Source organism: Pyrus communis, chromosome 11 (assembly GCF_041283825.1).
Source record: "Pyrus communis isolate YQ-2024b chromosome 11, ASM4128382v1, whole genome shotgun sequence".
NCBI lineage: Eukaryota > Viridiplantae > Streptophyta > Magnoliopsida > Rosales > Rosaceae > Pyrus > Pyrus communis.
Genome location: NC_142575.1, coordinates 19010587 through 19154765, shown reverse-complemented (window position 1 = coordinate 19154765; position 144179 = coordinate 19010587). Strand labels below are relative to the sequence as shown.

Sequence of the window (144179 nt, the reverse complement as noted above, 5' to 3'; positions counted from 1 at the left end):
AGCAACATTAAAGACTTATATACATTCTAGGACATAAACCAAACTCTCCTTGCAACATAACAAGCCTTGTCGTGCACCCCATTGACTTTCCCTTCCTTGCCGTGCAAGGGAGGTCCTTGTTTCCTACTCTAAGTCATTAAAACACATTCCCTTTTCACCTCAATCTCAGCCACACCTCACATACCTTTTATATTCCAAAATCCTTGCCTAATTTCAGAATTAAATCATATTCCTTTTTCCTATCTTTGTCGCAAGTTCCATCCTTTCCTTTAATTTCTCCGACTTTACATTCTTTCTTGATGGATTTGGGGTCTAAATCCTTTCCTAAACTATGTAATACCAAATAAATCCTTTTCCTGACTAGGGATTCTTGCTCCCAAATAAATACCAAGGCCACACCTTTCATTCTACCTTAATCACACTCATACACAATCTGCCATCATTCACAGAAACAAACCTCCTTTGCCGCAGCCTTCCAACCATTCTTCCACCATTCATACAATTCCATACCTTCACTCAACCATCCACACACCATCCCCAACCTTATCGCAATTAATTCACCATCCTCTAAATCCATTCACAACCCAGAAAATCATCCACAAATCACCCTAGACTCTTGCCGTGACTTTGCAAGGAAGAAGAGAAGAAAGAAGAAGCCTTGGACGTTTGTGCATTCAAGTTGGAGTGTTGGAACGTTTTAGGTGTAATCTATCTTTTGTTTTCAATGTTTAATTCTATTTTCCTTTGTTTTGTTGTGAACATGAAAGGCTAAACTCTCGTTTTAGCAAGGGGATGCTTTGAAACCATGATTATGTTTATGATATGAATTGATTAAGTCCAGTTGTGATTTCATAAATTGTGAATGCAATTTACTTAACCGTTTGATGGATAACTTATTCTTGTATGTTGATTAGGGAGGCCTACTTAATTTGCATGCTTGAATTTGATGCTAGAATAAAAGGGAGTTTCACATAATCGTCACAAACTTATATTCACAAGTAGTTAAGGTTGTTTTCACAATCATGTTAACTAAATTCCTAGCATGAGTATCATGATGTCATAGTTACAAGTGCTTTGTCAATAATTATGATTTTCATTGAACGTAATGATCTTTGATTGTATCTCTATTATGATGTCATGTAGGGAACTTTTGAAGAATGTTTTGGGTTGTTGTATGATGTCATCCAATCCAATAACTTAAGGGAAATCTGAGGGTTAATTAGTGATGTCACGGTTAATCTTGGGTGTTGAGGTTCATAGTTTATCGGAAAAGCAACTGGAAATCAATTTATGTTTGAATGTATCATGTGTGGAGAAGTATCCCTTGGCTATCTAATCATCCATTGGTTTTTCCAAATTCGTCCAAATCTCTTTTAAGTCTTTAATTGCTTGTTTTTCTCTTAAATTCGTCCAAAAACCAAATCCCCTTTATTTACTTGTTTCAAATCTATCCAGTGAGTTTTTGAGTCTTTTGAGGCAAAACCAATTGTATTTTCGTCCAAATTGAGTCCTAGAGTCTAGTCTAAGTCTTTTTATTGTTTTGTGTTGTTTTGAGTCTTTTAAGTTTGTTTTGAGTCATATAAGTTTAGTTAAGAGTATTTGAGTTTGTTTAGTGTTTTTAAGCATATTTTTGTATCTTTGAGTTAGTTTTTAGTAGATTAGCAATCCCTCCTAATCCCCCGTCTAGAACGATCCCTACTTATATCTATACTACAATTGTCAAATAGAGGGTTTAATTTGAGTGCTATTATTTATCACATCACTTTGTCAATGCTTATGATTTTCACAGAACTTAATGACTATTGATATGTGTCTCTATCATGCTTTTCATAGTTAGGGAACTTGAGAAGGATAATTTGCTGTGTCGCTGAGTCCAATTCAATAAACTTAGGAAAGTCTGAGAATTAATTAGTGCATTAACAATTACTTAGGGGCATTATCATTCATGGTTTATAGAAAGAATAACTGGAAATCAATTTATGTGCATATGTTTCATGTGTGGAGAAGAATCCTCTAGCTAGGATTTTCACCCATATTCCCTTTACAACTCAATTTAATTGCTGCTATTTACTTTTGTTTCTTCAAATTAGTCAAAAATCCCCCCGCTCTTATTTCTGTTGTCTAGCTTAGTTTTCAGTTTTTAAGTTTAATTTGTGTTAATTAGCATCCCTCCTAATCCTCGGCCTAGAATGATCCTTACTTGCTCATACTACAATTGTCGAAATTATAGGGTTTAATTTGTGTGCTAGTTTCTACCACATGAAATTTTGCTTGTTGTCGTAGATTAGCAAAATTGCTAATCTTCCCTTTGTTTCGTTCGTGTCTTTTCTTGTGTTTCGATTTAGTTTTGTCTTGTTTTCTTTGTTTTAGGTAATACTAGTTTATGACTCAAAGTTCTCAACCTATCCATGGGCATATATTGGAATTTGACGACGATTTTGAAGGAACTTTGAGAAGGAAGAGGAAGCAAAAGTGTAATTCAATCCACCTAGTTTTAGTTCCGAATCCGAATTTGAAGCTGAAATCGAAATAATTGGAAGAGGAACAAGACATGGTTGTTGACAATCGAAACAATCAAGGAAATTTCAGCCTCGGGATTGGACAATGTCGTTCCTCTTTGCATCCAATACCTAGGCAGTTCAAGGCAAAACCGATGAGTTTGAATTGAAGTCTAGTTTGTCGCATCACATTCCTAAGTACCATGGACTATCCATGGAAGATCCGAACAAGCATCTTAAGGAATTTGAAGTAGTATGTTCGAGCATGACACCAATCAATGTGGATGGGAATATTTTGAAGATGAAAGCCTTTCCATTCTCTTTTGGAAAAGGCTAAAGACGGCTCTTTGAATTAGCACCTGAACTATAACTTCTTGGGAAAGCATGAAGAGCATTCTTAGAGAAATTCTTCCTACTTCAAGAGTCATTCTTTTGAGGAAGAGAATTAGTGGAATTCAACAAGGCCCAAGAGAATCATTTCCAGCATATTATGAGCATCTCAAGACTTTAGTTGCATTTTGTCAACAACATCAAATGAAGGAAGAGCTTTTAATTCAATATTTCTATGAAGCGACTACTTCTACTTGATATACAAATGTTTGATGTTTACAGGAGGTGCTTTGCTGACAAAACACCAGTTGTTACGAAGATTTGCTGACAAACACCAATTGTTGCGAAGATATTAATTGCGAATCGAGCCTTAAATGCACAACAATATGAAGGAGTTGGGAGTAAGAGATCATACACGGCAAAGTCAAGTTATTGAGGTAAGTGCAATTTCAGAACTTCAATCTCAATTGTCTAATCTCCTTACTCTTATTTCACAGGTTGTTGAAAGATCCAAGGTGTAAGGTGCAGCTACTTGTGGCGTGTGCTTCTATGCAAGGACATCTCACCGATCAATGTCCTCAATTGCATAGAGAATGGAGGATGGGAAAGTGCCAATGTTGTAGGTCATCAAGGCCAAAATCAACCAAGGTATGACCCGTTTTCCAACACTGATGCGAGATTTATACGCACACAAACTAAACCTCTTTCGTCAAGTTGTAGTAAATGTATAAGTAGGACTGCTCTAGACCGGGGATTAGGAGGGATTGCAAATCTCTTGGAAATCGACTCAAAACGTAAAATAAAGTTTAAAACACTAAACTAGACTCAAAGAATGCAAAATTAAAGTTTAAAACACTTCAAGACAAACCAAAAAACAAAAAATACTTTAAAACATAACCAAACAGATTCTAAGCACTCAAAGAAATCAGAAAGTAAAGAGGAGGTTTGATATGACGAAATTAGCTAAAATTGCACAAATTGTAATTAAAGGCAAACGTAAATATAAATGTGATGAAAATATGGATGATGGAATAGCCAAGGGGTTCTAAATGTGATGAAAATATGATGATGGAATAGCTAAGGGTTCTTCTCCACACATGTTACACTTGCATACAAGATTGATTCCGCTGGTCTTTCGATAAATTATGAAACCCAACACTCCGGGTTAATTAGGTCCGCTTTAAATTAACCGTCAAGTTTTCCTTAAGTTAATGAATTTGACAAGAAGGCAACGCAATTCACAAACATTCCAAAAGTCCTTTACGTGAACAAGACAATAAAGATACAATCAAAGATCATTAAGCAACATGAAAACTACAAGTGTTGACGAGGCATTCGTTACTATGGAATACGCATGAAACTTATGCCAAGAATCTGCTTCTTAACGCGATTGCTTATAAGCAACCTCCATTTTTCACGGTGAATATAAGTTCATAACGATTAGGTGAAATTCACTTATATTCTAGCCATATTCATGCATGAAAATTAAGCGCGCATTCTTAATAAACATACATAAATAAGTTATCAATCAAACGGTTAAACAAATTGAATCAACAACTTATGAAATTCCAACGAAAGTTAATCAATTCATATTGCAAATATAAACATAGTTTTCGAATCACCCCCTAGCTAAAGGGGGTTTATTTCAACTTCAGCCATGAAACACCTAAACATTCCAATAACTCAAACTTGAATTGTATGAACGTTTAGGCACTCTTTCTCTTTCCATTCTCATACGTACAAAACAAAGAGAATTGAATTTAAACTTTGAAATCAAAGAAACACCTAAAAACATTCCAACAACTCAAAACTTGAATTGTATGAACGTTTAGGCCCTCTTATCTTCCTCGTTATTGTAGCACAAGGTCTAAGGTGAGGTTTGGGGATTATGGAGAAGTGGAAGGGGGACTCACGGTTTTGGATTCTAAGGGGAAGTGTTTGTAGGTGAGAAATGGAGATGGAGTGGGGAGGAATGAATGAAGAGAAAATATGCAGAAAATGAAGTGGGACTCACGGCAATGGAATGGGTTTTGTTGCTTGGTGTTTGTAACTGAAATGTGTATGGAAGAGTGAATGATGGCTGAAATAATGATGGAAAACAGTTAGGAAAAAGTATGGAATGCATGTGTGAAATGTAAAGGGAAAACCGGAAATGGGAATGAAGGCCACGGTATTGAGTTTGGGAAATGAATGATTAAATGCATGTGGGTGAATGTGAAGGGAATGCATGTGTTGATTGATTTGTGGTGCAATGATGAAAGGCAAAGTGGAAGAATGTGGTTGAAATGGTTGAGGAATTATGCACGGCAATGGGTTGATTTTTTTGATGATTTAAATGTTGATGCATGATGAAGAGTTAATAAATAATGTAGGGTTAGCTAGGTTGTGTGATGATGAGTGTATGTGACATTGTTTTGTGACAAAGAATGGATAGGGTGAATGATTATGTGGCTACATGTTTGAATGATTAAAGTGCATGTGGGTTGATTGAATGAATGCAAAGTGAATGATTAATGAAATGGGAAAGCATGACCAAGGTGGAAATGCATGTGAAATGTTGAAAGGGATTGGGAATGCACGGCTTGGGGAAATAATGAATGGATGTGCAAATGTGTTTTAATTAATGAAAGTGTTTGGAGAATGAATGCAATGATGAAGAGTGAATAAAGAATGCATGTAGGGTTAGCTAGGTTGGCTTTGTTTGGGTGCATGTGTGTTAATGGTGGTTTTGCATGTGAATTGGATGGATTGTTTTTGATGGAATGGATGGTTCTTTGCATGGCTATAAGGGAGAGAATAAGAGAGAATGGGCGAGCCCTTTGTTTTATGTCCAAAGTGAATACAAGGCCTTCAAATTCGTCCATCCTTTTGGCTCCATGGATAAGCTATCCAATCCATGCCCAAAAATGCTCCAAATGGCCTCAAAATGCACTTCTTTGCCCCTAGGCCCTTAGAACCTGAAAACACAAAAGAAGCATAAAGGACTAAAATAACTAGAGAGAAACATAACGTAAATGCACGAGAACAAGCCATTTAAGTCGCATGAATATGCTCCTATCAAACACCTATATTCAAAGCCGGAGAGGTCATCCAAATATGAAGTGGAGGGAACCTCAACAAACTCAACAACAAGGCGGATATTGACAGCCACCTCCGGGGCTCTATCAAAGGCCATATGCACCACCACAGCCTTCACCACAATCTTCCCATGCAAACTCAGGTTCGTCAATGGATAATGATAAAATTCTTCAAGTACGAACTTCTTTGACTCAGGGTTTACAAAATCAAGCCAAAAAGATGAGCGAAATGAAGAAGCAATTTGGGCAGATGGCAGTATTCATGGGACAATTTAGAGAACAAGGCAAACTACCTAGTTCAACCATTGTCAATCCAAATGGAGGTTTTGAAACTGCCAAGGCCATCACTTTGAGAAGTGGTAAAGAGATTGGAAACAATCCAAAAATGTCCAAACATAGCCAAACAGAGGACGAACAGTTGTTGCTCGAATAATAAAAGGTGGACTAGGGCATGACAAGGGAATAGCAACCCTTGCCGTAGCCTCCCAAAGCTCCTAAACCACCCAATTTAGGTAAGGTTGGTTTGAATTCAACTTATTCTAACACTATTCGACCAATTATACCTTTTCCTCGCAGAAAGAAAAGAATGAAAAAGACATCTTAGAAACCTTCTGGAAGGTACAAGTCAATATCCCACTTCTTGATGCAATAAAGCAAGTTCTAAAGTATGCTAAATTTTTTAAAGAGCTTTGTACAACAAGGAGACGGATTTCGAACAAGGAAGTGGTACAGGTAAGTGAGAATGTCTCTGCAGTTTTGCAAAGAAAACTGCCACCTAAATGCAAAGATCCAGGTAGTTTCACAATCCCTTGTGTTATTGGTAATACCAAGTTTGAACATGCTATGTTAGATTTAGGTGCTTCCATTAATGTCATGTCATACTCTAACTATACATCTATGAATCCAGGAGAGCTTAAAAATGATGGTGTTATTATCCAATTAGTTGATCATTCTAATGCATATCTGAAAAGAGTTTTGGAAGATGTTTTGGTGCAGGTTAACCACTTGATATTTCCAGCAGATTTTGGAAGATGTGCTTGACATGGAAGATTCGGCCCATTCCACACCATTGCCAATCTTACTTGGAAGACCTTTCATGAAAATAGCCCGAACCAAGATAGATGTTTTCAAGGGGACGTTAACAATGGAATTTGATGGCGATATCATTGATGTTAACATATCTGAAGCTATAAGGTATCATATTGATGATCATTCTTGTTTCTTTATTGATGTATTTGATTCTTTGGTGCAGGAATATCTTGACTCCTTGGAAAGGGATGCCCTTGAAATAACCATTGCTGAAGAAATTGGACTCAAAACCAATGCCGAACCTCATCATGTAGAAATTGTCGAGATGGTGGCTTCCCTTGAGTATTTGCCACAACACATTGGTGAGCCTCCAATCCCAATTCCAATTCTCGTTTCTACTAATAAGTTGTTACCTTCAGTGATTCAAGCACCCATTCTTGGGCTTAAACCATTGCCGAATCATTTGAAGTATGTCTTTTTAGGAGATAAAGAGACGTTGCCCATCATAGTCTCTTCATCACTCACGGTAGTAGAGGAGGAGAAACTGGTTCGGGTGTTGAAAGAGCACAAAACAGTCATTAGATGGACTTTGGCCAACATTAAGGGAATTAGCCCTAAAACATGCATGCATTGCATACTGCTAGAGGAAGGGGCTAAACCAACTCGAGAGGCTCAACGCCGACTTAACCCTCCAATGATGTAAGTTGTGAAAAATGAGATTATTAAGCTTCTTGATTGTGGAGTGATTTATCCAATTTCAGATAGTCGTTAGGTTTCAACGGTTAAAGTAGTACTGAAGAAATCTAGAGTCACTGTGGTAAAAAATGAAGAGAGTGAACTTGTGCCCACTCGAATCCAAACAGGTTGAAGAGTTTGTATTGACTATAGGAAGCTCAGCGCCATCACAAGGAAATACCACTTTCCTGTACCGTTCATTGATCAAATGCTTGAAAGGTTAGTTGGTCACTCTTTTTATTGCTTTCTTGATGGTTATTCAGGATATAATCAGATTGTTATAACTCCAGATGATCAAGAAAAGACTACCTTTACTTGTCCATTTGGTACTTTTGCTTATCGTCAAATGCCATTTGGTAAGTATCTTTTCAGATTTTGTTGAGAAGATTATTAAAGTTTTCATGGATGACCTTGAAGAAATTCGGAATGAGGCTTATGAGAACGCTCATATTTACAAGGAGAAAACAAAGGCTGCTTATGACAAAATGATTCGTACTAAAACATTTTTTATAGGACAGAAAGTGTTACATTTCAACTCCTGCCTTCGATTGTTTCCAAGTAAGTTGCATTCTAAATGGATTGGTCCTTTTGTTGTTACTAATGTCTTTCCCTATGGTGCAGTCCAAAATCAAAGCTTAAAGATAGGACATGAATTCAAAGTGAATGGACACCGTTTGAAGCCTTACTATGAGTTTTTTGAAGAGCATGTCGTGGAGGATGTACCCCTCCATGCTATTGGTCATAGTGAAGCTTAATTGGCGATATCGTCTGGTTGAAAGACATTAAAGCAAGGGCTTCGTGGGAGGCAACCCATGTATTCGAATAGAGAGACAATGGAATTTCCGGCTCCTGCAACCAGATTTGCTCTCTTTTACCCTTCTCTTTATTGTTTTTATTTGCCATGATAATCTTGTTTGCTAGTTATCTTTTATTGCTTTCTTGTTTAAGTTTATTTTTGAAACATTGAGGACAATTTTTGGTTTAAGTGTAGGGGGTAAACAGATTGCTTTTCATGAAATATTTTCGAATTTCACCACCTATAACTACTAATGTTGTTATTGACTGTTTTAAATTGTTTTATTATGTGTCATATAACAAAAATTTGAAGAAAAAAAATCGAAAAAAGCTTGAGAAAATACCAAAAAGAGTCGTTTTTGTTGCTTGTTTGTGTCTTAGGTTACCTTCCAACACAATGATGAGGATTTGGTTTTTAATTGCATGACTGTTAAAGAAAGCTACAAACATGTGTGGAAGTTTGACATGCTCTTTGGTTAATACTTAGTTGTAGTTGTCATTTACGAATTCACATGTAATCACAAGGATAAACAATCAGTTTTTGTAACATGCTTGAAGGAAGAAACTCAAACTAACGCTACAACCCTATGAGACTTGAGCCTATTCTTTGTTTGGAGAGTTATTAATCTGTGATATTCTTGTTTTCTAAAGTCGTTGCATGATCTCATTATTTCTTAGCTTGGTTGCTACTTAGAATGCTTTTTCATCATTTTAGTTCCAAATACTACAACTCACGCCCGTTTCATTCAAAGCATAAAATTGATTGCATAACAAATAACAAGATGAAGTTGTTTAGTTACCACCAGAGCCAAAAAGCCTTATCCCTTGCATATGTATTGTAGGTTTAAACCCCTTGACCCTTATTTAGCCTATTTTCTTTGTTAGCCTGCATTATCCCTACCTAGCCCAGTATAGGAATATCCATACCCTTGTTCTTAAAGAATAATGAAGCATGACTTGTTGGGAATTCCTTTTGATTTACGATTTGCAGAAAAACAAGTGTGGGGGAAGGATTTGTTCTTTTGAATCTTGGGAAATAGGGTGTATGATGTTTCAAAGAAGAGAAAAATAATAAAAAAATTGTTCAAGAAGAAAAAAGAAAGAAAAAAAGAGGTTGAAAAGAAGTGAGAATGAGTTCATAAGTGTTGGTTGTTGAAGAAGGGTCCAAAAATGTGAATTTGACCCTAAAGTTGTACAAATCTCCCCTTTGTATTTAAAGTTGGGTGCTGCAATCAAAAGTTGTATTCTACGTGTTGATTTCATTACTTTGCTTACTATCACTTTTAGAACCTTTGTTTATCCTTAAGCTTTCTTTGTTAGCTAATATCTTAGCCACATTACAACCCTTAGACTTTTATCTTGATTGTTATGTTATTCAATATGTGGAGTTTGAAATTGGTACGAGCATATGGAATCTCTGGTTCTCGCTTCTAAGTAGTAGTATTCTGTTCATGAGATCATATACATGTTTGTATTAATAATTCATGAAAGTGCCTTCTTTGTTATAACATATGTGAGTGCTAGTCTACATATTTACATCAATCTTCTCACATATACTTAGTATAGGGAGTGTAGTTCGAAAATCTGTGTGAAAATAGAGAGTATATCTGGTGAGGAATTGAGTGAAATCTCTAAGGCATGTGATAGGAGCATATTTATGCGACTTAAATGGCTTGTTCTCGTACATTTACGTTATGTTTCTTTAGTTATTTTAGTACTTTAAGCTATTTTCGTGTGTTTGTAGGTCCAAAGGGCTAAAGGAGCAAAAAGATGCATTTTGGAGACTTTTGGAGCACTTTTGGGCTAAGGACGGATAGCTTATGCTTGAAGCCAAAGTGTTGGACGAAATTGAAGACCTAATTGGAGCCAAAGTGTTGGAACCTTGTTCTCTTTAGTTTTAGGACATTTAAACCTTTCCTAATCCCAATCATGCCATGCATAACACACATCCATTCTAACACATTGTCATTGCACATGCATTTCCTTCATTAGTTAACCCACATGCACTTATCACTTATCATCACCACATATCATATCACTTAATCACTTATCACTTATCATCACCACTTAACCACTTATCATATCATAACCACATATCATATCACTTATCACTTATCACTTAACATATCATCCACCTACTTCACCTACAACATCCACCTACTTCACCTACAACATCCACCTACTTCACCTACAACATCCACTTCACCTACAACATCCACCTACTTCACCTACAACATCCACCTAATTCACCTACAACATCCACCTACTTCACCTACAACATCCACCTACTTCACCTACAAATGACATAGCCATATGTTCCCTCCACTACTCCTATAAATACCCTTGCATTCATTCATTCATGGACATCTCATTTCATACACAACACACCACAAACACTTCCCCTTAGAATCCAAAACCGTGAGTCCCCATTCCACCATTCCTCATCCATTTCCATAATTCCCCAAACCTCACCTTAGACCTTGTGCTACAACAACGAGGAAGATAAGAGGGCCTAAACGTTCATACAATTCAAGTTTGAGTTGTTGGAATGTTTAGGTGTTTCTTTGATTTCAAAGTTTAAATTCAATTCTCTTTGTTTTGTACGTATGAGGAATGGAAGAGAAGAATGCCTAAACGTTCATACAATTCAAGTTTGAGTTGTTGGAATGTTTAGGTGTTTCTTTGATTTCAAAGTAATGAGGAACTAATCCCCCTTTAGCTAGGGGGTGATTCGAAACTATGTTTATACTTGCAATATGAATTGATTAACTTTCGTTGGAATTTCATAAGTTGTGGATTCAATTTGTTTAACCGTTTGATTGATAACTTATTTATGTATGTTTATTGAGAATGCGCGCTTAATTTTCATGCATGAATATGACGCTAGAATATAAGTGAGTTTCACCTAATCGTTATGAACTTATATTCACAAGTAGTGGAGGTTGCTTATAAACAATCGCGTTAAATGAATTCTTGGCACGAGTTTCATGCTCATCATAGTAACGAATGCCTCGTCAACACTTATAGTTTTCATAATACTTAATGATCTTTGATGGTGTCTTTATTGTGCTGTTCACGTAAAGGACTTTTGGAGAATGTGGTGAATTGCGTTGCGCTAACCCATCCAATTCATTAACTTAAGGAAAACTTGACGGTTAATTTAAGCGGACCTAATTAACCCGGGGCGTTGAGTTTCATAATTTATCGAAAGACCAACTGAGAATCAATCTTGTATGCAAGTGTAACATGTGTGGAGAAGAACCCCTTGGCTATTCCATCATCCATATTTTCATCACATTTATATTTACGTTTTGCCTTTAATTACAATTTGTGCAATTTAGCTAATTTCGTCAAATCAAACCCCCCCTTTACTTTCCTGTTCTTTAGTGCTTAGAATCTGTTTAGTTTATGTTTTAAAGTATTTTTTTGTTTTTGGTTTGTCTTAGTGTTTTAAACTTTAATTTTGCATTCTTTGAGTCTAGTTTAGTGTTTTAAACTTTATTTTACGTTTTTGAGTCAGTTTCCAAGAGATTTGCAATCCCTCCTAATCCCCGGTCCAGAACGATCCCTACTTATACTTATACTATAATTTGACAAAAAGAGGGTTTAATTTGTGCGCGTATAAATCTCGCATCAAATTTTGGCGCCGTTGCCGGGGATTAGAAAATTTGCTAATCCCTTGGATTGTTTGTTTCTGTATTGTCTTTTAGATTTAGTTTTTATTTGTGTTTTGTTTGTTAAGAACAACATGGCACTTGATAACGCTTCTCTTTTGTCACAGCTCATGGAAAGGTCCCAAATGCAAAGAGTGCACATATCTAATCTTCAATCAAGGAATAACGTGTTTTCCAATACTTACAATTCGGATTGGAGTGATCATTCAAACTCTATGTGGTGGGAACCTCAAAATGCTCAACAAGGAGGATATTGGCAGCCACCACAACCTCATATTCAATATGCCCAACCAAATTTAAGTTCATCAATAGATTATAATCAAAAGCTTAACGAATTAATTTGTTTGGTGCAGGGCTCACAAAATCAAGACAATGAGGCTCGACAAGAAGACAAAAGGTTGGATCACTTGGAAAAGCAAATTGGGCAGATAGCGGAGTTCGTAGGACAATTTTGCGACCAAGGCAAACTCCCTAGTTGAACCATTGTAAATCCGAAGGGAGGATTTGAAGCACCTTTGCCGGAAGCACTTATTGCTCCTACGCCATCTAATTCAAGTAAGGTTGTTCCAATTAGTTCTAACCCCATTCCACCTAATATCCCTATTCCTTGCAGGTTCATGAATTCCAAGGAAGAAGAAAGTGAAAAAGACATCTTGGAAGACCTTCCAAAGGTGCAAAGTAGGGAATTTCATGAATTCATCAAAGGGGATATACTTGAGACAACAATGCCCAAAGAAGTTGAATTTGATGACATTGGACAAGTCATAACCATCACATGCAATCTGGCCAAGTCCAATATCCCTGAAACTTTCAAAGGAGTGGTGTTTGTCATTGAGTTCTTGTCAGACAAAACAAGTAAGTCATTTTTTTCAAATTCCATTACATTTTATACTAACTTGTTGTTTTTTATGAATCAGGCACCTACATTAGAATTCAAACCAATGCCGGTTCACTTCAAGTATCACCTTCCATTCAAGGACCAATTCTATGCCGTTTGATTTTATTTATGTTAAAAATAAAAAAATAAAAAAAAAAAAAGAAAAAAAAAGAAAAAAAAAAGATACTAAACATGGAGAAAGGTGGAGCTTCACAAAGGTTGTTTGCGTGAAGCCCCACTACGAGGCGCAGAAGCGGAAGGCATAGAAGCGGGAGGCATAGAAGCGGGAGGCATCGGAGCGGAAGCCATCGGAGCGGAAGGCATTGGAGCTAGAGCATTCCAGGCCTCAATACTTGGCCAAGCGCTGGATGACCCAGGAAAAAGGTGCTTCTGGAGATAAGACGCAAGCCTTTGACGGTCACTGTGAATTCGACCCTCAGATTCTTGCAGCTCATCAAGCTTCCTCTTCATCCCCGACGAATAGTTATTTGCAAGCACATGCAAACTTCTATTCTCGTACTTAAGCTGCTGGATCTCTTGCTTAAGTCTTTCCACCTTTGCCATCAACGATTCCACTTGGCGGGACCGAGCAAGCAGGCGTTGGCCCATGTTGGACACAGAACTCGCACACTGAACACTAAGTGCGAGGGACTCTTGAACGGCCAACTCATCGGACCGTCCTGACAGCAGCCTACTATCTTTTGGAGTGAGGAGGTTTTTAGCTACTATTGTAGCTGTTGTGGCGTCCTGCATCACAGAGTCTTCACCTGAAAGAGGACCGTTAGAAGATAAAAAAGAAGGGCGCCATACATTACCTTGACGGGGCGCAACCGGATCGCTGCTGAGACTCAAATCTAAGCTAAGGTTCGATGAGTTTGCCATTTTTTTTTCAAAAGTGTTCAAAGAGAAGGGGTGGATGGAGTTAAAATTTCACAAAGGGCCGGAGTCGAGTTTCAGGAATGGGAAATCTTCAGAGTGTGTGTGTTGGGGTGATTGATAGCTCTATAAAAAGCCAAGACGACGCGTCCACCGATTCAAAGAGCCGGATTTTCCGGCGTAATTTAGGCGACGCTCCCTCGGCTTTTCAGAAAACGCGTTCAACTTTGTCAAAAGATTTCTGACAAAGCTGAAAACACGTGGAGGCCATCATCGCATCTACACATCTTTAGCCGACAAGCGCAAAGTTCGGCGACGCTTTCTCTGCTTTTCAGAAGACGCGTGCAGCTTTGTCAAAAGGAGCCGCATCTGCATTACCACGTGTCGTTCAGAAAGCGAAGGGGCGTCGTTCAGAAATCGAAGGGGCGCCTGCTCAGAAATCGAAGAGGCGTATTCAAAGATCGAAGAGGCGCCACTATTTCAAAGAGCCGGATTTGCGGGATCAAAACGTTTGTCGACAAGGGTAAAAAGTACCACCACTTGATATTATCTCTATATATGTCGACCTTCGTCTTTTATGGCAGGGCAAACCTGAAGAAAATGCCCAACTCTCCCTCACCTCTGAGGGCGCACTCCCAGCAAAGCCTTTCAAAATACTCAATTCTTTCTTCTTCCCCAAAGATGATACTAGATGCCTGGATTACATATGACCCAGGAGGAAACGGCGGATTGAAGCATGTGCTGATTCATTCACCGCTTCTTCAAAGCAAAGGTATCTCATATCATCAAGGTCAAAAGCAAAAGTATCTCATATCATGCTCTTTCCCTGTCTTTTTCTTTGTCCTTGTTCTTACTTGCATGGCAAAGTAAAAGAAGCAATCAGCCGGCACTTGGAGTCAGTCTTCCGATCTGGAGCCAACTGCCTGGAATCTATTCCTGATTGCTTACCTAGCGCTGCTCTCGAGTAGTCATCTTCAACGGTTGTTACACTTCCAGAGAAGGGACCACTCCTGCAAAGATTGAACAAAGAAACAGATAACAGGAGGAAGCTCAGACCTTCGGGGGAAACCAAAAGAACCATCCTGCTGCCCAGTTCAAGAAGTAGCACAAAGGAAAATCAACGATGGGCAGAAACCAGTTCAAGAGTAAGCCTGTGGAATCACAAAGATCAAAGCCTCAATGCAATCACCAAGGAGAAGAGGGAATTTACACTCCATAACCAGATTTGCGTCCCTAAACTCTTCTCTTTGTTAATTACATTATGCCATGTTCAATATGTTTTAGTTGCTTTTTATGTGTTTACTTATGTTTTGTGTGAATCTATGCTTAAAACATTGAGGACAATGTTTGATTTAAGTGTGGGGGGGTAACTAAAGTGTTTTGATGCAAATTCGTAGGGTTTTTATCCACCATAACTTCTAATGTTGTTCCTTGCTGTTTTAAGGTGTTTTTAAGTTGTTTTAGAGTGTTTTAGTGTGTTTTGTTTTATAATTCGAAAATCCCATAAAAATTTGAAAAATTGTTTTGAAAACCCCAAAAAGAGTTGTTTTAAAAGTCGTTTTTGTGTGTTTGTGTCTTAGGGTACCTTCCAACACAATGATAAGGATTTGGTTTATAATTGCATGACGGTTAGAAAGAGTTATAAACATAGAGAAAAGTTTGATTTACTCTTGGTATATGCTTGGTTATGGTTATAATGTATGACTTCACATGCAATCATAAAAGAAAAATTCGTTTTTGTAACATGCTTGAAGGAAGAAACTCAAACAAACGCTACATCCCTGTGAGACTCAAGCCATTACTTTCTTTGGAGAGTTATTTTCTGTGATTCTTTATTTTCTAAAGTTGTTGCATGATCTCATTATTCCTTGCTTGGTTGCTACTTAGAATGCAATTGTATCATGATAGAACTAAATGCTAGAACTCATGCCCATTTCATTCAAAGCATGTTATTGATTTGCATAACACATATTCAAGAAGAAGTTGTGTAGTGACCACCACCATAGCCAAATAGCCTTACTTCCCATACTTCGTATATGTTGTAAGTTTTAACCCCGTTGAGCCTTGTTTAGCCTTTATTCTTTGTTTACCCACATTTTCCTCACCTAGCCTAGTTTAGGACAATCCCCACCCTTGTTCTTAAAGTTTAGTGAGCATGACTTAAATGAATTCCTTTTGAGTTACATTATGCAAGAAAATGAGTGTGGGGGAGTAAAAGTTTGTTCTTACGTTTATATGTATGTTTTGAGATTTAAAAGAAAAAAAAAAAAAAAAAAAAAAAAAAAGGGGTGAAAATAAGTAAGAATGAACTCACGAGCGTTGATGGTTGAAGAAAGGGTCCAAAAAGTTGAATATGGCCCTAAGTTTTGTGTGATTTTCCCTTGGGTGTTCAAAGTTGACTTCTGCATTCTTAAGGGAATTCTAAGTGCCTAATTCAATACTTTGCTCACTATTGCTTTAAGAATGTTTGTTTATCCTTCACCTTTCATTGTTAGCCAATACCCTAGCCCCGTTACTACCCTTTGACTTCTATATTGAGTGTTATGTATTTCAATTGTGGAGTTTGAACTTGGTATGAGCTTATGGTGTCACTGGTTCTCGCGTCTAAGTAGTAGCATTCCATTCATGAGATCATATCTAAACATGCTTATTAACTCCAGAAAATGCTTTCCTTATTATAACATATGTGAGTGTTCGTCTACATGTTTACATCAATCTTCTCACATATACCTAGTGTAGGGTGTGTAGTCAGAAAATCTGTGTGAAAAACGAGAGTACATCTAGTAAGAAATTGAGGGAATTCTCTAAAGGCATGTTACTACATTTGAAATGTGTTTTAATTGCTTAATTGTGAACTAGTATGTGGTGACTATGATTAAGAATGTACTTAAGTGTAAAGATGGCTCAAATCTGTGAGAATAATGATTTTTAACTTGTCATGTGCATTGGAAGTCCCTGATACGATTGTTGGAAGGTGTAGGTTGTGTTTTGTTCTTTTTGTTTTGTTTTTCTGTTTTGCTCGAGGACTAGCAAAAGCTAAGTGTGGGGGTATTTGATAGGAGCATATTTATGCGACTTAAATGGCTTGTTCTCGTACATTTACGTTATGTTTCTTTAGTTATTTTAGTACTTTAAGCTATTTTCGTGTGTTTGTAGGTCCAAAGGGCTAAAGGAGCAAAAAGATGCATTTTGGAGACTTTTGGAGCACTTTTGGGCTAAGGACGGATAGCTTATGCTTGAAGCCAAAGTGTTGGACGAAATTGAAGACCTAATTGGAGCCAAAGTGTTGGAACCTTGTTCTCTTTAGTTTTAGGACATTTAAACCTTTCCTAATCCCAATCATGCCATGCATAACACACATCCATTCTAACACATTGTCATTGCACATGCATTTCCTTCATTAGTTAACCCACATGCACTTATCACTTATCATCACCACATATCATATCACTTAATCACTTATCACTTATCATCACCACTTAACCACTTATCATATCATAACCACATATCATATCACTTATCACTTATCACTTAACATATCATCCACCTACTTCACCTACAACATCCACCTACTTCACCTACAACATCCACCTACTTCACCTACAACATCCACTTCACCTACAACATCCACCTACTTCACCTACAACATCCACCTACTTCACCTACAACATCCACCTAATTCACCTACAACATCCACCTACTTCACCTACAACATCCACCTACTTCACCTACAAATGACATAGCCATATGTTCCCTCCACTACTCCTATAAATACCCTTGCATTCATTCATTCATGGACATCTCATTTCATACACAACACACCACAAACACTTCCCCTTAGAATCCAAAACCGTGAGTCCCCATTCCACCATTCCTCATCCATTTCCATAATTCCCCAAACCTCACCTTAGACCTTGTGCTACAACAACGAGGAAGATAAGAGGGCCTAAACGTTCATACAATTCAAGTTTGAGTTGTTGGAATGTTTAGGTGTTTCTTTGATTTCAAAGTTTAAATTCAATTCTCTTTGTTTTGTACGTATGAGGAATGGAAGAGAAGAATGCCTAAACGTTCATACAATTCAAGTTTGAGTTGTTGGAATGTTTAGGTGTTTCTTTGATTTCAAAGTAATGAGGAACTAATCCCCCTTTAGCTAGGGGGTGATTCGAAACTATGTTTATACTTGCAATATGAATTGATTAACTTTCGTTGGAATTTCATAAGTTGTGGATTCAATTTGTTTAACCGTTTGATTGATAACTTATTTATGTATGTTTATTGAGAATGCGCGCTTAATTTTCATGCATGAATATGACGCTAGAATATAAGTGAGTTTCACCTAATCGTTATGAACTTATATTCACAAGTAGTGGAGGTTGCTTATAAACAATCGCGTTAAATGAATTCTTGGCACGAGTTTCATGCTCATCATAGTAACGAATGCCTCGTCAACACTTATAGTTTTCATAATACTTAATGATCTTTGATGGTGTCTTTATTGTGCTGTTCACGTAAAGGACTTTTGGAGAATGTGGTGAATTGCGTTGCGCTAACCCATCCAATTCATTAACTTAAGGAAAACTTGACGGTTAATTTAAGCGGACCTAATTAACCCGGGGCGTTGAGTTTCATAATTTATCGAAAGACCAACTGAGAATCAATCTTGTATGCAAGTGTAACATGTGTGGAGAAGAACCCCTTGGCTATTCCATCATCCATATTTTCATCACATTTATATTTACGTTTTGCCTTTAATTACAATTTGTGCAATTTAGCTAATTTCGTCAAATCAAACCCCCCCTTTACTTTCCTGTTCTTTAGTGCTTAGAATCTGTTTAGTTTATGTTTTAAAGTATTTTTTTGTTTTTGGTTTGTCTTAGTGTTTTAAACTTTAATTTTGCATTCTTTGAGTCTAGTTTAGTGTTTATTATTACGTTTTTATGTTTTTGAGTCAAATCCAAGTGATTAACAATCCCTCCTAATCCCCGGTCCAGAACGATCCCTACTTATATACTTACTACAATTTGACGAAAAGAGGGTTTAATTTGTGTGCGTATAAGCATGTTACTACTTTCAAATGTCTTTTCAATTGATTAAATGCAAGCTAGTGAGTGGTTACTGGGGTTAAGTATAAGCTTAAGAGTAAGGATTGCTAAAATCTATGTTAGTGATTTTTAACATGTCATGTTTCATTGGAAATCCCTGAGGCAATTGTTGGAAGGTTTAGGTTTTGTTTTATTTTCTTTGTTTTGCTCGGGGACTAGCAAAAGCTAAGTGTGGGGGAATTTGATAGGAGCATATTTATGCGACTTTGTTATCTTATTTCTTTGCATTTACTTAGTTAATTTCCATTTATTGTAGTAATTTAAGTTATTTTCGTATTATTGTAGGTCCAATTGGTAAAGATGACAATAAATGGCTAAGTGGAGGAATTTGGAGCAGTTTTGGACTTGGATTGGATAACATGTGTGTGAAGCAGTGGGGCTAGACATTTTTTATGTTTAACATGTGCTAAATATGTGCTAAAATCTGGAGGAATCAAATTTGGAAGCTTGGAAGAAAAGGAAATACATAATCTTATCCAACATTATCCAGACTTATCTTATCTTATATTATCCAAACATCATTCCACTTTATCCAACATTATCTTATATTATCTCCAGCTACAAAAAGGAGTCCTTATCCTATTCTAAATACTTCTCATCTGATTCTAAGAGTCATAATCCATTCAAACACTCTAATCAGTTTTCTCCTTGGTTTCTGCTGAACCCTGCCCTATATATATGTATTTCTGCCGCAGTAATTGGGGGGGGGGGGGGGGAGAACTTGGTGCTGCATGTTCTACTCCAAATTGGTGCTGCAACCTGCAAGAGCCAAAGGAGAAGGATTGTGCCGCATCTTGTCATTCATTCATTGGAGATTTTCACATAACTTAATGACCTTTGGTATGTGTTAGTTCCCACGCCGCCCAGGGGAGTGATCCTTATATGTATATTCTCATCCCTACCTAGCACGAGGCCTTTTAGGAGCTCACTGGCTTTGGAGTTCATAGGAACTTCGAAGTTAAGCTAGTTTGATGTGAAAATTACTTGACACTCAAATTAAACCCTCGTTTGACAATTGTAGTAGAATGGATAAGTGAGGGATCGTTCTAGAACGGGGATTAGGAGGGCTTGCTAAAACCTTCTAAATTGACTTAAAAACATAAAAACACAATATAAAACACTATTTAATGCTCTAAGAAAGCATAACTAAAAATAAGAAAGATTAAGACTAAGACTTCAACGAAATAGGGGGGGAATTGGATTTGGACGAATTTAAACTAAAATGAATACTTGGAAACAAAACAAATTGTAAATATGGATTTGACGGAAATGAATGGATGGGAAGCTAGCTAAGGGTTCTTTCTCTACACATGATATTTATGCATATGAATCAATTTCCAGTTATTCCTTCATTGAATTATGAACGACAATGCCCCAAATTAACCGTGACATCACTAGTTAACCCTCAGATTTTCCTTATATTATTGGATTGGATGGCATCATTCGACAACCCAAAACATTCTCAAAAGTTCCCTACATGTCATCATAATAGAGATACAATCGAAGATCATTAAGAATAATGAAAACCATAAGCATTGACAAAGCATTTGCAACTATGACATCATGTTACTCATGCTAAGAATTAAACTTAACGCGATCGTGACAAGCGACCTTCACTACTTTCAAGTATAAGTTAGTAACGATTATGTGAAACCTTCTTAAACTTTAGCCACATATTCATGCATGCTAATTAAGTGTCGACCCTCAATCAACAAACACAAATAAGTTAATCATCAAATAGTTAAGCCAATTGCATTCACGAATCAAGAGTTCATAACCGGAATTCATCAATTTATATCACATAAATAATCATGGTATTGAAATCACCCCTAGCCAAAAAGGGTTTAGTTCCTCATAACTTTGAAATCAAAGAAACACCTAAACATTCCAACAACTCAAACTTGAATTGTATGAACGTTTAGGCACTCTTCTCTTCCATTCCTCATTCGTACAAAACAAAGAGCATTGAAATTAAACATTGAAATCAAAGAAACGCGTAAACATTCCAACAACTCAAACGTGAATTGTATGAACGTTTAGGCCCTCTTCTCTTCGTCTTCGTTGTAGCACAAGGACTAAGGGATGTTGTTGGTGTGTTGAATGGATTGGGGGATTATGGAAATGGAAGAAATGGAGGAGCAAGGGAAGGGAATGGTGCAGAAAATGGAGAGACTCACGGCTAGGGAGAAGATGGAAGTGTTTGTGGTGTGTTGTGTATGAAAATGAGATCCTCCCTAAATGAATGAATGCAAGGGTATTTATAGGAGGAGTGGAGGTGTAAATGGCTGTTTGTTTAATGTGTTTGTGTGGAGGAATGATGAGAAAACAGCTAGGACACATGTGAAAATCTGGAAAGCAAATGGAGTGCACGGCATTGATGTTGGAATTGCATGTGTGTGCTGAAAATAGTTTGTGTATGCATGTGTTTGGGAAGCTTTCTTGCTCATTTTCTGGATGCAATGATGAAGATATTAATAATTAATGCATGTAGGTGGCTGAAATGATGAAGAATGAGTGGTGGAAATGAAAGGGAAAGCTAGAAAAGCATGTGAAGATGCTGGAATTTCAAAGGGAACTCACGGCATTGAAGGTTTTGGTGCATGTGTTGGCTGTTTTTTGTTGTGAATTATGATGAATGCATGTGAGTTAAAGAGGGAGAATGTGGTGAAATGATGAAGTAGGAAGGTGGAAATGCATGTGAGATGTTTGGAAAGGAAATGGGAACCCACGGCATTGAAGTTGTTTTGTTGATGTGTGAATGCATGTGAAGATGCTAATAAATAATGCATGTAGGGTTAGGAAATAAAAACATAACTTAAAGGGGAATGATTAAAAGGTGTTGAAAGGTTTTGCATGGCTTTGAAGTGATTGTGGATTGGGCTAGAGTTTAAGTACATGAAATGGACCCAAATTGCTCCTCCTTGCATGGCAAGGAATGGTGTTTGTGTTAAGCCCATGGCAAGGTGTTATGTGATTGGGTTAGGGCCATTGTTTTGTGTCTTCAAGTGCATACAAGGCCTTCAAATTCGTCCATCCTCTTGGCTCCATGGATAAGCTATCCAATCCATGCCCAAAAATGCTCCAAATGGCCTCAAAATGCACTTTCTTGCTCCCTAGGCCCTTAGAACCTGAAAACACACAAAAGAAGCATAAAGGACTAAAATAACGAGAGAAACATAACGTAAATGCATGAGAACAAGCCATTTAAGTCGCATGAATATGCTCCTATCATAGTTCACGCGAGAGTAATCCCATGATGGGTGACCCATTGGGAAGTTCTCATGTGAGTTCCCAGAAACAAAACCGTGTGGGTGTGGTCGGGGTCCAAAACTGATAATATCGTGCTACGGTGGTGAAGCGAGCCTGGGATGTGGTGGACCCCGGGCGGGGATGTGACAATATGTGTCTCTATCATGCTTTTCATAGTTAGGGAACTTGAGAAGGATAATTTGGTTGCGTCACTGAGTCCAATTCAATGAATTTAGGAAAGTCAGAGAATTAATTAGTGCATTCACAATTAATTTGGGGCATTGTCATTCATAGTTTATAGAAAGAATAACTAGAAATCGATTTATGTGCATATGTTTCATGTGTGGAGAAGAATCCTCTAGCTAGCTTTTCACCCATATTCCCTTTACAACTCAATTTAGTTGCTGCTATTTACTTTTGTTTCTTAAAATTCGTCAAAAATCACCCTCAGTTCTTATTTTGTGTTAGTCTAGCTTAGTTTTCAGTTTTTAAGTTTAATTTGTGTTGATTAGCATCCCTCCTAATCCCCAGCCTATACTACAATTGTCTAAATTATAGGGTTTAATTTGTGTACTAGTTTCTACCACATCACTGGGGAGAAAATGAAACCGATTACAAATGTAAAAATGAAGTCAGCCTTCTTATAATTGAGATTTATAATATGAACATTCACAATCCAAAATACACAAAATTATAATAATCATGTAAGAACATATGTTGAATAGAGGACAAAAATAATTATCTAAGCCATAAGTGCTTTGGGGAAAATGGGGATTGTGATATTAATTGAAGATTAAAAATGTTTTTTGGTTGTGATGTTTGCATGTTTACTTAACAAACAGAGGAATACATAGAGTACGGAGAAAAATCATGTCTTTGTACGGCATGGGAGGAAATCATGTCTTCTTCCTCCTCTTGATTTCTAGAGTCGCACAAACGGTTTTACATTCTGAAAATGATGAGGAGAGAGTGACATGGGAGGAAAGAGTGAAGCGTCATGGGAGAAAAGTGAACCGACTCTTCTTATCCTTTTCCTTCTCCACATTCCAATCTTTATCTGTGCCTTTGCTTCCATTCAAATCTTTATCCTTCTACAAAGAAATTGAAAAGACTGACTTATTTACCAGATTGCACCATTTATATATGGTCATGTTATGACTTGTGAGGTTCCCATGTTTTCATATGATCAAATGAATAAGTATGAAGTTAATCCACTAAGAAGAGCTTATGCTCCTCCTCCTTCCACGCAACACCTTCCCATATTAAAAGCCAACCAATGCAACAATTGGTCAAGTAAAAATAATTAATCCAAAATAAATGAACAAATTGAGATAATTTAATTCCATATCAGATATGTGAAAGGTAGGTGAAATATGAAAAGTAAAATTAATGGCCTGAGAGTGAAGACGATTAATAAAACCAATTGGCAACTGCTAATTCCAGAGACTGATTTGTAGAACTTCAATTTAATAATTCTGTGAAAATGCATGAGAAGATTAATATTAAGGAATAAGGAGCACTGTGATAGAGAACAAAGTACAAAAGTTTAATAATTGAGAACTATGGAGGAGTAATTAAACTCAATTAACCGAAAGAAAAAAAAAATAGTATCACCTACTTTATCGAATGACCAGTTCTTATTGGTTTTTCGCCAATTTCATCTTCTCCTCCGGGCTCCAGCAAAACAATTTCAATTTGTTTTTTTTAGGTTCTTTTATTTTGTGCTTTATTTACATCTCCTTCCGCAAAACTGCTTCATCTCCCACGTTTGAATTTATTTTCATGCACATTCGTGTTTATTTCTACAAAACTACTCCCTTCACACGCTTAGCAGTTCTAATTCTAAACATATTATGGTTTTTTTTTTTTCTATTTTTTTTTATTTCGTTAGTTTTACGATAACACGAGTCTGTAAACTGAAAGCAGTTTGAAAACTACAGTCTCTCCCACGTTTCTTTCCTCAATTTTTTTCAAAATTTTCTAACTCTAAATGTATTAGGTTTTTTTTTTTCATTCTATCAAATTTTACAATAACGTGAGAGTCTGTAAATTGAAAACTGCAGTCTTTCTCCCACGTTTCTTTCCTCAATTTCCCAACATTTTTTTTTTTTTTCGTTTTTTTCTTGTTTTTTTTAAAGGCATCTATGTCTTCATGTTTTTTTTACCAGTTTGTGTCACATCCCAACTTGCAGCGTACAGTGATATTGTCCGCTTTGGCATTCCCTGCCCGAAGACAGAGCTACCGCACGGCTTTGTTCCTGTGGACCGGTACTCGGCCGAAGCCAGCGCCTGCCAGACCCCTAACCGGGCCGCCCACAAAACGCGTCACTGTAAACTAACAAGTTGCGAATGGATATATAAGGCCCAAGGCACTCGCCCTCACGGGCGATGTGGGATAGGTTTACCAAGCCTATCCACCCCCCCTAGGGAGCCCGACGTCCCCGTCGGCACACCACGACCGTGAGTAAGGCTCTGATACCAAATTGTCACATCCCAACTTGCAGCGTACAGTGATATTGTCCGCTTTGGCATTCCCTGCCCGAAGACAGAGCTACCGCACGGCTTTGTTCCTGTGGACCGGTACTCGGCCGAAGCCAGCGCCTGCCAGACCCCTAACCGGGCCGCCCACAAAACGCGTCACTGTAAACTAACAAGTTGCGAATGGATATATAAGGCCCAAGGCACTCGCCCTCACGGGCGATGTGGGATAGGTTTACCAAGCCTATCCACCCCCCCTAGGGAGCCCGACGTCCCCGTCGGCACACCACGACCGTGAGTAAGGCTCTGATACCAAATTGTCACATCCCAACTTGCAGCGTACAGTGATATTGTCCGCTTTGGCATTCCCTGCCCGAAGACAGAGCTACCGCACGGCTTTGTTCCTGTGGACCGGTACTCGGCCGAAGCCAGCGCCTGCCAGACCCCTAACCGGGCCGCCCACAAAACGCGTCACTGTAAACTAACAAGTTGCGAATGGATATATAAGGCCCAAGGCACTCGCCCTCACGGGCGATGTGGGATAGGTTTACCAAGCCTATCCACCCCCCCTAGGGAGCCCGACGTCCCCGTCGGCACACCACGACCGTGAGTAAGGCTCTGATACCAAATTGTCACATCCCAACTTGCAGCGTACAGTGATATTGTCCGCTTTGGCATTCCCTGCCCGAAGACAGAGCTACCGCACGGCTTTGTTCCTGTGGACCGGTACTCGGCCGAAGCCAGCGCCTGCCAGACCCCTAACCGGGCCGCCCACAAAACGCGTCACTGTAAACTAACAAGTTGCGAATGGATATATAAGGCCCAAGGCACTCGCCCTCACGGGCGATGTGGGATAGGTTTACCAAGCCTATCCACCCCCCCTAGGGAGCCCGACGTCCCCGTCGGCACACCACGACCGTGAGTAAGGCTCTGATACCAAATTGTCACATCCCAACTTGCAGCGTACAGTGATATTGTCCGCTTTGGCATTCCCTGCCCGAAGACAGAGCTACCGCACGGCTTTGTTCCTGTGGACCGGTACTCGGCCGAAGCCAGCGCCTGCCAGACCCCTAACCGGGCCGCCCACAAAACGCGTCACTGTAAACTAACAAGTTGCGAATGGATATATAAGGCCCAAGGCACTCGCCCTCACGGGCGATGTGGGATAGGTTTACCAAGCCTATCGATTGGTAAACCTATCCCACATCGCCCGTGAGGGCGAGTGCCTTGGGCCTTATATATCCATTCGCAACTTGTTAGTTTACAGTGACGCGTTTTGTGGGCGGCCCGGTTAGGGGTCTGGCAGGCGCTGGCTTCGGCCGAGTACCGGTCCACAGGAACAAAGCCGTGCGGTAGCTCTGTCTTCGGGCAGGGAATGCCAAAGCGGACAATATCACTGTACGCTGCAAGTTGGGATGTGACAATTTGGTATCAGAGCCTTACTCACGGTCGTGGTGTGCCGACGGGGACGTCGGGCTCCCTAGGGGGGGTGGATAGGCTTGGTAAACCTATCCCACATCGCCCGTGAGGGCGAGTGCCTTGGGCCTTATATATCCATTCGCAACTTGTTAGTTTACAGTGACGCGTTTTGTGGGCGGCCCGGTTAGGGGTCTGGCAGGCGCTGGCTTCGGCCGAGTACCGGTCCACAGGAACAAAGCCGTGCGGTAGCTCTGTCTTCGGGCAGGGAATGCCAAAGCGGACAATATCACTGTACGCTGCAAGTTGGGATGTGACAATTTGGTATCAGAGCCTTACTCACGGTCGTGGTGTGCCGACGGGGACGTCGGGCTCCCTAGGGGGGGTGGATAGGCTTGGTAAACCTATCCCACATCGCCCGTGAGGGCGAGTGCCTTGGGCCTTATATATCCATTCGCAACTTGTTAGTTTACAGTGACGCGTTTTGTGGGCGGCCCGGTTAGGGGTCTGGCAGGCGCTGGCTTCGGCCGAGTACCGGTCCACAGGAACAAAGCCGTGCGGTAGCTCTGTCTTCGGGCAGGGAATGCCAAAGCGGACAATATCACTGTACGCTGCAAGTTGGGATGTGACAATTTGGTATCAGAGCCTTACTCACGGTCGTGGTGTGCCGACGGGGACGTCGGGCTCCCTAGGGGGGGTGGATAGGCTTGGTAAACCTATCCCACATCGCCCGTGAGGGCGAGTGCCTTGGGCCTTATATATCCATTCGCAACTTGTTAGTTTACAGTGACGCGTTTTGTGGGCGGCCCGGTTAGGGGTCTGGCAGGCGCTGGCTTCGGCCGAGTACCGGTCCACAGGAACAAAGCCGTGCGGTAGCTCTGTCTTCGGGCAGGGAATGCCAAAGCGGACAATATCACTGTACGCTGCAAGTTGGGATGTGACAATTTGGTATCAGAGCCTTACTCACGGTCGTGGTGTGCCGACGGGGACGTCGGGCTCCCTAGGGGGGGTGGATAGGCTTGGTAAACCTATCCCACATCGCCCGTGAGGGCGAGTGCCTTGGGCCTTATATATCCATTCGCAACTTGTTAGTTTACAGTGACGCGTTTTGTGGGCGGCCCGGTTAGGGGTCTGGCAGGCGCTGGCTTCGGCCGAGTACCGGTCCACAGGAACAAAGCCGTGCGGTAGCTCTGTCTTCGGGCAGGGAATGCCAAAGCGGACAATATCACTGTACGCTGCAAGTTGGGATGTGACAATTTGGTATCAGAGCCTTACTCACGGTCGTGGTGTGCCGACGGGGACGTCGGGCTCCCTAGGGGGGGTGGATAGGCTTGGTAAACCTATCCCACATCGCCCGTGAGGGCGAGTGCCTTGGGCCTTATATATCCATTCGCAACTTGTTAGTTTACAGTGACGCGTTTTGTGGGCGGCCCGGTTAGGGGTCTGGCAGGCGCTGGCTTCGGCCGAGTACCGGTCCACAGGAACAAAGCCGTGCGGTAGCTCTGTCTTCGGGCAGGGAATGCCAAAGCGGACAATATCATTGTACGCTGCAAGTTGGGATGTGACAGTTTGTCCCATTTGAGGACACCTTAAAATGCAATGCATATGTTAAAGAGCCTTTCTTAATCACGCGTACAATTAGTATTCAGAGATTGTCTATACTTAGTGTCTTCATATATGTACGTACAAATGTTTTTAAACCTTCTTACAATGCAACACGATAGTACTTTCTTTGCACGGTCAAATATAAAAATAAAAAGTCACTAACAAACGTGTTAGAAAATGTCAAGGGCATAGAGACAATAACAGATGTCATCTCATGTACTAAATTGTCAAGCTTTTCTTACTGCTTGTGCTCAATGGAAATAAAAAGGATTCAATTATTCAATCGTCCAAATAATCTATTAACAAAAGGCACTTCAAAGCTTGTCTAGCATACATGCAATAATAGAACAATGACATACCATATTCTGCAACCAAAGGAATGGAGTCCAAAATTTTATACGTTGGGTCACAAATGAGTGTCATAAAGAATTCCAGTAAAAGACCACGAAAATCAAAGGGCATCATTCTTTTTTCTTCACTAAAGCACAAAACTACCATACACTTTAATACATCAGATAAACCGAAATCTGCCAAAACTTTGCTATGTACATATAGAGTGAGATTAAGAAGGAAAATGTAGCAACAATTAGAGCAGTAAACAATCTCCAATTTTCTTAGCACCAAAATGTAATTGACTTACACATTCAACCTATCGAAACTAATTTCTGAAATCAAAACCAAGTACAATATCGCTTTCCGGCATTTTTATTACAAAATTACCAAAACATAACAAATTTGAGCTTCATATAATCACTGTAAACGCGTACAAATACAAAATTTGATTACCTGAGGGAGTGCTATCAGTTTGCAACCTGTGCCGAAAGCCTCAGTATTTGATAATTCAATGAGCATTGAGATTTTAGATGATGAACGATAGTACCACACCAAGTATGGACATGTAGAAACACCAAAAAAGAAAATCATTGTTAATGCAATACAAACAATGTTGAAATTGTTTTTAACTATTTAACACAACAAAAACATATCAACTTCCAAAAATTTCTTAGCCATCCAGTAGACACAATGTAATTATATTTACTTCCTGCATCTACTCCAAAACCATAGATGAAAGGCGCATTTCTCTCAATGTGGGTGGGACCCAAAAAGTCCAAAACAATCAAATTTATTTGCCACCCAATAACCCAATTTTCCCAGCAACCAAACAGTAATTATAAGATAGGGTAAAGTACAAAAAACTACCTCAATTATTGGGATCACGACATTTTCATACCTCATCTTTTAAAATTGACAATGTCATACCGCATCTTACGAATTTGTGACAATGTCATACCTCTGTCAATTTTTCTGTTAAATGCTGACGTGGCAAGAGACGGGGACCACTTTCTATTAAAAAATTATTAAAAACTAAAAAAAAATATTTAATATTTTTTAAATATTAAAATAATAAATAAAAGTAAAATTAAAAATAAGAAAAAGATAAAGTACAAAAAACTACCTCAACTATTAGGGTCACGACAGTTTCATACCTCATCTTTTAAAATTGACAATGTCATACCGCATCTTACGAATTTGTGACAATGTCATACCTCCGTCAATTTTTCTGTTAAGTGCTGACGTGACTTGATTCGGGACATATTTTCTATTAAAAAATTATTAAAAACTAAAATACAATTATTTAATATTTTTAAAATATTAAAATAATAATAAAAAGCAGAGAAAAAAAAAATACATCAGTTCGTCCCTCCCCTCCCCCTCCCCCGTCCTCTCTCTTCTCCCCATCTTCATTTTCTTTCCCCCACCTGCAAACCCAAAAAAATAAAAAAAATAAAAAAATTTTGAAAACCCAACAACCCCCCTACGGAAGAACAAGAAGGAGAAGGAGGAGGAGGAGGAGGAGGAGGAAGAAGAAGAAGAGGAAAAAAAGGAGGAAGGCAAAAAAAAAAAAAAAAAATCCCTCCTGTCGGCGCGGAAGAAGAAGAAGGGAGAAGGAGAAGGAGGAAGAAGAAGAAGAGGAAGAAAAGGAGGAGGAAGAAGAAGAAGAGGAAGAAAAAATAAAAAAAAATTTGAAAATCCATCAACACCCCCCTGCGGAAGAAGAAGAAGGAAAAGGAGAAGGTGAAGGAGGAAGAAGAAGAAGAAGAGGAAAAAAAGGAGGAAGGAAATTTGACACACCCCGACTGAGATCGGAGCGTGCTGGCCGTCACACGAAGGTGACGTAGCCAAGTGCACGTGCGGAAGCCAATAAAGTAATAATATAAAAGTACGAATAATAAAAAACTAGCATACAAAGTACTAAAACAAGTGCTAGTATAAGTGAGATACAAATTCAGAGCAAGACTATAGCAGTCCAAAAAGAAAGTCGCGACATAAGTACACCCGAAGGTGACCTTACGCTGGTGAGTATCTGTCAGAAAAGCCGGGAGAATCCTCTGGGAATATGATGCGAGATTTATACGCACACAAATTAAACCCTCTTTTTGTCAATTTGTAGTATAAGTGTAAGTAGGGATCGTTCTGGACCGGGGATTAGGAGGGATTGTTAATCACTTGGATTTGACTCAAAAATGTAAAAACACAATATAAAACACTAAATTAGACTCAAAGAATGTAAAACTAAACTTTAAAACTCTAAAACAAACCAAAAACTCAAAATGCTTTTAAAAACACAAACTAAAATGATTTCTAACTAAATTGACATTAAAGTAAAGGGGGATTTAAGTTTATACGAAATTAAATTAAATGAACAAATTAAAACAGAATGTAAATATGAAATTGATGAAATGGAATGAATGGATGATAGAATAGCTAAGGGGTTCTTCTTCACACATGTTACACTTGCATAATAAAAAGATTTCCAGTTGCATTTCAATAAATTATTAAACTCATCACCCCGGGTCAATTAGGTACGCTTAAATTAACCGTCAAGTTTTCCTTAAGTTAATGAATTGGATGGGTTAGCGCAACGCAATTCACAACATTCTCCAAAAGTCCTTTACGTGAACAGCACAATAAAGATACAATCAAAGATCATTAAGCATTATGAAAACTATAAGTGTTGACGAGGCATTCGTTACTATGATGAGCATGAAACTCGTGCCAAGAATTCATTTAACGCGATTGTTTATAAGCAACCTCCACTACTTGTGAATATAAGTTCATAACGATTAGGTGAAACTCACTTATATTCTAGCGTCATATTCATGCATGAAAATTAAGCGTGCACTCTCAATAAACATACATAAATAAGTTATCAATCAAACGGTTAAACAAATTGAATCCACAACTTATGAAATGCAATTAGAAGTAATCAAATCAAAATGCAAGCATAAACATATATTTCGAATCACCCCCTAGCTAAGGGGGGGTTTAGTTCCTCATACAAAACAAAGAGAATTAAAATTAAACATTGAAATCAAAGAAACACCTAAACATTCCAACAACTCAAACTTGAATTGTATGAACGTTTAGGCCCTCTTCTCTTCCTCTTTATTGTAGCATAAGGTCTAAGGATAGTTGGTTTGGGGGAATGGAAGTGTGGTTTTTGGATTCTAAGGGAGACTCATGGCTAAGAGAGAAAGGGATGTGTTTGTGGTGTGTTGTGTATGAAAATGAGATGTCCATGAATGAATGAATGCAAGGGTATTTATAGGAGTAGTGGAGGGAACATATGGCTATGTCATTTGTAGGTGAAGTAAGTGTGTGAGGTTGGTGAAGTAAGTGGAGGTTGTAGGTGAAGTAGGTGGATGTTGTAGGTGAAGTAGGTGGATGTTGTAGGTGAAGTAGTGGATGTTGTAGGTGAAGTAGTGGATGTTGTAGGTGAAGTAGGTGGATGTTGTAGGTGATTATGAGTGATAAGTGATAAGTTTATGATATGTTAAGTGATAAGTGAATGATTATGATAAGTGATAAATGAATGTATGATATGATAAGTGGTGAATGATATGTGGTGAATGATAAGTGGTAAGTGATATGTGATAAGTGATATGTGGTGTGTGATAAGTGATATGTGATAAGTGGTGAATGATATGTGATAAGTGATATGTGATGTATGATATGTGATAGTGTGGAATGTTGGAATGTTATGCACGGCTAAGGATAAAGGAAAGGTTTAAATGTCCTAAAACTAAAGGGAACAAGGTTCCAACACTTTGGTCTTTAATTAGGTCTTCAATTTCGTCCAACACTTTGGCTTCAAGCATAAGCTATCCGTCCTTAGCCCAAAAGTGCTCCAAAAGTCTCCAAAATGCATCTTTTTGCTCCTTTAGCCCTTTGGACCTACAAACACACGAAAATAGCTTAAAGTACTAAAATAACTAAAGAAACATAACGTAAATGCACGAGAACAAGCTATTTAAGTCGCATGAATAGGCTCCTATCAAATACCCCCACACTTATCTTTTGCTAGTCCTCGAGCAAAACAAAACAAAAGAACACGAAACTAGACAAAACGAACAAAACACAACCTACACCTTCCAACAATCGTCTCACGGATTTCCAATGCACAAGACAAGTTAAAAATCATTATTCCCATAGATTTTAGTCATCTTCACACTTGAATACATTCTTAATCATAGTCACCACATACTATTTCACAATTAAGCATTTAAAACCATGTTTTGAATGTAGTAACATGCCTTAGAGAATTTGCTCAAATCCTTACAAGATATGCTCTCGTTTTTCACACAGATTTTCTGACTACACACCTAAACTAGTTATATGTGAGAAGATTGATGTAATCATAAAAACAAACACTCACATATATGTATTTCAAAGGAAGCAATTTCTGGAGTTAATAAGCATGTTTAGATATGATCTCATGAATGGAATGCTACTATTTAGACGCAAGAACCAGTGATACCATAAGCTCATACCAAGTTCAAACTCCACAAATTGAAATACACAACACTCAAGATAGAAGTCAAGGGTTGTAACGGGGCTTGGGGTATGTGGATAACAAAGAAGGGATATGGAAAACAAAGGTTTTTAAAGAAATAGTGAGCAAAGCATTTGAATCAACTTAGAATTCACTTTTGAATGAAAACTCAACTTTTGAACAAAAAGGGAGAATTTAGACAATTTACACCCAGAATTGGTGTTTTGGAACCTTTCTTCAATCACTTATTCTTTCATTTTTTTTTTTTTTTTTTTTTCTTTTGAATCTCAAAACATCAACACTTAAACATTCTCTCCCCCACACTTATTTTCTTTCATAATGTAACTCAAAAGGAATTCAATTAAGTCATGCTCACTATCTTTTAAGAACAAGGGTGGGGATTGTCCTAAACTAGGCTAGGTGAGGAAAATGTGGGTAAACAAAGAATAAAGGCTAAACAAGGCTCAACGGGGTTAAAACTTACAACATATACGAAGTATGGGAAGTAAGGCTATTTGGCTATGGTGGTGATCACTACACAACTTCTTCTTGAATATGTGTTATGCAAATCAATAACATGCTTTGAATGAAATGGGCATGAGTTCTAGCATTTGGAACTATATGATAAAACGCCTTCTAAGTGGTAACCAAGCAAAGAATAATGAGATCATGCAACGACTTTAGAAAACAAGAAATCACAGATTATACTCTCCAACGAACGTTATAGGCTCAAGTCTCTCAGGGTTGTAGCGTTTGTTTGAGTTCCTTCCTTCAAGCATGTTACAAAAACGAATTTTTCTTTTATGATTGCATGTGAAGTCATACATTATAACCATAACCAAGCATATACCAAGAGTAAATCAAACTTTTCTCTATGTTTATAACTCTTTCTAACCGTCATGCAATTATAAACCAAATCCTTATCATTGTGTTGGAAGGTACCCTAAGACACAAACACACAAAAACGACTCAAAACACTCTTTTTAGGGTTTTTAAAACAAGTTTTTCAAATTTTTATGTGATTTTCGGAGTTATAAAAGAAAACACACTAAAACAACTTAAAAACACCTTAAAACAGCAAGGAACAACATTTGAAGTTATGGGTGATAAAATCCCACGAATTTGCATTAAATAAACTTAGTTACCCCCCCCACACTTAAATCAAACATTGTCCTCAATGTTTTAAGCATATGGTTCACACAATACATAAGTAAACACACAAAAAACATTTAAACATACTAAACATGGCAGAATGTAATTAACAAAGAGAAGAGTTTAGGGACGCAAATCTGGTTATGGAGTGTAAATTCCCTCTTCTCCTTGGTGATTGCATTGAGGCTTTGATCTTTGTGATTCCACAGGTTTACTCTTGAACTGGTTTCCGCCCATCGTTGATTTTCCTTTGTGCTACTCTTAAACTGGGCAGCAGGATTCCTTTTAGGGTCTCCCCCGAAGGTCTGAGCTTCCTCCTGTTATCTGTTTCTTTGTTCAATCTTTGCAAGAGTGGTCCCTTCTCTGGAAGTGTATCAACCGTTGAAGATGACTACTCGAGAGCAACGCTAGGTAAGCAATCAGGAATAGATTCCAGGCAGTTGGCTCCAGATCGGTAGACTGACTCCAAGTGCCGGCTGATTGCTTCTTTTACTTTGCCATGCAAGTAAGAACAAGGACAAAGAAAAAGACAGGGAAAAAGCATGATATGAGATATTTTTGCTTTTGACCTTGATGATATGAGATACCTTTGCTTTGAAGAAGCGGTGAATGAATCAGCACATGCTTCAATCCGCCGTTTCCTCCTGGGTCATATGTACTCCAGGCATCTGGTATCATCTTTGGGGAAGAAGAAAGAATTGAGTATTTCGAAAGGCTTTGCTGGGAGTGCGCCCTCAGAGGTGAGAGAGAGTTGGGCATTTTCTTCAGGTTTGCCCTGCCATAAAAGACGAAGGTCGACATATATAGAGATAATATCAAGTGGTGGTACCTTTTACCCTTGTCGACAAACGTTTTGATCCTGCAAATCCGGCTTTTTGAAATAGTGGCGCCTCTTCGATCTTTGAATACGCCTCTTCGATTTCTGAGCAGGCGCCCCTTCGATTTCTGAACGACGCCCCTTCGCTTTCTGAACGACACGTGGTAGTGCAGATGCGGCTCCTTTTGACAAAGCTGCACACGTCTTCTGAAAAGCAGAGAAAGCGTCGCCGAACTTTGCGCTTTGTCGGCTAAAGATGTGTAGTTGCGATGATGGCCTCCACGTGTTTTCAGCTTTGTCAGAAATCTTTTGACAAAGTTGAACGCGTCTTCTGAAAAGCAGAGAACGCGTCGCCTAAATTACGCCGGAAAATCCGGCTCTTTGAATCGGTGGACGCGTCGCCTTGGCTTTTTATAGAGCTATCGATCACCACAACAAACACACTCTGAAGATCTCCCATTCTTGAAAATCGTCTCCGGCCCTTCAAAATTTAACTCCATCCACCCATTCTCTTTGAACACTTTTGAAAAAAATGGCAAACTCATCGAACCTTAGCTTAGATTTGAGTCTCAGCAGCGATCTGGTTGCGCCCCGTCAAGGTAATGTATGGCGCCCTTCTTTTTTATCTTCTAACGGTCCTCTTTCAGGTGAAGACTCTGTGATGCAGGACGCCACAACAGCTACAATAGTAGCTAAAAACCTCCTCACTCCAAAAGATAGTAGGCTGCTGTCAGGACGGTCCGATGAGTTGGCCGTTCAAGAGTCCCTCGCACTTAGTGTTCAGTGTGCGAGTTCTGTGTCCAACATGGGCCAACGCCTGCTTGCTCGGTCCCGCCAAGTGGAATCATTGATGGCAGAGGTGGAAAGACTTAAGCAAGAGATCCAGCAGCTTAAGTACGAGAATAGAAGTTTGCATGTGCTTGCAAATAACTATTCGTCGGGGATGAAGAGGAAGCTTGATGAGCTGCAAGAATCTGAGGGTCGAATTCACAGTGACCGTCAAAGGCTTGCGTCTTATCTCCAGAGGCACCTTTTTCCTGGGTCATCCAGCGCTTGGCCAAGTATTGAGGCCTGGAATGCTCTAGCTCCGATGCCTCCCGCTCCGATGGCTTCCGCTCCGATGCCTCCCGCTTCTATGCCTCCCGCTTCTATGCCTTCCGCTTCTGCGCCTCGTAGTGGGGCTTCACGCAAACAACCTTTGTGAAGCTCCACCTTTCTCCATGTTTAGTATCTTTCTTTTTTTTTTTTTTTTTTTTTTTTTTAACATAAATAAAATCAAACGGCATGGAATTGGTCCTTGAATGGAAGGTGATACTTGAAGTGAACCGGCATTGGTTTGAATTCTAATGTAGGTGCCTGATTCATAAAAAACAACAAGTTAGTATAAAATGTAATGGAATTTGAAAAAAATGACTTACTTGTTTTGTCTGACAAGAACTCAATGACAAACACCACTCCTTTGAAAGTTTCAGGGATATTGGACTTGGCCAGATTGCATGTGATGGTTATGACTTGTCCAATGTCATCAAATTCAACTTCTTTGGGCATTGTTGTCTCAAGTATATCCCCTTTGATGAATTCATGAAATTCCCTACTTTGCACCTTTGGAAGGTCTTCCAAGATGTCTTTTTCACTTTCTTCTTCCTTGGAATTCATGAACCTGCAAGGAATAGGGATATTAGGTGGAATGGGGTTAGAACTAATTGGAACAACCTTACTTGAATTAGATGGCGTAGGAGCAATAAGTGCTTCCGGCAAAGGTGCTTCAAATCCTCCCTTCGGATTTACAATGGTTGAACTAGGGAGTTTGCCTTGGTCGCAAAATTGTCCTACGAACTCCGCTATCTGCCCAATTTGCTTTTCCAAGTGATCCAACCTTTTGTCTTCTTGTCGAGCCTCATTGTCTTGATTTTGTGAGCCCTGCACCAAACAAATTAATTCGTTAAGCTTTTGATTATAATCTATTGACGAACTTAAATTTGGTTGGGCATATTGAATATGAGGTTGTGGTGGCTGCCAATATCCTCCTTGTTGAGCATTTTGAGGTTCCCACCACATAGAGTTTGAATGATCACTCCAATCCGAATTGTAAGTATTGGAAAACACGTTATTCCTTGATTGAAGATTAGATATATCAACTCTTTGCATTTGGGACCTTTCCATGAGCTGTGACAAAAGAGAAGCGTTATCAAGTGCCATGTTGTTCTTAACAAACAAAACACAAATAAAAACTAAATCTAAAAGACAATACAGAAACAAACAATCCAAGGGATTAGCAAATTTTCTAATCCCCGGCAACGGCGCCAAAATTTGATGCGAGATTTATACGCACACAAATTAAACCCTCTTTTTGTCAATTTGTAGTATAAGTGTAAGTAGGGATCGTTCTGGACCGGGGATTAGGAGGGATTGTTAATCACTTGGATTTGACTCAAAAATGTAAAAACACAATATAAAACACTAAATTAGACTCAAAGAATGTAAAACTAAACTTTAAAACTCTAAAACAAACCAAAAACTCAAAATGCTTTTAAAAACACAAACTAAAATGATTTCTAACTAAATTGACATTAAAGTAAAGGGGGATTTAAGTTTATACGAAATTAAATTAAATGAACAAATTAAAACAGAATGTAAATATGAAATTGATGAAATGGAATGAATGGATGATAGAATAGCTAAGGGGTTCTTCTTCACACATGTTACACTTGCATAATAAAAAGATTTCCAGTTGCATTTCAATAAATTATTAAACTCATCACCCCGGGTCAATTAGGTACGCTTAAATTAACCGTCAAGTTTTCCTTAAGTTAATGAATTGGATGGGTTAGCGCAACGCAATTCACAACATTCTCCAAAAGTCCTTTACGTGAACAGCACAATAAAGATACAATCAAAGATCATTAAGCATTATGAAAACTATAAGTGTTGACGAGGCATTCGTTACTATGATGAGCATGAAACTCGTGCCAAGAATTCATTTAACGCGATTGTTTATAAGCAACCTCCACTACTTGTGAATATAAGTTCATAACGATTAGGTGAAACTCACTTATATTCTAGCGTCATATTCATGCATGAAAATTAAGCGTGCACTCTCAATAAACATACATAAATAAGTTATCAATCAAACGGTTAAACAAATTGAATCCACAACTTATGAAATGCAATTAGAAGTAATCAAATCAAAATGCAAGCATAAACATATATTTCGAATCACCCCCTAGCTAAGGGGGGGTTTAGTTCCTCATACAAAACAAAGAGAATTAAAATTAAACATTGAAATCAAAGAAACACCTAAACATTCCAACAACTCAAACTTGAATTGTATGAACGTTTAGGCCCTCTTCTCTTCCTCTTTATTGTAGCATAAGGTCTAAGGATAGTTGGTTTGGGGGAATGGAAGTGTGGTTTTTGGATTCTAAGGGAGACTCATGGCTAAGAGAGAAAGGGATGTGTTTGTGGTGTGTTGTGTATGAAAATGAGATGTCCATGAATGAATGAATGCAAGGGTATTTATAGGAGTAGTGGAGGGAACATATGGCTATGTCATTTGTAGGTGAAGTAAGTGTGTGAGGTTGGTGAAGTAAGTGGAGGTTGTAGGTGAAGTAGGTGGATGTTGTAGGTGAAGTAGGTGGATGTTGTAGGTGAAGTAGTGGATGTTGTAGGTGAAGTAGTGGATGTTGTAGGTGAAGTAGGTGGATGTTGTAGGTGATTATGAGTGATAAGTGATAAGTTTATGATATGTTAAGTGATAAGTGAATGATTATGATAAGTGATAAATGAATGTATGATATGATAAGTGGTGAATGATATGTGGTGAATGATAAGTGGTAAGTGATATGTGATAAGTGATATGTGGTGTGTGATAAGTGATATGTGATAAGTGGTGAATGATATGTGATAAGTGATATGTGATGTATGATATGTGATAGTGTGGAATGTTGGAATGTTATGCACGGCTAAGGATAAAGGAAAGGTTTAAATGTCCTAAAACTAAAGGGAACAAGGTTCCAACACTTTGGTCTTTAATTAGGTCTTCAATTTCGTCCAACACTTTGGCTTCAAGCATAAGCTATCCGTCCTTAGCCCAAAAGTGCTCCAAAAGTCTCCAAAATGCATCTTTTTGCTCCTTTAGCCCTTTGGACCTACAAACACACGAAAATAGCTTAAAGTACTAAAATAACTAAAGAAACATAACGTAAATGCACGAGAACAAGCTATTTAAGTCGCATGAATAGGCTCCTATCAGAATACCACCGAAACTGCTAATCAACTAGAACCTGGAGGGGCGCAAAACAAAAGCGTGAGTGGGCAAAAACAAAGCTCTTTGAAAACCATTTAGCAAAATACATTCTAACCCCTCGCCATAAAACCTGTATACTTCCCAGAAATAAACATATGTACGTATGTATAGATGTGCCAAACATGCTCAAGGGTATGCCAATCATGCTCCAGAATATGCCATGTCAGAACCTCATAATGAATGCAAGTGCTCAGGTATGAATCACATTAATAGCACAACATCTGGCAGCCGGAGTCACCTAACGTGACCTGTACGGCTGCATATAGAGCTCAAATCTCAAACTCAATAACTGAACCTGCCCACGAGTCGGAACCACCTAAAGTGGTCTGTACGACAGGCCTGGGTGTAATATATATGTACGCTCTAGTGCTACGATCACGTGAAGGCTGTGCGAATAATCGCGGGTCACCTACGAGTCGGAACCACCTAATGTGGTCTGTACGACAAGACTGTGCACCTAACTTGGATCCAAGCTGAGCGTGTAGTGCGAGAGGTGAACATCACGTGAAGGACTGTGCCCTACTCTGGGCGGGAGCACTAACACCGGGGGTGCAGGTTATGAGCTCTCTAAGCATCTCAAACTACTGCTGACAGTAAATATGAATACCACTTACCTGGCACTTACCTGTGCGTCCACAGCACCCAATATGCATATATAAATGTATGCCACTACTAATGCATGTGATGATGCATAAACAATAATAATATGGTGCATGGCATAACATAAATAACCCTTTTTAATCAATTTCTGGGAATATAAATGTATATAGGTATATACGGAAAACAAAAGCCCACTCACTCGGGGTACGTGTCACCTATATGCGAAATAACTATAAAAATGTTAACTTTAAAGCACATAACCAACTTCTCGTAATAACTTCTCATACATTGCTCAAAATGGACAAATGAATATACCAACGTGCTCTACACAACCTCAGGATCACAACCATATTTTTAGAAAAATTTTCCTCCGCCGCACGTGCCGGCCAAGGCACGGCCACACGCGCCGGCCACGCACAGACACGTGCGGCGCACACTGACGGTGTCAACTAACGCCGTGAGGAATATTCCTTTATTTCTAACGGATTCCGTCAACGGCGTCAGGAATATTCCGTCAGATTTGACGGAATATTCCGTCACCTTCTCCCGCGAGCCTCCGGCGACGTCACCGGCGCCGGAAAACTGGAAAAACTTCAAACTTTGTTTTCTCACTCGTTTCTCAACCATTTTTCATGATTCTTGAACCAAATTAAAGCCCTAGACTAGTAGAATCACGTTATACAACTTTTAAAAGCTAAAAACCACGCGATCATACCTGTCTCCAAACTCTAAACTCGGCCAACTTCGACCACGGTGATCCCGACGTCCAAAATCGTCTAACGAAGCACTCCGAGGCTCCTTGGGACACCACCAAGCTATCTACGACCTTAAAAATCCCAAAAACAAGCTAGATTAAAGCTTGCATGAATAGTACTCAAATCGGCCATTGTCGAATCGACGTGAAAACGAAGGATTTCTCACCTGAAAATGGTATGGCTGTGCTGCCCTCGACCTCACGAGTTCAATGGTGTAGTTGGTTCCCTCGATCTGCTAAGGTTTGGGTGATTTTGTGTGTCCTCCGTACGTTTTCAGAAGGAAGAGGAAGGAATAGAGCTCTGCGGGAGAGAGAGACAGGGAAAGGGCAGAGAGACAGTGTCTGTGAGTGTGTGTATGTGGTCCAACACCTGCCACACCATACAAAACAACCAATAACGTGACGAAAACGCACTAGGGGCAAACTTGTAATTTCACACGTACGTTTCGATATTTCCGAGACAGGATGTCACAAATTTTTTTTTTTTTTTTTTTAAACCATCAACTCCCATGCGGAAGAAGAAGAAGAAGAAGAAGAAGGAAGAAGAAGAAGAGGAAAACTGATGCGAGATTTATACGCGCACAAATTAAACCCTCTTTTGACAATTGTAGTATAAGTATAAGTAGGGATCGTTCTGGACCGGGGATTAGGAGGGATTGCAAATCTCTTGGAAACTGACTCAAAAACGTAAAATAAAGTTTAAAACACTAAATTAGACTCAAAGAATGCAAAATTAAAGTTTAAAACACTAAGACAAACCAAAAACTCAAAATGCTTTAAAACACAAACTAAATTGAATTCTAACTAAAATGAACATTAAAGCAAAAGGGGGATTGAGGTTTTACGAAAATTGAAATAACGAAACAAGTTAAAAAACTAGACAGAATGTAAATATGAAATTTATGGATGAATGCTAGCTAAGGGGTTCATCTCCATACATGTTACACTTGCATACAAGATTGATTCTCAGTTGGTCTTTCGATAAATTATGAAACTCAACGCCCCGGGTTAATTAGGTCCGCTTAAATTAACCGTCGAGTTTTCCTTAAGTTAATGAATTGGATGGGTTAGCGCAACGCAATTCACAACATTCTCCAAAAGTCCTTTACGTGAACAGCACAATAAAGAAACAGTCAAAGATCATTAAGCATCATGAAAACTATAAGTGTTGACGAGGCATTCGTTACTATGATGAGCATGAAACTCGTGCCAAGAATTCATTTAACGCGATTGTTTATAAGCTACCTCCACTACTTGTGAATATAAGTTCATAACGATTAGGTGAAACTCACTTATATTCTAGCGTCATATTCATGCATGAAAATTAAGCGCGCATTCTTAATAAACATTCATAAATAAGTTATCAATCAAACGGTTAAACAAATTGAATCAACAACTTATGAAATTCCAACGAAAGTTAATCAATTCATATTGCAAATATAAACATAGTTTCGAATCACCCCCTAGCTAAAGGGGGATTAGTTTCTCATAACTTTGAAATCAAAGAAATACCTAAACATTCCAACAACTCAAACTTGAATTGTATGAACGTTTAGGCACTCTTCTCTTCCATTCCTCATACGTACAAAACAAAGAGAATTGAATTTAAACTTTGAAATCAAAGAAACACCTAAACATTCCAACAACTCACACTTGAATTGTATGAACGTTTAGGCCTTCTTATCTTCCTCGTTGTTGTAGCACAAGGTCTAAGGTGAGGTTTGGGGGATTATGGAAATGGATGAGGAGTGGTGGAAATGGAAGCAATGGAGGAGAAGTGGAAGGGGGACTCACGGTTTTGGATTCTAAGGGGAAGTGTTTGTGTTAGTTGTGGTGTGAGAAATGGAGATGGAGTGAGGAGTGAATGAATGACAAATGAATGAAGTGTGTGTGGTTTATATAGGGAGAGAATGGGTGAGAATGTGGCTGCAATGCATGTGAAAAACAGCTAGGAAAGTGGGTGGAAAGCTGGAATTGCACAAGGGGAATGCTGGAAAGCCAAGGGAACCCACGACATTGAAGGTTTTGGTGCATGTGTTGGCTGATTTGTTTGTTGGGAAAAGCTTGTGAAAGCATGTGAATGTTGTTTGTGTGAAGTGTGTGTGAATGCATGTGGATTAAAGAGTGAATGATGGCTGAAATAATGATGGAAAACAGCTAGGAAAAGTATGGAATGCATGTGAAATGTAAAGGGAAAAACTGGAAATGGGAATGAAGGCCACGACATGGGATGTTTTTCTGGAATGATGGCAGGTTGTGTATGTGTTTGGGAAGAGAATAAATGTATGATGGTGGCTGAATGATTAAAGGGAATGAATGGGAGTGACACTAGGTTGGTTATGCATGTGGAATGTAGGTGTGTAGGTGCTGAAAATGCATGTGAATGCATGCTGGAAATGGGAGTGAAATGCACGGTATTGAGTTGGGAAATGAATGATTAAATGTGCATGTGGGTGAATGTGAAGGGAATGCATGTGTTGATTGATTTGTGGTGCAATGATGAAAGGCAAAGTGGAAGAATGTGGCTGAAATGGTTGAGGAAGGCACGGCAATGGATTAGGGGGAGCATGTGCTTGTAGGGTTGATATGTTTGAAGATGCATGTGTTGAATTGGTGGTTGAATGATGAAAGAATAAGTGAATGATTATGATAAGTGATAAGTGAATGATTATGATAAGTGTATGATATGTTAAGTGATAAGTGAATGATATGTTAAGTGATAAGTGAATGATATGATAAGTGATAAATGAATGATATGTTAAGTGATAAATGAATGATATGTGGTGAGTGATAAGTGAATGGAAGTGATAAGTGATAAGTGAATGGAAGTGATAAGTGAATGGTTTGATAAGTGAATGATATGATAAGTGAATGCTTTAAGTGTTTAAAATAGGGAACAAAGCCCTTCCTTGCATGGCAAGGAAGGGAGACACAAGGAAACACACGACAATGTCCTAAGGTTGCAAGGAATGTTGTTTTTGTGTTCTAAAATGCGTAGGAGTCTTCAATGATGCTTAAACATGAGGTCTTTTAGGATTTAACTTTCCTACTTCAAGTCTTTAATTTCGTCCATCCTCTTGGCTCCAAGCATATGATATCCATTCCAATCTCTAATTTGCTCCACAAGGCTCCAAAAGGCATCCTTTTGCATACCTTGCCCTTAGAACCTGAAAACACACAAAAGAAGCATAAAGGACTAAAATAACTAGAGAAACATAACGTAAATGCACGAGAACAAGCCATTTAAGTCGCATGAATATGCTCCTATCAAAAACAAACAAGGAAATTTTTTTTTTTTGAAAACCCATCAAACCCCAAATCCACCACTTTCATCCATTCTCCACATCCTCTTCCGCACCCATCCTCCACCTTCTCTGCTCACCCATCTTCCCACCGACGAGATTTGGTTTTTTTTTTTCTTTTTTTTTTTCTGGGTTGCAGGAGGGAGAAGAGTGTGGGTGTGGGTGTGGGGAAATTGAGTGTGGGTGTGGGAGGAAGACAAATTGGATTTTTTTTTTTTTTTTTTTTGTTTTGTTGGGATTTGCAGGTGGGGGAAGAAGATGAAGATGGGGAGGGGAGGGAGGAGGGGGGAGGGGAGGGATGAAATGAGGGTTTTTTTTTTATTTTTTATTTTTTTTTCTGCTTTTTATTATTATTTTAATATTTAAAAAATATTAAATAATTGTTTTTTGTTTTTAATAATTTTTTAATAGAAAATAGGTCCCGAATCAAGCCACGTTAGCATTTAACAGAAAAACTAACATAAAAATTGACGGAGGTATGACATTGTCACAAATTCGTAAGATGCGGTATGACATTGTCAATTTTAAAAGATGAGGTATGAAATTGTCGTGAGTCCAATAGTTGAGGTAGTTTTTTGTACTTTACCATTTTTTTTTTAATTTTACTTTTATTTATTATTTTAATATTTAAAAAATATTAAATATTTTTGTTAGTTTTTAATAATATGTTATTAATTTTTTAATAGAAAGTGGTCCCCGTCTCTTGCCAAGTCAACATTTAACAGAAAAATTAACAGAAAATTTGACGGAGGTATGACATTGTCACAAATTCGTAAGATGCGGTATGACATTGTCAATTTTAAAAGATGAGGTATGAAACTGTCGTGACCCCAATAATTGAGGTAGTTTTTTGTGTTTTACCCTATAAAATATAAAAAAATTGCTTTTTGGAAAAAGAGAATAATAAAAAATAATTTACGTTTTTTACCTTTTACCTTTGCTTGCCTTTTCTACACTGATCTCCTCCTCTACAAGAATGAGGAGGAGGAGGAGGAGGAGGAGGAAGAAGAAGAAGAAGAAGAGGAAAAAAAGGAGGAAGGCAAAAAAAAAAAAAAATTCCCCCTGTCGGCGCAGAAGAAGAAGAAGGGAGAAGGAGAAGGAGGAAGAAGAAGAAGAGGAAGAAAAGGAGGAGGAAGAAGAAGAAGAGGAAGAAAAAAAAAAAAAATTGAAAGCCCATCAACACCCCCCTGCGGAAGAAGAAAAAGGAGAAGGAGAAGGAGAAGGTGAAGGAGGAAGAAGAAGAAGAAGAGGAAAAAAAGGAGGAAGAAATTTTTATTTTTATTTTTTTAAACCATCAACTCCCATTCAGAAGAAGAAGAAGAAGCAAGAAGAAGAAGAGGAAAAAAACAAGGAAAAATTTTTTTTTTTGAAAACCCATCAAACCCCAAATCCACCACTTTCATCCATTCTCCACATCCCCTTCCGCACCCATCCTCCACCTTCTCTGCTCACCCATCTTCCCACCGACGGGATTTGGGTTTTTTTATTTTTTTTATTTTTTATTTTTTATTTTTTTTATGGGTTGTAGGAGGGAGAAGAGTGTGTGTGTGGGTGTGGAGAAATTGAGTGTGGGTGTGGGAGGAAAACAAATTGGATTTTTTTTTTTGTTTTGTTGGGATTTGCAGGTGGGGGAAGAAGATGAAGATGGGGAGAGGAGGGAGGAGGGGGGAGGGGAGGGATGAAATGAGGGTTTTTTTTTCCTGCTTTTTATTATTATTTTAATATTCAAAAAATATTAAATAATTGTTTTTTGTTTTTAATAATTTTTTAATAGAAAATAGGTCGCGAATCAAGCCACATCAGCACTTAACAGAAAAACTAACATAAAAATTGACGGAGGTATAACATTGTCACAAATTCGTAAGATGCGGTATGACATTGTCAATTTTAAAAGATGAGGTATGAAACTGTCGTGACTCCAATAGTTGAGGTAGTTTTTTGTACTTTACCTTTTTTTTTTAATTTTACTTTTATTTATTATTTTAATATTTAAAAAATATTAAATATTTTTGTTAGTTTTTAATAATATTTTATTAATTTTTTAATAGAAAGTGGTCTCTGTCTCTTGCCATGTCAGCATTTAACAGAAAAATTAACAGAAAATTTGACGGAGGTATGACATTGTCACAAATTCGTAAGATGCGGTATGACATTGTCAATTTTAAAAGATGAGGTATGAAACTGTCGTGATCCCAATAATTGAGGTAGTTTTTTGTACTTTACCCTATAAAATATCAAAAAATTGCTTTTTGGAAAAAGAGAATAATAAAAAATAATTTCCGTTTTTTACCTTTTACCTTTGCTTGCCTTTTCTACACTGATCTCCTCCTCTACTTCTTAGTCTTCGATTTTCCGACTCCACAAAACCCTATATTGACTACAATAAACTCAAAACCCATAAAAAACTTGAACAAACCCAAAAAATCAAGGAAAGCACAGAAAATATGAGAGTGAGTATTAGAGAAAATGCTTACCAAATCGTCCTTGAAAGTTAGAATTTCTGGGTTTTTAGTCTAAAAGGAGTGTGTATTCTTCATCAGTGCAATGTTTGAGAGAGAGAGTGGTGGAAGGTACCTAAGGCCACAGAGTGAAAAGATAGAAAAAAAACAGTGTGCAAATGATGGGACAACAACAAAACAGAAATTGAATAAGGAGGGGGAAATGCTCACCGATTTGTGTGAATCCTAGCGTTTATTTTCCGGATTGCCAGTTTCAGATGAAGAAATCATACAGAAAAGGCGTGGAGGAGGGGGTTTTGTATGGAAGGCAAAAGTGAGTTTGAGAAAATCATCCAATTTTCCCTTTTGTATGCCCTGTGGGGATCAAGAACATGGGATAAATGGCGCTTCCATGTTCGGTTTGTCAACCGTTGTAACTGCTGCTCTGAACTTGCGACACATGGTTTCCCTCTTTCTATCTGGAGCGTTTCTTCAGATAGGATGTGATGTAGCAGTTGTGGAATAATTGATCTAAAGGGTGAAAATTTAAAATGTGAGTATCTTATCTAACGGTTGTGAATTAATGTCGTTGAGAATTCGGAATTATTACGTTTGTAACCCTATTTTTTAGACAGTTAGTTGTTGGTTTTTTGTGTACGAAGTGAGGGCATTTTAGGCATTTCTGAATACTTTACCAAACTGGCCTTCTCCCTTTATCATAGAAGATATAAGATATATAAATATAAATAACTTTTACGCTTTTACTAATATTAAATTGAAATCTCTAGGTTCAAATCAAAGAGAAGGTATACGTGCGGCTGAGAGGGAATCAGATGCCGATGGACCACCACTCTTTCTTTTGATATATAAAGCCTACCCGTCTCTCACATTTTTCCACATTCGAGACACGCACAGACGTATTTTCCTTTTCCTTTAGAACACTTTCTCTGTGATTTTCTCGGAAGCCAAACGCTCTCAACGATGGCCGATCAGCTCACCGACGACCAGATCTCCGAGTTCAAGGAGGCGTTCAGCCTATTCGACAAGGACGGCGATGGTCTCGTTCTCAGATCCCTCTCTCTCTCTCTCTCTCTCTTTCCCTTTTGTTCTTATTATGCCTAATTAATCTATGATATTTGGATCTAAAGCTGTTATTGCATCGAACCTTAATCTTTTTCTGGTGAAAATTTGTGATTGATTGAGTATTTTTCAGCGATTGAATTGATTTATAATCCTCCGAGTGCGTTTTGATCGTTGAGGATAAGATCTGTAAGATTTGAGGTTAAATGTGTGGAATTTAAATATATGGATAGATTATGATTCTCATATTCGTTTCCTCCATTGTTTGGATTATCCAATTTTTGGTAAAAGTGGGTTTTTGATTCAATTTCTCTGTTATGGTTTTGGAGCTGCAAAATTAATTCTTCTTGTATTGAGATCACAAGGCAATTTTATATGGATATATGTGTGTGTGTGTACAAAAATGATTTATTCTATGTTTCTGTCGCCCATGGATAGCATGAAATGCAAACTTTCATGAGGGTTTAGGTCTATAAATATATATGAACAATTTTTTGTATGTTCTCAATCTTTTACTCATGGTTGGATGGTTTTGGGTTGGACAACGGTGAATTGATTTTGTCTTTTCCTGACTGATATTTTGATATTGAATATGGAAATCTGGATGAATGTTTTTCTTTTTATTGTTTGCCTTATACATGTTGTGTGCAATATTGAAAGCGTTGTTTGATTGAAATGCGATAGTTTTTTAGTTCATGCGTGTATTTTTCTTTTGTCAGTTTAGGCAGAATTCCCTCAACAATCATAACATTTAAAATGTATTAGAATTAAAGTTAGGGGGAGGACAGTGATTTTTTTGTGTTAGTATGCCCGGCTACAGTTTCCCACTCATACAAAAGAAGCATAGTTATCTGCCTAAAGCCTTGTTACCAATATCTTTGCTGTATTCCACACTAATACTTTTTTGTATTTTTATTTTATTTTATTTTATTTTTTTTAATTTTGATTCAGGTTGCATCACTACAAAGGAGTTGGGGACTGTCATGCGTTCACTTGGGCAGAACCCAACTGAAGCCGAGCTTCAGGATATGATCAATGAGGTTGATGCTGATGGGAATGGGACCATTGATTTTCCAGAGTTCCTTAACTTGATGGCCCGGAAGATGAAGGACACCGATTCTGAGGAGGAGCTCAAGGAAGCCTTCCGAGTGTTCGATAAGGACCAGAATGGCTTCATTTCTGCTGCTGAGCTTCGTCATGTTATGACAAATCTAGGCGAGAAGCTGACAGATGAGGAAGTTGATGAGATGATTCGTGAGGCTGATGTGGATGGCGATGGGCAGATCAACTATGAGGAGTTCGTCAAAGTCATGATGGCCAAGTGAGGACCAAAACTAAAGTTTATAAAGAGATTTTCATATCCCATTAGGACATGTTCATTTGGTCTTGCTAGGTTTTGGTTGGTTCACACGTCTATTTTCTTGTATGCATTATCTGTGGTACTGTCCCTTTAGTATCTACTTGTTTGCTGTCTCTCCATAGTTCCTGTTTGGTAGTGTCTGTTACGGTACATTGGTATTTTCATTCTTCTTTTTGAATCACGAACCTAAAACAATTGGTTGAATCTGATATTTCTGCTTGTTGGTGATTATCATTGTTAATATTGCAAGTTATAGTATCTCTTGTTATTGTGATCTTGTCATGCATTAGATATTTTAGTTCTGTTGTTTATTATCTTAAACCATGTGATCTTTTCATGCATTAGATATTTTAGTTCTGTTGTTTATTATCTTAAACCATGAAAATGAAATTGGCAGTTTTCGTTTTAAAATCATGTTTCCCTTGGTGTGCCCAAGCCTAACCTCCTAAAAGGTAATTTTCAGTTCACTTTAAGAAGGAAGGTAAGTTGTTGCTTTATGCCACTGCTAATTGACCGCCGTCTTTTTTGTGCAAAAGGCCGGTCTTGTTATACCTTTCCCCCTCACCTAGAGTTACACAAATTTCCGGAGGATCCTCCAATTGATGCTGCTGCTACTTGGTCCAAAGCCCTTAGAAGGCGTTGGGTTTGCCACTCCTAGCATCTGCAGTGTGGTTTATGGGTTTTTCATTCATCGATGGGGCGGACTGGTTTTGTGTGTGTTACTGCTGCTGGTTTTGTGTGTTACTGCTGTTTTTTTTTCTTCTTTGTTCTGAAAAATAGGTTTTCGGGATAACTAATTCTTCATACTGCATTGGTGGGAGTCTGAAATGGTAAAGGTGTATGATTGATTGATCACGGATGCTTGTTCTGGTCTGATGAAACTGATGGAGGATGGGTGAGCAGAGAAGGTGGAGGATGGGTGCGGAAGAGGATGTGAAGAATGGATGAAAGTGATGGATTTGGGGTTTGATGAGTTTTCAAAATTTTCTTTTTTTCCTTCTTTTTTTCCTCTTCTCTTTCTTCTTCTTCTTCCACAGGGGAGTTGATGGTTTAAAAAAAAAAAAAAAAAAAATTTCCTTCTTTTTTTTCCTCTTCTTCTCCTTCTCCTTCTTCTTCCGCAGGAGGGTGTTGATGGGTTTTCAAATTTTTTTTTTTTATTTTTTTCTTCCTCTTCTTCTTCCTCCTTTTCTTCTTCCTTCTTCCGTGCCAACAGGGGGGGAAATTCTGTTTTTTTTCCTCTCCTTCCTCCTCCTTCTCCTTCTTATTCTTCCGCATGGGGTTGTTGGGTTTTCAAATTTTTTTTTTTAAAGTTTTTTGGATTTACAAGTCGGGGGAAGAAAATGAAGATGGGGAGAAGAGAGGAGGGGGTGAGGGACAACTGATGGTTTTTTTTTTTTCTCTGCTTTTTATTATTATTTTAATATTTAAAAAAATATTAAATAATTGATTTTTAGTTTTTAATAATTTTTTAATAGAAAGTATGTTCTGAATCAAGTCACGTGAGCACTTAACAGAAAAATTAACAGAAAAATTGACGGAGGTATGATATTGTCACAAATTCGTAAGATGCGGTATGATATTGTCAATTTTAAAAGATGAAGTATGAAACTGTCGTGACCTTAATAGTTGAGGTTGTTTTTTATACTTTATGTTTTTTTTTTTTTTTAATTTTACTTTTATTTATTATTTTAATATTTAAAAAATATTAAATATTTTTTTAGTTTTTAATAATATTTTATTAATTTTTTAATAAAAAGTGGTTTCCGTCTCTTGCCACGTTAGTATTTATCAGAAAAATTAACAGAAAAATTAATGGAGATATGATATTGTCACAAATTCGTAAGATGCGGTATGATATTGTCAATTTTAAAAGATAAGGTATGAAACTGTCGTGAGCTCAATAGTTGAAGTAGTTTTTTGTATTTTATCCAAACTTATACATAGCTTTCTTTCATTAGACGATAACTTGTTTTGTTTTGTATTTTTGTGGGTTGTGATGTGACGGGTTGCCACAAATGTAGTCACTCATCGTGAACGTGGGAAAGCTAAGAATCCGATACCCATTTCTTTTTTGCTTATTTAAAGTGATTCGCTAGGAGTGGAGTTATTGTCTTCCGGGCCAAGATAGAATCCTTGGTGGGAGGGAATTTACACTGGCAATGCAATGCAAGACTTTTTCCTCCACCTGCCAACGAATTCTCGGTATAAACCAGCCATGCGCCTAAATAGAATTTCAAACATAAGTTTGTCTTTTAGATGCTTAAGATATGGCAGAATGGGGAATACCTACAACTTTGCATGAGCGGGTAAATGCTCTTAATCAGTTACGAAAAGATCTCTAGTTTGTTTTTTGGATGCTTAAATACTTGAGGGATTACCTAAAAGATATGGAAAGATCCTTTGTTTTTTGTATACCTAAATATTTGAGGGGGATTACCTAAAACTTTGCGTGAATGGGTAAATGCTCTTAATCTGTTACGAAAAGATCTTGTAAACGAAAATAGGGTAAATTTCCTTTAATTTTATTTGTTCATTCCGGAAATCATATTTGTTATAATTAATTAATTATGACTCCTCGTAGTTTCAAAAATCACTTTCAAACTGAAAATTAGCTTATTTTCTAACAAGGGAAGGGCACCAAAAGTTGAATTGGAGTGTAAACCAACATCAGTGTACCAACCAATCGAGTGTGTGAAATAGAAATTAAATGGGGGAAGGAGAACATGCATGCATGCATGCATACACACATACATACAAAATGCAAATAGCATAAAGCATTAAGCATATACTTGTAGTGGTGTAACATGTTGAAGCAGCCGAATAATATAATAATAGTAATAATTATGTGTCTCTACTATATTCCAGAAGAAGCAAAAGTCGAACAAGTGAAAGGACGGACAGCAGCGGACGAGGTCGCACGAATTCAAAGGAATACAACAACAGCAGCGGACGAGGTCGCACGAATTCAAAGGAATACAACAACAAGACCAACGGAGGGAATGGGAAGATGAGGCGGCGTCGTTTTAAGCAGCGCTTCCATGATTGTTCCATCTTGTAATTAAAACACAACAATTTCATGTTATCTTTCATAAACATTCCTCTAGTTCTAATTAATCGAAAGGGAAAGTTTCTCGTCTCATTACTCATTTATATGCTTCAAGAAACTCTGATTGTCCACAGTTGTAGGGTTGGCAATTTAGCATTACCTCTCTTTCTTGAATTTACTATTCAGATGGATGTTTTGGCTTATGAAAAAAATTGAGTGCTTTTTTATATTATTATTTGATATGTGCAATTTCTTTGACAAATAGCTAATTGATCATTTGATGAATTGCGTTGAGATCATGACTGGTTGGCTTGTCCAATCCCACTTCTTTTGTTCTTGGATGTTTCTCTCTCGTAGGGTGAGAGACCAAATTCGAGGATTTCGGCAAATTGGGGATCCAAATGTTAAAGCCTCTATGCAGGAAGTTAAAGAGATGAGGAGGGTGAGCTCAAGCATTGGCAGAGATTGCAGCCTTGAAGGATTTGAACAAGAACAAAGTTAAAAAAAATTCACTTTTTATGAGGTGCTCAAGGTAAGTATGTTGCACAAATTGAACAAATATGATCCTTCAACTAGCTTGGAGAAATTTAAAAGTCAATAATGTTGGAATTGTGTCCTAAACCCAATCATATGATGATATTTTATGGACATTTCATATGTTAAACTAAACTTGTTTAATATGTGATCTAAAGAAGTTAGATTCATGAGACTATTCTCTTTTGTACACATATCCTAAATGTTCCTGATCATAGTTGCCAATTGGCATTGACGTAAGATCAGTACGTGCTATGTCTTCTCTTAGGAGGAGTGACCTCACTACAAGAAAACTTAAGGAAATATTTGTGAAAACTAGTTCATTTGAGCAACATCTATGCATGCAATTAACAATTAAAAGGCGGAATCATGCTTGTATGCACTTAAAAACAAAACTTTACCCATGAAATTCAAGGCCTAGTGAGTGTGGTGAACCAAGACTCAACTCAAGAACAAAGTGAGTTGAGAAATATTATACCTTTTGTTTATTCCTCTTTGCATAAGCAAAGGCTAATAACCCAAGAGATAGGGCCTTCATTCCTTACTTCTTAGCTCCATGGATTTCTTGGATGAGGATGGTAGAATGGATTCTCCAAGTTCCCAAAATAGAGAACCTCTAAGTCTCCACACCAAGGAGAGCATTGATGTAGAGATGAGTGACCTAGATGAAGTAAGCATATAACATTTATATGAGATGGCTTAAAACAATAATCTTTGCCCTTTATATTAAACTAGATTAGCTTAACATGTGAAAGGTCCATAAAATATCATCATATGATTGGTTTTAGGGCACATTTCGAACAAAAACATGGCTTATGTGACGGCAAATACTCATTACAAGAGAAAATGCATCACATTTGATAATATGTGACACATTTTCAGCATCACGGCGAGCGCCACCTATAAGGCGTCACCCAAAGTATACGTGATGAATGTCACACTTGTCACCCATTATTTGATTTGAATACCGGATTCAGGAGTACATGACAAAGTAATCGTCACAAAAAACATAATTCGGTGACGTATAAATCCGTCACATATCATATGTGTAAGTGAGGCTAAAATCGTCACCTATTTATTTGATATGTGAGGCATGGTGCGTCACTTTTGTCAAAGTCAGATACCCATTTGTTTCTAATATGTGATGAACTAATTACCACATATTCCTTGTTTCATAATTTGAAATTAGAATTCATAACAAATGTAAGGTAATACTTCAGTAAATCACATTTTTATTAATCAAGAATTCAATCGCATAAGTGGAAAACATACACCAAGTGACGTCTCAGAACCTAACATGAACATCCACAAAACTAAAAAGTATCAGTCGGATACACTCGGTCTCTCATCTCAACGTAATAGCAATTCAACACCTCTAGAAATTGAGGTGCTAACAAAAAAAGTGTACCCTGTGCTATTTGTCTAGCCCTAACTTGCAGCCAAAAGACCCTCAATTGTGCAATAACATCTTCATTCTCCTTTTGCAAATCCGTTGCGCTCTCAGCTCTTTGTTTTTCATTTATGGAGCTCTTATAAACATACTAGACACTTCGTCAATATTATTCCACTAGCACTGCAAGAAAAGTCAATTACAAAGATAAATGAGAAAGAAAGGGAACACGTATACTAGATGACAGAGATAGGAGGACTTAACATGTAGGTTCAGGTTTAACCAAAGAATAGCTAGTCTTAAGGAATTGCAAGACTAATCCAATAGCTAGTCTTAAGGTATTTTATAAACTGAAAATATGACTTTAACCCTTCAAACTCAATTTTCTTCATATAAAACCCTACATAACTTTTTTACTCAAAGAAAACCCAATGACTAGGATCCACATAAGCAAATTCATTAACTTCATATTAATTCACCCATTTTACATTTTTCACATGCCTAAAATACCCCTATTACATACTTGATGTAGACAATTAATTGTAAGGAAATAGTAAATGATTTTGCAACAAGAAAAAAAAAAAAGACATTAATGTTAAAAATTTATTGCATATTAATTTTTTAGAAAGGTTTTGAATTTTCATAAAACTATTCGATTTAGTTTTTTCACCCTACTCTTGAATACTTTTGAATTTATCCGTTTTTATTAATATATTAGAACATTGTATTTCATTATCTACATGCACATTAATTTACCTACAACAATTATACCATGGGTGTAATATAATATCTCTTTTTTACAATGATGCAAAATAATATACCAACAACAAAACGTGCCTAACATGTGTACTAATTACATGGAAAATAATTTACCTATATTAAGAAGGAATGTAGTTCGATGCATAAAATTAAAAATACTATGTTACACCCATGTTATAAAACAATAAAACGTGCCTAACATATCTAACAATACATGGAAAATAATTTACCTACAAGTTAGAGAAATGTTATTTGGTTGGGTGTAGCATAAATTTTTTTAATAATTGGAAAAATTAAATATAACTAGGTGTCGTGTAATTTTTTTTATATAATTAGAACAAATTAATTTACCTACCTACTCTTTGAAATGTTCATTTCCAATGATGCAAAATGTTCATTACCTAACTACAAATTAATTTCCAATAATTTACCTACACCAATTATGACACACCCCGACCGAGATCAGGGCGTGCTGGCCGTCACACGAAGGTGACGTAACCATGTGCGCGTGCGGAAGCTAATTAAGAAGGTAATATAAAAGTACGAATAATTAAAAACCTAATAGCATACAAAGTACTAGTGTATGTGAGACACAATTCAGAGCAAGTCTACAACAGTCCAAAAGGAAAAGATACGATATATTTACACCCGAAGGTGACCCTACAATGGTGAGTGTCTGTCAGAAATGCCGGGACGCCCTCTGGGATAAACCACCGAACTTGCTAGACCACTAGAACCTGGAGGGGCGCAAAAACAAAAGCGTGAGTGGGCAAAAACAAAGTTCTTTGAAAACTCTTTAGCAAAACACATTCTAACCCCTCGCCGTAAAACCTGTATACTTCCCAGAAAATGAACATATATACGTATGTATAGATATGTCAATCATGCTTCACCATATGCCATTCATGCTTGAGAATGTACCACAACAGAATATCATAATCAAATGTAAATGCTCAAGCGTAATTCACATCAATAATATATAATCTGACAGCCGGGAGTCACCTAACGTGACCTGTACGGCTGAATCTAGAGCTCCACTCTCAACTCAATAACTGAATCTGCACACGAGTCGGAACCACCTAACGTGGTCTGTACGACAAGCTGGGTGTATTATATATATGTATGCTCTAGTGCTACGATCACGTGAAGCTGTGCGATAATCGCGGGTCACCTACAAGTCGGAACCACCTAATGTGGTCTGTACGACAGGCTTGCACCTATCTTGGATCCAAGGCGAGCATGCGGTGCTGGTGAACATACACGTGAAGGCTGTGCCCTGGCCCTGGGCGGGAGCACTAACACCGGGGGTGCAGATTATGAGCTCTCTAAACCTCTCAAACTACCATTGCATAATAAACAGGAATGCATAACCACATGAATACCGCTTACCTGGCACTTACCTGTGCGTCCACAGCACCAAATACGCATTTATATATATGTATGCCATTACTAATACATGCGATGATGCGTAAACAATATTCAAATAATGCATGGCATAAAACATATAACCTTTTCTATTTAATTTCTGGGAATTAATATGTATATAGGTATATACGGAAAACAAAAGCCCACTCACTGATAATTAGAAGGGTCGTAGCCCCCCTGCCTTGAGTGTGTACGCTCGTCCTCGGAGAACGAATCACCTATACGCGACAAAGTTACGAAAACATTAATTTAAAAGCACCTAAGCAACTTCTCGAAATAACTTCTCATACATTGCTCAAATTGGACAAATGAATATACCAACGTAATCTACACAACCTCAGGATCACACCCATATTTTTAGAATAATTTTTGGACCACGCACGCGCCCCCACGCGCCTGAACAGCCACGGACCTACGCGCCCCCCACGCGCGGTCACGTGCACTGCACACTGACGGTGTCAACAGACGCCGTCAGGAATATTCCGTTAACTGACGGAATATTCCGTCACATCTAACCGGATTCCGTCACTGCCGTTAGGAATATTCCGTTAAACTTAACGGAATATTCCTCTATCTTCTCCGGCGAGACTCCGGCGCCGGTGACGGCGCCGGAAAACTGGGTAATTTTCAAACTAAGTTTTCTCCTTCGTTTTTCAACCATTTTTCACGTTCTTTATACCAAAATGAAGCTTAGGACTAGTAGAACAACGTTAGACTAGTTTTAAGGCCTAAAAATTGCTAGATCATACCTGTCCACAACTTCAAAGTTCGGCCAACTTCGAACCTAGCCTTTCCAACGTCCAAATTCACCCAACGAACTACTCCGAGGCTCCTTGGGACCTCACAAGCACAACTACAAGCTTAGAAATTCCAAAAACACACTAGTTTAGGTCTGCATGAACAGTACAATAATCGGACCTCGTGATATCGACGTGAAAATGGTGTTTTCCTTACCTGAAAATGGCACCACTGGACTCCTCTCAGCTCCACGAACACGATGGTGATCTTGGTTTCTCGATTGGTGAAGTATTGAGTAAGTTTGTGTGTATGTCCGTGTGTTTGCAGAAGGAAGAAGAAGAAAATGGCTCGGGGAGGAAGAGAGAGAGAGAGAGAGAGAAAACTGAGACAAAGTGAGGGAATGAGGGAGGGAATCCCGGAAAGAAAAGAAAAAATGTATGATTGTGTGTGGTCCCACCACCCACACAACACAAATATACACGTAAACGAATAGATTAGGGGTAAAATTGTAATTTCAATGTACGTTTCGTTAGTTTCGGGACGGGATGTTACAACCTACCCTCCTTAATAGAATTTCGTCCCGAAATTCAAAATAACCACATATAACCCCTAGTGATCGAAAAACAATCTAGGATACAAATCCCTCATCCTAATTTCTGTCTCCCATGTCGCTTCTTCAACCGAGTGATTCCTCCACAGGACTTTCACCAAATTCACCGTTTTGTTCCTCAGAACCTTTTCTTTCCAATCCAAGATCGTTAACGGTTCCTCATCGTACGTCAAATCTGGATTTATCTCTAACGGTTGAGGAGGTATCACATGCAATGGATCAGCAACATAATGTCGGAGCATAGACACGTGAAAAACGTTATGCACTTTAGCCAACTCCAGAGGCAACTCCAACCTGTAAGCTACCTCACCAACTCTTTCTGTGACTATGTACGGTCCGATGTACCTGGGACTCAACTTCCCCTTCTTTCCAAACCGCACAACACCTCTCCACGGTGAAAGCTTCAGAAATACCCAATCTCCGACCTCATACGTTCTGTCCGTAGCACGTCGATCTGCTAAACTTTTCTGTCTGTCCTGAGCTGCTTTCAGGTTAGACCTAATTACCTGAACATTTTGAGTAGTCTCCTCGACAATCTCCGGACCTACCAAGACTCTTTCGCCAACTTCTGACCAACATAACGGAGTGCGACAAGATCTACCATACAAAGCTTCAAATGGCGCCATGCCAATGCTCGAATGGAAACTGTTGTTGTAAGCAAATTCCATTAAATCTAATCGCTGGTGCCAAGCATCACTGAACTGTAACGCTGATGCTCGCAGCATATCTTCCAAGGTCTGAATAGTTCTCTCGGACTGTCCGTCCGTCTGTGGATGATATGCCGTACTGTAAAGTAGTCTTGTACCCAAAGCTTCTTGAAAAGCTACCCAAAACTTCGATGTGAATCGTGGATCACGATCTGAGACGATACTTACAGGGACACCATGGTACTTCACAACCTTTGAGATAAACAATTCCGCTAACCGGTTCAAAGAATATTTCTCTCTCACTGGAATGAAATGTGCCGACTTAGTGAGCCGATCAACGATCACCCAAATGCCATCAAAGCCATTATGTGTACGCGGCAACTTGTACACAAAATCCATAGTGATATTTTCTCATTTCCACTCTGGAACGGGAAGCGGCTGTAACAATCCAAACGGTTTCTTTCTTTCTGCTTTAACCTGCTGACAAACAGCACAACTGCTCACATACTCAGCTATCTCCCTTTTTATACCCGGCCAATAGTAAAATGGTCGAATGGTATGATACATTTTGGTTGCTCCTGGGTGCATGGCATAGGCCGAGATATGTGCTTCATCGAGAATTTCCTTCTTCAAATCCGCATTACTAGGCACGAACATTCTACCCTCTAACATCAACATGCCATCAGAATCACGAACTCTGAGATCTCGCCTCCTTCCTTGATCTCGAGCTCGAATTAGTTCTTGAATCTGTTCATCGGCTACCTGAGCTTCAAGCACCCGATCAACCAAGATTGGCCTAACTTGAAAATTAGCAAGCAATGCCACTTCTCGATCTTCTGCTTCTAACCTTACTCCTGTAGCACGCAAGTCAACCAAAAGAGGAATACGACTAGCGTACAACGCATTGATACGGCCATGTGACTTTCTGCTAAGTGCATCGGCTACTACGTTCGCACGACCAGGGTGATAGTCAATCGTGCAATCGTAATCGCTGAGCAACTCCAACCACCTCCGTTGACGAAGATTAAGTTCCTTCTGGGTGAAGAGATACTGAAGACTCTTGTGATCTGTGAAGATCCTACACTTCTCTCCGTAAAGATAATGTCTCCACAACTTCAACGCAAAGATGATAGCAGCCAATTCCAAATCATGTGTAGGGTAATTCATTTCATGGGTTTTCAACTGCCGCGAAGCATAAGCAATCACCCTACCATGCTGCATCAATACACATCCCAGACCATTCAAGGAAGCATCGCTATAAACCTCGAAATCACCACTATCGTCCGGGAGTGTCAAAACAGGTGCATTAGTAAGACAATGCTTCAGCTGCTGGAAACTCTACTCACACTTATCATTCCACTCAAACTTAACGTCTTTCCTTGTTAACCTTGTCAGTGGCAAGGCAATCACCGAAAAATCCTTAACGAATCTCCGATAATATCCTGCCAAACCAATGAAACTTCTCACCTCAGTGACGGTTCGTGGTTGCTCCCAACTCTCCACAGCTGCAACCTTCTGAGGATCAACAAGAATACCTTGAGCAGAAATGATGTGCCCCAAAAATGCGACTTGATCTAACCAGAACTGGCACTTGCTAAACTTAGCATACAATTGGTGTTCTCTCAACCTTTTCAACACCAAAGTAAGATGTCGGACATGTTCCGCTTTGGACTTAGAATACACCAGAATATCGTCAATGAAGACAATGACAAATCTATCCAGGTAAGGCTGGAATACCCGGTTCATTAAATCCATAAAAGCTGCTGGTGCATTCGTCAACCCAAACGGCATAACCAGAAACTCGTAATGACCGTAACGAGTCCTGAACGCCGTCTTAGGAACATCATCCCTACTAATCTTCAGCTGATAGTACCCAGACCTCAAGTCTATCTTAGAAAATACACAAGCACCTCTCAGCTGATCAAACAAATCGTCGATACGAGGCAATGGATAACGGTTTTTAATCGTCACCCGATTCAATTGCCTGTAGTCGATACATAGCCTCAAAGTCCCATCTTTCTTTTTCACAAACAACACTGGAGCGCCCCAAGGTGAAGTACTAGGCTGAATAAATCCCTTATCCACTAATTCCTGTAACTGCACTTTCAATTCCCTTAACTCAGCAGGAGCCATACGATAAGGAGTTAATGAAATAGGATTAGTACCTGGAAGCAACTCAATAGTGAAATCCACATCTCGATCTGGGGGTAAACCAGGTAAATCTTCAGGAAAAACATCAGGGAAATGTCTAACCACTCTCACATCCTCAATTCTGCTAGGAACAGTCTCTTCTAGCACCACATGAGCTAGATAGCCCTGACAACCTTTAGACAACAACTTCTTCGCTCGCAAAGCCGAAATAACACCATGTCTTACTCCACTCTGCTCACCCACAAAAGTAACCTCAGGTAATCCAGGACGGTGAAAAGTAACTACTTTCCCGTAACAATCAATGTTGGCACAATAGAAGTGTAACCAATCGTTGCCCAAAATCACATCAAAATCGACAATATCTAACGGGATAAGATCTGCGGGCATAACAACACCCTCTACTATCACTGGACATCCTGGGTACATACAATCTACAACACATCTCTCTCCTCTAGGCATAGCGAATTCTAAATCGTACCCTAGAGGTGTGGGGCGAGGTTGCGTTACTTGAGCAAATGTATGAGAAATGACGGAATGTGTAGCTCCACAATCAATTAAGACTCTAGCAAAATAACCAAGAATGTTTAACGTACCCATTATCAAGTCCGGGTTGTTCTGAGCATCCTGCAGGGAAATATTGTGAATACGCCCCTGGCCCTGCTGTCGTCCACCGCGACCTCTGCTCGCTTGAACACCGCGACCTTGAGCTCCACGCCCCTGACTGGGCTGACCCATCTGTCTCGAAGACCCTGCACTACTAGTAGCATTCTCACTCTGCTGATACTGTCCTCCTTGGTACCACTGAGAACCACCAACTGGAGCTGGAGGATACGGCATGTAGTTGCTGGGATACGGGGGATAACCACCTTGTGAATACGGGTCCTGGGGGTACTGATACGGTCCCGGGGCATAGGGAACAACATCACCCTGATAGTGGTAAGCACCACCTCTACCTGCTTGCCCATAATTACTCGGACCCTGGATTTGCCGAATCGGTGCAGGTGGCGGCATAAAGGTCTGCTGCGGCTTCTGCTGCTGACTCTGGGGACAATTCACCGCTCTATGTCCCACCTGTCCACACGTGAAACAATTACCGCTAATCTGCCTGCACTCGCCGAAGTGTCGGTTATTACACCTACGGCAAAATGGGGGTCGGTTTCGGCCACCATCACCTTGTCTCTGGCCTCGAGCACCTCCATAAAACCTACCTCCATGTCCTTGTCCAGAGGCACTGAAACCACCACTAGACGAACTCGAACTGGCACCACCCCTTTTGAAGTTCTGAGTTTGGCGAGGCCCAAGCGACACTTGACTTTTCCCTTTGTCATCTTTCTTTTCATCACTGTCGCTCGACATATTCTCTGAGTCCTCTACCCTCAGCAATATCTCATAGAACTCCTGGTAGGAATCGCAGTGAGTAGTAGTGGCCATAGAACGCCATCTCTTTCTAGTGCCCAAGCGAAAACGACGAAGCATCTCCGCCGGATTACCAGCGACATCAGGATAGTAACGAGACAAATCAGTGAACTTACGATAGTACTCGTTAGCCGTCATCTTTCGCTGTTTCAATTCAGTGAATTCCTGTTTCTTACGGTCGATATACTCAGGGGGTACAAATCTCCTTTGAAACACGTCCTTGAAAACATTCCAATCGGTCCTCTGAGCTGGAGTCAACCTCCGAAGTTCTTGTTCCCACCAAGCTGCAGACTCCATCTCCAGAAACCAAGAGGTTGTCTCAACCCACCTTTCCATAGGAAGGTTCCCCTGGTTATGCAACACCCGGAAAGTCTTCTCTAGGTGTTCCAACCAACGTTCTGCGCCTTCGTGACCCTCGTTACCTTTAAACTTATCCAACTTCAAGTTATACATAGTCTCCAGAGGAGTCCTCTGGGGAGGGCGCATCACTGTTTGAAGGGCTGTAGCAATCACTTCCCCCAACTGAGTAAGATCAGGGAAACTAGACTCATCTGAGCGACGTGGTTCCCGACGAGGCGGCATGATTCTGACAGAAGACACCAACTATTAGAATGCTCACAAAGACACAGGACTGCCAAACCTAGGCTCTGATACCAAGCTGACACACCCCGACCGAGATCAGGGCGTGCTGGCCGTCACACGAAGGTGACGTAACCATGTGCGCGTGCGGAAGCTAATTAAGAAGGTAATATAAAAGTACGAATAATTAAAAACCTAATAGTATACAAAGTACTAGTGTATGTGAGACACAATTCAGAGCAAGTCTACAACAGTCCAAAAGGAAAAGATACGATATATTTACACCCGAAGGTGACCCTACAATGGTGAGTGTCTGTCAGAAATGCCGGGACGCCCTCTGGGATAAACCACCGAACTTGCTAGACCACTAGAACCTGGAGGGGCGCAAAAACAAAAGCGTGAGTGGGCAAAAACAAAGTTCTTTGAAAACTCTTTAGCAAAACACATTCTAACCCCTCGCCGTAAAACCTGTATACTTCCCAGAAAATGAACATATATACGTATGTATAGATATGTCAATCATGCTTCACCATATGCCATTCATGCTTGAGAATGTACCACAACAGAATATCATAATCAAATGTAAATGCTCAAGTGATAGGAGCATATTTATGCGACTTAAATGGCTTGTTCTCGTACATTTACGTTATGTTTCTTTAGTTATTTTAGTACTTTAAGCTATTTTCGTGTGTTTGTAGGTCCAAAGGGCTAAAGGAGCAAAAAGATGCATTTTGGAGACTTTTGGAGCACTTTTGGGCTAAGGACGGATAGCTTATGCTTGAAGCCAAAGTGTTGGACGAAATTGAAGACCTAATTGGAGCCAAAGTGTTGGAACCTTGTTCTCTTTAGTTTTAGGACATTTAAACCTTTCCTAATCCCAATCATGCCATGCATAACACACATCCATTCTAACACATTGTCATTGCACATGCATTTCCTTCATTAGTTAACCCACATGCACTTATCACTTATCATCACCACATATCATATCACTTAATCACTTATCACTTATCATCACCACTTAACCACTTATCATATCATAACCACATATCATATCACTTATCACTTATCACTTAACATATCATCCAACTACTTCACCTACAACATCCACCTACTTCACCTACAACATCCACCCACTTCACCTACAACATCCACCCACTTCACCTACAACATCCACCTACTTCACCTACAACATCCACTTCACCTACAACATCCACCTACTTCACCTACAACATCCACCTACTTCACCTACAAATGACATAGCCATATGTTCCCTCCACTACTCCTATAAATACCTTTGCATTCATTCATTCATGGACATCTCATTTCATACACAACGCACCACAAACACATCCCTTTCTCTCTTAGCCGTGAGTCTCCCCTTATAATCCAAACACCATTTTTCCATTCCCCTTCCACTTCTCCACCACTCCTCTTCCATTCCACACTTCCATCCCCCAAACCAACTATCCTTAGACCTTATGCTACAATAAAGAGGAAGAGAAGAGGGCCTAAACGTTCATACAATTCAAGTTTGAGTTGTTGGAATGTTTAGGTGTTTCTTTGATTTCAATGTTTAATTTTAATTCTCTTTGTTTTGTATGAGGAACTAAACCCCCCCTTAGCTAGGGGGTGATTCGAAATATATGTTTATGCTTGCATTTTGATTTGATTACTTCTAATTGCATTTCATAAGTTGTTGATTCAATTTGTTTAACCGTTTGATTGATAACTTATTTATGTATGTTTATTAAGAATGCGCGCTTAATTTTCATGCATGAATATGACGCTAGAATATAAGTGATTTTCACCTAATCGTTATGAACTTATATTCACAAGTAGTGGAGGTTGCTTATAAACAATCGCGTTAAATGAATTCTTGGCACGAGTTTCATGCTCATCATAGTAACGAATGCCTCGTCAACACTTATAGTTTTCATAATGCTTAATGATCTTTGATTGTATCTTTATTGTGCTGTTCACGTAAAGGACTTTTGGAGAATGTTGTGAATTGCGTTGCGCTAACCCATCCAATTCATTAACTTAAGGAAAACTTGACGGTTAATTTAAGCGGACCTAATTAACTTGGAGTGTTGAGAATTAATGATTTATTGAAATGCAATTGGAAATCGTTTTATTATGCAAGTATAACATGTATGGAGATGAACCCCTTAGCTATTCTACCATCCATTCATTCCATTTCATCAATTTCATATTTACATTCTGTCTAGTTTATTTAACTTGTTTCGTTATTTCAATTTTCGTATAAACTTAAATCCCCCTTTACTTTAATGTCAATTTAGTTAGAAATCATTTTAGTTTGTGTTTTTAAAAGCATTTTGAGTCTTTGGTTTGTCTTAGTGTTTTAAAGTTTAGTTTTGCATTCTTTGAGTCTAGTTTAGTGTTTTATATTGTGTTTTTACGTTTTTGAGTCAGTTTCCAAGAGATTAACAATCCCTCCTAATCTCCGGTCCAGAACGATCCCTACTTGCACCTATACTACAATTTGACAAAAAGAGGGTTTAATTTGTGTGCGTATAAATCTCGCATCAAATTTTGGCGCCGTTGCCGGGGATTAGAAAATTTGCTAATCCCTTGGATTGTTTGTTTCTGTATTGTCTTTTAGATTTAGTTTTTATTTGTGTTTTGTTTGTTAAGAACAACATGGCACTTGATAACGCTTCTCTTTTGTCACAGCTCATGGAAAGGTCCCAAATGCAAGGAGTTGATATATCTAATCTTCAATCAAGGAATAACGTGTTTTCCAATACTTACAATTCGGATTGGAGTGATCATTCAAACTCTATGTGGTGGGAACCTCAAAATGCTCAACAAGGAGGATATTGGCAGCCACCACAACCTCATATTCAATATGCCCAACCAAACTCAAGTTCGTCAATAGATTATAATCAAAAGCTTAATGAATTAATTTGTTTGGTGCAGGGCTCACAAAATCAAGACAATGAGGCTCAACAAGAAGGATATTGGCAGCCATATGAGGAGTTCTATTCAACGCCTATGCAGCCACCACAAAGGTTGGACCACTTGGATAAGCAAATTGGGCAGATCGCGGAGTTCGTAGGACAGTTTCGAGACCAAGGCGAACTCCCTAGTTCAACCATTGCAAATCAGAAGGGAGAATTTGAAAACACCAATGCTATCATGTTGAGAAGTGACAAGGAGGTTGGAACGGACCCTCAACCATCAAAATCAAATCACAAGGAAGAGAAATACACCCAACCCACGGAAAGGGTGGAAACACCTTTACCGGAGGCACCTATTGCTCCTATGCCATCTAATACAGGTATGGTTGTTCCAAATTTCATTATTTTTAACCCCGTTCCAACAAGTATCCCTATTCCTTGCAGATTCATGACTTCCAAGGAAGAAGAAGGTGAAAAAGACATCTTGGAAGCGCTTTCAAAGGTGACAAGTAGGGAATGTCATGAATTCATCAAAGAGGACGTTCTTGAAACCACAAAATCCAAAGAAGTTAAATTTGATGACATTGGACAAGTCATAACCATCACTTGCAATCTGGCCAAGTCCAATATCCCTGAAACTTTCAAAGGAGTGGTGTTTGTCATTGAGTTCTTGTCGGACAAAACAAGTAAGTTTTTTTCAAATTCCTTTACATTTTATACTAACTTGTTGTTTTTTATGAATCAGGCACCTACACTAGAATTCAAACCATTGCCGGTTCACTTCAAGTATCACCTTCCATTCAAGGACCAATTCCATGCCGTTTGATTTTATTTATGTTAATAAAAAAAAATAAAAAAAAATAAAAAAAAAATAAAAAAAAAAGAAAAAAAAAAAGAGAGAAAGAAAGATACTAAACATGGAGAAAGGTGGAGCTTCACAAAGGTTGTTTGCGTGAAGCCCCACTACGAGGCGCAGAAGCGGAAGGTATAGAAGCGGGAGGCATAGAAGCGGGAGGCATCGGAGCGGAAGCCATCGGAGCGGGAGGCATCGGAGCTAGAGCATTCCAGGCCTCAATACTTGGCCAAGCGCTGGATGACCCAGGAAAAAGGTGCCTCTGGAGATAAGACGCAAGCCTTTGACGGTCACTGTGAATTCGACCCTCAGATTCTTGCAGCTCATCAAGCTTCCTCTTCATCCCCGATGAATAGTTATTTGCAAGCACATGCAAACTTCTATTCTCGTACTTAAGCTGCTGGATCTCTTGCTTAAGTCTTTCCACCTCTGCCATCAACGATTCCACTTGGCGGGACCGAGCAAGCAGGCGTTGGCCCATGTTGGACACAGAACTCGCACACTGAACACTAAGTGCGAGGGACTCTTGAACGGCCAACTCATCGGACCGTCCTGACAGCAGCCTACTATCTTTTGGAGTGAGGAGGTTTTTAGCTACTATTGTAGCTGTTGTGGCGTCCTGCATCACAGAGTCTTCACCTGAAAGAGGACCGTTAGAAGATAAAAAAGAAGGGCGCCATACATTACCTTGACGGGGCGCAACCGGATCGCTGCTGAGACTCAAATCTAAGCTAAGGTTCGATGAGTTCGCCATTTTTTTTCAACGATGTTCAAAGAGAAGGGGTGGATGGAGTTAAAATTTCACAAAGGGCCGGAGTCGAGTTTCAGGAATGGGAAATCTTCAGAGTGTGTGTGTTGGGGTGATTGATAGCTCTATAAAAAGCCAAGACGACGCGTCCACCGATTCAAAGAGCCGGATTTTCCGGCGTAATTTAGGCGACGCCCCCTCGGCTTTTCAAGAAAACGCGTTCAACTTTGTCAAAAGTTTTCTGACAAAGTTGAAAACACGTGGAGGCCATCATCGCATCTACACATCTTTAGCCGACAAGCGCAAAGTTCGGCAACGCTTTCTCTGCTTTTCAGAAGACGCGTACAGCTTTGTCAAAAGGAGCCGCATCTGCACTACCACGTGTCGTTCAGAAAGCGAAGGGGCGTCGTTCAGAAATCGAAGGGGCGCCTGCTCAGAAATCGAAGAGGCGTATTCAAAGATCGAAGAGGCGCCACTATTTCAAAGAGCCGGATTTGCGGGATCAAAACGTTTGTCGACAAGGGTAAAAAGTACCACCACTTGATATTATCTCTATATATGTCGACCTTCGTCTTTTATGGCAGGGCAAACCTGAAGAAAATGCCCAACTCTCCCTCACCTCTGAGGGCGCACTCCCAGCAAAGCCTTTCAAAATACTCAATTCTTTCTTCTTCCCCAAAGATGATACCAGATGCCTGGAGTACATATGACCCAGGAGGAAACGGCGGATTGAAGCATGTGCTGATTCATTCACCGCTTCTTCAAAGCAAAGGTATCTCATATCATCAAGGTCAAAAGCAAAAGTATCTCATATCATGCTCTTTCCCTGTCTTTTTCTCTGTCCTTGTTCTTACTTGCATGGCAAAGTAAAAGAAGCAATCAGCCGGCACTTGGAGTCAGTCTTCCGATCTGGAGCCAACTGTCTGGAATCTATTCCTGATTGCTTACCTAGCGTTGCTCTCGAGTAGTCATCTTCAACGGTTGTTACACTTCCAGAGAAGGGACCACTCCTGCAAAGATTGAACAAAGAAACAGATAACAGGAGGAAGCTCAGACCTTCGGGGGAAACCAAAAGAACCATCCTGCTGCCCAGTTCAAGAAGTAGCACAAAGGAAAATCAACGATGGGCAGAAACCAGTTCAAGAGTAAGCCTGTGGAATCACAAAGATCAAAGTGAAGCGAGAATTATACGCACACAAATTAAACCCTCTTTTTATCAATTGTAGTGAAGAATGTAAGTAGGGATCGTTCTGGACCGGGGATTAGGAGGGATTGTTAATCACTTGGAAACTGACTCAAATATGTAAAAACAAGTTTAAAACACTATACTAGACTCAAAGAATGCAAAACTAAACTTTAAAACACCAAAACAAACCAAAAGACTCAAAACAGCACCAAAACACTCAAAACTGCCTTAAAAACACAATCTGGGCAGTTTTGAACACTAGACACAACTTTGGACGAAAATTGGTTTTACTTTGACCTAAGACACTTAAAAACACAAACTAAAGTGGTTTCTAACTACTATGACTCAACAAAGTAAAGGGGGATTGGTTTTGGACGAAATTAAAAACAAAACAAACTTTTTAAATTAGAACAGATTGTAAAACGAATTTGATGGAATCGAATGGAATGGAAGCTAGCTAGGGGTTCATCTCCACACATGTTATACTTGCATATAAAACGATTTCCAATTGCTTTTCAATAACCCATGAATTCTCAACGCCCCAAGTTAATTAGGTTCGCTTAAATTAACCTTCAGATTTTCCTAACGTTATTGAATTGGATGATTGCATACGACAACCCAAAACATTCCCCACAAGTCCCCTACATGATTGCATAATAGAGATACAAGCAAGAATCATTAAGTTCTATGAAAACCATAAGCATTGACGAAGCACTTGTTACTATGATTGCATGAAACTTATGCCAAGAATTTACTTAACACGATTGAGATCATCAACCTTTACTACTTGTGAATATAATTCCATAACGATTAGGTGAAATTTCCTTATATCCTAGCATCCAATTTATGCATGATAATTAAGCGTGCACTCTCAACCAACACACACAAATCAATGTAATTCACATAGATAAGTAAATTGAATTCACAACTTATGAAACGCAATTAGAAGTAATCAAATCATATAGCAAGTATGTTCATGGTTTCGAATCCCCCCCTAGCCAAGGGGGGGTTTAGTTCCTCATACGCACAAAACAAAGAGAATTGAAATTAAACATTGAATTCAAAGGAAAAGAAACACCTAGAAATTCCAGCGACGCGAACTCGAATTGCATGAACTCCCGAGCTTCCTTCTCCTCCTCCTTGGTGCGGCAAGGGTCTAGGGACAGGTTTAGGGCCTTAGGTGTATGGATGCATGGTTATGGAGGGATGTAGTAGTGTTTAGGGGAAGGGGATGGTGTGGCAAAGCTTAAAACTAAGGAGAAAGGTGTTTGGTGGCTGCGGCAAGGGTGTGGAGAGGGTTGGACGAATTTCTGGAATTAATGAATGTGTATGAGGGGTGGTGATCTGATCTAGGGGTTAATATGAGTATATATAGGCACTTAAAACCCTAGGGTAATCAGATATGGACTTGAATAACCCAAATCCACAAGGAAATAGGCTTAGAAATCAGAAATAGAAAGGGATAATGCTTCCTAGGTGCGGCAGGTAAGGAGATAAGGTGATAAGGCTTCTAGAATGCCTTGCAAGGCAAGGGAAATCAGCTTTCTAGAAGGAATTGGGGCGCCACTTTTGTAGGAGATAAGATAAGGTTCCTAGAATCATGTTTTAAGGGCCAAATTTGTAGGGAAAAAGAGATAAGGGTGCGGCACCTTTGTAGGGATAATGTTAGGGCTTCTAGAAAGCCTAAAACTAAGGGGATTTGGATAAAACCCACGGCAAAGATAGGATAGGGCATCTAAGGCTTCTAGAAACCCTCCAAGATAAGGTAAAGTGCATGGCATCCCTATAGGATTAGGATAAGGTGTCCTAAAGTGTTTAGGACTCCTCTTTGTGGCTGAAAACCTTGTGCATTAGGATTAGGAAAGCTAATCCTTCTTCATCTTGGAATTCTTCTCCTTCTTGGACTTGGAAAACTTCTTTGTTGCTTCACTTGAGACCATTTGGATTTTGACTTTCCTTCATCAAGTAGGAAACCTTATTTGAGTAGGAAACTTTGTTCTTCTAGGAATCCTAATTCAACTAGGAAACCCATTTTAACTAGGGATCCTAATTCAACTAGGAAACCATCTTCCATCAGGGACTTTCCTACTTCAACTAGGAAACCTTCTTCCATCAGGGACTTTCCTACTTCAACTAGGAAACCTTGCTCAAGTAGGAATCATCATCTTCAAGTCTTCAATTTCGTCCATCCTCTTGGCTCCAAGCATATGATATCCATTCCAAGCTCTAATTTGCTCCAAAAGGCTCCAAAATGCATCTTTTTGCATACTTTGCCCTTAAAACCTGAAAATACATAAAACTAGCTTAAAAGACTACTTTAGTAAGGAAAAACACTATAAATGCACAAAAACAAGCTAAACTAAGGTGCATAAATATGCTCCTATCAAATTCCCCCACACTTAGCTTTTGCTAGTCCTCGAGCAAAACAAAATGAAACAAAGTAAATAAACGAAGTAAACCGAGTAAAACACAACCTACACCTTCCAACAATCACCTCAGGGATTTCCAATGCACATGACATGTTAAAAATCATCATTCCCACAGATTTTAGCCATCTTTACGCTTAAGCATGTACTTAATCATGGTCACTACTCATTAGTTCACAAATAACCAATTACAACATGATTTTGAATGTAGTAACATGCCTTAGAGAATTTCCTCAATTCCTTACAAGATATGTACTCTATTTTCACACAGATTTTCTGACTACACACCCTATACTAGTTATATGTGAGAAGATAGATGTAAATATGAAAACAAATGCTCACATATATGTATGACAAAGAAAGCACTTTTTGGAGTTAATAACATGTTTAGATATGATCTCATGAATGGAACGCTACTACTTAGATGCGAGAACCAGTGACACCATATGCTCGTACCAATTTTAAACTCCACAAATTGAAACACATAACACTCAAGATTAAAGTCAAGGGTTGTAACGGGGCTAGGGGTATTGGCTAACAAAGAAAGGTAAAGGATGAAACAAACGTTCTTTAAACAATATTAAGCAAAGCAATGAACTTGATACTTAGAATTCACTTTAGAGTGCAGAAAATAACTTTGAACATAAAGGGGAATATATGTGCATACTTAGGGTCAAATGCAACGTTTTGGACCCTTACTTCAATAACCAACAACTTAGAGCTCATTTTATGCTCTTCCAACTTCTTTTCATACTTTTCACAACTTTTTCTTTTTTTTTCTTTTCATTTTCCACGAAATTTTTTTTTTTTTTTTTTTTTTTTTTTTTCTTTTCCTTGCCGTGCCTCATTCAAGACTTTGGCACACCCATATATCAAGAATCCTTCCCCCACACTTGTTTTCTGCAATGCAATGATCAAAAGGAATTCATCTTTGAGTTATGCTTTTACTATGCTTCAAGAACAAAGGTATGGATAATCCTAATCTAGGCTAGGTGAGGATAATTGTGGGTTAACAAAGAAAGTAGGCTACACAAGGCTCAACGGGGTTAAATCCTACAAAACAAATGAAATAGGGAAATATGGCAATTTGGCTATGGTGGTCACTACTAACTTCATCTTGAATATGTGTTATGCAATTCAATAACATGTTTTGAATGAAATTGGCATGAGTTATAGTATTTGGAACTAAATGATGAAACACCTTCTAAGTAGTAACCAAGCAAAGAAAAATGAGATCATGCAACGACTTTAGAAAACAAGAATGCACAGATTTTAACTCTCCAAATAAACGTTTAGGCTCAAGTCTCACAAGGTTGTAGCATTAGTTTGAGTTCCTTCCTTCAAGCATGTTACAAAAACTAATTTTTTTTCTTTTTGATTACATGTGAAGTCATAAGTTATAACCACAACCAAGCATAAACAAAGAGTAAATCAAACTTTCGTCCATGTTAATCATTCTCTTTAACAGTCATGCAATTACAAACCGAATCCTCATCATTGTGTTGGAAGGTACCCTAAGACACAAACAAACACACAAAAACAACTTAAAACAACTCTTTTTGGGTTTTCAAAACAATTTTTTCAATTTTTTCTGGGATTTTCGGATTTTTAGAACAACAAATACTAAAACACACCAAAACAGCCTAAAAACACTTAAAAACAGCAAGAAACAACATTTGAAATTATGGGTGACAAAACCCTACGAATTTGCATCAAAACACTTTGGTTACCCCCCCACACTTAAATCAAACATTGTCCTCAATGTTTCAAGCATAGACTCACACAATTAACAAACAAACAAACAAAACAACATCTAACAACCTAACATGGCAGAAACAAAATCAACAACAAAGAGAAGAGTTTAGGAACGCAAATCTGGAATTGGAGTGCTTTCTCAGTCTTTCTTTGTTGAATGCATGGGTTGCCTCCCAAGTAGCGCTTGCTTTAACGTCGTACAGCCGGACGAAGACCTCATTCACTTTTTACTAGGGCCCACGGCTTCCAAGGGTATGTCATCCACGGCATGCTCCACAAAGGTGTCATAATAGGGCTTCAAACGATGCCCGTTCACCTTGAATTCTTGTCCCGTTTTCAAGCTTTGGATTTGGACTGCACCATGAACAAAAACATTAGTAATAACAAATGGTCCAATCCACTTAGAACGTAACTTACCGGGAAATAAACGTAAACGGGAATTGAACAATAGCACTTTCTGCCCAATTGAGAATGATTTCCCACGGATCATGTTGTCATGGAAAGCTTTGGTCTTTTGCTTGTAAATGCTTGCATTATCGTACGCCTCGTGCCGTATTTCATCAAGCTCATTTAATTGGAATTTCCTAAGACTTCCCGCTTCATCTAAGTGCATGTTGAACTTCTTGACGGCCCAAAGAGCTTTATGCTCCAACTCCACGGGAAGATGGCACGCCTTGCCATAGACAAGTCTAAAAGGGGACATCCCAATGGGGGTTTTGTACGCCGTACGATACGCCCAAAGTGCATCATCTAACCGTAAGCTCCAATCCTTCCTTGTTGGCCCAACGGTCTTCTCAAGTATTTGCTTGATCTCTCGGTTGGAAACCTCGGCTTGGCCATTCGTTTGAGGATGGTAAGGTGTAGAAACCTTATGGGTGACATGGTATTTCCTCAATAACGCTTCAATGGTCCGATTGCAAAAGTGTGACCCTCCATCACTAATGATCACTCGTGGCATTCCAAACCTTGCAAAAATGTTAGTTCTAATAAAATCTGCAACCACTTTAGAATCATTAGTCCGGGTGGCCTTGGCTTCCACCCATTTTGACACATAATCAACCGCAAGCAAAATATACATGAAACCATACGATGAAGGGAAGGGACCCATAAAATCAATACCCCAAACATCAAAAATTTTAACATTTAGAATAGAAACCTGCGGCATTTGGTCCCTTGCACTAATACCACCCATTCTTTGGCATTTATCACATGTTAAGCAAAACGTTCTAGCATCCTTAAAAATACTAGGCCAATAAAATCCACATTGTAACACTTTGAGGGCCGTGCGTTGTGTGCCAAAGTGCCCTCCACATGCATATGTATGGCAAAAACTCAAAATTGAATGACATTCAGAATTATGCACACAACGACGTATAATCTGATCGGGGCAAAATTTCCATAAGTACGGATCATCCCACACATAAAACCGTGCATCATGCCTAAGTTTATCACGTTGGTGCCTAGTGAACTCATTTGGAATACGTTTTGACACCAAAAAATTAACTATATCGGCATACCAAGGTGTACTAACCTTTATGGACAGCAATTGTTCATCGGGGAATGTCTCGGCAATTGGTAGGGCTTCTTCATTGTGCACCATTCGGCTTAAGTGGTCAGCCACCACGTTTTTACTTCCCTTCTTGTCCCGAATCTCTATGTCGAACTCTTGAAGTAGCAACATCCATCGAATTAGGCGTGGCTTGGCCTCCTTTTTAGTGAGCAAGTACTTCAGAGCTGCATGATCAGTGAAAACAATTACTTTAGTACCAATTAGATATGATCGAAATTTATCTAAAGCAAAGACAACGGCAAGAAGTTCTTTTTCCGTAGTGGAGTAGTTCAATTGTGCATCGTTCAATGTCCGTGAGGCGTAGTAGATGACATGCGGCCTCTTGTCCTTTCTTTGTCCTAAAACAGCTCCTAAAGCATAGTCGGACGCATCACACATGAGCTCGAAAGGTAGACTCCAATCCGGTGGAACAATGATGGGTGCCGTGGTCAACAACTCCTTAAGTTGGTTGAATGATGCCGTGCACTCCTTGGTGAATTCAAACGTCACGTCCTTTTGTAGGAGACGGCAAAGAGGTTGTGCAACCTTCGAGAAATCCTTGATAAACCTACGATAGAATCCTGCATGGCCAAGAAAAGAACGAACCTCTCTAACCGAAGTTGGAGAGGGTAAGTGACGTACAAGATCTATTTTCGACTTATCAACCTCAATACCGTTTTCAGAGACTATATGACCTAAAACTATGCCTTGTTTAACCATGAAATGGCATTTCTCCCAATTAAGAACAAGGTTAGTTTCAACGCAACGTTTTAAGATTAAACTAAGATTATGCAAGCAACCATCAAAAGAATCACCAAACACGCTAAAATCATCCATAAATACTTCAATGATTTTCTCAACATAATCAGAAAATATGCTCATCATGCATCGTTGAAATGTAGCAGGTGCATTACATAAACCAAAAGGCATGCGACGATATGCAAAAGTACCGAAGGGGCATGTAAAAGTGGTTTTTTCTTGATCTTCGGGTGTTATGACAATTTGATTATAACCAGAATAACCATCAAGAAAACAATAGAAAGCATAACCGGCTAACCTCTCAAGCATTTGGTCGATGAACGGCAGTGGGAAGTGATCCTTCCTTGTTGCGGCGTTTAGCTTCCTATAATCGATGCACACCCTCCAACCGGTTTGAATGCGTTGAGGAACAAGTTCATTCTCGGCATTTGCAACCACAGTCACTCCAGATTTCTTCGGAACACATTGCACGGGTGAGACCCATTTACTATCCGAGATTGGATAGATTACTCCACAATCCAAAAGCTTGATTACCTCCTTTTTCACAACTTCCATCATCGGAGGGTTGAGACGGCGTTGAGCCTCTCTGGATGTTTTGGACCCCTCCTCTAGAAGTATGCGATGCATGCATGTAGTAGGGCTAATTCCCTTGATGTCGGCCAAGGTCCATCCAATTGCTGTTTTGTACTCCTTAAGCACTCGTACCAATTTGCTCTCTTCTTGTGCCGTGAGTGAGGATGAAATAATGACGGGCAACGTGTCATCCTCGCCCAAGAAAACGTACTTCAAATGACTAGGCAACGGCTTAAGTTCAAGTGTAGGTGGCTGCACAACTGAGGGAAGCATTTTATTAGCCGAAACTGAACTTAAAATAGGGTCCGAATACTTACCCGATTGTAATGGCAATGACTCAAGGGCAGCCACCATCTCAACAATATCCTCATTAGGGGGCACGGCCAAGGATTCCTCATGCATGCCGTGGGGTTCCTTGGTGGTTGTTTCCATGTTTTGCATGTTCCTTCCTTGTGCAATGACCAATTCAAGTGCATCATCCTTCAAATTGTCTAAATAGTCCTGCGCCAAAGAGTTAATTATATCAATAGCAAAACACGAATGATTCTCACTAGGGTACTTCATAGAATCAGAAAGATTGAAATTAATAACTTCCCCATCAAATTCCATGGTCAAAGTGCCATTATATACGTCAATCTTCGTACGAGCAGTTTTCATGAATGGCCTTCCGAGGAGGATGGGCAATGAAGGGGCATGGTCCGATTCATCCATCTCAAGTACGTAGAAGTCCGCTGGGAAGATCAAATGATTAACCTGCACTAACACATCTTCCAAAACTCCCTTTGGATAGGCATTAGATCTATCGGCTAATTGTATGATCACACCATCGTTTTTCAACGCTCCTAGGTTCATAGATGCATAAATTGAATATGGCATGACATTTATAGATGCACCTAGGTCTAACATGGCAGATTCAAACCTAGAATTACCAATAACACACGGAATTGTAAAACTACCCGGATCTTTGCATTTTGGGGGCAGCTTGCGTTGTAAGATGGCTGAGATGTTTTCACCTACTTTGACCACCTCCTTGGTCGAAATCCTCCTCCTATTGGTGCAAAGTTCCTTCAAGAACTTGGCGTACCTCGGTACTTGCTTGATTGCATCCAAAAGGGGGATATTAACTTGAACTTTCCGAAACGTCTCCAAGATGTCATTTTCCGCTTCTTCTTTCTTTGTTTGCTTAAACCTACTAGGAAAGGGAACATTCGCAGGAAAATCGTTAGTAGGAACCGAACTTGACACGTTCTTACCTTTATTGGATGAATTGGTCGACTTGGGATCACTTGGAACTTGCGGCACATTTGGTTCCACCTTGGCCGTGAGTGGCCTTTGATCCTCCTCTTCAATTCTCAACTCGTCCTCCTCGTTGGAACGTGATTTGGATGGGTTGAGGTCAGATCCGACTTGCTTTCCACTTCGCAAATGCATAGCTTTTGCAGATTCGAATCCACCTTTCGGATTGACCACCGTTGAGCTAGGCAACCTTCCTTGCTCACGAAATTGCCCCATGAACTCGGCAATCTGTCCCACTTGCTTCTCCAAGTTGTCCACCCTCTTGTCTTGGATTTGCCTCTCTTTGTTTTGAGTTTGGACTTCCTGCGTCAAAGTAGTAAGTAATTGAAAAATCTTATCATTATCACTTGAATTACCTACATTGCTTTGGGCAGGTTGTGCTTGGGCTTGTGGTGGTGCCAACGGCTTTTGATAGAAACCCGGGGGTTGTTGCCTAAATCCGCTTTGTTGTTGACCTTGTTGGGGGTCTCGCCATTTGAAATTCGGATGATCACGCCAACCGGGATTGTAAGTATTAGAAAACGGATCACCACGTGTTTGGTATTGGTTGCCATATCCCACGACATTGAGTGTCTCCCACCCTCCATTCTCGATCAATTGTGGGCATTTGTCCGTAGGGTGTCCTTGCATGGAGCATACGCCACAAGAAGCTACGGTTTTGACTTTTGGACCTTCCACCACCTGAGAAAGCAACGTAGTAAGGTTAGCCATTTGATTTTGAAGTTCGGTTATGGTACTTACCTCATTGACTTGGTGTTGCCGTGGGGTACTCCTCTGTCCAACGCCTTCGTATTGTTGAGCATTCAATGCTCGATTAGCAATCAAGGTCTTTGCAGCCGTGGGGGTCTTGTCCACCAAGGCTCCACCCGCTGAGGCATCTAGCATTTGACGTTCAATAGGTAGAAGTCCCTCGTAAAAGTATTGTAGAAGTAGTTCCTCCTTCATTTGATGCTGTGGACATGAAGCAACCAGAGATTTAAAACGTTCATAATAAGTAGGAAAGGATTCACCTTCATCTTGTTGAATTCCACTTATCCTTTTTCGTAGGAGGATGACTCGAGAAGTTGGGAAAAACTTCTCCAAGAAAGCCCGTTTCATGCTCTCCCATGATGTGACAGTTCCGGGAGCCAATTCGTACAACCAATCTTTCGCTTTCTCTTGGAGAGAAAAGGGAAAGGCCTTCATCTTCAAGATGCTCTCATCTACGTTCACCGGAGTCATGCTTAAGCAAACGACTTCAAACTCCTTCAAGTGTTTGTTCGGATCTTCCATGGATAGCCCATGGTACTTCGGAATGTGATGTAACAGGCTTGACTTCAATTCGAACTCAGCAGTCTTGTCTTGAGCCGCCCTTGGGTATTGGATGCACAAGGGTGCGGCATTGGCCAATCCCGAAGCGGAAAGCTCCTTGATTGTTCGGTTGTCCGCTGCCATGTCTTCCACTTCTTCTTCAAATTCAGAAACGGACTCGGAACTTGCACTTGATTCACTAGGTTCCGGGTTCTTCCTCTTACGTCTCAACTCACGCTCAAAATCGTCGTCAAAGTCTAAAATATGTTCGTGAACCGGATTAGAACTCCGAGTCATAAACAAGTATCTAAAACAAGAAACAAAATAACATAAGAATCTGATCTAATAAGAAAAACGAAAATAACAATCCAAGGGATTAGCAAAGTTGCTAATCCCCGGCAACGGCGCCAAAATTTGAAGCGAGAATTATACGCACACAAATTAAACCCTCTTTTTATCAATTGTAGTGAAGAATGTAAGTAGGGATCGTTCTGGACCGGGGATTAGGAGGGATTGTTAATCACTTGGAAACTGACTCAAATATGTAAAAACAAGTTTAAAACACTATACTAGACTCAAAGAATGCAAAACTAAACTTTAAAACACCAAAACAAACCAAAAGACTCAAAACAGCACCAAAACACTCAAAACTGCCTTAAAAACACAATCTGGGCAGTTTTGAACACTAGACACAACTTTGGACGAAAATTGGTTTTACTTTGACCTAAGACACTTAAAAACACAAACTAAAGTGGTTTCTAACTACTATGACTCAACAAAGTAAAGGGGGATTGGTTTTGGACGAAATTAAAAACAAAACAAACTTTTTAAATTAGAACAGATTGTAAAACGAATTTGATGGAATCGAATGGAATGGAAGCTAGCTAGGGGTTCATCTCCACACATGTTATACTTGCATATAAAACGATTTCCAATTGCTTTTCAATAACCCATGAATTCTCAACGCCCCAAGTTAATTAGGTTCGCTTAAATTAACCTTCAGATTTTCCTAACGTTATTGAATTGGATGATTGCATACGACAACCCAAAACATTCCCCACAAGTCCCCTACATGATTGCATAATAGAGATACAAGCAAGAATCATTAAGTTCTATGAAAACCATAAGCATTGACGAAGCACTTGTTACTATGATTGCATGAAACTTATGCCAAGAATTTACTTAACACGATTGAGATCATCAACCTTTACTACTTGTGAATATAATTCCATAACGATTAGGTGAAATTTCCTTATATCCTAGCATCCAATTTATGCATGATAATTAAGCGTGCACTCTCAACCAACACACACAAATCAATGTAATTCACATAGATAAGTAAATTGAATTCACAACTTATGAAACGCAATTAGAAGTAATCAAATCATATAGCAAGTATGTTCATGGTTTCGAATCCCCCCCTAGCCAAGGGGGGGTTTAGTTCCTCATACGCACAAAACAAAGAGAATTGAAATTAAACATTGAATTCAAAGGAAAAGAAACACCTAGAAATTCCAGCGACGCGAACTCGAATTGCATGAACTCCCGAGCTTCCTTCTCCTCCTCCTTGGTGCGGCAAGGGTCTAGGGACAGGTTTAGGGCCTTAGGTGTATGGATGCATGGTTATGGAGGGATGTAGTAGTGTTTAGGGGAAGGGGATGGTGTGGCAAAGCTTAAAACTAAGGAGAAAGGTGTTTGGTGGCTGCGGCAAGGATGTGGAGAGGGTTGGACGAATTTCTGGAATTAATGAATGTGTATGAGGGGTGGTGATCTGATCTAGGGGTTAATATGAGTATATATAGGCACTTAAAACCCTAGGGTAATCAGATATGGACTTGAATAACCCAAATCCACAAGGAAATAGGCTTAGAAATCAGAAATAGAAAGGGATAATGCTTCCTAGGTGCGGCAGGTAAGGAGATAAGGTGATAAGGCTTCTAGAATGCCTTGTGCGGCAAGGGAAATCAGCTTTCTAGAAGGAATTGGGGCGCCACTTTTGTAGGAGATAAGATAAGGTTCCTAGAATCATGTTTTAAGGGCCAAATTTGTAGGGAAAAAGAGATAAGGGTGCGGCACCTTTGTAGGGATAATGTTAGGGCTTCTAGAAAGCCTAAAACTAAGGGGATTTGGATAAAACCCACGGCAAAGATAGGATAGGGCATCTAAGGCTTCTAGAAACCCTCCAAGATAAGGTAAAGTGCATGGCATCCCTATAGGATTAGGATAAGGTGTCCTAAAGTGTTTAGGACTCCTCTTTGTGGCTGAAAACCTTGTGCATTAGGATTAGGAAAGCTAATCCTTCTTCATCTTGGAATTCTTCTCCTTCTTGGACTTGGAAAACTTCTTTGTTGCTTCACTTGAGACCATTTGGATTTTGACTTTCCTTCATCAAGTAGGAAACCTTATTTGAGTAGGAAACTTTGTTCTTCTAGGAATCCTAATTCAACTAGGAAACCCATTTTAACTAGGGATCCTAATTCAACTAGGAAACCATCTTCCATCAGGGACTTTCCTACTTCAACTAGGAAACCTTCTTCCATCAGGGACTTTCCTACTTCAACTAGGAAACCTTGCTCAAGTAGGAATCATCATCTTCAAGTCTTCAATTTCGTCCATCCTCTTGGCTCCAAGCATATGATATCCATTCCAAGCTCTAATTTGCTCCAAAAGGCTCCAAAATGCATCCTTTTGCATACTTTGCCCTTAAAACCTGAAAATACATAAAACTAGCTTAAAAGACTACTTTAGTAAGGAAAAACACTATAAATGCACAAAAACAAGCTAAACTAAGGTGCATAAATATGCTCCTATCACAAAGCCTCAATGCAATCACCAAGGAGAAGAGGGAATTTACACTCCATAACCAGATTTGCGTCCCTAAACTCTTCTCTTTGTTAATTACATTATGCCATGTTTAATATGTTTAGTTGCTTTTTGTGTGTTTACTTATGTTTTGTGTGAATCTATGCTTAAAACATTGAGGACAATGTTTGATTTAAGTGTGGGGGGGTAACTAAAGTGTTTTGATGAAAATTCGTAGGATTTTATCACCCATAACTTCAAATGTTGTTTCTTGCTGTTTTAAGGTGTTTTTAAGTTGTTTTAGAGTGTTTTAGTGTGTTTTGTTTTATAATTTGAAAATCCCATAAAAATTTGAAAAATTGTTTTGAAAAACCCAAAAAGAGTTGTTTTAAGAGTCGTTTTTGTGTGTTTGTGTCTTAGGGTACCTTCCAACACAATGATAAGGATTTGGTTTATAATTGCATGACGGTTAGAAAGAGTTATAAACATAGAGAAAAGTTTGATTTACTCTTGGTATATGCTTGGTTATGGTTATAATTTATGACTTCACATGCAATCATAAAAGAAAAAAATTCGTTTTTGTAACATGCTTGAAGGAAGGAACTCAAACAAACGCTACAACCCTGAGAGACTTGAGCCTATAACGTTCTTTGGAGAGTATAATCTGTGATTTCTTGTTTTCTAAAGTCGTTGCATGATCTCATTATTCTTTGCTTGGTTACTACTTAGAAGGCGTTTCATCATATAGTTCCAAATGCTAGAACTCATGCCCATTTCATTCAAAGCATGTTATTGATTTGCATAACACATATTCAAGAAGAAGTTGTGTAGTGACCACCACCATAGCCAAATAGCCTTACTTCCCATACTTCGTATATGTTGTAAGTTTTAACCCCGTTGAGCCTCCTTTTGCCTTTATTCCTTGTTTACCCACATCACCCCTTACCTAGCTTAGAGTAGGACTTTCCTATACCCTTGTTCTTAAAGTTTAGTGAGCATGACTTAAATGAATTCCTTTTGAGTTACATTATGCAAGAAAATGAGTGTGGGGGAGTAAAAGTTTGTTCTTACGTTTATATGTATGTTTTGAGATTCAAAAGAAAAAGAAGAAAAAAAAAAAAAAAAAAAAAAAAAAAAAAAAAAAAGGAGTGAAAATAAGAAAGAATGAACTCACGAGCGTTGATGGTTGAAGAAAGGGTCCAAAAAGTTGAATATGGCCCTAAGTTTTGTGTGATTTTCCCTTGGGTGTTCAAAGTTGACTTCTGCGTTCTTAAGGGAATTCTAAGTGCCTAATTCAATACTTTGCTCACTATTGCTTTAAGAATGTTTGTTTATCCTTCACCTTTCATTGTTAGCCAATACCCTAGCCCCGTTACTACCCTTTGACTTCTATATTGAGTGTTATGTATTTCAATTGTGGAGTTTGAACTTGGTATGAGCTTATGGTGTCACTGGTTCTCGCGTCTAAGTAGTAGCATTCCATTCATGAGATCATATCTAAACATGCTTATTAACTCCAGAAAATGCTTTCCTTATTATAACATATGTGAGTGTTCGTCTACATGTTTACATCAATCTTCTCACATATACCTAGTGTAGGGTGTGTAGTCAGAAAATCTGTGTGAAAAACGAGAGTACATCTAGTAAGAAATTGAGGGAATTCTCTAAAGGCATGTTACTACATTTGAAATGTGTTTTAATTGCTTAATTGTGAACTAGTATGTGGTGACTATGATTAAGAATGTACTTAAGTGTAAAGATGGCTCAAATCTGTGAGAATAATGATTTTTAACTTGTCATGTGCATTGGAAGTCCCTGATACGATTGTTGGAAGGTGTAGGTTGTGTTTTGTTCTTTTTGTTTTGTTTTTCTGTTTTGCTCGAGGACTAGCAAAAGCTAAGTGTGGGGGTATTTGATAGGAGCATATTTATGCGACTTAAATGGCTTGTTCTCGTACATTTACGTTATGTTTCTTTAGTTATTTTAGTACTTTAAGCTATTTTCGTGTGTTTGTAGGTCCAAAGGGCTAAAGGAGCAAAAAGATGCATTTTGGAGACTTTTGGAGCACTTTTGGGCTAAGGACGGATAGCTTATGCTTGAAGCCAAAGTGTTGGACGAAATTGAAGACCTAATTGGAGCCAAAGTGTTGGAACCTTGTTCTCTTTAGTTTTAGGACATTTAAACCTTTCCTAATCCCAATCATGCCATGCATAACACACATCCATTCTAACACATTGTCATTGCACATGCATTTCCTTCATTAGTTAACCCACATGCACTTATCACTTATCATCACCACATATCATATCACTTAATCACTTATCACTTATCATCACCACTTAACCACTTATCATATCATAACCACATATCATATCACTTATCACTTATCACTTAACATATCATCCACCTACTTCACCTACAACATCCACCTACTTCACCTACAACATCCACCCACTTCACCTACAACATCCACCCACTTCACCTACAACATCCACCTACTTCACCTACAACATCCACTTCACCTACAACATCCACCTACTTCACCTACAACATCCACCTACTTCACCTACAAATGACATAGCCATATGTTCCCTCCACTACTCCTATAAATACCCTTGCATTCATTCATTCATGGACATCTCATTTCATACACAACGCACCACAAACACATCCCTTTCTCTCTTAGCCGTGAGTCTCCCCTTATAATCCAAACACCATTTTTCCATTCCCCTTCCACTTCTCCACCACTCCTCTTCCATTCCACACTTCCATCCCCCAAACCAACTATCCTTAGACCTTATGCTACAATAAAGAGGAAGAGAAGAGGGCCTAAACGTTCATACAATTCAAGTTTGAGTTGTTGGAATGTTTAGGTGTTTCTTTGATTTCAATGTTTAATTTTAATTCTCTTTGTTTTGTATGAGGAACTAAACCCCCCCTTAGCTAGGGGGTGATTCGAAATATATGTTTATGCTTGCATTTTGATTTGATTACATCTAATTGCATTTCATAAGTTGTTGATTCAATTTGTTTAACCGTTTGATTGATAACTTATTTATGTATGTTTATTAAGAATGCGCGCTTAATTTTCATGCATGAATATGATGCTAGAATATAAGTGATTTTCACCTAATCGTTATGAACTTATATTCACAAGTAGTGGAGGTTGCTTATAAACAATCGCGTTAAATGAATTCTTGGCACGAGTTTCATGCTCATCGTAGTAACGAATGCCTCGTCAACACTATAGTTTTCATAATGCTTAATGATCTTTGATTGTATCTTTATTGTGCTGTTCACGTAAAGGACTTTTGGAGAATGTTGTGAATTGCGTTGCGCTAACCCATCCAATTCATTAACTTAAGGAAAACTTGACGGTTAATTTAAGCGGACCTAATTAACTTGGAGTGTTGAGAATTAATGATTTATTGAAATGCAATTGGAAATCGTTTTATTATGCAAGTATAACATGTATGGAGATGAACCCCTTAGCTATTCTACCATCCATTCATTCCATTTCATCAATTTCATATTTACATTCTGTCTAGTTTATTTAACTTGTTTCGTTATTTCAATTTTCGTATAAACTTAAATCCCCCTTTACTTTAATGTCAATTTAGTTAGAAATCATTTTAGTTTGTGTTTTTAAAAGCATTTTGAGTCTTTGGTTTGTCTTAGTGTTTTAAAGTTTAGTTTTGCATTCTTTGAGTCTAGTTTAGTGTTTTATATTGTGTTTTTACGTTTTTGAGTCAGTTTCCAAGAGATTAACAATCCCTCCTAATCCCCGGTCCAGAACGATCCCTACTTGCACCTATACTACAATTTGACAAAAAGAGGGTTTAATTTGTGTGCGTATAAATCTCGCATCAAATTTTGGCGCCGTTGCCGGGGATTAGAAAATTTGCTAATCCCTTGGATTGTTTGTTTCTGTATTGTCTTTTAGATTTAGTTTTTATTTGTGTTTTGTTTGTTAAGAACAACATGGCACTTGATAACGCTTCTCTTTTGTCACAGCTCATGGAAAGGTCCCAAATGCAAGGAGTTGATATATCTAATCTTCAATCAAGGAATAACGTGTTTTCCAATACTTACAATTCGGATTGGAGTGATCATTCAAACTCTATGTGGTGGGAACCTCAAAATGCTCAACAAGGAGGATATTGGCAGCCACCACAACCTCATATTCAATATGCCCAACCAAACTCAAGTTCGTCAATAGATTATAATCAAAAGCTTAATGAATTAATTTGTTTAGTGCAGGGCTCACAAAATCAAGACAATGAGGCTCAACAAGAAGGATATTGGCAGCCATATGAGGAGTTCTATTCAACGCCTATGCAGCCACCACAAAGGTTGGACCACTTGGATAAGCAAATTGGGCAGATCGCGGAGTTCGTAGGACAGTTTCGAGACCAAGGCGAACTCCTGATGCGGGATTTATACGCGCACAAATTAAACCCTCTTTTTGACAATTGTAGTATAAGTATAAGTAGGGATCGTTCTGGACCGGGGATTAGGAGGGATTGCAAATCTCTTGGAAACTGACTCAAAAACGTAAAAACACAATATAAAACACTAAACTAGACTCAAAGAATGTAAAACTAAACTTTAAAACACTAAGACAAACCAAAGACTCAAAATGCTTTTAAAAACACAAACTAAAATGATTTCTAACTAAATTGACATTAAAGTAAAGGGGGATTTAAGTTTATACGAAAATTGAAATAACGAAACAAGTTAAATAAACTAGACAGAATGTAAATATGAAATTGATGAAATGGAATGAATGGATGATAGAATAGCTAAGGGGGTCATCTCCACATATGTTACACTTGCATAATAAAAAGATTTCCAGTTGATCTTTCGATAAATTATGAAACTCATCACCCCGGGTTAATTAGGTCCGCTTAAATTAACCGTCAAGTTTTCCTTAAGTTAATGAATTGGATGGGTTAGCGCAACGCAATTCACAACATTCTCCAAAAGTCCTTTACGTGAACAACACAATAAAGATACAATCAAAGATCATTAAGCATTATGAAAACTATAAGTGTTGACGAGGCATTCGTTACTATGATGAGCATGAAACTCGTGCCAAGAATTCATTTAACGCGATTGTTTATTAGCAACCTCCACTACTTGTGAATATAAGTTCATAACGATTAAGTGAAAATCACTTATATTCTAGCGTCATATTCATGCATGAAAATTAAGCGCGCATTCTTAATAAACATACATAAATAAGTTATCAATCAAACGGTTAAACAAATTGAATCAACAACTTATGAAATGCAATTAGAAGTAATCAAATCAAAATGCAAGCATAAACATATATTTCGAATCACCCCCTAGCTAAAGGGGGTTTAGTTTATTATAACTTTGAAATCAAAGAAATACCTAAACATTCCAACAACTCAAACTTGAATTGTATGAACGTTTAGGCACTCTTCTCTTCCATTCCTCATACGTACAAACAAAGAGAATTGAATTTAAACATTGAAATCAAAGAAACACCTAAACATTCCAACAACTCAAACTTGAATTGTATGAACGTTTAGGCACTCTTCTCTTCCTCGTTGTTGTAGCACAAGGTCTAAGGATAGTTTGATGGTGTGAATGGTTTGGGGAGTGGTGTTTGGATTAATAGGGAAATGGAAAAATGGTGTTTGGATTACAAGGGAAATGGAAAAATGGTGTGTTGTGTATGAAATGAGATGTTCATGAATGAATGAATGCAAGGGTATTTATAGGAGTAGTGGAGGGAACATATGGCTATGTCATTTGTAGGTGAAGTAGGTGGATGTTGTAGGTGAAGTAGGTGGATGTTGTAGGTGAAGTGGATGTTGTAGGTGAAGTAGGTGGATGTTGTAGGTGAAGTGGGTGGATGTTGTAGGTGAAGTAGGTGGATGTTGTAGGTGAAGTGGGTGGATGTTGTAGGTGAAGTGGGTGGATGTTATGTTAAGTGATAAGTGATAAGTGATATGATATGTGGTTATGATATGATAAGTGGTTAAGTGGTGATGATAAGTGATAAGTGATTAAGTGATATGATATGTGGTGATGATAAGTGATAAGTGCATGTGGGTTAACTAATGAAGGAAATGCATGTTCAATGACAATGTGTTAGAATGGATGTGTGTTATGCATGGCATGATTGGGATTAGGAAAGGTTTAAATGTCCTAAAACTAAAGAGAACAAGGTTCCAACACTTTGGCTCCAATTAGGTCTTCAATTTCGTCCAACACTTTGGCTTCAAGCATAAGCTATCCGTCCTTAGCCCAAAAGTGCTCCAAAAGTCTCCAAAATGCATCTTTTTGCTCCTTTAGCCCTTTGGACCTACAAACACACGAAAATAGCTTAAAGTACTAAAATAACTAAAGAAACATAACGTAAATGTACGAGAACAAGCTATTTAAGTCGCATGAATATGCTCCTATCAAATACCCCCACACTTATCTTTTGCTAGTCCTCGAGCAAAACAAAACAAAAGAACACGAAACTAGACAAAACGAACAAAACACAACCTACACCTTCCAACAATCGTCTCACGGATTTCCAATGCACAAGACAAGTTAAAAATCATTATTCCCACAGATTTTAGCCATCTTGACACTTAAGTACATTCTTAATCATAGTCACCACATACTAATTCACAATTAAGCATTTAAAACTATATTTTGAATGTAGTAACATGCCTTAGAGAATTTGCTCAATTCCTTACAAGATATGCTCTCTTTTTCACACAGATTTTCTGACTACACACCCTAAACTAGTTATATGTGAGAAGATTGATGTAATCATAAAAACGAACACTCACATATATGTATTTCAAATGAAGCAATTTCTGGAGTTAATAAGCATGTTTAGATATGATCTCATGAATGGAATGCTACTACTTAGACGCGAGAACCAGTGATACCATATGCTCATACCAAGTTCAAACTCCACAAATTGAAATACACAACACTGAAGATAGAAGTCAAGGGTTGTAACGGGGCTTGGGGTATGTGGATAACAAAGAAGAGATATGGAAAACAAAGGTTTTTAAAGAAATAGTGAGCAAAGCATTTGAATCAACTTAGAATTCACTTTTGAATGAAAACTCAACTTTTGAACAAAAATGGAGAATTTAGACAATTTACGCCCAGAATTGGTGTTTTGGAACCTTTCTTCAATCACTTATTCTTTCATTTTTTTTATTTTTTTTTATTTTTTTTTATTTTTTTTTCAAGCTCTTTTTTTTTTTTCTTTCTTTCTTTCTTTTCTCTTTTTTTTTTCTTTTCTTTTGAATCTCAAAACATCAACACTTAAACATTCTCTCCCCCACACTTATTTTCTTTCATAATGTAACTCAAAAGGAATTCAATTAAGTCATGCTCACTATCTTTTAAGAACAAGGGTGGGGATTGTCCTAAACTAGGCTAGGTGAGGAAAATGTGGGTAAACAAAGAATAAAGGCTAAACAAGGCTCAACGGGGTTAAAACTTACAACATATATGAAGTATGGGAAGTAAGGCTATTTGGCTATGGTGGTGGTCACTACACAACTTCTTCTTGAATATGTGTTATGCAAATCAATAACATGCTTTGAATGAAATGGGCATGAGTTCTAGCATTTAGTTCTATCATGATACAATTGCATTCTAAGTAGCAACCAAGCAAGGAATAATGAGATCATGCAACAACTTTAGAAAATAAAGAATCACAGAAAATAACTCTCCAAAGAAAGTAATGGCTCGAGTCTCACAGGGATGTAGCGTTTGTTTGAGTTTCTTCCTTCAAGCATGTTACAAAAACGAATTTTTTTTTTTCTTTTATGATTGCATGTGAAGTCATACATTATAACCATAACCAAGCATATACCAAGAGTAAATCAAACTTTTCTCTATGTTTATAACTCTTTCTAACCGTCATGCAATTATAAACCAAATCCTTATCGTTGTGTTGGAAGGTACCCTAAGACACAAACACACACACAAAAACAACTTTAAAACAACTCTTTTTGGGTTTTTCAAAACAATTTTTCAAATTTTTATGGGATTTTCGAATTATAAAACAAAACACACTAAAACACTCTAAAACAACTTAAAAACACCTTAAAATAGCAAGGAACAACATTAGAAGTTATGGTGGATAAAACCCTACGAATTTGCATCAAAACACTTTAGTTACCCCCCCACACTTAAATCAAACATTGTCCTCAATGTTTTAACCATAGATTCACACAAAACATAAGTAAACACACAAAAAAAAACTAAACATATTAAACATGGCATAATGTAATTAACAAAGAGAAGAGTTTAGGGACGCAAATCTGGTTATGGAGTGTAAATTCCCTCTTCTCCTTGGTGATTGCATTGAGGCTTTGATCTTTGTGATTCCACAGGCTTACTCTTGAACTGGTTTCTGCCCATCGTTGATTTTCCTTTGTGCTACTTCTTGAACTGGGCAGCAGGATGGTTCTTTTGGTTTCCCCCGAAGGTTTGAGCTTCCTCCTGTTATCTGTTTCTTTGTTCAATCTTTGCAGGAGTGGTCCCTTCTCTGGAAGTGTAACAACCGTTGAAGATGACTACTCGAGAGCAACGCTAGGTAAGCAATCAGGAATAGATTCCAGGCAGTTGGCTCCAGATCGGTAGACTGACTCCAAGTGCCGGGTGATTGCTTCTTTTACTTTGCCATGCAAGTAAGAACAAGGACAAAGAAAAAGACAGGGAAAGAGCATGATATGAGATATTTTTGCTTTTGACCTTGATGATATGAGATACCTTTGCTTTGAAGAAGCGGTGAATGAATCAGCACATGCTTCAATCCGCCGTTTCCTCCTGGGTCATATGTACTCCAGGCATCTGGTATCATCTTTGGGGAAGAAGAAAGAATTGAGTATTTCGAAAGGCTTTGCTGGGAGTGCGCCCTCAGAGGTGAGAGAGAGTTGGGCATTTTCTTCAGGTTTGCCCTGCCATAAAAGACGAAGGTCGACATATATAGAGATAATATCAAGTGGTGGTACCTTTTACCCTTGTCGACAAACGTTTTGATCCCGCAAATCCGGCTTTTTGAAATAGTGGCGCCTCTTCGATCTTTGAATACACCTCTTCGATTTCTGAGCAGGCGCCCCTTCGATTTCTGAACGACGCCCCTTCGCTTTCTGAACGACACGTGGTAGTGCAGATGCGGCTCCTTTTGACAAAGCTGCACACGTCTTCTGAAAAGCAGAGAAAGCGTCGCCGAACTTTGCGCTTTGTCGGCTAAAGATGTGTAGTTGCGATGATGGCCTCCACGTGTTTTCAGCTTTGTCAGAAATCTTTTGACAAAGTTGAACGCGTCTTCTGAAAAGCAGAGAACGCGTCGCCTAAATTACGCCGGAAATTCCGGCTTTTCGAATTGGTGGACGCGTCGCCTTGGCTTCTTATAGAGCTATCGATCACCACAACAAACACACTCTGAAGAATTCCCATTCTTGAAAATCGACTCCGGCCCTTTGAGAATTAACTCCATCCACCCCATCTCTTTGAACACTTTTGAAAAATGGCAAACCCATCGAACCTTAGCTTAGAATTGAGTCTCAGCAGTGATACGGCCGCGCCGCGTCAAGGTAACGTATGGCGCCCTTCTTTCTTATCTTCTAACGGTCCTCTCACAGGTGAAGACTCCGTGATGCAGGACGCCACAACAGCTACAATAGTAGCTAGGAACCTCCTCACTCCAAAAGATAGTAGGCTGCTGTTCAGGACGGTCCGATGAGTTGGCCGTTCAAGAGTCCCTCGCACTTAGTGTTCAGTGTGCGAGTTCTGTGTCCAACATGGGCCAACGCCTGCTTGCCCGCTCCCGTCAGGTGGAATCATTGATGGCAGAGGTGGAAAGTCTTAAACAGGAGATCAAACTGCTTAAGCATGGGAATAGAAGTTTGCACGTGCTTGCCAACAACTATTCGACGGGCATGAAGAGGAAGCTTGATGAACTGCAAGAGTCTGAAGGTCGGATTCAAAGTGACCGTCAAAGGTTTTCGTCTTTCCTCCAGAGGCACCTTTTTCCTGGATCATCCAGCGTTTGGCCAAGTATTGAGGCCTCGAATGCTCTATCTTCGATGCCTCTATCTCCGATGCCTTCCGCTCCTATGTCTTCTGCCCCGATGCCTTCCGTCTCGATGCCTTCCGCTTCAAGAGTTTTGCCACGTAGTGGGTCTTTAAGTAAACAACCTTTGTGAAGCCTCGCCACTTTTATTATTATTATTATTATTTATTTATTTTTTTTTAACATAAATAAAATCAAACGGCATGGAATTGGTCCTTGAATGGAAGGTGATACTTGAAGTGAACCGGCATTGGTTTGAATTCTAATGTAGGTGCCTGATTCATAAAAAACAACAAGTTAGTATAAAATGTAATGGAATTTGAAAAAAATGACTTACTTGTTTTGTCTGACAAGAACTCAATGACAAACACCACTCCTTTGAAAGTTTCAGGGATATTGGACTTGGCCAGATTGCATGTGATGGTTATGACTTGTCCAATGTCATCAAATTCAACTTCTTTGGGCATTGTTGTCTCAAGTATATCCCCTTTGATGAATTCATGAAATTCCCTACTTTGCACCTTTGGAAGGTCTTCCAAGATGTCTTTTTCACTTTCTTCTTCCTTGGAATTCATGAACCTGCAAGGAATAGGGATATTAGGTGGAATGGGGTTAGAACTAATTGGAACAACCTTACTTGAATTAGATGGCGTAGGAGCAATAAGTGCTTCCGGCAAAGGTGCTTCAAATCCTCCCTTCGGATTTACAATGGTTCAACTAGGGAGTTTGCCTTGGTCGCAAAATTGTCCTACGAACTCCGCTATCTGCCCAATTTGCTTTTCCAAGTGATCCAACCTTTTGTCTTCTTGTCGAGCCTCATTGTCTTGATTTTGTGAGCCCTGCACCATACAAATTAATTCGTTAAGCTTTTGATTATAATCTATTGACAAACTTAAATTTGGTTGGGCATATTGAATATGAGGTTGTGGTGGCTGCCAATATCCTCCTTGTTGAGCATTTTGAGGTTCCCACCACATAGAGTTTGAATGATCACTCCAATCCGAATTGTAAGTATTGGAAAACACGTTATTCCTTGATTGAAGATTAGATATATCAACTCTTTGCATTTGGGACCTTTCCATGAGCTGTGACAAAAGAGAAGCGTTATCAAGTGCCATGTTGTTCTTAACAAACAAAACACAAATAAAAACTAAATCTAAAAGACAATACAGAAACAAACAATCCAAGGGATTAGCAAATTTTCTAATCCCCGGCAACGGCGCCAAAATTTGATGCGGGATTTATACGCGCACAAATTAAACCCTCTTTTTGACAATTGTAGTATAAGTATAAGTAGGGATCGTTCTGGACCGGGGATTAGGAGGGATTGCAAATCTCTTGGAAACTGACTCAAAAACGTAAAAACACAATATAAAACACTAAACTAGACTCAAAGAATGTAAAACTAAACTTTAAAACACTAAGACAAACCAAAGACTCAAAATGCTTTTAAAAACACAAACTAAAATGATTTCTAACTAAATTGACATTAAAGTAAAGGGGGATTTAAGTTTATACGAAAATTGAAATAACGAAACAAGTTAAATAAACTAGACAGAATGTAAATATGAAATTGATGAAATGGAATGAATGGATGATAGAATAGCTAAGGGGGTCATCTCCACATATGTTACACTTGCATAATAAAAAGATTTCCAGTTGATCTTTCGATAAATTATGAAACTCATCACCCCGGGTTAATTAGGTCCGCTTAAATTAACCGTCAAGTTTTCCTTAAGTTAATGAATTGGATGGGTTAGCGCAACGCAATTCACAACATTCTCCAAAAGTCCTTTACGTGAACAACACAATAAAGATACAATCAAAGATCATTAAGCATTATGAAAACTATAAGTGTTGACGAGGCATTCGTTACTATGATGAGCATGAAACTCGTGCCAAGAATTCATTTAACGCGATTGTTTATTAGCAACCTCCACTACTTGTGAATATAAGTTCATAACGATTAAGTGAAAATCACTTATATTCTAGCGTCATATTCATGCATGAAAATTAAGCGCGCATTCTTAATAAACATACATAAATAAGTTATCAATCAAACGGTTAAACAAATTGAATCAACAACTTATGAAATGCAATTAGAAGTAATCAAATCAAAATGCAAGCATAAACATATATTTCGAATCACCCCCTAGCTAAAGGGGGTTTAGTTTATTATAACTTTGAAATCAAAGAAATACCTAAACATTCCAACAACTCAAACTTGAATTGTATGAACGTTTAGGCACTCTTCTCTTCCATTCCTCATACGTACAAACAAAGAGAATTGAATTTAAACATTGAAATCAAAGAAACACCTAAACATTCCAACAACTCAAACTTGAATTGTATGAACGTTTAGGCACTCTTCTCTTCCTCGTTGTTGTAGCACAAGGTCTAAGGATAGTTTGATGGTGTGAATGGTTTGGGGAGTGGTGTTTGGATTAATAGGGAAATGGAAAAATGGTGTTTGGATTACAAGGGAAATGGAAAAATGGTGTGTTGTGTATGAAATGAGATGTTCATGAATGAATGAATGCAAGGGTATTTATAGGAGTAGTGGAGGGAACATATGGCTATGTCATTTGTAGGTGAAGTAGGTGGATGTTGTAGGTGAAGTAGGTGGATGTTGTAGGTGAAGTGGATGTTGTAGGTGAAGTAGGTGGATGTTGTAGGTGAAGTGGGTGGATGTTGTAGGTGAAGTAGGTGGATGTTGTAGGTGAAGTGGGTGGATGTTGTAGGTGAAGTGGGTGGATGTTATGTTAAGTGATAAGTGATAAGTGATATGATATGTGGTTATGATATGATAAGTGGTTAAGTGGTGATGATAAGTGATAAGTGATTAAGTGATATGATATGTGGTGATGATAAGTGATAAGTGCATGTGGGTTAACTAATGAAGGAAATGCATGTTCAATGACAATGTGTTAGAATGGATGTGTGTTATGCATGGCATGATTGGGATTAGGAAAGGTTTAAATGTCCTAAAACTAAAGAGAACAAGGTTCCAACACTTTGGCTCCAATTAGGTCTTCAATTTCGTCCAACACTTTGGCTTCAAGCATAAGCTATCCGTCCTTAGCCCAAAAGTGCTCCAAAAGTCTCCAAAATGCATCTTTTTGCTCCTTTAGCCCTTTGGACCTACAAACACACGAAAATAGCTTAAAGTACTAAAATAACTAAAGAAACATAACGTAAATGTACGAGAACAAGCTATTTAAGTCGCATGAATATGCTCCTATCAACTCCCTAGTTCAACCATTGCAAATCAGAAGGGAGAATTTGAAAACACCAATGCTATCATGTTGAGAAGTGACAAGGAGGTTGGAACGGACCCTCAACCATCAAAATCAAATCACAAGGAAGAGAAATACACCCAACCCACGGAAAGGGTGGAAACACCTTTACCGGAGGCACCTATTGCTCCTATGCCATCTAATACAGGTATGGTTGTTCCAAATTTCATTATTTTTAACCCCGTTCCAACAAGTATCCCTATTCCTTGCAGATTCATGACTTCCAAGGAAGAAGAAGGTGAAAAAGACATCTTGGAAGCCCTTTCAAAGGTGACAAGTAGGGAATGTCATGAATTCATCAAAGAGGACGTTCTTGAAACCACAAAATCCAAAGAAGTTAAATTTGATGACATTGGACAAGTCATAACCATCACTTGCAATCTGGCCAAGTCCAATATCCCTGAAACTTTCAAAGGAGTGGTGTTTGTCATTGAGTTCTTGTCGGACAAAACAAGTAAGTTTTTTTCAAATTCCTTTACATTTTATACTAACTTGTTGTTTTTTATGAATCAGGCACCTACACTAGAATTCAAACCATTGCCGGTTCACTTCAAGTATCACCTTCCATTCAAGGACCAATTCCATGCCGTTTGATTTTATTTATGTTAATAAAAAAAAATAAAAAAAAATAAAAAAAAAATAAAAAAAAAAGAAAAAAAAAAAGAGAGAAAGAAAGATACTAAACATGGAGAAAGGTGGAGCTTCACAAAGGTTGTTTGCGTGAAGCCCCACTACGAGGCGCAGAAGCGGAAGGTATAGAAGCGGGAGGCATAGAAGCGGGAGGCATCAGAGCGGAAGCCATCGGAGCGGGAGGCATCGGAGCTAGAGCATTCCAGGCCTCAATACTTGGCCAAGCGCTGGATGACCCAGGAAAAAGGTGCCTCTGGAGATAAGACGCAAGCCTTTGACGGTCACTGTGAATTCGACCCTCAGATTCTTGCAGCTCATCAAGCTTCCTCTTCATCTCCGATGAATAGTTATTTGCAAGCACATGCAAACTTCTATTCTCGTACTTAAGCTGCTGGATCTCTTGCTTAAGTCTTTCCACCTCTGCCATCAACGATTCCACTTGGCGGGACCGAGCAAGCAGGCGTTGGCCCATGTTGGACACAGAACTCGCACACTGAACACTAAGTGCGAGGGACTCTTGAACGGCCAACTCATCGGACCGTCCTGACAGCAGCCTACTATCTTTTGGAGTGAGGAGGTTTTTAGCTACTATTGTAGCTGTTGTGGCGTCCTGCATCACAGAGTCTTCACCTGAAAGAGGACCGTTAGAAGATAAAAAAGAAGGGCGCCATACATTACCTTGACGGGGCGCAACCGGATCGCTGCTGAGACTCAAATCTAAGCTAAGGTTCGATGAGTTCGCCATTTTTTTTCAACGATGTTCAAAGAGAAGGGGTGGATGGAGTTAAAATTTCACAAAGGGCCGGAGTCGAGTTTCAGGAATGGGAAATCTTCAGAGTGTGTGTGTTGGGGTGATTGATAGCTCTATAAAAAGCCAAGACGACGCGTCCACCGATTCAAAGAGCCGGATTTTCCGGCGTAATTTAGGCGACGCCCCCTCGGCTTTTCAAGAAAACGCGTTCAACTTTGTCAAAAGTTTTCTGACAAAGCTGAAAACACGTGGAGGCCATCATCGCATCTACACATCTTTAGCCGACAAGCGCAAAGTTCGGCAACGCTTTCTCTGCTTTTCAGAAGACGCGTGCAGCTTTGTCAAAAGGAGCCGCATCTGCACTACCACGTGTCGTTCAGAAAGCGAAGGGGCGTCGTTCAGAAATCGAAGGGGCGCCTGCTCAGAAATCGAAGGGGCGCCTGCCAAACCAATGAAACTTCTCACCTCAGTGACGGTTCGTGGTTGCTCCCAACTCTCCACAGCTGCAACCTTCTGAGGATCAACAAGAATACCTTGAGCAGAAATGATGTGCCCCAAAAATGCGACTTGATCTAACCAGAACTGGCACTTGCTAAACTTAGCATACAATTGGTGTTCTCTCAACCTTTTCAACACCAAAGTAAGATGTCGGACATGTTCCGCTTTGGACTTAGAATACACCAGAATATCGTCAATGAAGACAATGACAAATCTATCCAGGTAAGGCTGGAATACCCGGTTCATTAAATCCATAAAAGCTGCTGGTGCATTCGTCAACCCAAACGGCATAACCAGAAACTCGTAATGACCGTAACGAGTCCTGAACGCCGTCTTAGGAACATCATCCCTACTAATCTTCAGCTGATAGTACCCAGACCTCAAGTCTATCTTAGAAAATACACAAGCACCTCTCAGCTGATCAAACAAATCGTCGATACGAGGCAATGGATAACGGTTTTTAATCGTCACCCGATTCAATTGCCTGTAGTCGATACATAGCCTCAAAGTCCCATCTTTCTTTTTCACAAACAACACTGGAGCGCCCCAAGGTGAAGTACTAGGCTGAATAAATCCCTTATCCACTAATTCCTGTAACTGCACTTTCAATTCCCTTAACTCAGCAGGAGCCATACGATAAGGAGTTAATGAAATAGGATTAGTACCTGGAAGCAACTCAATAGTGAAATCCACATCTCGATCTGGGGGTAAACCAGGTAAATCTTCAGGAAAAACATCAGGGAAATGTCTAACCACTCTCACATCCTCAATTCTGCTAGGAACAGTTTCTTCTAGCACCACATGAGCTAGATACCCCTGACAACCTTTAGACAACAACTTCTTCGCTCGCAAAGCCGAAATAACACCATGTCTTACTCCACTCTGCTCACCCACAAAAGTAACCTCAGGTAATCCAGGACGGTGAAAAGTAACTACTTTCCCGTAACAATCAATGTTGGCACAATAGAAGTGTAACCAATCGTTGCCCAAAATCACATCAAAATCGACAATATCTAACGGGATAAGATCTGCGGGCATAACAACACCCTCTACTATCACTGGACATCCTGGGTACATACAATCTACAACACATCTCTCTCCTCTAGGCATAGCGAATTCTAAATCGTACCCTAGAGGTGTGGGGCGAGGTTGCGTTACTTGAGCAAATGTATGAGAAATGACGGAATGTGTAGCTCCACAATCAATTAAGACTCTAGCAAAATAACCAAGAATGTTTAACGTACCCATTATCAAGTCCGGGTTGTTCTGAGCATCCTGCAGGGAAATATTGTGAATACGCCCCTGGCCCTGCTGTCGTCCACCGCGACCTCTGCTCGCTTGAACACCGCGACCTTGAGCTCCACGCCCCTGACTGGGCTGACCCATCTGTCTCGAAGACCCTGCACTACTAGTAGCATTCTCACTCTGCTGATACTGTCCTCCTTGGTACCACTGAGAACCACCAACTGGAGCTGGAGGATACGGCATGTAGTTGCTGGGATACGGGGGATAACCACCTTGTGAATACGGGTCCTGGGGGTACTGATACGGTCCCGGGGCATAGGGAACAACATCACCCTGATAGTGGTAAGCACCACCTCTACCTGCTTGCCCATAATTACTCGGACCCTGGATTTGCCGAATCGGTGCAGGTGGCGGCATAAAGGTCTGCTGCGGCTTCTGCTGCTGACTCTGGGGACAATTCACCGCTCTATGTCCCACCTGTCCACACGTGAAACAATTACCGCTAATCTGCCTGCACTCGCCGAAGTGTCGGTTATTACACCTACGGCAAAATGGGGGTCGGTTTCGGCCACCATCACCTTGTCTCTGGCCTCGAGCACCTCCATAAAACCTACCTCCACGTCCTTGTCCAGAGGCACTGAAACCACCACTAGACGAACTCGAACTGGCACCACCCCTTTTGAAGTTCTGAGTTTGGCGAGGCCCAAGCGACACTTGACTTTTCCCTTTGTCATCTTTCTTTTCATCACTGTCGCTCGACATATTCTCTGAGTCCTCTACCCTCAGCAATATCTCATAGAACTCCTGGTAGGAATCGCAGTGAGTAGTAGTGGCCATAGAACGCCATCTTTTTCTAGTGCCCAAGCGAAAACGACGAAGCATCTCCGCCGGATTACCAGCGACATCAGGATAGTAACGAGACAAATCAGTGAACTTACGATAGTACTCGTTAGCCGTCATCTTTCGCTGTTTCAATTCAGTGAATTCCTGTTTCTTACGGTCGATATACTCAGGGGGTACAAATCTCCTTTGAAACACGTCCTTGAAAACATTCCAATCGGTCCTCTGAGCTGGAGTCAACCTCCGAAGTTCTTGTTCCCACCAAGCTGCAGACTCCATCTCCAGAAACCAAGAGGTTGTCTCAACCCACCTTTCCATAGGAAGGTTCCCCTGGTTATGCAACACCCGGAAAGTCTTCTCTAGGTGTTCCAACCAACGTTCTGCGCCTTCGTGACCCTCGTTACCTTTAAACTTATCCAACTTCAAGTTATACATAGTCTCCAGAGGAGTCCTCTGGGGAGGGCGCATCACTGTTTGAAGGGCTCTAGCAATCACTTCCCCCAACTGAGTAAGATCAGGGAAACTAGACTCATCTGAGCGACGTGGTTCCCGACGAGGCGGCATGATTCTGACAGAAGACACCAACTATTAGAATGCTCACAAAGACACAGGACTGCCAAACCTAGGCTCTGATACCAAGCTGACACACCCCGACCGAGATCAGGGCGTGCTGGCCGTCACACGAAGGTGACGTAACCATGTGCGCGTGCGGAAGCTAATTAAGAAGGTAATATAAAAGTACGAATAATTAAAAACCTAATAGCATACAAAGTACTAGTGTATGTGAGACACAATTCAGAGCAAGTCTACAACAGTCCAAAAGGAAAAGATACGATATATTTACACCCGAAGGTGACCCTACAATGGTGAGTGTCTGTCAGAAATGCCGGGACGCCCTCTGGGATAAACCACCGAACTTGCTAGACCACTAGAACCTGGAGGGGCGCAAAAACAAAAGCGTGAGTGGGCAAAAACAAAGTTCTTTGAAAACTCTTTAGCAAAACACATTCTAACCCCTCGCCGTAAAACCTGTATACTTCCCAGAAAATGAACATATATACGTATGTATAGATATGTCAATCATGCTTCACCATATGCCATTCATGCTTGAGAATGTACCACAACAGAATATCATAATCAAATGTAAATGCTCAAGCGTAATTCACATCAATAATATATAATCTGACAGCCGGGAGTCACCTAACGTGACCTGTACGGTTGAATCTAGAGCTCCACTCTCAACTCAATAACTGAATCTGCACACGAGTCGGAACCACCTAACGTGGTCTGTACGACAAGCTGGGTGTATTATATATATGTATGCTCTAGTGCTACGATCACGTGAAGCTGTGCGATAATCGCGGGTCACCTACAAGTCGGAACCACCTAATGTGGTCTGTACGACAGGCTTGCACCTATCTTGGATCCAAGGCGAGCATGCGGTGCTGGTGAACATACACGTGAAGGCTGTGCCCTGGCCCTGGGCGGGAGCACTAACACCGGGGGTGCAGATTATGAGCTCTCTAAACCTCTCAAACTACCATTGCATAATAAACAGGAATGCATAACCACATGAATACCGCTTACCTGGCACTTACCTGTGCGTCCACAGCACCAAATACGCATTTATATATATGTATGCCATTACTAATACATGCGATGATGCGTAAACAATATTCAAATAATGCATGGCATAAAACATATAACCTTTTCTATTTAATTTCTGGGAATTAATATGTATATAGGTATATACGGAAAACAAAAGCCCACTCACTGATAATTAGAAGGGTCGTAGCCCCCCTGCCTTGAGTGTGTACGCTCGTCCTCGGAGAACGAATCACCTATACGCGACAAAGTTACGAAAACATTAATTTAAAAGCACCTAAGCAACTTCTCGAAATAACTTCTCATACATTGCTCAAATTGGACAAATGAATATACCAACGTGATCTACACAACCTCAGGATCACACCCATATTTTTAGAATAATTTTTGGACCACGCACGCGCCCCCACGCGCCTGAACAGCCACGGACCTACGCGCCCCCCACGCGCGGTCACGTGCACTGCACACTGACGGTGTCAACAGACGCCGTCAGGAATATTCCGTTAACTGACGGAATATTCCGTCACATCTAACCGGATTCCGTCACTGCCGTTAGGAATATTCCGTTAAACTTAACGGAATATTCCTCTGTCTTCTCCGGCGAGACTCCGGCGCCGGCGACGGCGCCGGAAAACTGGGTAATTTTCAAACTAAGTTTTCTCCTTCGTTTTTCAACCATTTTTCACGTTCTTTATACCAAAATGAAGCTTAGGACTAGTAGAACAACGTTAGACTAGTTTTAAGGCCTAAAAATTGCTAGATCATACCTGTCCACAACTTCAAAGTTCGGCCAACTTCGAACCTAGCCTTTCCAACGTCCAAATTCACCCAACGAACTACTCCGAGGCTCCTTGGGACCTCACAAGCACAACTACAAGCTTAGAAATTCCAAAAACACACTAGTTTAGGTTTGCATGAACAGTACAATAATCGGACCTCGTGATATCGACGTGAAAATGGTGTTTTCCTTACCTGAAAATGGCACCACTGGACTCCTCTCAGCTCCACGAACACGATGGTGATCTTGGTTTCTCGATTGGTGAAGTATTGAGTAAGTTTGTGTGTATGTCCGTGTGTTTGCAGAAGGAAGAAGAAGAAAATGGCTCGGGGAGGAAGAGAGAGAGAGAGAGAGAGAAAACTGAGACAAAGTGAGGGAATGAGGGAGGGAATCCCGGAAAGAAAAGAAAAAATGTATGATTGTGTGTGGTCCCACCACCCACACAACACAAATATACACGTAAACGAATAGATTAGGGGTAAAATTGTAATTTCAATGTACGTTTCGTTAGTTTCGGGACGTGATGTTACAAATTATACCATGGGTGTAGGTACCAACAACTAAACTTGCCTAACATAAGTACTTGTACATGAAAAATAATTTACCTATAACAAAAGAAATGCAGTTTGATGTATAAAATCAACAATATTATGTTCCACTCATGTTTATACAACAACAAAACGTGTCTAACATATATAACAATACATAGAAAATAATTTACCTACAAGTTAGAGGAATGTTATTTGATTCAAAATATATAATATAGGTGTAGTATTTTTTTTTAAAATAATTGGAACAAACTAATTTACCTACCAATTAATATGGATAAAATTGCTACAAAATATATCACGAAAAAAAAAAAAAAAAAAAACTACTTTTCTAGTTTAACATAGATACGGTTAATGCAAACACTTTTTTCATTTTATTTCACTTTTTCTACTACTTTTAATTTGGCATAAATTTAGGAATTTGAAAAAGGGACCATAAAGTATGAGTGGCATGAGTGTAAATAAATTGCATTAATAGGTCAATAGTGTTCCTATATGTTTGCAAATTTTAAATTAGGGCTTAAACTGGATCTTTAAAGATATATGGGTTTTTATCTAGAAATAATGAATTGTAAGGGTCAAAATCTAAAGCACCCTTTTATAAATAATCGCCACATGCATAATTTCATAGCAGAAAATCTCAATTCTTCAACAGCTCTACACAACATAAATAATTGTAGTAGAAAATCTCAATTCATCAACAACTCTACACAACATAAATAAGCATTTAGTAGAACACACAAAGGAATAAAATTTAGCTTTCTCAATGGGAAAACAAACCCATCCATTTGTTCTCTTGGTCCCAGAAAAATGTAGACGATAAAAAAAAAACAATTAAGATTACTCAAATTGTTATTCCATGTGAAGTTCGGATGAAAATAAAACAAAAGGTTGGAACCTGGGCTAGCTCTAAAATTTCATTAAGGTCCTTTTTCATGTAAGTACAATGAGTAACTTAGTAAAAAATCATGCTAGCATGTGATACGTAGATTATACGCACACAAACTAAACCCTATTTGTGACAATTGTAGTGATGATGTAAGTAGGGATCGTTCTAACCGGGGATTAACTAGGGATGCTAAACACTTGACTCAAATAAATAAAACTAACTTTTAAAACACTAAGACAAACTAAAAGACTCAAAACAAGTTCAAAAGACTCCAAATACTTAAAAACATAAAATAAGACAAATCAAATGATTAAGACTTAACAAAATAGGGGGGGGGGATTGTGGTTGGACGATATTAAATTAAATGGACAGAATATAATTAAAGGCAAAATGTAAATATGAATGTGATGAAAAATATGGATGATGGAATAGCTAAGGGGTTTTTCTCCACACATGTTACACTTGCATACAAGATTGATTTTCGGTTGGTCTTTCGATAAATTATGAAACTCAATGCTCCAAGTTAATTAGGTCCGCTTAAATTAACTTTCAGATTTCCCTAGATTCGTTGGATTGAATGGAATACGCATTACAACCAAATTATTCTTAATCAAAGTCCCTAACTATGGAATACGCATGATAGAGACATTCAACAAAGATCATTAAGTTCAACGGAAATCATAAACATTGACGAGGCATTCGTTACTATGGAATACGCATGAAACTTATGCCAAGAATTCGTTTAACGCGATTGTTTATAAGCAACCTCCACTACTTGTGAATATAAGTTCGTAACTATTAGGTGAAACTCACTTATATTCTAGCGTCATATTCATTCAAACGGTTAAACAAATTGAATCCACAACTTATGAAATTCCAACCAAAAGTAATCAATTCATATTGCAAGCATAAACATGTATTTTGAATCACCCCCTAGCTAAAGGGGGGTTTAGTTCCTCATAACTTTGAAATCAAAGAAACGCCTAAACATTCCAACAACTCAAACGTGAATTGTATGAACGTTTAGGCACTCTTCTCTTCCATTCTCATACGTACAAAACAAAGAGAATTAAATTTAAACTTTGAAATCAAAGAAACACCTAAACATTCCAACAACTCAAACTTGAATTGTATGAACGTTTAGGCACTCTTTTCTTCCTCGTTGTTGTAGCACAAGGTCTAAGGTGAGCTTTGGGGATTATGTGAAGTGTTTTGGAGGGATGGGAAGTGGTTGGATAGTGGCTGCAATGAAGGAGAAAAACTGCACAGAAATGGAAGGGGATTTGCGGCACAAGGGTTGTGTTTGTGTTATGTGAAGTGTTGTGAATGGAATAATGAGATGTTCTTGAATGAATGAATGCAAGGGTATTTATAGGAGTAGTGGAGGGAACATATGGCTGTTTGTTTAAGATGCAAGTGGCTAATTAATGATGGAAAATCAGTTAGGAAAACATGTGAAAGCTGGAATTGCATGTGAAGGTGTTGGAATGTGCTGAAATGGTGTGTGAAGGCACGACATTGAGTGTTTTCTTGCTTATTTTCTGGCTATATGATGAAAGGTTAATGAATAATGCATGTAGGTGGCTGCAATGATGAAGAATGAGTGGTGGAAATGAAAGGGAAAACTAGAAAGACATGTGAAGATGCTGGAATTGTGAGTAGGCCACGACATGGATGTGTTTTGGGTGTGTGTGTGTGTGAATGTGTGGCTTAATGATTAAGTGAATGAATATGTGGCTGCATGTGGATTAAAGGGGTGTGAATGGTGGTGTAATGATGAAATGAAATGGCTAGAAAGGGTATGAAATGCACGGCAAGAATTTCAGGATGCATGTGTGTGTGAATGGTGGTGAAAATGCATGTGAGTGCATGTTTTGGTGCTGGAATTAGGGGGAATGCACGGGTTAGGCTTGGTTGAATGATGATGATGCATGTGATTGGTGGGAACAAAGGGGGAAACAAGGCACAAGGGTGCTTGAGTGAATGATTGAATGTGCATGTGGATTAATGAATGAATGGTGGTGTAATGATGAAGTGAAATGGCTAGAAATGTTAGGGAATGTGCACGGCAATGATGTTGGGAAATGAATGATTAAATTTGCATGTGGGTGAAAGTGAAGGGAATGCATGTGTTTGATGAAATTGCATTTGGAAAGGTTGGAAAGTGGAAGGGAAAGGCACGGCTTTGGGGAAAGAATGAGTGGATGTGCAAATGTGTTTTAATTAATGAAAGTGTTTGGAGAATGAATGCAATGATGAAGAGTGAATAAAGAATGCATGTAGGGTTAGCTAGGTTGGCTTTGTTTGGGTGCATGTGTGTTAATGGTGGTTTTGCATGTGAATTGATGGATTGTTTTTGATGGAATGGATGGTTCTTTGCATGGCTATAAGGGAGAGAATAAGAGAGAATGGGCTAGGCCCTTTGTTTTATGTTCAAAGTGAATACAAGGCCTTCAAATTCGTCCATCCTCTTGGCTCCATGGATAAGCTATCCAATCCATGCCCAAAAATGCTCCAAATGGCCTCAAAATGCACTTTCTTGCTCCCTAGGCCCTTAGAACCTGAAAACACACAAAAGAAGCATAAAGGACTAAAATAACGAGAGAAACATAACGTAAATGCACGAGAACAAGCCATTTAAGTCGCATGAATATGCTCCTATCAAATACCCCCACACTTAGCTTTTGCTAGTCCTCGAGCAAAACAGAATAAAAACAAATAAACAAAACGACACTAAACACGTAAAACACAACCTAAACCTTCCAACAACCGTCTTAGGGATTTCCAATGCACATGACATGTTAAAAATCATCATTCTCACAGATTTTAGTCATCTTCACACTTAAGTACATTCTTAATCATAGTCACCATATACTAGTTCACAATTAAGCATTTAAAACCATGTTTTGAATGTAGTAACATGCCTTAGAGAATTTGCTCAATTCCTTACAAGATATGCACTCGATTTTCACTCAGAATTTCTAACTACACACCCTAATCTAGTCATATGTGAGAAGATTGATGTAACATGAAAACGAACACTCACATATAAGTATCACAAAGAACGCAATTTCTGGAGTTAATAAGCATGTTTAGATATGATCTCATGAATGGAATGCTACTACTTAGACGCGAGAACCAGTGACACCATAAGCTCATACCAAGTTCAAACTCCACAAATTGAAATACACAACACTCAAGATAGAAGTCAAGGGTTGTAACGGGGCTTGGGGTATGTGGATAACAAAGAAGGGATATGGAAAACAAAGGTTCTTAAAGAAATAGTGAGCAAAGCATTTGAATCAACTTAGAATTCACTTTTGAATGAAAACTCAACTTTTGAACAAAAAGGGAGAATTTAGACAATTTACGCCCAGAATTGGTGTTTTGGAACCTTTCTTCAATCACTTATTCTTTTCTCTTTTTTTTTTTTTTTTTTTTTTTTTTTCTTTTCTTTTTCTTTTGAATCTCAAGACATAAACACTTAAACATTCTCTCCCCCACACTTATTTTCTTTCATAATGTAACTCAAAAGGAATTCAATTAAGTCATGCTCACTATCTTTTAAGAACAAGGGTGGGGATTGTCCTAAACTAGGCTAGGTGAGGAAAAAGTGGGTTAACAGAGAACATGGGCTAACACGGCTCAACGGGGGTACAACTTACAACATATACGAAATATGGGAAGTGAGGCTATTTGGCTATGGTGGCAACTACACAACTTCATCTTGAATATGTGTTATGCAAATCAATAACATGCTTTGAATGAAATGGGCATGAGTTCTAGCATTTGGAACTATATGATGAAACGCCTTCTAAGTAGTAACCAAGCAAAGAATAATGAGATCATGCAACAACTTTAGAAAACCAGAAATCACAGATTATACTCTCCAAAGAACGTTATAGGCTCAAGTCTCTCAGGGTTGTAGCGTTTGTTTGAGTTCCTTCCTTCAAGCATGTTACAAAAACGAATTTTTTTCTTTTATGATTGCATGTGAAGTCATACATTATAACCATAACCAAGCATATACCAAGAGTAAATCAAACTTTTCTCTATGTTTATAACTCTTTCTAACCGTCATGCAATTATAAACCAAATCCTTATCATTGTGTTGGAAGGTACCCTAAGACACAAACTCACAAAAACGACTCAAAACACTCTTTTTAGGCTTTTCAAAACAATTTTTCAAATTTTTATGTGCTTTTCGGAGTTATAAAAACAAAACATACTAAAACACTCTAAAACAACTTAAAAACACCTTAAAACAGCAAGGAACAACATTTGAAGTTATGGGTGATAAAATCCCAGGAATTTGCATTAACAACATTAGTTACCCCCCCACACTTAAATCAAACATTGTCCTCAATGTTTTAAGCATAGATTCACACAAAACATAAGTAAACACACAAACAACAACTAAACATACTAAACATGGCAGAATGTAATTAACAAAGAGAAGAGTTTAGGGACGCAAATCTGGTTATGGAGTGTAAATTCCCTCTTCTCTTTGTTGATTGCATTGAGGCTTGATCTTGATGATTCCACAGGCTTACTCTCGAACTGGTTTCCACCCATCATTGATTTTCCTTTGTGCTACTGGGCTGGAGGATTCTTTTGGTTTTCCCCGAAGGTCTGAGCTTACCCCTTTGGTCTGTTTCTTTGTTCAATCTTTCCAATTCGTAATGAAAAGGGTTGGAGGATAACTCAGCCTATGTTTGTCTCCACATGCTTCAATGTATCATTTTCACTTGCCTTACTCGCTCCCCTTTGCAGAAGTGGTCCCTTCTCCGGAAGTGTATCAACCGTTGAAGATGACTACTCGAGAGCAATGCTAGGTAAGCAATCAGGAATAGATTCCAGGCAGTTGGCTCCAGAACGGAAGACTGGCTCCAAGTGCCGGCTGATTGCTTCTTTTACTTTGCCATGCGAGTAAGAACAAGGACAAAGAAAAAGACAGGGAAAGAGCATGATATGAGATACTTTTGCTTTTGACCTTGATGAATCAGCACATGTATTTGTTGTGCTGTTTCCTCCTGGGTCATCTGTACTCCAGACATCTGGTATCATCTTTGGGGAAGAAGAAATAATTTAGTATTTCGAAAAGCTTTGCTGGGAGTGCACCCTCAGAGGTGAGGGAGAGTTGGGCATTTTCTTCAGGTTTGCCCTGCCATAAAAGACGAAGGTCGATATATATAGAGATAATAGTAAGTGGTGGTACTTTTTACCTTTGTCGACAAACGTTTTGATCCCGCAACTCCGGCTTTTTGAAATAGTGGCGCCTCTTCGATTTCTAAGTACGCCTCTTCGATTTCTGAGCAGGCGCCCCTTCGATTTCTGAGCGACACGTGGTAGTGCAGATGCGGCTCCTTTTGACAAAGCTGCATGCGTCTTCTGAAAAGCAGAGAAAGCGTCGCCGAACTTTGCGCTTGTCGGCTAAAGATGTGTAGTTGTGATGATGGCCTCCACGTGTTGTCTGAAAAGAAGAAATCTTTTGACAAAGTTGAACGCGCCTTCTGAAAAGCAGAGAAAGCGTCGCCTAAATTACGCCGGAAATTCCGGCTTTTTGAATTGGTGGACACGTCGCCTTGGCTTTTTTATTGAGCTATCGATCACCACAACAAACACACTCTGAAGATTTCCCATTCTTGAAAATCGACTCCGGCCCTTTGAAATTTAACTACATCCCTTCTCTTTGAACACTTTTGAAAAATGGCCAACTCATCGAACCTTAGCTTGGAATTGAGCCTTAGCAGCGATACGGGCGCGCCGCGTCAAGGTAACGTATGGCGCCCTTCTTTCTTTTCTTCTAACGGTCCTCTCACAGGTGAAGACTCCGTGATGCAGGACGCCACAACAGCTACAATAGTAGCTAGGAACCTCCTCACTCCAAAAGATAGTAGGCTGCTGTCAGGACGGTCCGATGAGTTGGCCGTTCAAGAGTCCCTCGCACTTAGTGTTCAGTGTGCGAGTTCTGTGTCCAACATGGGCCAACGCCTGCTTGCCCGCTCCCGTCAGGTGGAATCATTGATGGCAGAGGTGGAAAGTCTTAAGCAGGAGATCAAACTGCTTAAGCATGAGAATAGAAGTTTGCACGTGCTTGCCAACAACTATTCGACGGGCATGAAGAGGAAGCTTGATGAACTGCAAGAGTCTGAAGGTCGGATTCAAAGTGACCGTCAAAGGTTTTCGTCTTTCCTCCAGAGGCACCTTTTTCCTGGATCATCCAGCGTTTGGCCAAGTATTGAGGCCTCGAATGCTCTATCTTCGATGCCTCCAGCTCCGATGCCTTCCGCTCCTATGTCTTCAGCCCCGATGCCTTCCTTCCCGATGCCTCCTGCTTCTAAGCTTGACTAGGTTCCACGGCATGGAGGGGTACCTCCTCCACGACATGCTCCTCAAACATCTCGTAATAGGGCTTTAATCGATGCCCATTCACTTTGAATTCTTGCTGCGTCCTTGAACTTTTGATTTGCACTGCACCATGAGGGAAAACATTAGTGACAATAAAAGGACCAACCCATTTGGAACGCAACTTACCCGGAAACAACCGAAGGCGAGAATTGAACAACAACACTTTCTGCCCAATAGAGAACGTCTTGGCACGAATCATCTTGTCATCAAATGCCTTTGTTTTCTCCTTGTAAATCCGGGCATTCTCATATGCTTCATTTCGGATTTCATCAAGCTCACATAATTGAAGCTTCCTATGTAAACCTGCGGCATCAAGGTCCATATTGAACGTTTTGACGGCCCAATGTGTACGATGCTCTAGTTCGACGGGAAGATGGCATGGCTTCCCATAGATGAGCCGAAAAGGTGACATCCCAATGGGGGTTTTGTAGGCAGTGCGATACGCCCACAATGCATCGTTTAAGCGCAAACTCCAATCCTTCCTTGTAGGCCCCACGGTCTTCTCAAGAATCTGCTTGATTTCCCTATTCGAAACCTCGGCTTGCCCGCTCGTTTGAGGATGATAAGGTGTGGCCACCTTATGTGTGACATTGTATTTCTTGAGCAACGCCTCGATGGTTCGATTACAAAAATGGGAACTTCCATCACTGATTAGCACTCGTGGCATTCCAAACCTTGCAAAAATGTTAGTTTTCACAAAATCTGCAACCACTCGAGAATCATTAGTTCGGGTGGCTTTTGCTTCCACCCATTTCGACACATAATCCACAGCAAGCAATATATAAATAAACCCATGTGACGAAGGAAAGGGACCCATAAAATCAATACCCCAAACATCAAAGATTTCAACACTAAAAATGGGGGTTTGCGGCATTTGCTGTTTAGGACCAATATTGCCCGTTCTTTGGCATCTATCACAAGACATGCAAAATGTTCTAGCATCCCTAATGATGGTAGGCCAATAGAAACCACATTCTAACACCTTAAGTGCTGTTCTTTGAGTGCCAAAGTGTCCCCCACAAGCATAAGTGTGACAAAAGGTTAGCATAGCATTAAACTCAGAATCGTGCACACACCTACGTATAACTTGGTCAGGGCAATATTTCCACAAATACGGGTCATCCCACACATAAAACCGTGCCTCTTTCTTCAATTTATCACATTGGTGTTTAAGTAATTCACTAGGAACATGTTTAGACACTAAATAATTCACCAAATCAGCATACCAGGGTTCACTTACCTTGACGGACATCAGTTGCTCATCTGGGAATGTCTCTATGATAGGCACGGCATCCTCTTCATGCACCATACGGCTCAAGTGGTCAGCCACCACGTTTTCACTTCCTTTCTTGTCCCGGATTTCGATATCGAATTCTTGGAGAAGAAGCATCCATCGGATAAGCCTCGGCTTTGCTTCCTTTTTCGTGAGCAAGTACCTCAAAGCTGCATGATCAGAATAAACGATTACTTTAGTTCCAATTAAATATGAACGGAATTTATCTAAAGCAAAAACCACAGCTAGAAGTTCTTTTTCCGTCGTGGAGTAGTTCAATTGGGCATCATTGAGAGTCCGAGAGGCATAGTATATGACATGCGGCCGCTTGTCTCTTCTTTGTCCTAGAATAGCTCCTAATGCATAGTCGGATGCATCGCACATGAGCTCGAACGGAAGGCTCCAATCTGGAGGTACAATAATGGGGGCCGAGACTAGCTTCTCCTTGAGTTGGTTAAATGCCGAATTACACTCTTCATCAAACTTGAATGACACATCTTTTTGAAGCAATCGGCAAAGAGGGTTGGACATCTTGGAGAAGTCCTTGATAAAACGCCTATAGAACCCTGTATGGCCAAGAAACGAACGTACCTCTCTAACCGAAGTAGGAGAGGGTAAGTGACGTACAAGGTCTATTTTCGATTTATCTACTTCAATTCCTTTTTCTGAAACAATATGTCCTAAAACTATACCTTGTTTCACCATAAAGTGACATTTCTCCCAATTCAAGACAAGGTTAGTTTCAACACATCGTTTCAAAATTAAGGTCAGATTATCCAAGCAATTATCAAATGAACTCCCAAATACACTGAAATCATCCATGAAAACCTCAATAATCTTTTCAACAAAATCGGAAAATATACTTACCATACACCTTTGGAAAGTGGCCGGTGCGTTGCATAAGCCAAATGGCATGCGACGATAAGCAAATGTTCCAAAGGGACATGTGAATGTGGTCTTCTCTTGATCATCCGGGGCTATCACAATTTGGTTATATCCAGAGTATCCATCAAGAAAACAGTAAAAAGCATGACCGGCTAACCTTTCGAGCATCTGGTCGATGAATGGCAAAGGAAAGTGATCTTTCCTAGTCATGGCATTTAGCTTCCGGTAATCGATACATACTCGCCAACCTGTTTGAATGCGGGTTGGCACAAGCTCATTCTCAGCATTCTTCACCACTGTTACTCCGGACTTCTTTGGAACACATTGCACCGGTGACACCCAACGACTATCAGAGATCGGATAAATCACTCCACAATCAAGAAGTTTGATAATCTCCTTTTTCACAACTTCCATCATTGGAGGGTTGAGACGGCGCTGAGCCTCTCGAGTTGGTTTAGCCCCCTCCTCAAGAAGTATACGGTGCATGCATGTGGTAGGGCTTATTCCTTTAATGTCGGCCAAAGTCCACCCTATGGCTGTTTTGTGCTCTCGCAGCACCCTCACAAGCTTCTCCTCCTCCATTGCCGTGAGACTTGATGAAATGATGACGGGCAATGTTTCGCCTTTTCCCAAAAACACATACTTCAAATGGTCCGGCAACGGCTTAAGTTCAAGCGATGGTGCCTGAACAACAGAAGGTAGCATCTTAGTGGAAACTGAATTTGAAAGTGAGAGTGGAACCTTACCATATTGTTGTGGCAATGACTCAAGGGCTGCCACAACCTCAATTATTTCTTCACTAGAACCCATTGCAAAGAATTCCTCCTCCTTGCCGTGGCCTTGCATTGGCCCAAATCCTTCATTTTTGCGCTCTATGGCCTTAGTGATGGTTGTTTCCAGGGCGTCCTCGTTCAATTCTTCAAGGTATACCTGCGCCAAAGAATCGATAACATCAATGGAAAAACAAGAATGGTCATCAACGGGATATCTCATAGTTTCAGAAATATTAAAATCAATCACTTCCCTATCGAATTCCATTGTCAAGGTGCCTTTGTATACATCAATCTTCGTTCGGGCTGTCTTCATGAATGGCCTACCAAGGAGAATCGGCAAAGATGTAGAATGGGCTGAATCCTCCATGTCTAGGACGTAGAAATCAGCCGGAAAAATTAAATGGTTCACCTGCACAAGCACATCTTCCAAAACTCCTTTTGGATACGCGTTAGAACGATCGGCCAATTGTATAATTACACCATCTTGTTTTAATTCACCCAAATTCATAGATGCATAAATAGAATAAGGCATGACATTGATGGATGCACCTAAATCAAGCATGGCATGTTCAAAACGATTATGTCCAATCACACAAGGAATCGTGAAACTACCGGGGTCTTTGCACTTGGTAGGCAGTTTACGTTGCAAAACAGCGGACACATTCTCGCTTACCTTCACTACCTCTTTGTTTGCCCTTCTTCTCTTTGTATTGCATAGGTCCTTGAGGAATTTAGCATACTTTGGAACCTGTTTGATTGCATCGAGAAGCGGTATGTTCACTTGCACCTTCCGGAACGTTTCAAGAATGTCCTTCTCGCTTTCTTCCTTTTTTTCTTGTATGAACCTGCTAGGAAAAGGTACATTGGCAGATTAGGACGTGAAGTACATGAATTTGAACTTAAATTACCTGATTTGGCCGAGTTAGGGTGATCTGCCTCAGGTTGTGTCGTCTCTTCATCTACTTTCTGGGCAGATTTGGGATTGTTTGGCTCGGTCCCAACTTCTTTTCCACCCCTTAGGGTGATGGCCTTGGCGGATTCGAATCCTCCCTTTGGATTGACTGTGGTTGAGCTAGGAAGCTTTCCTTGCTCTCTAATCTGTCCAAGAAACTCAGAAATCTGCCCTATTTGTTTCTTCATATCCATCATCTCCTTCTCGTTATTTGCTATCCGGTTGTTTTGATTTTGCAATCCCTGCGAAATAGAGGTTAGTAATTGCATAGCTTGATCACTTTCCAAGGACGTACCTGAATGAGATGATGTCGAAGGTTGTTGGGGTTGTTGGGGTTGTTGGGGTGCATACGGCTTGGAATAAAAACCAGGGGGGTTTGGCCTAAATCCTCCTTGTTGGGCCGCTTGTTGTGGCTCCCTCCATTTGAAGTTTGGATGGTCCCTCCATCCGACATTGTAAGTGTTCGAGTATGGGTTGTTTTGATTTTGTCCTTGGAAACCAATTGCATTGGCAGATTCCCACCCACCATTCTCGATTAGTTGAGGGCACTTGTCGGATGGATGCCCTTGAATTGAGCACACGCCACAAACTTGGTGTTCTTGTGCTTTTGGACCAATCACAACCTGAGAAACAAGAGAATTAAGATTAGCAAGTTGTGATTGAATTTCAGAAATAGCACTCACCTCATTTACACTTTGTTGCCGTGGGGCTTCCCTTTGGCCCACTCCTTCATATTGTTGAGCGTTGAGCGCTCGGTTGGCTATGAGAATCTTGGCATCCCTTGGTGTTTTGTCCACCAATGCTCCTCCCGCTGATGCATCAAGCATTTGACGTTCGATAGGAAGGAGGCCCTCATAGAAATATTGAAGGAGAAGTTCCTCCTTCATTTGATGTTGAGGACATGAAGCTACAAGGCCCTTGAAGCGCTCATAATAAGCCGGGAATGTCTCACCATGATTCTGTTGAATACCACTAATTTTCTTTCGTAGGAGAATCACTCTCGAAGTAGGGAATAATTTCTCCCAGAAAGCACGCTTTGGCCTTGTCCATAAGTGAAAATGGAAAGGCCTTCATCTTCAATATACTCCCATCCACATTGACGGGGGTCATGCTCGAACAAACCACCTCGAACTCCTTCAAGTGTTTGTTGGGCTCTTCCATAGACAAGCCATGGAACTTCGGAATATGGTGTAATAAACTGGATTTGAGTTCAAATTCATCGGTCTTGCCTTGGGCAGCCGCGGGGTATTGAATGCAAAGAGAGGCTGCATTGGCCAAACCTGAGGCAGAAAGCTCTTTAATGGTTCGATTGTCCACGGCCATGGTTGGTACTTCCTCTTTAACCCAATCCGTGGCTTCCTCTTCTACTTCAGGTTCGGGACTAGGAGGATTAGACTCTTGCAATTTCTTGTTCCTTCTCAAAGTCCTCTCGAAATCACCGTCAAAGTCGGAGATATGCTCACGAACAGGTTGTGAGCTACGGGTCATAAACTAGTACCTACACACAAAAGTAAACAAGATAAGTAACCAACTTAATAGACTTGGCACAAGTAAGAAAACAAGTTGCCACACACGGCACAAAAACACATACACACGGTGCAAAAAAAAATTAAAACAAAACAGAAACTAAACAATTTAAACAAGACTCAAGACAAGGGATTAGCAATTTTGCCAATCCCCGGCAACGGCGCCAAAATTTGATACGTAGATTATACGCACACAAACTAAACCCTATTTGTGACAATTGTAGTGATGATGTAAGTAGGGATCGTTCTAACCGGGGATTAACTAGGGATGCTAAACACTTGACTCAAATAAATAAAACTAACTTTTAAAACACTAAGACAAACTAAAAGACTCAAAACAAGTTCAAAAGACTCCAAATACTTAAAAACATAAAATAAGACAAATCAAATGATTAAGACTTAACAAAATAGGGGGGGGGGATTGTGGTTGGACGATATTAAATTAAATGGACAGAATATAATTAAAGGCAAAATGTAAATATGAATGTGATGAAAAATATGGATGATGGAATAGCTAAGGGGTTTTTCTCCACACATGTTACACTTGCATACAAGATTGATTTTCGGTTGGTCTTTCGATAAATTATGAAACTCAATGCTCCAAGTTAATTAGGTCCGCTTAAATTAACTTTCAGATTTCCCTAGATTCGTTGGATTGAATGGAATACGCATTACAACCAAATTATTCTTAATCAAAGTCCCTAACTATGGAATACGCATGATAGAGACATTCAACAAAGATCATTAAGTTCAACGGAAATCATAAACATTGACGAGGCATTCGTTACTATGGAATACGCATGAAACTTATGCCAAGAATTCGTTTAACGCGATTGTTTATAAGCAACCTCCACTACTTGTGAATATAAGTTCGTAACTATTAGGTGAAACTCACTTATATTCTAGCGTCATATTCATTCAAACGGTTAAACAAATTGAATCCACAACTTATGAAATTCCAACCAAAAGTAATCAATTCATATTGCAAGCATAAACATGTATTTTGAATCACCCCCTAGCTAAAGGGGGGTTTAGTTCCTCATAACTTTGAAATCAAAGAAACGCCTAAACATTCCAACAACTCAAACGTGAATTGTATGAACGTTTAGGCACTCTTCTCTTCCATTCTCATACGTACAAAACAAAGAGAATTAAATTTAAACTTTGAAATCAAAGAAACACCTAAACATTCCAACAACTCAAACTTGAATTGTATGAACGTTTAGGCACTCTTTTCTTCCTCGTTGTTGTAGCACAAGGTCTAAGGTGAGCTTTGGGGATTATGTGAAGTGTTTTGGAGGGATGGGAAGTGGTTGGATAGTGGCTGCAATGAAGGAGAAAAACTGCACAGAAATGGAAGGGGATTTGCGGCACAAGGGTTGTGTTTGTGTTATGTGAAGTGTTGTGAATGGAATAATGAGATGTTCTTGAATGAATGAATGCAAGGGTATTTATAGGAGTAGTGGAGGGAACATATGGCTGTTTGTTTAAGATGCAAGTGGCTAATTAATGATGGAAAATCAGTTAGGAAAACATGTGAAAGCTGGAATTGCATGTGAAGGTGTTGGATTGTGCTGAAATGGTGTGTGAAGGCACGACATTGAGTGTTTTCTTGCTTATTTTCTGGCTATATGATGAAAGGTTAATGGATAATGCATGTAGGTGGCTGCAATGATGAAGAATGAGTGGTGGAAATGAAAGGGAAAGCTAGAAAGACATGTGAAGATGCTGGAATTGTGAGTAGGCCACGACATGGATGTGTTTTGGGTGTGTGTGTGTGAATGTGTGGCTTAATGATTAAGTGAATGAATATGTGGCTGCATGTGGATTAAAGGGGTGTGAATGGTGGTGTAATGATGAAATGAAATGGCTAGAAAGGGTATGAAATGCACGGCAAGAATTTCAGGATGCATGTGTGTGTGAATGGTGGTGAAAATGCATGTGAGTGCATGTTTTGGTGCTGGAATTAGGGGGAATGCACGGGTTAGGCTTGGTTGAATGATGATGATGCATGTGATTAGTGGGAACAAAGGGGGAAACAAGGCACAAGGGTGCTTGAGTGAATGATTGAATGTGCATGTGGATTAATGAATGAATGGTGGTGTAATGATGAAGTGAAATGGCTAGAAATGTTAGGGAATGTGCACGGCAATGATGTTGGGAAATGAATGATTAAATTTGCATGTGGGTGAAAGTGAAGGGAATGCATGTGTTTGATGAAATTGCATTTGGAAAGGTTGGAAAGTGGAAGGGAAAGGCACGGCTTTGGGGAAAGAATGAGTGGATGTGCAAATGTGTTTTAATTAATGAAAGTGTTTGGAGAATGAATGCAATGATGAAGAGTGAATAAAGAATGCATGTAGGGTTAGCTAGGTTGGCTTTGTTTGGGTGCATGTGTGTTAATGGTGGTTTTGCATGTGAATTGATGGATTGTTTTTTATGGAATGGATGGTTCTTTGCATGGCTATAAGGGAGAGAATAAGAGAGAATGGGCTAGGCCCTTTGTTTTATGTTCAAAGTGAATACAAGGCCTTCAAATTCGTCCATCCTCTTGGCTCCATGGATAAGCTATCCAATCCATGCCCAAAAATGCTCCAAATGGCCTCAAAATGCACTTTCTTGCTCCCTAGGCCCTTAGAACCTGAAAACACACAAAAGAAGCATAAAGACTAAAATAACGAGAGAAACATAACGTAAATGCACGAGAACAAGCCATTTAAGTCGCATGAATATGCTCCTATCAGCATGGTACATCCTATTGTAGGGATATGATATGATGCATTGCTTAAGAAAAGATATATAAAATGCTTTCGTGTTAATGACGTGATTATTGATTACAGATCATGAAATACAGTTTGACATGAGGTCAAAAGAAGAAGGAACTGTAAGTTTTGACATGTATTAAATGAATTGCGTAATGTGGCATGAAGTCAGTAGATAAAGTTATACATATTCATATAGCTGCAGTAACGATAGGGGAGTGCGGCTTGGCCGTGAGAGAGAGAGAGAGAGAGAGAGAGAGAGAGAGAGTTGTGTTGAAGGCCCTTTCTTTTTTCAGGCTCTGTGTGGGGTGGAGCGGGTGGGCATTTTCAAGTGCTCCGCCCGCCGCTGATGATCGTTTATCAGTTATCAAACAATAATAATATTGCGGAAAGAAAGCCACTCAAAAGTTGAAATCAAACCAGAAAAAATCCCATTCGACATTCCCAGATGCAGTACCAAACATACCTCTCTATCTATCTACGTATTCTTTTACATCCCCTCGGCCGTGGGACAACTGACAAGGATGCTCTGCTCGTACCCCAAATCTATATTCCGTATTTCAAACCTCAATCATCATCACAGTTGTTCCAGCCTCTTAACTCCACAGACTAAAATAAATCAAAACCCTTTCCAAGAATCATTGACAATATGCTTGTAAGTTAACTTTAATATGCACACTAAAAGTACTAACCTTGAGAAGCCATTAAATCCAAGCTCAATGATGAACCACAAACATAGCAACAAGCAAAGATCTTCCGCTCCTTGGACACCCCTTATGCACTCCTATATGAGGTAGGGTTTTGTGCTAGAATGTGTGTATAAAAGCGGGGACCTAAGCCTTATATTTATAGGTGAGTATATGATGCGTGATTTATACGCACACAAATTAAACCCTCTTTTTGTCGATTTGTAGTATAAGTATAAGTAGGGATCGTTCTGGACCGGGGATTAGGAGGGATTGTTAATCACTTGGATTTGGCTCAAAAACTTAAAAACACAGTTTAAAACACTAAACTAGACTCAAAGAATACAAAACTAAACTTTAAAACACTAAGACAAATCAAAAACTCAAAATGCTTTAAAACATAAACTAAACAGATTTCTAACTAAATTGAACAATAAAGTAAAGGGGATTGAGTTTTGGACTAAATTAAACTAAAATGCACAGATTATAAATTAAAGCAGAATGTAAATATGAATGTGATGGAATTGAATGGATGAATGCTAGCTAAGGGGTTCTTCTCCACACATGTTACACTTGCATACAAGATTGATTCTCAGTTGGTCTTTCGATAAATTATGAAACTCAACACCCCGGGTCAATTAGGTCCGCTTAAATTAACCGTCAAGTTTTCCTTAAGTTAATGAATTGGATGGGTTAGCGCAACGCAATTCACAACATTCTCCAAAAGTCCTTTACGTGAACAGCACAATAAAGATACAATCAAAGATCATTAAGCATTATGAAAACTATAAGTGTTGACGAGGCATTCGTTACTATGATGAGCATGAAACTCTTGCCAAGAATTCATTTAACGCGATTGTTTATAAGCAACCTCCACTACTTGTGAATATAAGTTCATAACGATTAGGTGAAACTCACTTATATTCTAGCGTCATATTCATGCATGAAAATTAAGCGCGCATTCTTAATAAACATTCATAAATAAGTTATCAATCAAACGGTTAAACAAATTGAATCCACAACTTATGAAATTCCAACGAAAGTTAATCAATTCATATTGCAAACATAAACATAGTTTCGAATCACCCCCTAGCTAAAGGGGGGGTTTAGTTCCTCATAACTTTGAAATCAAAGAAACACCTAAACATTCCAACAACTCAAACTTGAATTGTATGAACGTTTAGGCACTCTTCTCTTCCATTCCTCATACGTACAAAACAAAGAGAATGGAATTTAAACTTTGAAATCAAAGAAACACCTAAACATTCCAACAACTCAAACTTGAATTGTATGAACGTTTAGGCCCTCTTGTCTTCCTCGTTGTTGTAGCACAAGGTCTAAGGTGAGGTTTGGGGGATTATGGAAATGGTAGAGGAGTGGTGGGGGGACTCACGGTTTTGGATTCTAAGGGGAAGTGTTTGTGTTAGTTGTGGTGTGAGAAATGGAGAGATGGAGTGGGGAGTGAATGAATCAACCCCTCCCATGAAGTGAGTTTGCACGGTTTTTATAGAGAGGAAATGTCACTGCCATCATTAAGAATGGAGCTGGAATTGCACAAGTCAGATGGCAGTGCATAAGTGAGCTGGAATGAGTGGGTTTCTGAGGTGGTGGATGCACGGCACTAGGGAAATATGCATGCATTTGGCTATTTTAATTGAACATGCATATGTGTTGGCTGCAAAGCTGAAATGGACAACCTGGAATTGGTTGTTCAAATCTGGAAAAGAGTATGAAAGTGCACGGCATAGACAAGAAGGAGCTGGAATCGCATGAAATGATGGGATGAGTGGATTTCTGGAATGATGGATGCAAGGCATGGACATGATCTGCAGGTATGTGGTTTATTTAATCAAAGATACATGTGCAATGTCTGCAACAAGGGAGTGGACATCTGCAAAGATGATTTGGAGAAAGGTAATGGAATGCACGGCCATGTTGTGAACATGCATGTGAATGCATGTTTTGGTGTTTAGAAGTGCATAAGTGAGCTGGAACCACATGGGATTTGCACGGCATGATGATGTTTGTTGGTGTAAATATGGCTGAATGGTTTAATTAATGGGAGTGAATGTTTTTTGTGCAAAAGGGAGCTGGACAAGGCAAGGGAATACACGACACAAGTTATGTGGAATGAACAAGGTGTCCGCATGTTTTTGCCTTGTTTAGAACCATCCAATGTGACTCCAATGCACCACTTTCCTAATCACATCTTCTCCTGAATTTAAGCAGCCACCTTAGTCCTAGATTCCTCATTTGGACTTCAATTTAACTCCCTAGAATCCTCTCCACTTTTGGAAGAATGCTCAGCTACCAAAAGGAATGTTTTTACTTCATTTGCCTTCCTTTTGATCCAAATACACACTTGACTGCACACTAACACCAAATAATGTAAAATGCAACTAGTTTAATCCAAAAACATCACAAAGACGCCAAATAAGGAATATATAAATGCATGCAAAATGAGACTTATCAATATGTGGTGATGATAAGTGATAAGTGGTGATGATAAGTGTATGATATGATAAGTGAATGATATGTGGTGAATGATATGTTAAGTGAATGATATGATAAGTGAATGATATGTGGTGAATGATATGATAAGTGAATGGTTTAAGTGTTTAAAATAGGGAACAAAGCCCTTCCTTGCATGGCAAGGAAGGGAGACACAAGGAAACACACGACAATGTCCTAAGGTTGCAAGGAATGTTGTTTTTGTGTTCTAAAATGCGTAGGAGTCTTCAATGATGCTCAAACATGAGGTCTTTTAGGATTTAACTTTCCTACTTCAAGTCTTCAATTTCGTCCATCCTCTTGGCTCCAAGCATATGATATCCATTCCAATCTCTAATTTGCTCCAAAAGGCACCAAAAGGCATCCTTTTGCATACCTTGCCCTTAGAACCTACAAACACACGAAAATAGCTTAAAGTACTAAAATAACTAAAGAAACATAACGTAAATGCACGAGAACAAGCCATTTAAGTCGCATGAATATGCTCCTATCAGTATATTAGGTTTCTTGCCCATAAAGAAAACACTAATACATATCTTTAGCACCTCTAGAAACCATGACCTAATAGGAAAGATATTCCCAATCATTATAAGTTTACTTCACCACCAAGTAATCCAGGATAACCAAATATTTCTTCCTGATAGGAGCATATTTATGCGACTTAATTGGCTTGTTCTCGTGCATTTATGTTGTGTTTCCTTAGTTATTTTAGTGTTTAAAGTCACTTTTGTGTGTTTTCAGGTTATAAAGCCAAAGTGTGCAAGAAGATGCAAATTGGAGTCTTTTGGAGCAAAAGAAGAATGAATGAGTTGAAGACTTGAAGGAATATGAATTCCTACTCCAACAAGGATTCTTACTTGAAGTAGGAAAGTTAAGCCTGGGTTTCCCATTTTGGTAACCTTTCCTAATCTTAAAAGTCCTTATTTTCCAGCCACTTTGAAGGCTTTGTATGCACTTTAGGACACAAAACAAAGGCCCTAGACCACTTACACACCTTTGCCGCACCTCTCCCTTTCTCTCCTTCCCTTGCTGTGCAAGGGGGGGTATTTAGGTCCTAATTTATGCACTTAAACACATGCCCCTTTCTAAATAAAACCCTAGCCACACCTTGCAGCCAATTCCTTTTAATTTCTGATTTAATTTCCTAATTCTAGCAGCCTTTGACTTAATTCTAGTTAATAAAAATAAGCTAGGGTTTTATTTTCTGAAATCCTATATATTCTTGCACTTAGCCGCACTAGGGATCCTTATTATTCATTCTTTTCATCATTCAGCCACAAAAACTCTCTGCCACAGCCACCCCTCCATCTTATTCCTTCAATCCGCAGCCACCATCAACCTTCTACATCCTTGCCGTAGCCTCCCATCCATTCCAGCCACCATTCCAAACCTCCCTACACCACCCACACCCCTTGCCGCAACCCTTCACCTCCCTAAATCCATTCCTAAACCAAAATAACATCCAAAAACCCCCTAAACCCTCTCTGCTGCAGCAAGGAGAAGAAGAAAGAGGAGCTTGACGTGCAGAAATTCAACGTGGAATTGTTGGGCGTTTTAGGTGTAATCAATCTTTTGTTCTCTATGTTTAATTTCAATTTTGTTTCTCTTTCTGTGAACATGAGAGGCTAAATCCCTAGTTAGCTAGGGGGTGATTCAAAACCATGTTTATGCTTGCAGTATAAATTGATTACCTTCGGTTGGAATTTCATGAGTTGTGGATTCAATTTGTTTAACTGCTTGATTGATAACTTATTTGTGTATGTTTATTGAGAGTGCACGCTTAGTTTTCATGCATGAATATGATGCTAGAATATAAGTGAGTTTCACCTAATAGTTACAAACTTATATTCACAAGTAGTGGAGGTCGCTTATAAACGATCGCGTTAAATGAATTCTTGGCACTAGTTTCATGCTCATCATAGTAACGAATGCCTCGTCAACACTTATAGTTTTCATGTTGCTTAATGATCTTTGATTGTATCTTTATTGTGTTTTTCACGTAAAGGACTTTTGGAGAATGTTTTGAATTGTGTATGCGCTATCCCATCCAATTCATTAACTTAAGGAGAACTTGAAGGTTAATTTAAGCGAACCTAATTAACCCGGGGTGTTGAGTTTCCTGATTCATCGAAAGACCAACTGAAAATCATCTTGTATGCAAGTGCGACATGTGTGGAGAAGAACCTTCTAGCTAGCATTCCATCCATATTTTCATCAAATTCGTATTTACAATCTGTTTTTATTACAATCTGTGCACTTTGTTTTAATTTCGTCAAAACTAAATCCCCCTTTACTTTAGTGTTCAATTCAGTTAGAAAGTGTCTTAGTTTGTGTTTCTAAGTGTTTTGATTCAATTTATCACCCAAATTCGTCCAAATTAGTGTAAGTGCTCAAAACTGCCCAGATTGTGTTTTTAAGGCAGTTTTGAGTGTTTTGGTGCTGTTTTGAGTCTTTTGGGTTGTTTTAGTGTTCTAGTGTTTAGTTTTGCATTCTTTGAGTCTAGTCTAGTGTTTTAACCTTTGTTTTACGTTCTTGAGTCAGTTTTCAAGTGATTTAGCAATCCCTCCTAATCCCCGGTTTAGAACGATCCCTACTTATACATATACTACAATTGTCAAAAGAGGGTTTTAATTTGTGTGCTTATATATTTCGCATCAAATTTTTGGCGCCGTTGCCGGGGATTAGCAACTTTGCTAATCCCTTGGATTGTTACTTTCTGTTTATTTTAGTTGTTAAAGTTTCTGACCTTGTTTTGTTTTTCTTGTTTTAGGTACTAGTGTATGACTCGGAGTTCTCAACCGATTCGTGAGCATATCTTGGACTTTGACAGCGATTTTGAGAGGACTTTGAGACGAAAGAGGAAGCAACACGAATCAAATCTACCAAGCCTAGAACCTGACCTTGAAGAACAAGTCCTAGAAGAGGAAGAGGAGGCCACGGCAAGGATTTTTGAAGAACCACAAGGCATGGCCGTGGACAACCGGACACTCAAGGAGCTTTCTGCTTCGGGATTGGATAATGCCGCACCTTTGTGTATCCAATATCCCCCACCTACCCAAAGTAAGACTGAAGAGTTCGAGTTGAAGTCAAGTTTGCTCCACCACATTCCAAAATACCATGGGTTGTCCATGGAGGATCCGAACAAGCATCTGAAAGAATTCGAGGTGGTGTGTTCAAGCATGACTCCCGTCAACGTTGATGGAAGTATTTTGAAGATAAAGGCTTTTCCATTTTCTTTAATGGACAAAGCCAAAGATTGGTTGTATGAATTAGCTCCCGGAACTGTCACATCATGGGAGAGTATAAAGATGGCATTTCTGGAGAAGTTTTTCCCAACTTCTCGAATCATCCTTCTACGTAAAAGGATAAGTGGAATTCAGCAAGAAGAAGGTGAGTCTTTTCCTGCATACTATGAATGTTTTAAATCACTTGTTGCTTCTTGTCCACAACATCAGATGAAGGAGGAGTTACTTCTACAATACTTCTACGAGGGGCTCCTACCAATTGAACGTCAAATGCTCGATGCCTCGGCGGGTGGAGCATTGGTGGACAAGACACCCATGGCTGCCAAGGTTTTAATTGCTAATCGAGCGTTGAACGCTCAACAATACGAAGGAGTAGGCCAAAGAGGACCCCTACGGCAGCAAGTTCATGAGATGGCTGAAGGAATGAGGATGCAAGGACCAATTGTATGCGGAGTATGTTCTATCCAAGGACATGCTTCTGAGAAGTGCCCACAACTAAATGAAAATGGTGGATGGGAAAGCGCAAATGCAATTGGATTTCAAGGCCAAAACCAATCAAGGAACGATCCATATTCTAACACATATAATCCAGGTTGGAGAGACCACCCAAACTTCAAGTGGAGGGAGCCCTAACAACCACCACAACAAGGAGGCTTTAGACAACAACCCTCGGGGTTCTTAACTAAGCCATACGCATCCACACATGCTCCACAACAATCTGCCCCAAATGCTTCAGGTACATCCCTAGACAATGATACACTTCTTAAGTTACTAACTAATTTGTCTCAGGGGCAAGAAAATCAAGCCAAAGCCATGCAAAACCAAGACAAGAGGGTGGATCAATTGGAGAAACAAATTGGGCAGATTCCAGATTTTGTAGGGAAGTTTCGTGACCAAGGCCAACTTCCTAGTTCTACCAATCAAAACCCAAAGGGAGGCTTCGAAAGTGCAAAGGCCATACTCTTGAGAAGTGGAAAAGAAGTCAAGGCAGGTCTTACACCATCACCATCAGGTCCCAACGAGGATGAAAAACTGAGAATTGAAGAGGAGGAAGCAAGCCAACCCACGGCAAAGGTGGAAACACCTTTGCCGCAAGCTTCTAGTGACCCCAAACTGTCCAATTTGTCCAAAAAGGGTAAGAATGTGTCAAATTCGGTTCCTACTAATGTTTTTCCTTCAATGTACCTTTTCCTAGTAGGTTCATGCAAACAAAGAAAGAAGAAGCCGAGAAGGACATCCTTGAGACATTTCGGAAAGTTCAAGTTAACATACCCCTTTTGGATGCAATCAAGCAAGTCCCGAGGTACGCCAAGTTTTTAAAGGAGCGTTGCACCACTAGGAAGAGGATGTCGACCAAAGAGGTGGTAAAGGTAGGTGAAAATGTCTCTGCCATCTTGCAACGCAAACTACCCCCCAAATGCAAAGATCCAGGTAGTTTTACCATTCCTTGTGTCATAGGTAACACTCGTTTTGAATCTGCCATGCTAGACCTAGGTGCTTCTATCAATGTCATGCCATATTCAATTTATGCATCCATGAACCTAGGAGTATTGAAAAATGATGGTGTGATCATACAATTGGCCGATAGATCTAATGCCTATCCAAAGGGAGTTTTGGAAGATGTGTTAGTTCAGGTCAATCATTTAATCTTTCCGGCGGACTTCTATGTGCTCGAGATGGATGAATCTGACCATGCCCCTTCATTGCCAATCCTCCTTGGACGGCCATTCATGAAGACAGCTCGGACAAAGATTGATGTGTTTAATGGAACTTTGTCCATGGAATTTGATGGGGAAGTTGTTAATTTTAATTTTAATCTTTCTGATTCTATTAAGTATCCTAGTGAGGATCATTCATGTTTCTCCATTGATATAATTGACTCTTTGGCGCAGGGATACCTTGAAGAGTTGAACGCCGATGCACTAGAAAATGTCATTACACGAAGCATGGAACTCAAAACCAAGGGAGGGGAGCTTGTGCTAACCCACGGCACACATGATCTATTGCATGCCATGCCTCCTAGGGAGGAGTTCCTTGAGTTGGTTGGTGCCCTTGAGTCATTGCCTAAGCACGATGGTAAGTTTTCTAACTTTGATTCAATTCCCATTTCGACTAACAAGTTGCTTCCATCCATAATTCAGGCACCTATCCTTGATCTCAAACCACTACCTAGCCATTTGAAGTACATTTTCTTGGGGGAAGAGGAGACCTTACCTGCCATTATTTCTTCATCACTCAAGGCACAAGAAGAAGAGAAACTAGTGCGTGTTTTGAAGGAGTACAAATCTGCCCTAGGTTGGACCTTGGCCGATATCAAAGGTATTAGTCCCACAACATGTATGCATCACATATTTCTTGAGGAGGGGGCCAAACCAACTAGAGAGGCTCAACGTCATCTCAATCCTCCGATGATGGAAGTAGTGAAAAAGGAGATAATCAAACTCCTTGATTGTGGAGTGATTTACCCCATCTCCGATAGCCGTTGGGTTTCACCTATCCAATGTGTTCCCAAGAAATCAGGAGTGACGGTTGTGGAGAATGCGGAGAATGAGCTTGTGCCCACCCGAATCCAAACCGGTTGGCATGTATGCATTGATTATAGGAAGATAAACACCACCACAAGGAATGACCACTTCCCATTGCCCTGGATGATCAAGAAAAGACCACTTTTACTTGTCCCTTTGGAACGTTTGCATATCGACGCATGCCATTCGGTTTGTGCAATGCTCCTGCCACGTTTCAAAGGTGTATGGTTAACATATTTTCTGATTATGTTGAGAGGATTATTGAGATATTCATGGATGACTTTAGTGTGTTTGGTGATTCCTTTGATCATTGTTTAAATAATCTGACCTTAATTTTGAAACGTTGTGTTGAAACAAATCTTGTGCTTAATTGGGAAAAATGTCACTTCATGGTTAAGCAAGGTATTGTTCTAGGACATATTATTTCTGAAAAAGGCATTGAAGTGGATAAATCTAAGGTAGACCTTGTTCGTCACTTACCCTCTCCAACTTCGGTTAGAGAGGTTCGTTCGTTTCTTGGTCACGCAGGTTTTTATAGGCGTTTCATAAAGGATTTCTCCAAGATTGCGCAGCCACTATGCCGATTGCTTCAAAAAGAGGTGGTTTTCGAGTTTGATGATGCATGCTCCATGACATTCAAGCACTTAAAGAAGGCTCTCACCACGGCACCAATCATCACTCCACCAGATTGGTCCATTCCCTTTAAGTTGATGTGTGATGCATCGGATTATGTCCTTGGAGCTGTTTTGGGCCAAAGGAAAACAAACAGCCACATGTTATTTATTATGCTTCACGCACTTTAAATGATGCTCAATTGAATTATTCTACACCTGAAAAAGAACTTTTGGCGGTTGTATTTGCATTAGATAAGTTTAGATCATATCTAATTGGTACTAAAGTAATTGCTTTCACTAACCATGCAGCCTTGAAGTATCTTCTCACCAAAAAGGAGCCCAAACCAAGGCTCATTCGTTGGATGCTCCTACTTCAAGAATTCGACATTGAAATTAAGGACAAGAAGGGATGTGAAAACGTGGTGGCTGACCACCTAAGTCGAATGGTGCGTGAAGAAGAGGTCCTTCCCATTTCAGAAACGTTTCCGGATGAACAACTTCTGTTCGTTGAGGTAAGTACCCCTTGGTATGCCGATTTGGTCATTTTTTTGGTGTCTAAGCAAGTTCCTAACACCTTAAGCAAGGCCCAATGTGATAAACTAAAAAAGGATGCACGTTTTTATGTTTGGGACGATCCTTATTTGTGGAAAATCTGCCCGGATCAGATTGTGCGTCGTTGTGTTCATGAATCTGAGTTTAATTCCATTTTGAGTTTTTGCCATACATATGCATGTGGTGGACACTTTGGCACACAACGCACAGCGTTTAAAGTTCTTGAAAGTGGTTTTTATTGGCCTACATTGTTTAGAGATGCTAGGGCTTTTTTCTTAACATGTGATCGATGTCAAAAGACAGGAAGTTTAGGCCAAAGAGATGATAGGAGCATATTCATGTGACTTAAATAGCTTGTTCTCGTACATTTACGTTATGTTTCTTTAGTTATTTTAGTACTTTAAGCTATTTTCGTGTGTTTGTAGGTCCAAAGGGCTAAAGGAGCAAAAAGATGCATTTTGGAGACTTTTGGAGCACTTTTGGGCTAAGGACGGATAGCTTATGCTTGAAGCCAAAGTGTTGGACGAAATTGAAGACCTAATTGGAGCCAAAGTGTTGGAACCTTGTTCTCTTTAGTTTTAGGACATTTAAACCTTTCCTAATCCCAATCATGCCATGCATAACACACATCCATTCTAACACATTGTCATTGAACATGCATTTCCTTCATTAGTTAACCCACATGCACTTATCACTTATCATCACCACATATCATATCACTTAATCACTTATCACTTATCATCACCACTTAACCACTTATCATATCATAACCACATATCATATCACTTATCACTTATCACTTAACATAACATCCATCCACTTCACCTACAACATCCACCCACTTCACCTACAACATCCACCCACTTCACCTACAACATCCACCTACTTCACCTACAACATCCACTTCACCTACAACATCCACCTACTTCACCTACAACATCCACCTACTTCACCTACAAATGACATAGCCATATGTTCCCTCCACTACTCCTATAAATACCCTTGCATTCATTCATTCATGAACATCTCATTTCATACACAACACATTACAAACACATTTAACCTTCCCTAGCCGTGAGCTTCCCATCTCTCCCCTTATAATCCAAACACCATTTTTCCATTCCCCTTCCACTTCTCCACCACTCCTCTTCCATTCCACACTTCCATCCCCCAAACCAATTATCCCTAGACCTTATGCTACAATAAAGAGGAAGAGAAGAGAGCCTAAACGTTCATACAATTCAAGTTTGAGTTGTTGGAATGTTTAGGCGTTTCTTTGATTTCAATGTTTAATTTCAATTCTCTTTGTTTTGTATGAGGAACTAAACCCCCCTTTAGCTAGGGGGTGATTCGAAATATATGTTTATGCTTGCATTTTGATTTGATTACTTCTAATTACGTTTCATAAGTTGTGAATTCAATTTGTTTAACTGTTTTATTGATAACCTATTTATGTATGTTTATTGAGAGTGCACACTTAATTTTCATGCATGAATTTGACGCTAGAATATAAGTGAATTTCACCTAATCGTTATGAACTTATATTCACAAGTAGTGGAGGTTGCTTATAAACAATCGCGTTAAACGAATTCTTGGCATAAGTTTCATGCGTATTCCATAGTAACGAATGTCTCGTCAAAACTTATAATCTTCATAGAGCGTAATGATTCTTGCTTGTATCTCTATTATGCAATCATGTAGGGGACTTGTGGGGAATGTTTTGGGTTGTCGTATGCAATCATCCAATTCAATAACGTTAGGAAGATTTGAAGGTTAATTTAAGCGGATCTAATTAACTTGGAGTGTTGAGAATTAATGATTTATTGAAATGCAATTGGAAATCATTTTATTATGCAAGTGTAACATGTGTGGAGATGAACCCCTTGGCTAGCATCCATTCATCCATACTTTCATCATATTCATATTTACATTCTGTCTAGTTTATTAACTTGTTTCGTTATTTCAATTTTTGTCAAGTCCTAAACCCCCCTTTACTTTCTTGTTCTTTAATGCTTAGAATCTGTTTAGTTTATGTTTTAAAGTATTTTTGAATTCTTTGAGTCTAGTATAGTGTTTTATATTGTGTTTTTACATTTTTGAGTCAAATCCAAGTGATTAACAATCCCTCCTAATCCCCGGTCCAGAACGATCCCTACTTACACTTATACTACAAATTGACAAAAAGAGGGTTTAATTTGTGTGCGTATAAATCTCGCATCAAGAGACCAAATGCCGCAAACCCCAATCCTTGTTGTTGAAATCTTTGATGTTTGGGGTATTGATTTTATGGGTCCTTTCCCTATTTCTTTTGGTTTTACTTACATTTTACTTGTCGTTGATTATGTGTCAAAGTGGGTGGAAGCTAAAGCCACCCGAACTAACTATTCTAGAGTTGTTGCAGATTTTGTAAAATCTAACATTTTCTCTAGATTTGGGATGCCTCGAGTGCTCATAAGCGATGGTGGGTCTCATTTTTGCAACCACACCATTGCGACGTTGCTCAAGAAGTACAACGTGATGCATAAGGTTTCCACACCTTATCACCCCCAAACCAGTGGCCAAGCTGAAGTTTCAAATCGAGAAATAAAGCAAATCCTGGAAAAGACCGTTGGGCCAAATAGAAAAGATTGGAGCTTGCGTTTGGAGGATGCATTGTGGGCGTATCGAACGGCTTACAAAACGCCCATTGGTATGTCCCCATTTTGGCTAGTCTATGGCAAGCCATGCCATCTACTCGTGGAGCTTGAACAAAAGGCACATTGGGCAGTCAAGACCCTCAATATGGATGTGGACACGACTGGAACCCATAGGAAGCTACAATTGAACGAGCTTGAAGAGATTAGGCATGAGGCGTATGAGAATGCCCGGATTTACAAAGAGAAGACCAAGGCCGTCCATGACAAGATGATTAGAGGCAAAACCTTCTCAATCGGGCATAAAGTGTTGTAATTTAATTCCCGTCTTCGGTTATTCCCCGGTAAGTTACGTTCTAAGTGGGTTGGTCCATTTGTTATCACTGATGTTTTTGTGTATGGTGCAGTCGAAATACAAAGTTTGAAAACTGGACAAGAATTCAAGGTGAATGGCCATAGGTTGAAACCCTACTTTGAGAACTTTGTTGAGCCTGTTGTGGAGGAGATTTCATTGCATGCCGTGGGCTCCAATGGGGAATGAGCATACCATCATCCGGCTGCAAGACGCTAAAGCAAGTGCTTCGTGGGAGGCAACCCATGCAATCACCAAGGAGAGGATGGCATTTACACTCCATAACCAGATTTGCGTCCCTAACCTCTTATCTTTGTTATTACATTCTGCCATGCTTAGTGTGTTTACTTTTGTTTGGTGAGATTGTAGGCTTGAAACATTGAGGACAATGTTTGATTTAAGTGTGGGGGGGGATGGGGGGTGATGCGAGATTTATACGCACACAAATTAAACCCTCTTTTTATCAATTGTAGTAAGTATGTAAGTAGGGATCGTTCTGGACCGGGGATTAGGAGGGATTGCAAATCACTTGGAAAATGACTCAAAAACGTAAAATAAAGTTTAAAACACTAAACTAGACTCAAGGAATGTAAAACTAAACACTTAAAACACTAAAACAAATCAAAAGACTCAAGACAGCACCAAAACACTCAAAACTGCCTTAAAAACACTTTCTAGGCAGTTTTGAGCACTTTGACTACTTTGGACGAATTTGGGAAATAAATTGATTTAAAACACTTAGAAACACAAACTAAGACACTTTCTAACTAATTTGGACAATAAAGTAAAGGGGGATTGAGTTTTGGACGAAAGTAAACTAAATGCACAGATTGCAAATTAAAACAGAATGTAAATATGAATTTGATGAAAATGAAATGGAAGGGAAGGCACGGCCTTGGAGGTTTGTGGATGGTGTTTGTGACTGAAATGTGTATGGAAGAGTATCAATGAGAATGTGAATGAATGCATGGGTTTTTATAGGGGGAATGGGAGAATATGTGGCTGCAATAATGATGGAAAAAACAGCTAGGAATGGGATGGGAGTGCACGGCAATGATGGGAAAAAAGGGATGGTGGATGAATGATGAAGAGTTGCATGTGGCTTAGTGATTAAAGAATGAATGGATGTGCTGGAATTGGTTGTGAAAAGCTGGAAAAGGGTATGAAAGTGCACGGCATGGGCTTGTTGTTGGTGTAAATGTGGCTGAATGGTTTAATTAATGGGAGTGTGCATGTTTGAATGATTAAAGGGATGTTGCTAGGTTGGAAATGCATGTGTAATGGCTGGAAATGCAATGAGTAATGCACAGCAAGGATGGGCTGTTTTGTGTTGTTGGTGTGTGAATGGGAATGCAATCTGAAATGGGAGAGCATGTGGGTGGAAATGCATGTGGGTTAAAGTGGAATGACAGCTAGGTTATGATGATGAATGCATGTGCAAAGTTGGTTGAATGATTATGAGTGCATGTGGCTGATTTATTTGAAGGGAATGCATGTGATTAAAGGCTAGGAAAAGTTGTGGAATGGCTTGTATGAAGGGGGAATAATGCACGGCATTAAGTGATTGGAATGGTGTGTTGTGAAGGGGAAGTCACGGCCAAAGGGGATTGTAATCTTTTGGTCTTCAATTTCGTCCATCTACTTGGCTTCAAGTATATGCAATCCATTTAACGCCCCAAACTACTCCAAAATGCACCAAAATGCACCCTTTTGCATACCTTGCCCTTAGAACCTGAAAACACACAAAAGAAGCATAAAGGACTAAAATAACTAAAGAAACATAACGTAAATGCACGAGAACAAGCCATTTAAGTCGCATGAATATGCTCCTATCGGGGGGGGGGGGGTAACTAAGTGTTGTTGATGCAAATTCGTGGGATGTTATCACCCATAACTTCCAATGTTGTTCCTTGCTGTTTTTAAGTGTTTTTAAGCTATTTTAGAGTGTTTTAGTGTGTGTTGACTTAAAAATCCGAAAATCCCATAAAAATTTGAAAAATTGTTTTGAAAAACCCAAAAAGAGTTGTTTTTGTGTGTTTGTTTGTGTCGTAGGTTACCTTCCAACACAATGATGAGGATTTGGTTTTTAATTGCATGATGGTTAAAGAAAGTTACAAACATGGATGGACGTTTGATATACTCTTTGGTTTATGCTTGGTTGTAGTTATAGTTTACAAATTCACATGTAATCACAAAGGAAAATTAGTTTTTGTAACATGCTTGAAGGAATGAACTCAAACTAACGCTACATCCCTGTGAGACTTGAGCCTAAACGTTTATTTGGAGAGTAATAATCTGTGCATCATTGTTTTCTAAAGTCGTTGCATGATCTCATTATTCATTGCTTGGTTACTACTTAGAAGGCGTTTCATCACTTAGTTCCAAATGCTAGAACTCATGCCCATTTCATTCAAAGCATGTTATTGATTTGCATAACACGTATTCAAGATGAAGTTGTGTAGTGACCACCATCAAAGCCAAATAGTCGTGTGCCCTTAACTCATTTTGTGTTTAAGTTTAACCCCATTGAGCCGTGTTAGCCCATGTTCGTTGTTAACCCATATTATCCTCACCTAGCCTAGATTAGGACCACCCATACCCTTGTTCTTGAAGCATAGTAAGCATGACTAAAAAATGAATTCCTTTTGATTAAGGTGTTGCAGAAACTAAGTGTGGGGGAAGGATTATTGATGTGAGTTATTGTGCCGGCTAGAAAAAAAAAGTTGTGAAGAAGAAAAAAAAAATGTGAAAAAGAAGAAAGAAAGAAAAGGAGTTGAAAATAAGTGAGAATGAACTCACAAGTGTTGGTTGTTGAAGAAAGGGTCCAAAAAGTTGAATATGGCCCTAAGTTTTGTGTGACTTCCCCTTGGGTGTTCAAAGTTGATTTTTGCGTTCTAAAGGGAATTCTAAGTGTCTAATTCATTACTTTGCTCACTATTGCCTAAAGAACGTTTGTTTATCCCTATCTTTCCTTGTTAGCCAATACCCCAAGCCCTGTTACAACCCTTGACTTCTATCTTGAGTGTTGTCCATTTCAATTTGTGGAGTTTGAATCTGGTATGAGCATATGGTGTCACTGGTTCGCACATCTAAGTAGTAGCATTCCATTCATGAAATCATATCTAAACATGTTTAATTACTCCAGAAATTGCTTTCTTTGTTATAATGCATGTGAGTACTAGTCTTTCATGTTTACATCAATCTTCTCACATATAACTATTGTAGGGTGTGTAGTCAAAAAATCTGAGTGAAAATTGAGTGCATAACTAGTGAGGAATTGAGGGAACTCTCTAAGGCATGTTACTACATTCAAAATGTGTTTTAATTAATTAAATGCGAGCTAGTGAATGGTGACTATGAGTAAGTATGTGCTCGAGGGGAAGGAAGACTAAAAGCTATGTGAGTAATGATCTTTGACATGTCATGTTTCATTGGAAATCCCTGAGGCAAATGTTGGAAGGTTTAGATTATGTTTTGTTTGTTTTGTTTTGTCTTGTTTTCTTTAGTTGTTTTGTTTTGCTCGAGGACTAGCAAAAGCTAAGTGTGGGGGAATTTGATAGGAGCATATTTATGCGACTTAATTGGCTTGTTCTCGTGCATTTATGTTGTGTTTCCTTAGTTATTTTAGTGTTTAAAGTCACTTTTGTGTGTTTTCAGGTTATAAAGCCAAAGTGTGCAAGAAGATACAAATTGGAGTCTTTTGGAGCAAAAGAAGAATGAATGAGTTGAAGACTTGAAGGAATATGAATTCCTACTCCAACAAGGATTCCTACTTCAAGTAGGAAAGTTAAGCCTAGGTTTCCCATTTTGGTAACCTTTCCTAATCTTAAAAGTCCTTATTTTCCAGCCACTTTGAAGGCTTTGTATGCACTTTAGGACACAAAACAAAGGCCCTAGACCACTTACACACCTTTGCCGCACCTCTCCCTTTCTCTCCTTCCCTTGCCGTGTAAGGGGGGGTATTTAGGTCCTAATTTATGCACTTAAACACATGCCCCTTTCTAAATAAAACCCTAGCCGCACCTTGCAGCCAATTCCTTTTAATTTCTGATTTAATTTCCTAATTCTAGCAGCCTTTGACTTAATTCTAGTTAATAAAAATAAGCTAGGGTTTTATTTTCTGAAACCCTATATATTCTTGCACTTAGCCGCACCCTAGGGATCCTTATTATTCATTCTTTTCATCATTCAGCCACAAAAACTCTCTGCCGCAGCCACCCCTCCATCTTCCTCCTTCAATCCGCAGCCACCATCAACCTTTTACATCCCTGCCGTAGCCTCCCATCCATTCCAGCCACCATTCCAAACCTCCCTACACCACCCACACCCCTTGCCGCAACCCTTCACCTCCCTAAATCCATTCCTAAACCAAAATAACATCCAAAAACCCCCTAAACCCTCTCTGCCGCAGCAAGGAGAAGAAGAAAGAGGAGCTTAACGTGCAGAAATTCAACGTGGAATTGTTGGGCGTTTTAGGTGTAATCAATCTTTTGTTCTCTATGTTTAATTTCAATTTTGTTTCTCTTTCTGTGAACATGAGAGGCTAAATCCCTAGTTAGCTAGGGGGTGATTCAAAACCATGTTTATTCTTGCAATATAAATTGATTACCTTCGGTTGGAATTTCATGAGTTGTGGATTCAATTTGTTTAACTGCTTGATTGATAACTTATTTGTGTATGTTTATTGAGAGTGCACGCTTAGTTTTCATGCATGAATATGATGCTAGAATATAAGTGAGTTTCACCTAATAGTTACAAACTTATATTCACAAGTAGTGGAGGTCGCTTATAAACGATCGCGTTAAATGAATTCTTGGCACTAGTTTCATGCTCATCATAGTAACGAATGCCTCGTCAACACTTATAGTTTTCATGTTGCTTAATGATCTTTGATTGTATCTTTATTGTGTTTTTCACGTAAAGGACTTTTGGAGAATGTTTTGAATTGTGTATGCGCTGTCTCATCCAATTCATTAACTTAAGGAGAACTTGAAGGTTAATTTAAGCGAACCTAATTAACCCGGGGTGTTGAGTTTCATGATTCATCGAAAGACCAACTGAAAATCATTTTGTATGCAAGTGCGACATGTGTGGAGAAGAACCTTCTAGCTAGCATTCCATCCATATTTTCATCAAATTCGTATTTACAATCTGTTTTTATTACAATCTGTGCACTTTGTTTTAATTTCGTCAAAACTAAATCCCCCTTTACTTTAGTGTTCAATTTAGTTAGAAAGTGTCTTAGTTTGTGTTTCTAAGTGTTTTGATTCAATTTATCACCCAAATTCGTCGAAATTAGTGTAAGTGCTCAAAACTGCCCAGATTATGTTTTTAAGGCAGTTTTGAGTGTTTTGGTGCTGTTTTGAGTCTTTTGGGTTGTTTTAGTGTTCTAGTGTTTAGTTTTGAATTCTTTGAGTCTAGTCTAGTGTTTTAACCTTTCTTTTACGTTCTTAAGTCAGTTTTCAAGTGATTTAGCAATCCCTCCTAATCCCCGATTTAGAACGATCCCTACTTATACATATATTACAATTGTCAAAAGAGGGTTTTAATTTGTGTGCTTATATATTTCGTATCAATGATGTACCCCTCCATGCCGTGGGTACTACTAGTGAAGCTTAGCATGGCGTATTCGTCTGGCTGGAAGACGTTAAAGCAAGCGTTTCTTGGGAGGCAATCCATGCATTCGACAAGGAGAAGATGGAACTTCCACTCCAAACCCAGATTTGCGTTTCTAAACCCTTCTCCTTGCTGTTTATTTTATCATGCTTAGTTGCTTATTATTTGTTTGCTTTTATGTGAGTCTTTGTGTGAAACATTGAGGACAATGTTTGGTTTAAGTGTGTGGGGGGGGGGGGGGGGGGTAAACATGTGTTTTTATGCAAAATTCGTGGGATTCTATCACCTATCACTTCTAATGTTGTTTCTCACTGTTTTTAGGTGTTTTTAATGCATTTTGAGCTTTTAGTGTGTTTTGAAGTAAAAATCCGAAAGTTTGAAAAAAAATCGAAAAAAGTGTTTTGAAAAAGCCAAAAAGAGTTGTTTTTGTGTGTTTGTGTGTCAGGGTACCTTCCAACACAATGAGGAGGATTTGGTTTTTAATGCATGACTGTTAAAGAGAGTTACAAACAATGATGGACGTTTGATTTGCTCCTTGGTTTATGCTTGGTTGTAGTGATAGTTTACAAATTCACATGTAATCACAAAGGATAAAATCAGTTTTTGTAACATGCTTGAAGGAAGGAACTCAAACAAACGCTACATCCCTGAGAGACTTGAGCCAAAACATTTATTTGGAGAGTTATTAATCTGTGCATTCTTGTTTTCTAAAGTCGTTGCATGATCTCATTATTCTTTGCTTGGTTGCTACTTAGAATGCGTTTCATCACTATAGTTCCAAATACTAGAACTCATACCCATTTTATTCAAAGCATGAAATTGATTAGCATAACAAATACCAAGATGAAGTTGTTTAGTAGCCACCACCATAGCCAAATTGCCGAATCCACCCTTGACATTTGTATTGTAGGTTTAAACCCCTTTGAGCCTTACTTAGCCCATTTTCTTGTTAACCACATCATCCTTACCTAGCCTAGAATAGGACTCTCCATACCCTTGTTCTTGAAGTATAGTGGAGCATAACTTAGAAGGAGTTCCTTTTGAGTGACATTGGTGCAGAAAACAAGTGTGGGGGAAGGGATTTTGTGAGTGTGTGTGTGTGCCAAGGTCTTAAAAGAGGCACGAGAAAAAGAAAGAAAAAATGAAAAGAAAAAAAAATTGTGAAAAAGAAGATAAAGAAGAAGAAAAGAAAGAAAAGGAGTGAAAATAAGTGAGAATGAACTCACAAGTGTTGGTTGTTGAAGAAAGGGTCCAAAAAGTTTGAATATGGCCCTAAGTTTTGTGTGATTCCCCCTTGGGTGTTCAAAGTTGACTGCTGCGTTCTAAAGGGAATTCTAAGTGCCTAATTCAATACTTTGCTCACTGTTGCTTTAAGAATGTTTGTTTATCCTTCACCTTTCGTTGTTAGCCAATACCCTAGCCCCGTTACAACCCTTTGACTTCTATCTTGATTGTATGTGTTTCAATATGTGGAGTTTAAAATGGGTTTGAGCATATAGTATCCCTGGTTCTCGCGTCTAAGTAGTGGCATTCCATTCATGAGATCATATATAGACATGTTAATAATTCCAGAAAATACTTTCCTTGTTATAACATATGTGAGTGTTCGTCTACATGTTTACATCAATCTTCTCACATATACCTAGTGTAGAGAGTGTAGTCAGAAAATCTGTGTGAAAATTGAGAGTACATCTAGTAAGGAATTGAGAGAATTCTCTAAGGCATGCTACTACATTCAAAATGTTGTTTTAATTGATTAAATGCAAGCTAGTGAATGGTGACTATGATTAAGTATGCTGGAGGGTAAGGATTGCTTAAATCTATGTGAGTAGTGATCTTTGACATGTTATGTTTCATTGGAAATCCCTGAGGCAAACGTTGGAAGGTTTAGATTGATTGTTTTGTTACTCTTTGTTGTTTATTTTGCACGAGGACTAGCAAAAGATAAGTGTGGGGGAATTTGATAGGAGTATATTTAGGCAACTGAACTAGCTTATTCTTGTGCATTTGTGCTATTATTTCTTAGTTAATGTCATATTACAACTCAATTTCGTGTGTTTGTAGGTCCTATGGGTTAAAGTACCAAGGAAGTGCATTTTGGGGGCAATTTGGAGCAATTTTGGACACTATGTGGATAGCTTGCATATGGGCCAACATGGATGGACGAATTTGGACTTCAAGAGGCTAGAAATGTGATAAGAAGAGGAAGGAACTAAGCTAAGGACAAAGTGGATAAGGAAGTAGCCCAAAGAGGAAACCCTTTCCAAAACCTTATCTAAAACCTTATCCAACATTATCCAAAACATTATCCAAACCTTATCTCATCTTATACTATCCAAACCTTATCATGTCTTAATCCTAATTGCAAAGGGACCTAAATAGATAATTCTAGAACCTATTTCTAGAAGCATCCTATTCTAGAAGGCCCAAATCAGCCACAAAACCCATTCTTTCTAGAAACCCTACAAAAGTGGCGCACCAAACCTTTCTAGAAGGCCTTGCCTTGCCTTGCAAGCCAAGCCACCCTTTCCCTCACTTGTTCCGCACTTTCCTAGGCCTAAATCCCTTTGGATTCTGATTTCTAGGGCCTAATCCATTTTGGATTTGGGTTACATAAGCCTATTATGAAACTAAGTGGGCCAAACCCCCTCCTAGGTGGATTTGATCACATATGGGCGAATTCTAGGGCCCTAGTCCATAAAATCTATTAAGTCTAGCCCTAATCTACTTAACTCTAGGACTATATAAACATAAAATCAGCCAAAATTTCGTACACCCCCTTATGCTATTCAGAAACCTATTGCCGCAACACCCTAGCCTCCATGCTTAACCTCCATACACCTCCATACACATATGCCGCAACCCTACCACCATAATCAATCATCCTTCATCCCTCTAAACAAGAAAACACCATCCAAAACCCCCAATTCCACCACACACACCTTGTGCCGCAGAAAGGAAAAGGAAGAGGAGCCAAGCCGTGCATCAAATCCATCTTGGAATTGCTGAAGCATTTAGGTGTAATCTTTCTTATGATTTCAATGTTTAAATTCAATAATTTTTGTTGTGCAAGCATGAGGAACTAATCCCCTTTTGGCTAGGGGGGAATTTCGAAACCATGGTTATATTTGCATGATGATTTGATTACTTTCAGTTGTGATTTCATGAATGATGAATTCAATTTACTTATCTGTTTTAATTAAAACTTGTTTATGTATATGAATTGAGAGTGCACACTTAATTTGCATGCATAAATATGATGCTAGGGTATAAGGAAACTTCACCTAATTGTTGGGAACTTATATTCATGAGTAGTTAAGATTCTTGGTCACAATTATGTTAAGTAAATTCTTGGCATAAGTATCATGCGCTTTCATAGTTACGAATGCCTTGTCAACACCTATGATTTACATAGAACTTAATAATCTTTGATTGTCTTTCTATTATGCGCTTTCATATAGAAAACTTTTAAGGAATAATTTGATTGTAATGCTCTAATTCCATTCAATTTAATGACCTAGGGGAAATCTGAGAGTTAATTTAAGCGTACCTAATTAACTTGGGGTGTAGAGGTTCATAATTCATTGAATAAGCAACTGAAGATTGTATTGTATGCAAGTATGCCATGTGTGGAGAAAAACCTCCTAGCCATCTCACCATCCACTTAATTCTATCAATTTCGGCCAAATCTGCCTAGTTTACATTATTGTTTTGTTTGTTTGATTTTCGTCCAAAACCAAATCCCCAATTGTCTTAGAGTGTCTAATTGGTCCAAATATGTTTTAGCATGTGTTTTTAAGAGTTTTGAGTCAAGTTAGAACCAATTTTCGTCCAAGTTTGTGTTTAGGCTCAAAACTGCCCAGTTTGTGTTTTTAAGGCAGTTTTGAGTGTTTTTAGCCTATTTTGAGTCTTGTGAACGTGTTTGAGTCTTTTTAAGTGAGTTAAGTGTTTTAAAGGTCAGATTTATTTATTTGAGTCAGTTTATAGTGTTTAGCAATCCCTCTTAATCCCCGGTGTAAGAACGATCCCTACTTATTTATATGCTACAATTGTCAAAAGAGGGTTAATTTGTGTGTTAAGTTAATTTTCACATCAATCTATACTACAATTGTCAAAAAGAGGGTTTAATTTGAGTGCTATTATTTATCACATCAGCGGCACAGATTGGAGGGAAGGAGGGGATGGCTTGCAAGGCAAGGCAAGGCCTACTAAAAGGGAATAGGTACCACCTTTGTAGGGTTTCTAGAAATAATGTGCTTTGTGGCTGATTTGGGACTTCTAGAAGAGAAGCTTCTAGAAATAGGTTCTAGATATATCTATTTAGGTCCCCTTCCAACTAGGATTAAGGCATGATAAGGTTAGGATAGGATAAGATAAGATAAGGTTTTGGATAATGTTTCCTCTTTTGAGCTAATTCCTTATCCACTTTGTCTTGAGTTTAGTTCCTTCATCTTCTCATTAGATTTCTAGCCTTTTGAACTCCAAATTCGTGCATCCATGTTGGCCTATATACAAGTTATCCACTTAGTGCCAAAAACTGCTCCAAAATGCACCAAAATGCACTTTCTTGGTACTTTAACCCTTTAGACCTACAACACACGAAAATGAGTTGAAATACTACATTAACTAAGAAATAATAACACAAATGCACAAGAATAAGCTAGCTAAGTTGCCTAAATATGCTCCTATCAAAAGTCCTAATCTAGGTTAGGTGAGGATAATGTGGTTAACAAAGAAAATAGGCTTGAAAAGGCTCAAAAGGGGTAATCCTACAATACATATGCAAAAGGGTTAGGCTTTTTGGCCTTGGCTTAACTAACAACTTCATCTTATTGTATGTTATGTAATCAATATCATGCTTTGAATGAAATGGGCATGAGTTCTAGTATTTGGAACTGTAATGATGAAATGCATTCTAAGTAGCAACCAAGCAAAGAATGATGAGATCATGCAACGACTTTAGAAAACAAGAAATCACATATTATATTCTCCAAAGAATGTTTTAGGCTCAAGTCTCTCATGCATGCAGCTTTAGTTTGAGTTCCTTCCTTCAAGCATGTTACAAAAACTGATTTTCTCTTTGTGATTACATGTGAATTCGTAAACTATAACCATAATCAAGCATAAACCAAAGCATAAATCAAACTTCCATCCATGTTTACAACATTCTTTAATAGTCATGCAATGAAAAACCACATCCTCATCATTGTGTTGGAAGGTACCCTAAGACACAAACAAACACACAAAAACAATTTTAAAACAACTCTTTTTAGGTTTTTCAGAACTATTTTGCAATTTTTTTTGTAAATTTTCGGATTTTCTGATCCAAAAACATGAAAACACTTCAAAACACACTAAAAACACTTCAAAATGGTGAGAAACAACATTAGAAGTGATAAGTCATAAAATCCCACGGAAATCATGCAAAAACAACTTGTTTACCCCCCCCCCAACACTTAAATCAAACATTGTCCTCAATGTTTCAAACAAGGACTCACATTCAAACAAACAACATAAACTAACGAACATGGCAAAATAAAAGCAATAAAGAGAAAGAGGTTTAGGAACGCAAATCTGATTTAGCTGAATGAATTGTTGAATTGCCCAAATCCTCTCTAGTTGAATGCATGGGTTGCCTCCCAAGAAGTGCTTGCTTTAACGTCTTGCAGCCGGACGAATTCTCTTCTTAGCATCAATTGGAACCCACGACATGGAGGGTGACTTCCTCCATAATCTGCCCTTCAACACTTGCGTAATATGGCTTCAATCGATGCCCATTCACCTTGAATTCTTGGCCATTCCTCAAGGTTTGGATTTGAACTGCACCATATGTAAAAACATTAGTAACAACAAATGGGCCAATTGATAGGAGCATATTCATGCGACTTAAATGGCTTGTTCTCGTGCATTTACGTTATGTTTCTTTAGTTATTTTAGTACTTTAAGCTATTTTCGTGTGTTTGTAGGCCAAAAGGGCTAAAGGAGCAAAAAGATGCATTTTGGAGACGTTTGGAGCACTTTTGGGCTAAGGATGGATAGCTTATGCTTGGAGCCAAAGTGTTGGACGAAATTAAAAACCTAATTGAAGACCAAAGTGTTGGAACCTTGTTCCTTTTAGTTTTAGGATATTTAAACCTTTCCTATATCCTTAGTCGTGCATAACATTCCAACATTCCACTCCTTCATTCACCACTTATCATATCATACACTTATCTTATCATCACCACATATCATATATTTATTACTTATCATATCATTCATTCATCTACATATCAATAACCACTTATCTTATCACTCAACATATCATACACTTATCACTTATCACTTCCATTCACTTATCACTTATCACTTCCATTCACTTATCACTCACCACATATCATTCATTTATCACCACATATCATTCATTTATCACTTAACATATCATACACTTATCATAATCATTCACTTATCACTTATCATAATCATTCACTTATTCTTTCATCATTCAACCACCAATTCAACACATGCATTTCAAACCTTTCAACACCCTTTAATCATCTCCCTTTAAGTTATGATTTTATTTCCTAACCCTACATGCATTATTTATTAGCATCTTCACATGCATTCACACACACTTCACACAAACAAACAACTCAAAACCGTGAGCTCCCATTCCCTTATGCCATTTTCAGATTTCCACCCACTAACCTAGTTATCAACACATGCATTCCCTTCACATTCACCCACATGCACTCCCACTCTTTAATCATATGCACTCCCATCATAATTCCACCACCAATTCAGCCACAAAACATTATCATTGCACCACATTCAACCACTCCACATCCCTCACCAAGAAATCATTCAACACACATGCATCCTGAAATTCTTTGCCATGCAATCACATGCATTTCCCTTGACATTTTCAGCCATCACACTTCATCATTACACCACCATTCACTCTTTAACCCACACACACTTCACACAAACAACATTCACATGCATTCACATGCATTTCCAACACAAAACACACTCAAAACCGTGGCCACCTTTGCATTTCAGGATTCCCATTTGCATTTTCAGATTTCCAGCTTTCCCTTTTATTTTCCAGCTTTCATTCTTCATCATTGCAGCCATTCCACATGCAATTCTCCATCATTCCTCCACACAAACACCTTAAACAAATAGCCATATACATCTCCACTCCTCCTATAAATACCCTTGCATTCCCATCATTCAAAACATCTCATTCACAACACAACACCCCTCAAACACTTCCATTCTTTCTTTGCCGTGAGTCCCCTTAGAATCCAAAACCATCTTTCCATTTCCACCACTTCCCAACCCTCCAAACCACTCCTCCACACTTCCATTCCCCCAAACCAACTATCCTTAGACCTTATGCTACAACAACGAGGAAGAGAAGAGGACCTAAACGTTCATACAATTCAAGTTTGAGTTGTTGGAATGTTTAGGTGATTCTTTGATTTCAATGTTTCATTTTAATTCTCTTTGTTTTGTACGTATAAGGAATGGAAGAGAAGAGTGCCTAAACGTTCATACAATTCAAGTTTGAGTTGTTGGAATGTTTAGGTGTTTCTTTGATTTCAATGTTATGAAGAACTAATCCCCCTTTAGCTAGGGGGTAATTCGAAATAAATGTTTATGCTTGCATTTTGATTTGATTACTTCTAATTGCGTTTCATAAGTTGTGAATTCAATTTGTTTAACTATTTGATTGATAACCTATTTATGTATGTTTATTAAGAATGCGCGCTTAATTTTCATGCATAAATATGACGCTAGAATATAAGTGAATTTCACCTAATCGTTATGAACTTATATTCACAAGTAGTGGAGGTTGCTTATAAACAATCGCGTTAAACGAATTCTTGGCATAAGTTTCATGCGTATTCCATAGTAACGAATGCCTCGTCAACACTTATAGTTTTCATAATGCTTAATGATCTTTGATTGTATCTTTATTGTGCTTTTCACGTAAAGGACTTTTGGAGAATGTGGTGAATTGCGTTGCGCTAACCCATCCAATTCATTAACTTAAGGAGAACTTGACGGTTAATTTAAGCGGACCTAATTAACCCGGGGCGTTGAGTTTCATAATTTATCGAAAGACCAACTGAGAATCAATCTTGTATGCAAGTGTAACATGTATGGAGATGAACCCCTTAGCTAGCATTCATCCATAAATTTCATATTTACATTCTGTCTAGTTTATTAACTTGTTTCGTTATTTCAATTTTCGTAAAAACCTCAATCCCCCTTTTGCTTTAATGTTCATTTTAGTTAGAATTCAATTTAGTTTGTGTTTTTAAAGCATTTTGAGTTTTTGGTTTGTCTTAGTGTTTTAAACTTTAATTTTGCATTCTTTGAGTCTAGTTTAGTGTTTTAAACTTTATTTTACGTTTTTGAGTCAGTTTCCAAGAGATTTGCAAGCCCTCCTAATCCCCGGTCTAGAACGATCCCTCACTTATCCATTCTACTACAATTGTCAAACGAGGGTTTAATTTGAGTGTCAAGTAAATCACGCATCACCAATCCACTTAGAACGTAACTTACCAGGAAATAAACGAAGGCGAGAATTAAAAAGTAAAATTTTTTGCCCTATGGAGAATGTTTTGCTACGGATCACCTAAAAGGAGCAAATTTATTCTACTTAGTTATGTTATTTCCTTACATTTAGTGAGCTAATTACTACTTATTATAGTGGTTTAAGCTATTTTCGTTTGTTTGTAGGTCCTAATGACAAAGTTTGCAAGAAAAGGCGATTTTGAGCCTTTTAGAGCAGTTTTGGGCTTATTATGGATAGCTTGTATATGGAGCAAGGTGGATGGATGAATTTGGAGTCAAAAGAGGCTAGGAACATGCTACAAATCAGAAAAGGAAAGTTCAAGACAAAGAAGATAAGGAAAGAGCAAGAAATATGGAAACTTCTCCTAACAACCTTATCTTATCCAAACCTTATCCTATCTTATCCTAACCTAATCTTATTCCACCTTAATTCTAGCTGCAAGTGGACCTAAAAACCTAATTTCTAGAAGCCTTATCTGACCCTAAGACCATCTCCAACAATGACCTAAAACCTAAAATTTCCCTTCTGATGCGAGATTTACTTGACACTCAAATTAAACCCTCGTTTGACAATTGTAGTAGAATGGATAAGTGAGGGATCGTTCTAGACCGGGGATTAGGAGGGCTTGCTAAAACCTTCTAAATTGACTTAAAAACATAAAAACTAAATTAAAATACTCTTAACAAGACTACTAGGACTCAGAATGGCTTTGAAAAACTCAAATTGTCTAAAACAATCAAATTGACTCAAATAGAAGCTAGAACTTGATTTAGACGAATTTGCAAGTGTTTATGACTCCAAAAGCTTAAAGATACAAAAATAAAACAAATACGAATGATTAAGACTTAACAAAATAGGGGGGGGAAATTGTGGTTGGACGATATTAAATTAAATGGACAGAATATAATTAAAGGCAAAATGTAAATATGAATGTGATAAAAATATGGATGATGGAATAGCCAAGGGGTTCTTCTCCACACATGTTACACTTGCAAAACAAAATTGATTCTCAGTTGGTCTTTCGATAAGTTGTGAAACTCAATGCTCCAAGTTAATTAGATCCACTTAGATTAACTTTCAGATTTCCCTAAATTCGTTGGATTGAATGGAATACGCATTACAACCAAATTATTCTTAATCAAAGTCCCTAACTATGGAATACGCATGATAGAGACATTCAACAAAGATCATTAAGTTCAACGGAAATCATAAACATCGACGAGGCATTCGTTACTATGGAATACGCATGAAACTTATGCCAAGAATTCATTTAACGCGATTGTTTATAAGCAACCTCCA

The 144179-nt window shown here is 39.1% G+C and overlaps 2 protein-coding genes and 2 long non-coding RNA genes across 5 annotated transcripts; 2 read left to right on the top strand and 2 right to left on the bottom strand.

The window, feature by feature from the left end:
• Positions 1-46813: 46813 nt before the first annotated feature.
• On the top strand, positions 46814-48615 carry LOC148693001 (calmodulin-7). Its single transcript, XM_088679786.1, has 2 exons — positions 46814-47004; positions 47979-48615. Exons 1-2 carry the CDS (start codon positions 46929-46931, stop codon positions 48350-48352), a joined length of 450 nt encoding a protein of 149 aa, XP_088535912.1. The 5' UTR covers positions 46814-46928; the 3' UTR covers positions 48353-48615.
• Positions 48616-50323: 1708 nt separating this feature from the next.
• LOC148693000 (uncharacterized) lies at positions 50324-51526 on the top strand. 2 transcript variants are annotated; one of them, XR_015953343.1, is made up of 2 exons: positions 50324-50589; positions 51253-51526. It is a non-coding gene; the product is annotated as an uncharacterized LOC148693000 (long non-coding RNA). The 2 variants fall into 2 exon arrangements; XR_015953342.1 differs by having other exon boundaries at positions 50324-50693.
• A 1650-nt stretch (positions 51527-53176) lies between these two features.
• On the bottom strand, positions 53177-116375 carry LOC148692998 (uncharacterized). Its single transcript, XR_015952815.1, has 2 exons — positions 115765-116375; positions 53177-53540 (listed from the first exon to the last, which is right to left on the bottom strand). It is a non-coding gene; the product is annotated as an uncharacterized LOC148692998 (long non-coding RNA).
• Positions 73303-115713, bottom strand: LOC148692999 (uncharacterized). The gene is made up of 3 exons (XM_088679451.1): positions 115668-115713; positions 74123-76536; positions 73303-73308 (listed from the first exon to the last, which is right to left on the bottom strand). The coding sequence occupies exons 1-3, from the start codon at positions 115711-115713 to the stop codon at positions 73303-73305; spliced, it is 2466 nt and encodes an 821-aa protein (XP_088535577.1).
• Positions 116376-144179: the final 27804 nt, after the last annotated feature.

Bases quoted from the DNA above. Each gene is read 5' to 3' on its own strand.
- LOC148693001 (XM_088679786.1), top strand. From the start codon at position 46,929: ATGGCCGATCAGCTCACCGACGACCAGATCTCCGAGTTCAAGGAGGCG. The intron at 47,005-47,978 runs GTCTCGTTCTCA...ATTTTGATTCAG, and splicing joins ATTCGACAAGGACGGCGATG to GTTGCATCACTACAAAGGAG.
- LOC148692999 (XM_088679451.1), bottom strand. From the start codon at position 115,713: ATGTCAAAACTTACAGTTCCTTCTTCTTTTGACCTCATGTCAAACT. The intron at 76,537-115,667 runs GTATTTCATGAT...AACAATACGAAG, and splicing joins TTTTGACCTCATGTCAAACT to GCGTTGGACAGAGGAGTACC.